This window comes from Oncorhynchus clarkii, chromosome 4, assembly GCF_045791955.1.
Source record: "Oncorhynchus clarkii lewisi isolate Uvic-CL-2024 chromosome 4, UVic_Ocla_1.0, whole genome shotgun sequence".
NCBI lineage: Eukaryota > Metazoa > Chordata > Actinopteri > Salmoniformes > Salmonidae > Oncorhynchus > Oncorhynchus clarkii.
In genome coordinates, this window is record NC_092150.1 from 45,426,439 (window position 1) to 45,570,617 (window position 144,179).

Consider the following 144,179-nt stretch of genomic DNA (forward strand, 5'->3'; position numbering starts at 1 on the left):
ATGTAGAGGCATGTAACAGAAAACCAGTCCGTATCTGGTGTGACCACCATTTGCCTCATGCAGCGCGACACATCTCCTTAACATAGAGTTGATCAGGCTCTTGATTGTGACCTGTGAAATGTTGTCCCACTCCTCTTCAATGGCTGTGTGAAGTTGCTGAATATTGGCGGGAACTGGAACACACTGTCGTACACGTTGATCCAGAGCATCCCAAACGCGCTCAATGGGGCTGTTCATTTTCATGCTGAAACATGAGGTGATGGTGTCATGGTATCTCTGTGCATTCAAATTGCCATCGATAAAATGCATTTGTGTTTGTTGTCCGTAGCTTATGCCTGCCCATACCATAGCCCCACTGCCACAATGGGGCACTCTGTTCACAAAGTTGACATCAGCAAACGGCTTGCCCACACAACGTCATTAATCTGCCCGGTACAGTTGAAACTGGAATTAATCGGTGAAGAGCACACTTCTCCAGCGTGCTAGTGGCCATCAAAGGTGAGCATTTGCCCACAAGTAGTCCATTAAGACGCAGAACTCCAGTCAGGTCAAGACCCTGGTGAGGACGATGGGCACACGATGAGCACACAGATGGGCTTCCCTTGAACGGTTTCCTAAAAGTTTGTATCTTTGGTTGTGCAAACCCAGTTTCATCAGCTGTCTGGGTGGCTGGTCTCAAACGATCCCGCATGTGAAGAAGCCGGATGTGGAGGTCCTGGGCTGGTGCAGTTACACATGGTCTTTAGTTTTGAGGCCAGTTGGACGTACTGCCAAATTCTGTAAAAAACTGCACATTTTAAAGTGGCCTTTTATTGTCCCCAGCACAAGGTGCACCTGTATCTTGGCAAAGGAGCAATGCTCACTAACAAGGATGTAAACAAATTTGTGCCCAAAATTCTAGAGGAATAAGCTTTTTGTGCGTATGGAACAGTATTTTATTTCAGCTCATGAAACATGGGGCCAATACTTTACACTGTTTGTTAATATTTCTTTGCCACCTGCTAGTAGCCATGTGCATCAGTAAGTGTAATGTCCTAAAAAAATCTCTCTCCATTGAATACAGGCGGTTGATGTTAACAACCCTCTATCGAAATATTCCAAAAAGTATTACAATAATGAGACGTATCCTCCAATCCAAAGAAAGGATAGGCGGGAGCTAGACTGGCCGCCATGCTGCTTTGTGGAAAACGATTCCCATTGTTAAGGTGGAAAGACATGTATCTTGTCAGTACATCCATAATTTGCAGTCAAAACTTGATCACATGATTTTTGTAAAGATCATGCAGTCAACATGTACTAAGTGGCCACAACCATGGTGGTGGCAGCATCATGCTGTGCGACATGTACTAAGTGGCCACGACCATGGTGGTGGCAGCATCATGCTGTGGGGATGTTTTTAAGCTGCAGTGTCTAAGCAGTCCAAGAAGCTGGATATCATTATATCTGCAGCCGAGAAGTTTTTGGGGTTCCAAGACTTTACGGCAGAAGCACTGCAAGGACTATTGTCGCTAGGAAATGTCCCACCCTCACAGGAGTCTTCGGAGCCTGTGTAGGGACCTGATTGGAATTATTATTTTTTATTTTTTTACAGAAAAGCACATTGATTTTGTTTACTTAATACATTTTTTGATAGTTTGTATGATATTGATACATTTTTTACCCATATTTTTTGGTCTTCATTTTTGGGATCATTATTATCCACCTGCACAGTAGGTGGTGAAATACAATTGTTGTGAACACCATTATATCATAGAAGAAGAAGAAAGTAGTCCCTCCCATCAAAGGAGTCATCTCAGGGGTGATGACTGATGTTCAGGTTGAATACCTGAAGAGAATTCCTGGTGTGGTTGGTGCCCCAGCGTGACCCGTTAGGTAATTGGGGAAAAAGAAGAGTCTGTAGGTCCTTTTGTTTTTTGACAAATAGCAAATACCTACGCATGTGAAGCTTGGATATAAAAGGTAAACTGTAAGAGCTTTCGTCCCCAAAACACTGCAGTGTAAGAATTTAAAGGATTTGGCCATGTTTCAAGTGTGCACAGATGGACAGAGTATATTTGAACGGTGTGTAGAAGGATGACGGTGTTGCAATTGTGGTGGGAATCAGGATCCCGAGATCCTGGAGTGCACTGTAAGGGTGAAGGAGACCGAGGTGGCAAAAGTTAGAGCAGTCAATCCTATGCGGACCGGATTAAAATAATTGAGAAAACAAGTGATGCTAGTGAAGAAAACAAGTGATGCTAGTGAAAAAGTGGATTTTGTGGCGTTCATTGCCACAGTTATAAACTGTACGGCACAAGTCTCAAAGAAGTCTAAGAAACTTCACATTTTTGTGGCTGCAGCAAAAACGTTTTTGCGCAGGAAGACCCGCCCTCCCAGGTTCCCCTTGAGCCTGTGTAGTGATCAGATGTGTTTTATTTATTTTTAACTGAAAAGTTGTTTGATTTAGTTTAGTTTATTTATTTATTTATTGGTCATTTTGTAGGTTTTTTGCAGGGTATTTAGTTCCATTTTTGGTAATCCTGTTTCCATCCCGCATGTAGTTGGCGTTACATTGTGCGATCGCCAATATACCGTAGACAAAGTAGAACAGGCGTTGTGCTGAAAATCTCCCCCTGCTAGAATTCTCCTTCCCTTCGCGTTCTTCATTGCTGCGACTTGCTTGCCAGTTGAGATTTCTGCTCTTCAGTCAGTTTTCGTTTTGGGTATTTGTTTCAAGTGTATGTGGCGGTTCTAGCTTTTGTATTAGTCTATAAATAAATATCTTTGCCAAAATGTGTCATCTCTCCCATGTCTTATTCGACTAGTATATTTGAAAGTGTAATGATAATAATTCAGCCATAGTTGTTCTGAAATGTTTATTGCTTGCCAACGATTTACTCCCTCTGTTTAATATAACACACATACATGTTGTTCTATGGAAAGTATTTGACTAGCCACAAAATTAAGGAAATTACAAGGTGGGGAGAATTCTGGCAAGGGGGAGATTTTCAGTCACAACACCGGTCGGTGGAACGAAGATGGCCGCTGAAAGCGAGTGAGTTTGTTGATGAGAGCGTGTAGGTAGAGAAAATGTGTCAACTATTTATATAATACGTTAATTCATATTCAATACCATTTACTTAAATGTATCTTCAAATGATATGTACGTTGTAGATTGTGGTTATCTAGCCATGGGTCGCTAGCTTGCTAGTTTACTAACGTTAGCTACACCCAAATTAACCAACAACACGGCTGAGCGCAGGGGATGATGCAGCCAGGCATAATCTTGCAAGCAAACCCATCGCTCCACAAAAGCAATTTCCAAATGCCTGAAGGTACCACGTTCATCTGTACAAACAATAGCACAATAGCACAAGTATGAACACCATGAGACCATGTAGCCGTCATACCACTCAGGAAGGAGACGCGTTCTGTCTCCTAGAGATGAACGTACTTTGGTCTGAAAAGTGCAAATCAATCCCAGAACAACAGCAAAGGACCTTGTGAGTATGCTGGAGGAAACAGATACAAAAGTATTTAGATCCTCAGTAAAACGAGTCCTATATCGACATAACCTGAAAGGCCACTCAGCTAGGAAAAAGCCACTGCTCCAAAACCGCCATAAAAAATCCACACTACAGTTTGCAACTGCACATGGGGACAAAGATTGTACTTTTTGGAGAAATGTCCTCTGGTCTGATGAAACAAAAATAGAACTGTTTGGCCATAATGACCATTGTTATGTTTGGAGGAAAAAGGGGGAGGCTTGCAAGCCGGAGAACACCATCACACCCGTGAAGCACGTGGGTGGTAGCATCATGCTGTGGCGGTGCTTTGCTGCAGGAGGTACTGGTGCACTTCACAAAATAGATGGCATCATGAGGAACGAAAATGATGTGGATATATTGAAGCAACATCTCAAGACATCAGTCAGGAAGTTAAAGCTGGGTTGCAAATGGGTCTTCCAAATGGACATTATCCCTGAGCATACTTCCAAAGTTGTGGAAAAATGGCTTAAGGACAACAGAGTCAAGTTATTGGAGTGGCCATCACAAAGCCCTGACCTCAATCCTATAGAACATTTGTGGGCAGAACTGAAAAAGCGTGTACGAGCAAGGAGGCCTACAAACCTGACTCAGTTACACCAGCTCTGTCAGGAGGAATGGGCCAAAATTCACTTAACTTACTGTTGGAAGCTTGTGGAAGGCTACCCGAAACATTTGACCCAAGGTAAACAATTTAAAAGGCAACGCTACCAAATACTAATTGAGTGTATTTAAAAATGTCCTTAAACTTCTGACCCACTGGGAATGTGATGAAAGAAATAAAAGCTGAAATAAATCATTCTCTATACTATTATTCTGACATTTCACATTCTTACAGTAAAGTGGTGATCCTAACTGACCTAAAACAGGGAATTTTTACAAGGATTAAATGTCAGGAATTGTGAAAAACCGAGTTTAAATGCATTTGGCTAAGGTGTATGTATACTTCCGACTTCAACTGTAGGTCTAAAATGCACGCAGTGCTTGCTCCATACATAATTTATCTTCATCTCCAGTATTTTCCATAACTAGTCAAATTTATTCCGCACATCTGACTTCCTCTTTACCGCCTGTGCAACCAATCCTAAACATTCCACCATTTTGAGTTTATTTGTCATGCGCTCTTTCCACCAATTTTGCTGTCACGTGTTACGGTGTTCAGAGTTTGTTATAACCAATTTATTGATGTGATTATGATATGCCATAGATCAGGCCCTATTGTCACCTGTATGCGACACTTACATGTCACGTAAAGAGAGCAAGGTTTGAGGGAATATGGAATGTTTTTCCTAAACAGATGAGGGATTTTGGTAACAACTTTTCAGTCAGAAATGGCTGTAATTATGTTGCAGCTTCGGCAACACGGACAGTGTGGTGGTCGCTGCAGCAGGGAGGAGGGGGAGATAACAGGTGGTAGGCACAGTCACTCGCTGTCTTTCTTTTTAACACACCGCAGCAAGTCTGAGCCTGGCGGCACAATCAAATCAATTGCGGTCGGACTCCCTCTAGTCATTTGTGTGTCTTAATTATTTAATCAAAAGGTTCGCTTAAAGCATCAGACAAGCTCAGTGAATATAGTTGATTTGAATAAAACACATAGGATGTGTCTATATATGGAAAAATACACATTTTAAACATTTTGACCAATCAATTGGTCGAAAGAACAGGTGACTCTTGATCGACCAATATTTGTTTTTGTCGGGGACAGCCCTAGTGGAGTCACTACAATGTTGTTGATCCATTTTCAGTTTTCTCCCATCACGACCATTGAACTCTGTTAGCTGTTTTAAAATCACCAATGGCTTCATGGTGACATCCCTAAGCAGTTTCCTTCCTGACCTGCAGCTCAGTTCAGAAGTACGACAGCATCTTTGTGTCTGGGTGGTTTAATACATCATCCACAACAATTTATTTGTAATAATGACAATTACAACAATACTGAATGAACACTTATTTTAACTTAATATAATACATCAATAAAATCAATTTAGCCTCAAATAAATAATGAAACATGTTCAATTTGGTTTCAATAATGCAAAAACAAAGTGTTGGAGAAGAAAGTAAAAGTGCAATATGTGCCATGTAAGAAAGCTAACGTTTAAGTTCCTTGCTCAGAACATGAGAACATATGAAAGCTGGTGGTTCCTTTTAACATGAGTCTTCAATATTCCCAGGTAAGAAGTTTTAGGTTGTAGTTATTATAGGAATTATAGGACTATTTCTCTCTATACCATTTGTATTTCATATACCTTTGACTATTGGATGTTCTTATAGGCACTTTAGTATTGCCAGTGTAACAGTATAGCTTCCGTACCTCTCCTCGCTCCTACCTGGGCTCGAACCAGGAACACAACGACAACAGCTACCCTCGAAGCAGCGTTACCCATGCAGAGCAAGGGGAACAACTACTCCAAGTCTCAGAGCGAGTGACGTTTGAAACGCTATTTGCGCGCACCCCGCTAACTAGCTAGCCATTTCACATCACATCGTTACACCAGCCTAATCTCGGGAGTTGATAGGCTTGAAGTCATAAACAGCAGAGCTGCTGGCAAAACGCACAAAAGTGCTGTTTGAATGAATGCTTATGAGCCTGCTGGTGCCTACCATCGCTCAGTCAGACTGCTCTATCAAATCATAGACTTAATTATAACATAATAACACACAGAAATGCAAGCCTTACGTTATTAATATGGTCGAATCCGAAAACGATCATCTCGAAAACAAGACGTTTTTTCTTTCAGTGAAATACGGAACCGTTCCGTATTTTATCTAACGGGTGGCATCCATCAGTCTAAATATTCCTGTTACATTGCACAACCTTCAATGTTATGTCATAATTACGTAAAATTCTGGCAAATTAGTTCGCAATGAGCCAGGCGGCACAAACTGTTGCATATACCCTGACTCTGCGTGCAATGAACGCAAGAGAAGTGACACAATTTAACCTGGTTAATATTGCCTGCTAACCTGGATTTATTTTAGCTAAACATGCAGGTTTAAAAATATATACTTCTGTGTATTGATTTTAAGAAAGGCATTGGTGTTTATGGTTAGGTACACGTTGGAGCAACGACAGTCCTTTTTCGCGAATGCACACTGCATCGATTATATGCAACGCAGGACACACTAGATAAACTAGTAATATCATCAACCATGTGTAGTTATAACTAGTGATTATGATTGATTAAGTTTAATGCTAGCTAGCAACTTACTTTGGCTTCTTACTGCATTCGCGTAACAGGCGGGCTCCTCGTGAGGCAGGTGGTTAGAGCGTTGGACTAGTTAAGTGTAAGGTTGCAAGATTGAATCCCTGAGCTGACAAGGTAAAAATCTGTCGTTCTGCCCCTGAACAGGGCAGTTAACCCACCGTTCCTAGGCCGTCATTGAAAATAAGAATGTGTTCTTAACTGACTTGCCTAGTTAAATAAAATAAATTTAAAATCTGCAAAATTGGCATCCAAAATTACCGATTTCCGATTGTTATGAAAACAACTTGAAATCGGCCCTAATTAATCGGCCATTCCGATTAATCGGTTTACTTCTAGTATGTATGTATGGGGGACAGAGGAAGGGGTAGTTCATCAAAAATCATGTCAACCCCTATTATTTCACACACAGTGTTTCACACACACATAACTTATGTGATTTGTTAAGCAAAATTTTACTTCTGAACTAATTTTGGCTTGTATGAACAAATTGGGTGAATACTTATGCAACAACTATTCGAGTTATTAGCTTTTTATTAATTTGTAGAATTGTCTTTTCACTTTGACTTTATGGAGTAGAGCAATGACAAAGATTTATTGTAACTATTTCAATCCCACTTTAAGGCAACCAAATGTGAAAAAAGTTCAAGGGGTGTAGACTTTCTATAGGCACTGTATCTATATTGTCATTGTCGCACTTCATATCCAAATCATCTATAAGTAAAATCATTGAGCAATATATTTTTTAGATACTTAAGGATGACTTGGACATGAAGCATGGAAATGCAAATCAAGGTACCATTGACTTGCATTGGATGCAAAACATTTTAGTGGACAACAAAACCAAAGCATGGGGGGGTTCTTAAAAACCCCCACCTGGAAATGCACCATCTAGTGGTCAGAACCTGGTAATATCAGGATGTAGGACGGGACAAAAGCCAAACAACTTTAATTACTAATTTCTCTGAATAGGGGTTTGAAAACCATCACCAAATTCACTGGGAATACATTACACAGGATGAAGAACCGCAGCTTTTCAGACTTAGAGAACTAATACTATATGCTCGTTGTTGGGGTGGGATGTGGGTGGCTTTTGACCACTTCTTTGTATTCCTCATGTCTAACTCATTGTTGGAAAAAAAAGTTGGGTCCAAATCAGGTGCTCGGTACTATATTTATTGAATATTATATGAATCCTATAAATGAAAATAGACAATTTGGGTGCAATCAATTAGTTTAGTTTCACAGAGATCAAATTATATCGAGACAAAATCATTTCTGAATAATCTAAGATGGTGGGTGTCAATCCTTTCTCGTGCTTTTTGAGGTTGAACGACCCCGCTGTCATTTATAGCTGGCTTGATAATTTGCCACACATGATTAACTGAGCTATGTAGGCTCTACATTTTACATCTGGTTTAGCTAGCTAATGATCCTGCTCTGCAGTAAGTTAATAAATTACAGTTTAAGCCATTTCTGCTGTAACATCCAGATTGGTGCATCATTCATTGACATTGGCTACATCTCCTCTCTATGGTGTGCTGTCCGAGATTGAGGTTCTCCAGTCCATCTATCTGGATGAGCTGCAGATTAACAGAAGAGATGATGGGTTAGCCACGCTATTTGATGATAGTGGTGTTCTGGGGCCTTGGGCTAAGACCTCACTTCGATGGTAGCAGGATTTTGCTGACTCATGAATCTATATAAATACCAGCTGTAGCCTGATTGCAGATCTGTTTGTGCTGGTGTGGCATAGCAACAAATGACAAAACAACTTGGTTCACCTTAAGCACATACAGTACAGATCTGTGACCAGACTATAATACTATAGGCACACAAACACCACACACACACACACCATTGTATCAGAGGTGCAGTGTGCTAGTTAGCTATGTGTTATGTTGCATCACGAGGACGGGCCAAATAGAGGAATATTGCAGGTCTGTTGCATCATACTCAGCTGATTGTTGCGTTCCCTCTGTATTCAACATCCTGTCCTGCCAACTGCTTTTTGAAGAGGACTATCAGCCTTCACACTTAAACAGACATCTCTTTCTGCTCTCTTTTCTATCCCTGGGTGTTTTACTATAGCACATGACTGATTAGCCTCCCCCGGACAATGGATAAGACTAGATGAATAGCTGATAGACTTCAGGCTTTGAAGTGTGTGCGTGTGTTTAATTGAAATTCTCTGTTGCTCTCTCTTATAGGGTATAGCAGGTGAGTCTGGTTCTATATCCCTCCACGGGTGAAGATTCCCTCTCTCAGTTTGTGCGACTCACCCTGACTTTGACTCTCGACTTGCAGGTATGCTCATATTCCCTTCTTCCTTGTCCTTTGCAATCCCCCAAATATATTCCCCATCCCCTGGTGTAGGGCATGTATTTAGGTTACTTGTGTAAAAAAAAAAAAAAAAAAAAATAGATTTGTGTACCCACCTAAATATACTGGCGTTCCCTGCTCCTGGAGAGCTACCTACAGGGTGTGTACACTTTTGTGTATTGGTGCAGGTATGTAACAGAAGTCTGCTTACCCAGTAGCACCGGAGTTGAGGGGTCCCTATGTGAGTTTTGAGACAACCCTCCATGTAGCAACAACACTTCCTGTAATATTGTTTCTGAATCATGTGAAAGTTTCAGCTTTCAGAATTTCAGAATCCTGCTTTGTCCCTTTCGTTCTCAGGACATGCCACTTCCAATGTTATACACTGATCTCTCTCTCTTCCTAAGTATCCCTCCTCTCCTCCCTCCATTTCCATCCACAACCCTCGGGGTCTTTCTGATGACAAGCTGTGCAGGTAACTAGAGGAAATCTGTTGTCCTCCATCTTAGGTTCATTGTAGTCTTATCCACTGCTCTGATGAAGGGTTGTTAAAAAAATGTTGTGCTTGTATTGCTTCCAGATTTCTCTCTCTCTAAGTGTGCAGAAATGTCTGCAGAAAGAGGCGGTGTCCTGCCTGGGTTCTGCTGTGTTGTACCAGCTCATTGAGGCCAGTTCTCTTTCTCTCGCTTTATTTCCCCCTCTCTCTCTCTCCGTTTCCCTCATTTTCTCTCACTCCCTCTGTTCTTAGTTGGAGACCACAGTAATTTAAGTACTGTATTTGTGATATTAAAATTAGAACTGTGGCTTGAGGATGCCCTTTGACCTGATTTTATTTAATTTAGAAATGTATAAATAGAGATGAATATCAAGTACCTGACTCAGTCCCTCTTTTCGGTCTCTCTCAGAAAGCCAAAGAGATCCTGACAGAGAGCAATATTCCCCATGGGAACTGCGTCATCTGCCTTTACGGGTTTAAGGTGAGCTGTTTAATTTGTATTTCCATTAGTCAACACAAGATGAAAGTTTAAACTAGTCTTCCTGTTTGAAACTCTAGACGATGTTTACACCAATCCAATGCTTTTGAAATCTATGAGAGGGAGTGAGCAAGTGGACACAAAATGGGACACAACCTTGTCCTCCCCTGTGTCTTTCTGGTATGTCCCAAGATGGGGAGGCGTTCACCAAGACCACTGCCTAGGCTGCTACATCACCCACTCTGAGACTGAGCTCCAGGAGAGTGGTAAGGAGCTGGAGCAGGACAAGACACGGGAGAGGACCGATGAGGTGAGATCAAGTGTCCATATGCAGCGGTGGAATTGAGGGGGAGCGCCTGGGAGTTCCTGAAGTGAAACAGAATTTTTTTGGGAGGGGGGATGTCAATTTAGTTTTTTTTAGCTATATTCCTGGATATTTTACAGTGATGATTCACTGTGGTCAGTTTGACTGGTGGTTCTTTCTTTATACCTCCCCCTGTAGGAGCTAACGGTTGTGTGTCCCGTGTGTAGAGAACCTCTGACTTACAACTTTGACCAGCCTCTGTTCAATCCCGCCCCTAGCTTTCCAAAGGTAAAGACACAATTGCACACACTGACAAACACACTGTACTGCTATGTAGCTGTTCTTTTTTCTCTACAGCACTGTAATATATATTTAAAAAATTAAGGGCTTGCAATTTTAACTAAACCCCTTGAGGGACACACAACCCCTTAAATTATAGTGGCTACTATTGCAAATACATCCATGCATTTGTGCTGACCTCTACTTCACTCAGCTGGAGGGAGCGGTGATGGGGGTGGAGTTTCGTCAGAAGTGGGCTGAGCTCCAGAACCTTTTGGAGCATTAGAAAGCTAAAGGCGGGATTATCGACGCAGAGGCAGAGTCTAACTGCTTTCTCATACATATTAATGAGATAATTAAGCAAGGAGGGGCTTAGAAAAAAATATTTGCTGAAGTGTCTGTGTGTGAGCACGTACTTTCCTGATAATGTATCTTAATTAAACAACGTTGCGACTTGTTTTTCATAGCCGCCTCCTGACTCAGACAATGTCAGCGCTGATGGGAATGCCTCTCCCAGCCGATCACTGCCCTCCCTTCCCCCTGCCTCCACCAATCAGATCACAGTACTAAAGCTACAGCACGCTGGCCACTCACGTCGCAGGGGAGGGCTAGGTCACCAGTACCATCACCAAGTGCCACAGGGCCACTTCAGGGGTCCCGGGAGGGAGAGGCAAGCCAGAGGCAGGGAGAGGCATTTCTGCATACCAACCCCTCCCCCTGGGCGTCCAGCCTCACCCCCAGCCCAGTAGTAGTAGTTGTAGGCCGGACGAGAGCCCTCCTGCTGGAAGTCTGGCCGCTGCAAATGCGGCCCAGTGGGGACACTGACAACCCGGGGAAGCGTTGAACTGGCCTGGAGATGTTTCTGTACTTCAGGGTTTTAGGAAAACAGCTCCACCTGAGAGTGGGACAGGAGTATGAAAGGATAAGCTTAGGCACTGTACATTATTTATGAGGGATACCTGGAGAAAATCTGACCTCTGAGATAAAAATGTATGGCCCTCCCTTCAGTAAAATATATTTTTACCTGACCCACCCTGAACGCTTGAAAAAAGTGACCCTCCCCTATACCCCAAATAATAATTAAAAAGGTGCATTATGCAGAAATCGCTCCGCGGTTTCCTGGCTGCAAAAATGCTAATAGTCGCCTAATTTCAGTAACGAAACAAGGACAGACCAGAGCCTTAGATATGCAGTTTCTACGTCATTTTACATGACTGGAGACACAATCTTTTTTAATTCCCCATCCGAGCATGACAACAAATTAATGAATGCATGCAAATTGACCCCGACCTTATAAATCAAAATCAACTTTTACAGGCGGAGGAGTTTCACATTATTCACTTAGCCTACCACAGCATTTCCCCCCCTCTTTTTATGGAAGCCCCAGAAACTTTCTGGGTCTTCCTTTCCTGTGACATTCCTCATGAGAGACACTTTCATCATAATGCTTGATAGTTTTTGCGACTGCACTTCAAGAAACTTTCAAAGTACTTGAAATTCTCCTCATTGACTGTCCTTTGTCTTAAAGAAATTATTATCTTTGCTTATTTGAGCTGTTCTTGCAAACATGCTACAGCTATGGCTGTAGCCAAGAACTTACAGATGGAAATTATTCCTAGGTGGGGTCTGGCATCCAAATTAAGGTCGGACAATGGCACACATTTTGTAAATAGTGTTATTCAAACTATGTCTGAGAGTCTGTGAAGGTTGCTGAGAGATGGGTTCATGCCAGCCACTGCAGGAAGGTGCCATACGACCCAGTCCAAGCTGTACCAGAGGATGAATCGCTGCAGAGGACCTAGCTGGCCATGGGAGGATCAGGACCAGATTCTGTGTATCCTGTTTGTAGCTTTTCTGGCTAGCCTCTTTATTGCAGCTGCTGTATGGACTCTGAAGGGATCAGAGCAGACCAGAGGAGGTGATGACAGGAATGCTAACAGTCTGACCAATTCCAGTGCAGTCCCACGGCGGGACTTAAATAACAGCCGCTCAAACAGAAATAAACATTCAGCAACTTGGTGGTATCACCAAGAGACGCTGAACATTTCAACACCATGGAAAGACAATGTATGGTATGATATGCTGACGTTTCACTTCAGACAACGGAAAAATGGGACTTGTATAGCATGCCTTCCCACCCCTACTAGTTCAATTTCTATGTTCACTCTGTATAATAACCTAATTAGTGTAGTGAGTACTAAATGTGTTGTGCTACTAATGACATACTGTGTTCATCTGTACAAACACCATGGGACCACGCAGCCGTCATACCACTCAGGAAGGAGAAGCGTTCTGTCTCCTAGAGATGAACGTACTTTGGTCTGAAAAGTGTAAATCAATCCCAGAACAACAGCAAAGGACCTTGTAAAGATGATGGAGGAAACAGGTACAAAAGTATTTATATCCACAGTAAAACAAGTCCTATATCGACATAACCTGAAAGGCTGCTCAGCAAGGAAGAAGCCACTGTTCCAAAACCACCATAAAAAAGCCTGACTAAGGTTTGCAACTGCACATGGGGACAAAGATCGTACTTTTTGGAGAAATGTCCTCTGGTCTGATGAAACAAAAATAGAATGAGGAATGAGGAATTTAAATTATGTGGATATATTGAGGCAACATCTCAAGACATCAGTCAGGAAGTTAAAGCTTGGTCGCAAATGGGTCTTCCAAATGGACAATGACCCTAAGCATACTTCCAAAGTTGTGGCAAAATGGCTTAAGGACGACAAAGTCAAGGTATTGGATTGGCCATCACAAAGCCCTTACCTCAATCCTATAGAACATTTGAGGGCAGAACTGAAAAAGCGTGTGCGAGCAAGGAGGCCTACAAACCTGACACAGTTACTTACACCAGCTCTGTCAGGAGGAATGGGCCAAAATTCACCCAACTTATTGTGGGAAGCTAGTGGAAGGCTGTAGTTCAGCATAGTTCAACTGTAGTTCAGCATCGTCGTGGTTCTATGATATGTTAGGCCCACGGGGTACTCTGATGTTACAAGTTCTCCTCCCAGTAGCGATTGTGCTATGCCTTATGTTTTGTGCCTGTTGTATTTTGATAACATGTATGAGGGCTGTATTGCTGAAATGGGGTGGGGTTGCTCTGGGCCCTGACAAATCCTGAATGATGCCTCTGCTAACAAAGGATGATAGAACAGAGGATGAGGACCCTAATTTGAATGAGTTGCCAAACTATTTATCTTATGATGAAGGTGATGATGATGAAGAATGCTCACCTGTTTAGAATAATAGTAAATGTGTTTTTATAACTGAAGTTATTTTTTATTAAACTCCATTGTTGCATATACTGCATTATGCATTAAATATTTGATTTTCACTCTCTATGAAGATATAGCCTTGAATCATATAAACTGTATGCATCTTTTGTTTTTCTTCAAGGTTCATGCAGGTGACTGTATCATAGACAAATTGGTAGAATGCTTATATGTGTTGGCGGTTGAAATGGGAGACAGTGCTAAGGTTTTTGGGAGGACGTTGAGTCTGTGATAGAGCTGTCACATCCAGCAACCAATGCAATGAATTATTGTTTTATGAAGAATGTATGCACCACTATGTGGAAGTAAAACCTCAATGAACCAACGAATGGTTATTTACAATGGTAATATACTAGTGCAAGGAAGTTTTTTTTTCCTGTAAGTTTGAGTTGGAAGTGGTTTGTTTTATTTGTACTAATGTTTTTTAAAAGTTGCAATCCTATTTTAAATTGAGACTAGGTTTCAAGATGGGGGGAATGTCGTAGAATCACAACATTATGTTAATCACATTACTCTTAAATTAGAATGTAATCCTATATTAGTACTCACATTGTATGTTTTTCTTAGAGGCAACAGAATAGGATTGTTAGAACTTTTATGTGTCTGTGTGAAGAGAGAGAAGCCTGAGATTTAACGCTGACGAGTAGATTTACGATGGCCCGGTGATAACCTAAAGACTTCTTTGCATTCCAATCCATGATTATTGTCTGTGTGCCTGTCTGTCGGTAACAGGGAGAACCAATCACCAGTTTTTTTAAGGAAAATATTTAGTATTCTAGGTTGTATTAGTATTTTTTGTATAAGCAAGGAGTAAATGAACTAGAGACAGATATTTGGCACCATGTAAATCTTGATGTCTTTTGCATGAGAGCAAAATGTACCTTTTATATAATTTCAACGTATCTGTTCTTCATCACAAGGACTCAGGAAGACTATAAAGAGTTGTAACCGAATCCTGTTTATTTGGGCTTTAACTCTACACCATTGGGTGACTGTTAACGTTCCATTACTGCAGTAATTACTAATAAAGTTAATTGTTTTGAAGAAATCTACAAGTCTCTCCTTTGATTAGAATAATTCCAGAACACATGCAATCATTTGAACTTTTTTTTGCTATTTTTATATAGGAACATAAAACTAAAACTGAGGGAGCCAGGTGCACTCATGATCCTCATACCAGATAATTGCCAAACTCGTTTCTAAAAGTGAATGCCTGTAACGTATACGCTGGGAGTCAGAAAGCAAGTGCAGGTGGTGAGTTTAATAATAAACGGCACATCAACCAATATAACAAACACGAGTAGCATAGACACATGAAACACATAAACCATACTGACTGGAGAAAGAACCTAAGGGAGTGGCAGATATAGGGGAGGTAATAAGTGAGGTAATGGAGTCCAGGTGTGTCTGATGATGACGTGCAGGTGCACGTAATGATTGATGCCAGGACCGGTGGCTAGTATACCAGTGACGGTGAACGCCAGAGGGGAGTAGATGTGACATTGACTGTGTGATGAAAATGTTATTGTGTGTATGAACGTATGTTTAGCACAATGGTGCTTTTCTAATAACCAACTTGGTTGGGTTCATGCGAGTGACTGATTGATTGTACAAAGTAGGAATCCACACAATCACTGAATCAATTTGGCAGTATGCCCAGAACATTGCTCTGGGAACTAGGAGTGATGATACAATAGCTCAGTTTCAAGGTATGAAGCCTGGTGTGGTATCAGTCAGGCTCATGCAGGAACCAACCATGCTTTAATGACTTGTTTGTGTAGCAGTATGAAGTTTCATCGGGCTTGTATTGAGTTTGTAAACCTCTCTGGCCGTAATAAAGATTGCTTCATTTGCTTTGTATTTGAGTCCTTAGTGGTGAATTTCCACGACAACTGTATAGCCTAAGGAATTTGTTTCACTTAATTCTAAGTAACTATAAATTTAATTTTATACAGTCTGTGAAATTTATTGGCATGTGTTTGACATTTTGAATGATCATGCCAGCCTGTAGTTGTCACAAATGCTTCATACTTGATTGCTTAAATGGCAACATATAGAAATAATAATGAATTTCCTTCTGACTTGCTCCTGAACGATGGTGTTTAAAAGACTGTTGAAATGATCACCACAATCACACAATAGTGTACTTCCCAAGCAAAATTTTTAAAAAGTATCCTCGGCTATAGAAGTTTGTAGCGAAGCCTCTGAACATCATGGAACCAAAGCTATCCTGTATGTAGAGTCACGTCTTTCCCCTGCATTGTACAGCTTGTTTCTAGCATAAAGCATTGTGGACTAAAGCGTTGTTAAAGAATCCGGTCCATTTTAATTAAAAACATCTTAACCTATCAAGGGGTAGAGCCTACGATTTTACCCATTTATCCTCAAATAAACCGAGCCCTGGTTTTAACTTAACACACCGAGCCTGACACTGAGCTATTTAAGGAGTGTATGGTAACTGAAGGAATTGGCTGACAAAATCTATAGATGGTAGACTATAATTTAATCTGTCAAACAGGTAGGCATACCTCTTTCTTGAATAGAAAGACACTGGCTCCAACACAAAGTCCCCTTCCTGCTAGTAGCCAAGGCAAATTAAAATTAAGACTGCTTAAAATAATTAGGCCTACTTTCATCACTGACATGCTGTCCGTCTCCATGGCTGCTGCTTCATAGTTATGTAAATGACTTGAATATGACTTATTGTGAGGTTAATAACTCTGACAAATAGCTTCATTATGGGCAATGAAAAATGATTTGTATTAATAAATAGAGCAGTAGCAAGCGTACCTCTGGTCCTCATCTTTGCGCTCTTTCTCTATTGAATTTTTGGGACAAATAGTTTTTTTGCCGAAGAAGCCTTTTACTTGCTTCCTGAAGTGCCACCGTATACAGCACAGCCATTGGTTAGGCAGAACAAAAGGATTTACATCAGCAAGAGCAGGGCAGGCCAGAGCTCATGATTGTGGTAGCCTAGTTTTATATACACACTCCCAGTGCATTTCCCCCAGGACCGAGTTTGGGAAACGCTGGCCTAGGCCTATAGCATATAGTATAGGCTATGGATCACTTGATTGAGACCCCACTAGGCGCACTTGATATTGCGTGCCCAGCAGAGATTCATGGATGAGGGGCAGCATTGGGCACACATTGAGATATAATAAGCAACTCATTCTCAAACACTGAGCAATATGACATTTAATCTATTACAAATTACATGACCTCTCCTGGACTAAAAAAATACTAAACAGTCCCCCTGACTGAAATTGAAAAAGCCCGAACCACCCCCATTTTCCTCTGGGTAACAATTGTGCAAATTTCGACCACTCCCTTAGGCTTCTTCAATGGCTCAGGAAAATATAATAAAGCTGCACACATCTTTCATTTGACTAAGGAGAACACTTGTTGAAGTGTAAGCCAACCTAATGCATCAGTGTGGCAATCCCACTCAACCAATCGACAAGTCAGCCCACCACCATTTACTCACCCTCAGCGGGGTTGTACGAAACCGTAAGCATACGGTTTTCAGGAAGCAGAGGTGAAGACTCAAACCGGATGCTTCCCGTTTCTTCCAGCTCCGCTCAGGCTTTTCTTTTACGCCTGCTATGTTAGGTTACCACTCACTAGATCTCTCCGCATCTTGATTGGCTCTAAGAACATGGTCCATTTCATCGCAGGTGGGGGTGGTCAGATAACCCTGGTAGCGGTAGAACTTGGTGAGGTCCACACTTCCTAGCAGATCACTGATGGATGGTGGCTGCACTATGTCAACTGATGAACCTGAGACAGGAGAGTAGTATGAAAAATACTAGTAACACCGCTACATTGGCATAAAAATACAGAATATAAGTACTTTAAAGCTAGCTGGCACCACTGCTCCTCACCCTTCTCTGTTATATTCAGCAGATATGTCAAAGTCCTCCAGGATTCCACATGCTATTGCTCGCCTGTCACCTGGAATCCATGGAATGTGTTGATGATAGCATGGATAATAAGTAGTGAAGGCTGGTGGGAGGAGCTATAGGAGGATGGGTTAATTTTAATGGCTGGAACACATCAAACACATGGTAACAACGTGTTTGACTCCGTTCCATTGATTCCATTCCAGCCATTACAATGATCCCGTCCTCCTATAGCGCCCCCCCACCAGCCTCCTCTGATAACAAGGTATTCTGCCGTAACTCCTATTACTAAGTCAAGAATCATAACTCTGTCATAGTATTGTCATCATCAATGTTGAACTGTTGTGACGTAGAGTTGAACATCTAGGATTTTACCCACGCACCGCTACTGCACACACACTCTCTCTCTCCTAGTACAGTATCTCACCTCCATGGGGTATCTGACTGAATCCACTGTGTGTTCAGACCCTTGGTGGCACAGTGAGTCACCTCCCCAGTGGAGTCCCAGTGGAGTCCCCCTCCTCTCACCTCCATCAGGCCCTCCTCTAACACAGAGCTCACTGGGAGGATGAACATAAGTTGTGGTATTACCGTAGTATAAGTTAATATGGTGTTGTGTATTCACTAACAACTGTTAATGAGAAAATTATACCTATGTCCTTGAGCTACTGAGATTAATTTAAAGAAGACCAGATAACACATGTCCTACAGACACACTATAAGGACAGGACCAAGGAGATTCACCACAAGAGTACCTGTGTGTCCATTGTTGGTGAGGAACTTGATGCTTTGTGGATTAGTGATTGCAGAGACTGGGGTCAAAGGTCAGCTGGTTAGTATCAATGTTGATCAGCGACCGTCTAAACCCCTCCACACTGAGAGTTGGGAAGGGAGGGCCAGAAAGAGGGTCTGTTCTCTAAAAGAGAGAGAAAGAAAAAGAAAGCCTCTGTCAGATTAAACGTTTCCTGGTATGAACTGTGTTTGTGTAGCACAGCTATGAGATGAGTGAAGAGTAATGGCCTGAGGTTAAGTCAGAACTAGTGAAGTCTTACCACAACCATTGTGACACCAGGGCTGGTCTAAAAGAAACACATTTGAAAATACATATAATTCATAGAAAATATATAAATATTTATTACAGTTTTAAAAAAAGTTGTTTTGAAAGCCTACGCACCTGCTATGGCTAGAGAACAGAGATAGAGGATAATACACACAGATGTCTGAAAAGCAAATATAAATAAAATGTAGCATAAAGATGCATGAATCTTTGATATCTCTATGATTAAATTTCTGTCCCAATGTAGCCATGCTCTCTCATTTGAACTATTTGCGCCTTACGGATTGTGGTTGTTGTGGATAGCTGTTCACAAATCTAAATGTGTATTTGAACCCAATAATGGTTGAATTCAAGAAGTTTAAGCTGCCTATCAATCATTGTTTTTGAAACCAGTGGACAGCCAGTAAAACATTAGCTCTTGCAACAGCTGCATAATGCAGATCCAAGCCTATGGAATAAAAGTGGGGCTTTTATTGCTCAATCTAATTCATTCTGATCAAATAAATAAATCCATAGGCCTAATGGACACATGCTCAAACTTGCACAGTTTTGATAGACTTAAAAGGGGCAATCTGTAGTTTCTACATCCATTTGACTTAGATATATATAAATTAGATAGATATATATCTATATCCATTGAGTCTTGAAGAATATAACTTAGAAATCCCTCAACTGTCACACTCCATGAGAATCCAAAATATACTCTGTTTTATTCCAATGTTTGTAAACATTGTAAATGTAAACAAACACTGTATTGCCTCATAACATGGTTAAAACAATAATTGTATATGTATATCATGGATGGTCAGTCCTTGCATCCATAGCTCTGTCTATTTGTCTGAGAGTGGTTAAATTTCTCAAGGCCCATCCCTCAGCTTTTTACCAAAACAGAGGCGGGGCGTCCATTTTGTTATTGTTTCATCTGTGGATTTGCCCTTTAAAAAGCTGCATATTATCAAAGTGCCACGAACAAAAAGGTAAACAATAGGCCTATACCAAATGCTGCATATGGCATTATTTTTTCCCCCCCACATGTAAATAGCACTTTTCAGTAGTGCTCAAAGAATTCCATTCCATGAGCTCAGCATTTATTTTTCAACTGAAATCAATGAGCCCAATCAGTCCTCTATGACAACAAAAGCATAAATTATGAGGAGGGGTGGCTAATAAGTCCTTAGGTTTGGGGTCATGCTCAGGTAAAACAATTTGGCAAATCAATACTTCCGTATTTCCAAGTCCTATTCTTGAAGATCAAGGGGTATAACTTTTAATGAAATTACTGGAATTCTGATAGACTTTGGTTTTTAAGGTAAAGATATAATTGAATCGTATTATATGCAGTAGAAAGCGATGGGTTGGAAGAAGCCTACATAACCAACTCATAAAGTAAAATTTTACATCCATAAATGGCCAGCTGTGTAAACTTTAACATTGGTAACATACATTTTTGTCTTCTAATTCCTCTTATGGGGAAAGTAAGAGGCATTAGTAACGGAATGTAATCAGATTGCGTTACTGAGTTTGGGTAATCCCAGAGTTACGTTACTGATTACAATTTGGGACATGTAACTAGTAACTGTAACGGATAACAAAAGTAACCTACCCAACCCAGGGGGTATATAATCTGATTCTAGATCTGTTAGAAGGACAACTTGTTTCGAAGAGTCGAGAACGCCCCGCACTGCGCAAACTCACATCGTCCGGGGGCAGGCAGTGTTTTGAAATAACACAAGATGTCTGCCGGAACAGCGCTAACGACGAACGAGCGTCATATTCGAGACAATAACTACAACAACAATCTTCCAGAGGACCGAATGGACGTTGAACTTGACACAGGACACAACGTAACGGACCGGGAAGACTTAGACACTGGAATACAAGCCACTTGTTCATCTAACGGCAGTGGCGGGGAGGAGGATGAGTCGGAGTCCATTGATCGAGAAAGAGAAGCCGGGGGCTCGATTCCTCAGCGCAACGGGGAAGGAGTGTTGTTGGGCAGGGAGCAAGAGGTGTCAGTCGAAATCGGAGAGACGTATTTATGTCAGCGAGCCGACAAGACATGGCGTAAGTATTTGTTTATAAGCCAATAATAGTTAGCTACGTTTGAAAGGCTGTGAGGCAGAACACATCATCAGTGCGTCCCGACTGGTTCTGCATATACAGTGCCTTGCGAAAGTATTCGGCCCCCTTGAACTTTGCGACCTTTTGCCACATTTCAGGCTTCAAACATAAAGATATAAAACTGTATTTTTTTGTGAAGAATCAACAACAAGTGGGACACAATCATGAAGTGGAACGACATTTATTGGATATTTCAAACTTTAACAAATCAAAAACTGAAAAATTGGGCGTGCAAAATTATTCAGCCCCCTTAAGTTAATACTTTGTAGCGCCATCTTTTGCTGCGATTACAGCTGTAAGTCGCTTGGGGTATGTCTCTATCAGTTTTGCACATCGAGAGACTGACATTTTTTCCCATTCCTCCTTGCAAAACAGCTCGAGCTCAGTGAGGTTGGATGGAGAGCATTTGTGAACAGCAGTTTTCAGTTCTTTCCACAGATTCTCGATTGGATTCAGGTCTGGACTTTGACTTGGCCATTCTAACACCTGGATATGTTTATTTTTGAACCATTCCATTGTAGATTTTGCTTTATGTTTTGGATCATTGTCTTGTTTGAAGACAAATCTCCGTCCCAGTCTCAGGTCTTTTGCAGACTCCATCAGGTTCTTCCAGAATGGTCCTGTATTTGGCTCCATCCATCTTCCCATCAATTTTAACCATCTTCCCTGTCCCTGCTGAAGAAAAGCAGGCCCAAACCATGATGCTGCCACCACCATGTTTGACAGTGGGGATGGTGTGTCCAGCTGTGTTGCTTTTACGCCAAACATAACGTTTTGCATTGTTGCCAAAAAGTTCAATTTTGGTTTCATCTGACCAGGGCACCTTCTTCCACATGTTTGGTGTGTCTCCCAGGTGGCTTGTGGCAAACTTTAAACAACACTTTTTATGGATATCTTTAAGAAATGGCTTTCTTCTTGCCACTCTTCCATAAAGGCCAGATTTGTGCAATATACGACTGATTGTTGTCCTATGGACAGAGTCTCCCACCTCAGCTGTAGATCTCTGCAGTTCATCCAGAGTGATCATGGGCCTCTTGGCTGCATCTCTGATCAGTCTTCTCCTTGTATGAGCTGAAAGTTTAGAGGGACGACCAGGTCTTGGTAGATTTGCAGTGGTCTGATACTCCTTCCATTTCAATATTATCGCTTGCACAGTGCTCCTTGGGATGTTTAAAGCTTGGGAAATCTTTTTGTATCCAAATCCGGCTTTAAACTTCTTCACAACAGTATCTCGGACCTGCTTGGTGTGTTCCTTGTTCTTCATGATGCTCTCTGCGCTTTTAATGGACCTCTGAGACTATCACAGTGCAGGTGCATTTATACGGAGACTTGATTACACACAGGTGGATTGTATTTATCATCATTAGTCATTTAGGTCAACATTGGATCATTCAGAGATCCTCACTGAACTTCTGGAGAGAGTTTGCTGCACTGAAAGTAAAGGGGCTGAATAATTTTGCACGCCCAATTTTTCAGTTTTTGATTTGTTAAAAAAGTTTGAAATATCCAATAAATGTCGTTCCACTTCATGATTGTGTCCCACTTGTTGTTGATTCTTCACAAAAAAATACAGTTTTATATCTTTATGTTTGAAGCCTGAAATGTGGCAAAAGGTCGCAAAGTTCAAGGGGGCCGAATACTTTCGCAAGGCACTGTATCTTCAGACTGATAGTAGGCTGGACACGTGACATTTATAACAACGCTTTTTTCAAAACTAAGACTAGTTCATTGCATCCGCCGTGGAGCCCAGTTTCTTAATATTACCATCTGTCCAAACTGCTTGGCGTAGTGTTGAATTAATCGCGCAAAAAAAAAACATTTTAGAGCATTTTCTCCCTACCAGCTCCTATTATTTCAATTGAGCACAGTGGCACCAATTCGCTTCCGAACGTTCTATTCCCAGCCTTATTATTCTAGGTCACAATTCCTGCCAGGCTATTGTTGGCAATGAGACCTGCCCATATTACATTCGTAGGCTTACCCGAGTAATTTATTATAATTAACAAGGTTCGGGCTACTTGGTGAGCAAACTCGCTGTTCGCCTGGGTACACGTTGTTGTGACACGCAGAGCTAACTATGGCTGGCGCATAGCCATCAAACGTTAAACATTTTCTGCTCATGGAGGGTGTAAGCCTAAAAAAACGCATGTGCCTGTCCATCTTTTTCAAGATGTGGCCGATTTAAACAGCCAGAGGACATTTTTTAATTAAGAAATAACCATTGCGAATGTAGATCTGTTACCTCAGATTATGAGCCGAGCAAATGTCACGAATGAGTTATTTAGTACCCACAGAAGTCCACATGGAGGAACAAGAGAGCTATGAACCCATACTGTTTTTTTTCCCTTAAACTCTAACCCTAGGTATAACCTATTTAAGCTCTTAAGCCTATACCTTGGGTAGGGTAGCCTATTGGGTAGGGTAAACTATTTGTGTTATAATTTTGTTAGTAAATACCATTATAGTACTAAATAGCATTTTGATTGTTCTTAAGAAAACAAATCTAAACCTATGCAAGTATTTAGCTGTTTTTTTTTGTTCTTTTATGATATTTATTATTATAACACTTGATAAACAAGCCACATTTTATTTTTCAAATGTGGTTTGAACTGGGTGTGACCTATATGTGAAAGTCCAACAATTGGATGGGATAGGTGGGGCAGGTTTTAGACTGATTTCAGGAATTAATAACCAAAGACTATATGTCCCATGATTTTCTAAAATGGTCACTCATGACTCATTTACAGGTAGCTATTTATCTCGTATTAGGCCTGTGTTGCTTTTGGGAGAGCAAAAAAATAGTGACTATAGCAGGTATTGAACCCCGGCCAAATAATCACTAGAGCTCTGTTGACTTCCCGCCAACAAATTACATCATGCACCCTCCCGGTTAGCAAACTTACCTCCAACATGCCCCTCGCTTGCGCGAGAAGGCAGAGTGCTCGCTGGCAGCACAAGTTTTTGGTGGAGCTTGTTGAGTTGGCTACTTTTGCGAGAAGGCAGAGCGGGTTGACGAATTTGACAATGAATGTACTAGGAAAATAAGTTTTTGTCGACCAGAGGTGACTGAATTAATGTTCAGGCTTATTGATAATTGTTATGGTAATGAAGTATAATTTCAAAACATGAGCACATAAGTAATAATAAACATGAATCATCATTATATTTCTTCACAGCAATCTGTTAAATGCCTTTTTAGCCCTTCCTCTTGCGTTAGCAGTGTGGAAAGGGACAGAACGCATGTATGAGTTTTCCTGTTAACTTCTTAAAGTATAGGGGCAGCATTTTCACTTTTGGATAAATAGCGTGCCCAATTTCAACTTCCTGCTACTCATGCCAGGAATGTAAGATATGCATATTATTAGTAGAAAACACTCAAGTTTCTAAAACTGTTTGAATCATGTCTGTGAGTATAACATAACTTATGTAGCAGGCAAAACCCCGAGGATTAACCGTTCAGATTATAATTTTTTTGGTTTCTGTTCACTGAGGTCTCATTGGCAAATTTATATTTCTTAGGAACCTGTTTTCAGTTTCCTCCGCTTCCACTGGATGTCACCAGTCTTTGGAATTTGGTTGAGGTTATTCATTTTTTTTTATTGTTTACATTTTAACTACCAGCAACGTGGGCAGGTCTCATTGCCAACAATAGCAAAGCACAATAAGCTGGGAATAGAACTTTCGGAAAGCAAGTTGGTGCTCAATAGACCTAATAGGAGCTGGCACGGTGAAAAATACCCTAAAATAAGGCCTCTTTTTTTGTGTGATTATGTAACAGATGTATATGTACTCTCCATGCGTTGTGTTTTCTCAAAATAAATCACTTCGGGCCAGTGGTCCCAGTTGAGCATTTATTTCTGTTGTTAAATGGGAAACAGCACGTTAGTTGTGCAGGGCTTAACGGTATTGATGGCTGTCAATGGCAAAATCTGTAGCATGAAGACAACTGTGTTAGCAGTTGTGTTCATTACAGTTGTGTTACCATTACATCGGTGTATGCTAGCTAACACACTTATTTACAGCAATCATATGCCAAAGCACATCCCAGAAAGCCCCTCAATCCCTAACAGGTACCATATACCCACCCACACATGTATAAATCAGTAACGTACAGCAAACTTGTACACATTGTAAAATAGAAAACAATATTCAGAACGTGACCTACCCCTTGCATCACATTTTCATACTTTGGAGACCTGATGTTCGCGATCTTCCCCTATCTGCAAGTGGGGCCAATCACAACACACCTTATTGTCATCAGAGTTGAACTAACCAATAAGAATGCTTGAACATTAAATACACATTTCTTTAGAGGCAAGTGGAAACATAACCAACCCTGTTACAATTACTTAAAAACTACAGCAAACAGCTGGGACATATGGTAATATTATGAAACTGGGCTCTGCGGCAGATGCAATGTACTTGTTTTTATCAGAAGAAAAGCGTTGTTAAAAATGTAATGTGTCCTGCCCTACTATAGCTAGCTAGATGTGCTTTTTACAGAGATGGCTACAGTTAAATCAGTAAAACTCAACTTTTTTTATTCTTCTTCTTTCAGATTCTGCTGAGGTTATCCAGTCCAGGCTGAACGAACAGGAGGGCAGAGAGGAGTTCTACGTACACTATGTTGGATGTGGGTGGGACACACACACAGCACTTCCATTCTCCTCTGTCTTTTCATGCACCTCTCCTTCTACTTTCCTCCACCTCCCTTTATCATTTCTTCCTTCTCCGCCAACCCTCTCTTTAACTCTCCCCTGGGCCTGTAGTTAACAGGCGTCTGGATGAGTGGGTGGGCAAGGTTCGCCTGGCACTGACCAAGACTGCGAAGGACGCAGTGACAAAAATCGCAGAGGGTGGTGGAGGGGGCGAGCTGGGGGAGCAGCCCGAGAGGAAGATCACCCGCAACCAGAAACGCAAACATGATGAGATCAACCACGTGCAGAAGGTAGGCTAGTGCCGGAGGTTCTAGACTACATACCCCAACAGTGGTGGATCAGATCCCCATTGTCATTTTCTAAACTGTTCTTCTGTCAGTCAGATTTGTTAGATTCCGATATTAAATGGGCTCCCTCTGTTCTGTTTTCTAATGGAACTCCTCTTTCCCGCCAGACGTACGCAGAGATGGACCCCACCACAGCTGCCCTGGAGAAGGAGCATGAGGCGGTAAGCGTGTGTCGCTATAATGTTTTACACTTTTTGATATACAGCACCAGTCAAAAGTTTGGACACATGTTCATTCCAGGGTTTTTCTTTATTTGTATTATTTTCTACATTATACAATAATAGTGAAGACATCAAAACTATGAAATGACACGCATGGAATCATGTAGTAACCAAAAAAGAGTTTTAAACAAATGAAAATGTATTTGAGATTCTTCAAAGTAGCCACCCTATGCCTTGATGACCGCTTTGCTCCCTTTTGGCATTCTCTCAACCATCTTCATGAGGTAGTCCCCTAGAATCCATTTCAATGAACAGTTGTGCCTTGTTAAAAGTTAATTTTGTGTAATTTCTTTCCTCCTTAATGCGTTTGAGCCAATCAGTTGTGTTGTAACAAGGTAGGGGTGGTATACAGAAGATAGCCCTATTTGGTAAAATACCAAGTCCATATTATGTCACGAACAGCTAAAATAAGCAAACAGAAACAAAAAGTCCGTCATTACCTTAAGACATGAAGGTCAGTCAATATGCCATCCCATCTGGTTTGTTTTTAGTGGGACATCATTTGTTTTTCAACAGGATAATTGAAAATAATAGTGATGTCTTCACTATTATTCTACAATGTAGGAAATAGTACAAATAAAGAATAACCCTTGAATAAGTAGGTGTGCCTTTTGACTCGTACTGTATGTAGTTGTAAGACAATACAATTCCTAGAGAAGGGGGGTGAAAGTAAAAATGTGTCCTTGTCTCTCTCTTCCAGATCACTAAAGTGAAGTACGTGGACAAGATCCAAATTGGAAACTTTGAGATTGACGCCTGGTACTTCTCCCCATTCCCAGAGGACTACGGCAAGCAGCCCAAGCTGTGGATCTGCGAGTACTGCCTCAAGTACATGAAGTACGAGAAGACCTTCAGATACCACCTGGTCAGTGACTGTCAGCTTCAACATTTTAAAAGCTCTGTTCGCTTCAGCATTGCTGTTGTCTTTCATTACCATCTACCATTGGGGACGAGCACTTCTATTTTACCAATATACAGTTGAAAAGCTTTGAACCATATACTTATGTTTCATCCTTCTCCACCTCTATTTCCTCTCTACCTTTCCTTTCCTCCTCACTATCTGTTTCTCCAGTCCCAATGTCAGTGGAGGCAGCCTCTTGGGAAAGAAATCTACAGGCGGAGCAACATCTCTGTGTACGAAGTGGACGGACGCGACCATAAGGTAAGAACACAGGAGGCAGGACCAAAACCACAGAGAATTACCTCAAACTGCCCTGAAAGCAATTTAAACAGGTCTTAGTTAAATGGGAACAAGTACAACCTAGACCTTTCAACTTAAGTCTTGGCGGTACCCCTAATTTGCATATGTTTGTTCCAGCACTAACATAACTGACTCCTCTTCATTGAGCATCTGCAAGGTGTATTAAAATGAACAAACCCACTGAAGGTAATACTGACCCTTGTCTCTTTCTTTAGATCTACTGCCAGAACCTGTGTCTACTGGCCAAGCTCTTCCTGGACCACAAGACGCTGTACTTTGACGTGGAGCCTTTTGTCTTTTACATTCTGACTGAAGTCAACAGGCAGGGAGCACACATAGTGGGATACTTCTCCAAAGTAAGTACTGGTCCCAGTACAGGGATGGGGATATCTGTGGCTGCTTGTCCAAAGTAAAAATGTATAAACTCAGCAAAAAAAAAAAAAAGTCCCTTTTTCAGGACCCTGTCTTTCAAAGATAATTTGTAAAAATCCAAATAACTTCACAGATCTTTATTGTAAAGGGTTTAAACACTGTTTACCATGCTTGTTCAATGAACCATAAACAATTAATGAACATGCACCTGTGGAATCGTCGTTAAGACACTAACAGCTTACAGACATTAGGCAATTAAGGTCATAGTTATGAAAACTTAGAACGCTAAAGAGGCCTTTCTACTGACTCTGAAAAACACCAAAAGAAAGATGCTCAGGGTCCCTGCTCATCCGTGTGAACGTGCCTTAGGCGTGCTGCAAGGAGGCATGAGGACTGCAGATGTGGCCAGGGCAATACATTGCAATGTCCGTACTGTGAGACGCCTAAGACAGCGCTACAGGGAGACAGGACGGACAGCAGTGGCAGACCACGTGTAAAAACACCTGCACAGGATCGATACATCCGAACATCACACCTGCGGGACAGGTACAGGATGGCAACAACACCAGGAATGCACAATCCCTCCATCAGTGCTCAGACTGTCCACAATAGGCTGAGAGAGGCTGGACTGAGGGCTTGTAGGCCTGTTGTAAGGCAAGTCCTCACCAGACATCACCGGCAACAACGGGCACAAACCCACCGTCGCTGGACAAGACAGGACTGGCAAAAAGTGCTCTTCACTGACAAATTGCAGTTTTGTCTCACCAGCGGTGATGGGCTGATTTGCGTTTATCGTCGAAGGAATGAGCGTTACACCGGGGCCTGTACTCTGGAGCAGGATTGAGGGGGAGGGTCCGTCATGGTCTGGGGCAGTGTGTCACTGCATCAACGGACTGAGCTTATTGTCATTGCAGGCCATCTCAACACTGTGTTACAGGGAAGACATCCCCCTCCCTCGTGGTACCCTTCCTGCAGGCTCATCCTGACATGACCCTCCAGCATGATAATGCCACCAGCCATACTGTGCGTGATTTCGTGCAAGACAGGAATATCAGTTATCTGCCATGGCCAGCGAAGAGCCCGGATCTCAATTCCATTGAGCACGTCTGGGACTTGTTGGATCGGAGGGTGAGGGCTAGGGCCATTCCCCACAAATGTCCGGGAACTTGCAGGTGCCTTGGTGGAAGAGTGGGGTAACTGGCAAATCTGGTGCAGTCCATGAGGTGGAGATACACTGCACTACTTAATGCAGCTGGTGGCCACACCAGATACTGACTGTTACTTTTGATTTTGACCCCTCTTTGTTCAGGAACAGATTATTCAATTTCTGTTAGTCACATGTCTGTGGAACTTGTTCAGTTTATGTCTCAGTTGTTGAATCTTATGTTCATACAAATATTTACACATGTTAAGTTTGCTGAAAATTAACACCGTTTATTTACAGTGAGAGGACGTTTATTTTTTTGCTGAGTTTATCTGTAAATTTTTTTGGGGGGGGGGCAGGGGTTAGAAACAGATTTTATAAATGGTTGTAATTCAAATCAAATGTTATTTGTCACATGCACCGAATACAACCGGTGTAGACCTTACAGTGAAATTCTTACTTACAAGCCCTTAAAACAATGCAGTTTTAAGAAAAAAATGCATTTAAAGAAAATATTTATTAAATAAACTGAAGTAAACAATAAAAAAAAAAACACATTTGAAAATAACAATTTAAAGAGCAACAATAAAATAACAGTAACGACACTATATACAGGGGGTACCGGTCCAGAATCAATGTGCTGGGGCACTGTTTAGTCGAGGTAATTGAGGTAATGTGTACATGTAATTCAAATAGTCCAGGTAGGCAGTTGGTTATCTGTTCAGAAGTCTTATGGCTTAGGGTAGAAGCTGTTAAGAATCCTTTTGGACCTAAAGATGTCTTGAGGAAAGTCCCAAATCCGAAGGAAATTGTTCATTGTTTGATATGAAAGGATAACTGGTATAGTGTAGGACTATAAAAGCTGAGCTTGTACAGAGTCCTGGGTTCGCGCCCAGGCTCTGTCGTAACCGGCCGCGACCGGGAGGTCCGTGGGGCGACGCACAATTGGCCTAGCGTCGCCCGGGTTAGGGAGGGCTTGGTCGGTAGGGGTGTCCTTGTCTCATCGCGCACCGGCGACTCCTGTGGCGGGCTGGGCGCAGTGTACGCTAGCCAAGGTGGCCAGGTGCACGGTGTTTCCTCCGGCGCATTGGTGCGGCTGGCTTCCGGGTTGGATGTGCGCTGTGTTAAAGAAGCAGCGGCTTGGTTGGTTGTGTATCGGAGGACGCATGACTTTCAACCTTCGTCTCTCCCGAGCCCGTACGGGAGTTGTAGCGATGAGACAAGATAGTAGCTACTACAACAATTGGATACTACGAAATTGGGGAGAAAAAGGGGTAAAATTCAAAAAAAATAAAATAAGCTGAGCTTGTTGTGTGTTCCACAGGAGAAAGAGTCTCCAGATGGGAATAACGTGGCGTGTATCCTCACCCTCCCACCCTACCAGCGCAGAGGATACGGAAAGTTCCTCATAGCCTTCAGTGAGTGGGATACACACACACACACACACTCACACACACTAGAGCTGGGCAATATGGACAAAATATTATGCTAAATTGACAGTTATCAGGTTAACAATAAATTGTGCGTTAAGTTAATACAATTATTAAGCACCATTTATTTTATTATACCCCTTAAACTACTACTTTGAATGTTAACAATTTTCCCGTTAGCAATAGGTCATATTAGCCGGCTTAGGCCTATTCCATTTCAAACTTCACATTTCTAGTAAAGGCTACTTATCATTATTGTCAATATCAGTAAAATGTTGTTTATAAATGGCCGGTTTGGTTGGTGACGATCATTTTTGGGTTATCGTCCCAGCTCTAACACACACTATCACACGTGCTCTCTCTCTTTCTCTCCTCCCCAGGCTATGAGCTGTCTAAATTGGAGAGTACGGTGGGTTCTCCGGAGAAGCCCCTGTCAGACCTGGGCAAGCTGAGCTACAGGAGCTACTGGTCCTGGGTGCTGCTGGAGATTCTCAGGGACTTCAGGGGCACGCTCTCCATCAAGGACCTCAGGTACACACAAACAAGCAACTATTTTCACCTCACCATAAATACATTTTCATGTACAGTACCAGTCTAAAGTTTGGACCCACCTACTCATTCAAGTGTTTTTTGTTTTTACTGCTTTCTAAATTGTAGAATAGCAGTGAAGACATCAAAACTATGAAGTAACACATATGGAATAATGTGCCTTGTTAAGTTATTTTGTGGAATTCTTTTCATTCTTAATGCGTTTGAGCCAATCACTTGTGTTGTGACAAGGTAGAGATGGTATACTAAAATAAGCAAAGAGAAATGACAGTCCAACATTACTTTAAGACATGAAGGTCAGTCAATTCGGAAAATTTCAAGAACTTTGAAAGTTTCTTCAAGTGCAGTCTCAAAAGCCATCAAGTGCTTTGATGAAATTGGCTCTCACGAGGACTGCCACAGGAAAGGAAGATCCAGAGTTACCTCTGCTGCAGAGGATAAGATCATGAGAGTTATCAGCCTCATAAATTGCAGCCCAAATAAATGCTTCACAGAGATCAAGTAACAGACACATCTCAACATCAACTGTTCAAAGGAGACTGTGTGAATCAGGCCTTCATGGTCGAATTTTTGCAAAGAAACCACTACTAAAGGAGACCAATAGAAAGAAGAGACTTGCTTGGGCCAATAAACACAAGCAATGGACATTAGACCAGTAGAAATCTATCCTTTGTTCTGGTGAGTCCAAATTTGAACCAACCACCGAGTCTTTGTGAGACGCAGAGTAGGGGAACCGATGATCTCAGCATGTGGTTCCCACCGTGAAGCTTGGAGGATGTGTGGGGGTGCTTTGCTGGTGACACTGTCAGTGATTTATTTTGAATTTAAGGCACACTGAACCAGCATGGCTACAACAGCATTCTGCAGTGATACGCCATCCCATCTGGTTTGCACTTAGTTCCGCTATCATTTGTTTTTCAACAGGACAATGACTGAAATCACACCTCCAGGCTGGGTAAGGGCTATTTGACCAAGAAGGAGAGGGATGGAGTGGTGCATCAGATGACCTGGCCTCCACAATCACTTGACCTCAACTCAATTGAGATGGTTTGGGATGAGTAGGACCACATAGTGAAGGAAAAGCAGCCAACAAGTGCTCAGCATACAGTGGTTACTCCACTAAAAGTTTTGCGATTATGCTGTGGTACTTAGAGGTCAAGTACGGTACCCTAAATCATCACTTCATTGCTCCAGACCAGCGCAAGGGGGAGTTAGAGCATTGTGTCTCTGACGGTGAATGGGGTGACATAAACCTAAATAGAAACTGTTAATTGTGCTCGACTTCACACTAAGGGTTTTATTTTGTTAGGATTATTTTGCTCTTACTGTAGTAGTGTAGCCCACTCCTGACCGGTCACGTTGTACAGCGTCTGAGTGGCGCAACTGACTAAGACACTGCATAGTAGGTCAAGCTGTGTTGCTACAGATGTTGGTTCAATGCCCGTGCCGGCCTCGACTGGGAGACCCGTGAAATGACTCTAGGTTTTTGGTTTCTCTCCCTTTAAAAACAGAAATAAATAATTATAAATAACAAACTGGCTAACAAACTGGCTAATAACTAACTTTATTTCCAAATTAGTAACATTGTCTCATCCCATGTTCAAGAATGGCCTTTTTCTCGCTCATTTTACAACTAAATCATCTCCGAAATATATATTTTATAATTATTTTAAAGCCCCTTGGATATTCTCACAGATATATTATTAACCCTGTTATTAGTAGGACAATATATATTGGTCATGGCTCCAGAGTGGTGCACAATGGGATTGCCCTGCAGTTCTCCAGCTGTATTTCAGTTCTCCACTGAAAGCGTTCAAGGCACGAGGGCAGGGGGCATGGGATGGGCCGCAGAGCCGCGCACACGGACCTAGCCCATGGGGAAAGGAGGAGGAGAGAGGGGGGTGGACCCCCCACTCCGCCACACTGGGTAGCACAGAGGAACATTTTAAGGGGCATTGCACTAATAATGGTGTTGATAGAACAGCGGGGACGTTTCCCTAGTGCCAGTCTGCACGTTCAAACTAAAACAATGTAACTAATAATGCCATCTTTATGCTTTCGTTAATAAAATAATGATAAAAATACTCTTTCAAAATGCCAATGTTTATTTAGTTATGGATCCATAACGAATTACTATGGGAATAAATATCACTGAATTACAGAAATATTGGAACAAAGTTGTCTAATGAAGGTAAACAAATTGTTGCTTACTGGAAAATACTCTTTCAAACACACACGGTCACAGTGTACTGCGCCATTATGGCTATTAGCAGGTAGCTGGACAATAGACTTGCCTAGAAAGTGGGTAGGGGGAGAAATCTATCATCAAATGTATTTCTTAGTTAGGTTGGCTGTATCACAACCTGCTGTGATTGGTTGCTATTTCAGTTTAATCTACCAGAAAAGACCAAACAAATAATACAACAAAATATTATTATTTTGTATCACATCCGACCGTGATTGGGAGTCCATAGGGCGGCGCACAATTGGCTCCGTGTTTCTCTCCCTCTTAAAACAGAAATAAATATTTTGGCCTTTACAAATATTATTCCTAGTCCTTTCATTTAGAGCGATTTTATTTAAAAAATAAATAAAATATATCATTATATATTATCAAGTTGATGCCAGTCATATAGCCTGCACCTACATAAAGCTGAGTGACTCACTCATGGCTTTGGGTCAAAATAAATAAGTACCAACATTCTTTCTGATAGTCTTCTACTAAAAACATGTTTTGGTTATCCTGACCTGGACACCATGTACAGTGTTAGAACAGCCCATTATGGGCTATTAGCAGGACAATATACCTTTACCAACGCTTCTTGCATTTTGATACTTTGTGGATGGGGCCTCCCCAGTGGTGCAGCTAAGTCACCGCATCACAATGCAAAATGCATTGCTACAGATACCCATGCCGCCCGCCACCGGTAGACCCATGAGGCGGCTTTTGGTTTTAATTTCGAATCCTCCAATCCTCTACATGTAATTATTGTCAGAGTCCGGTCATATTTTTCGATATATTGTCGGCCTACCGTAGGCGATATGAGTCTCACTAGTGTTGAGTAATGTACTGTTAAAAGTGGTGTAGGTCTTATTTATTTAAAGAGCATATTGAAGTTAGAAGCAATAGGATTTTAAGCAATAGCTACAACTATTTTAGCATGTTTCACGCTGCTCTGAGACAAGCATGGGGACTGGTCTTAATAAATCAATGCGATTTTTTATTTTGACTGCATCTCCATTTGGGTATTGGTTAGACTACAATTATGGTGTAGAAATGTTATGCTCTTAGTGTAACCTTTATTTAACTAGGCAAGTCAGTTAAGAACAAATTCTTATTTACAAGGACAGCCTACTCCTTCCTCCCCGTCGGGGAATTGAATCCCAGTCTTCCGCGTACCCGCATGACACGGAAGCCAAATAGCCAAGTACTGTAGTCTACTCCCGACCGTCACGTTGTACATCGCCATATTTTCCGTTCCATCCAAATGGAAACCCAGAGGGTTTTTCTTGGAATAAAAACACCATAATATTAACTTATTTTGTTGAGCAATCCCGTATCCGGGAGCGTAATCATAGCCTCAAGCTCATTAGCATAATGCAACGTTAACTATTCATGAAAATCGAAAATGAAATGAAATAAATATATTGGCTCACAAGCTTAGCCTTTTGTTAACAACACTGTCATCTCAGATTTTCAAAATATGCTTTTCAACCATAGCTACACAAGCATTTGTGTAAGAGTATTGATAGCTAGCATAGCATTAAGCCTAGCATTCAGCAGGCAACATTTTCACAAAAACAAGAAAAGCATTCAAATAAAATAATTTACCTTTGAAGAACTTCGGATGTTTTCAATGAGGAGACTCTCAGTTAGATAGCAAATGTTCAGTTTTTCCAAAAATATTATTTGTGTAGGAGAAATCGCTCCGTTTTGTTCATCACGTTTGGCTAAGAAAAAAACCCGAAAATTCAGTCATTACAACGCCGAACTTTTTTACAAATTAACTCCATAATATCGACAGAAACATGGCAAACATTGTTTAGAATCAATCCTCAAGGTGTTTTTCACATATCTATTCGATGATAAGTAATTCGTGGCAGTTGGGTTTCTCCTCTGAAGCAAATGGAAAAATGCACGCAGCTGGAGATTACGCAATAATTGCAACGGAGGACACCAAGCGAGCACCTGGTAAATGTAGTCTCTTATGGTCAATCTTCCAATGATATGCCTACAAATACGTCACAATGCTGCAGACACCTTGGGGAAACGACAGAGAGTGTAGGCTCATTCCTTGTGCATTCACAGCCATATAAGGAGACATTGGAACACAGCGCCTTCAAAATCTGGGGCATTTCCTGTTTGAAATTTCATCTTGGTTTCGCCTGTAGCATCAGTTCTGTGGCACTCACAGACAATATCTTTGCAGTTTTGGAGTGTTTTCTTTCCAAAGCTGTCAATTATATGCATAGTCGAGCATCTTTTCGTGACAAAATATCTTGTTTAAAACGGGAACGTTTTTTTATCCAAAAATTAAGAGCGCCCCCTATATCGAAGAAGTTAAGCAACATTTCTTAAAATCAGTCCCGTTATTTAAGTGCCAACCACTGGTACCATTAATGCTAGTTTGACGTTAGATGCTGCTAATGCTATGTTCTTATAAAAAAAGGTTTGAAATTCTCTAGTGCAGCCACTACTGAAGGCAATCAAATGCTTGTCAAAGATGCCCTCTGGTGGTCAAGCTAGCATTAACGGTACCCGTGGTTGGCACTTAAATAACATGCTGTGCTGCAGTACGCTGCAACTTTTAAAGGACAGACAACTCTGTGGGAATTCCTTCAAGACTGTTGGAAAAGCATTCCAGGAGACTACCTCATGAAGCTGGTTGAGAGAATGCGCAAAGCCGTCAAGGAAAAGGGTGGCTCAAGTATAAAATATATTTTGATTTCTTTAACACTCTTTTTTGGTTACTACCTGATTTCATGTGTTATTTCATTAGTTTTGATGTCTTCACTATTATTCTACAATGTAGAAAAATAATGTTTTTTTAAAACTTCAATGAGTAGGTGGCCAAACTTTTGACTGGTACTGTATGTGAAAATCCATCTACTTGCACATCCACAACATAGGTACACCTGCATTCACTTGTACATATGTCAGGTACTCCTACATCATAACTGTACACATATGACCTCACACACACTCAGCCCCAGATTCTCATTGCTCTCCCCCCTCCACAGTCAGATGACCAGTATTACCCAGGGTGACATCATCAGTACGCTGCAGTCCCTCAACATGGTGAAATACTGGAAAGGCCAGCACGTCATCTGTGTCACGCCCAAACTGGTTGAGGAACACCTCAAGAGTGCCCAGTACAAGAAGCCGCCAATCACAGGTAGACATGTTACCTTTTGACGTCTCATAGGCTCCATCCCAAATGACACCTTCACTACTGTTCAAAAGTTTGCAGTCACTTAGAAATGTTAACAATGTCTACACTGTATTTCTGATCAATTTGATGTTATTTTAATGGACAAAAAAATGCTTTTCTTACAAAAACAAGGACATTTCTAAGTGACCCCAAACTTTTGAACGGTGGTGTATTAGTGCACTACTTTTGACCAGAGCCCCAAAACAGATTTTGAAGACTTGTGGGTCCCACCACAGCCACATCCCTCTCCTTCTTTCTCCCAGTCACACACACTCCTGTTTCTCACTGTTCTCTTTGACTTGGCACAGCTGGGGGGAGGGTCTGTGTTCGCATTAATGTGTATGAAGTAGTGCGGAGCTAATTGACAGATGTCTGTTCAATTATTTGAATTCCATTTAGTTGGGTTTTTGTATGTGTGCTGAATGCGCAGTTTGTCTAGATATATCAGATCAAACCTGAACTGTGTGATGTAGTAGGGGGTTATAGTTTTCAACAGGCCAATATTCTACATAGTTGAGCTCAGAAAATGTGGTAATTAATTACAATGACCATGATCCATTGCGCGCCTACTTGTCCGGTCTATGTGGGGCAGACACGGAGAGGGAGGGAAGAGACAGACTGTATTTTCCACTTCATATTAGCTAGACTACTTTTCATTTAGTTTCAAGTCGCTAGTTTTCCACATTCTGTTAAGTTATTAAGTCATTGTAAAGTGAATTAAATAAATAAAAATCCTTAGCAATCTACACACAATACCCCATAATGATAAAGCCGAAAATAAATGTTTGCAAATGTATTCAAAATAAAAACTGATACCTTATTTACAAAAGTATTTGGACCCTTTGCTATAAATGGAAGAAGTTTGTAACCACCAAGACTCCTCCTAGAGCCCGGCCAAACTGAGCAGTCAGGGGAGAAGGGCCTTGGTCGGGGAGGTGACAAAGAACCCAATGGTCACTCTGACAGAGCTCCAAAGTTCCTTAATGGAGATGGTTGTCCTTCTGGAAGGTTCTATCTCTGCAACACTCTGACAATCAGAACTTTATGGTAGAGTGGCCAGACGGAAGCCACTCCTCGGTAAAAGGCACATGACATCCCGCTTGGGATTTGCTAAAATGCACCTAAAGACTCTGACCATGAGAAACAAGATTCTCTGGTCTGACGGAACCAAGATTGAACTCAGGCCTGAATGCCAAGCGTCACGCCTGGAGGAGCCTGGCACCATCCCTATGGTGAAGCATGGTTGTGGCAGCATTTTCAGCAGCAGGGACTGGGAAACTAGTAGGATCGAAGTAAAGATGAACGGAGAAAAGTACAGACAGATACTTGATGAACACCTGCTCAGGACCTCAGAACCTCAGACTGGGGGTGAAAGTTCACCTTCCAACAGGATAACAACCCTAAGCACACAGCCAAGACAACACAGGACTGGCTTTGGGGCAAGTCTCTGAATATTGAATGGCCCAGCCAGAGCCTGAACTTGAACCCAATCGAACATCTCTGGAGAGACCTGAAAATAGTTGTGCAGCGACACTCCCCATCCAACCTGACAGAGCTTGAGTCGATCTGCAGAGAAGAATGTAACGTAACAAAATGGGGAAAAAGTCAAGGGGTCTGAACATTTTCTGAATGCACTGTACTTTGAAGAACAGCTAAAATAGTTTTTTTTTTTTTTTGTCTGTCAGACCTCATAGGCAGCAGCTCTTTAGATATAAGATGATGACTTGGAATCAAATGATGAAGTAATATACACAGCTGAAATATTTTATTGAAGTGAAGTAATGTGAATAAAATGTGTGTGATAAGCAGTAATGGGTCGTCACTACCATCATGGGACTTTTTATTAATTGTTTTATTCTGTTACAGCATTCTGTCCACCCACATAATGCATTTAAAGTAAAAAAAATAATAATAGTATTTTTTGTTGTACTAGTACCGAAACCAAACCGACCTCAAAGCAGTAATCGCTCAGCACTAGTATACAGTTGTCTCTTGAGGATGTAATAGTGTTACTAATATGTGTGTGTATGAGGGGCTCGTCCATGTGCGTCACATGTATGTTTTCTTTTTGTGTGTGTGTGTGAGAGAGACCCTGACCAGAATGTTTCTATCTCCTCAGTTGACACTGTGTGTCTGAAGTGGGCCCCGCCCAAACATAAGCAAGCCAAGTTTTCCAAGAAGTGAGGGAAGGTGCTCGTGACATCATGCCAGACCACCCAACCAACCCACACACGCATGGTATTTGTTCTCCAATTCCCTTCTTCCCTCCACTTGTTCTTTGTCCCCAGTTTAAACTATTTGTTGTGAAGAGGAACCAATATGTACATTACTAGTGTCTTTTTTTCTGTTTTTTAAATAAACAAGAATAGTGATATTCACTTGGGTGGTCTTTTTTCTTTCCTTTAACATTTTTTGATTTGTACTAATCATTTCTACTTGACTCAATAGCAGTGTTTCTCCTAGATATATTTTTCCCTTGGTGGGGTGCAAAGGCACCTGAAGCAACTACTATGAAGACTGAGTGAATACTACTCTAATATGCTTTGAAAATACTGGTAATAATAATCAGGGATGCAATAAATTTTTAAAAAAAGTCAGTATTGATATTGATTTCTTTTTTAAATGACAATGGTATTATGTGGCGCACAGTTGTTACTCAATTGTGTAAAGTGATATGACATGAAGTGAGAGAAGGCAGTTGGTATTAGATTTCACATGACGGCTTTAGGTATTTTCTCAACAAATTTCCAAAAGGCTCTGGCCTTAACGACTTTGTCTATATTGTCATGGTGATAATAAGACGTTTTAAAGGAATTGAATGGGAAGGCAGGGGTGTACTCCTCCTAGAGTGTTGTGTTAGAGCAAAAGCCTGCAAACCTTCCAGAATACCAGTAGACTTACTTTGTCTGGCTACTCATCCACATCGCTCCGGCCAACTGACACTTCTTCTCTACGATGAAAAGAGAGTATCATTAAGAGTATCTCTACCACTCTTGCTGTCTCTAGAGAGTTCAAAACAGCAGGTCTGGGACAGGTAGCACGTCCGGTGAACAGGTCAGGATTCCATAGCCGCAGGCAGAACAGTTGAAACTGGAGCAGCAGCACGGCCAGGTGGACTGGGGACAGCAAGGAGTCCTGAGAGAGAGAGAGATTCAATTCACACAGGACACCGGAGAAGTACTCCAGATATAACAAACTAACCCTAGCCCCCCAACACACAAACTACTGCAGCATAAATACTGGAGGCTGAGACAGGAGGGGTCAGGAGACACTGTGGCCCCATCTGATGATACCCCCAGACAGGGCCAAACAGGAAGGATATAACCCCACCCACTTTGCCAAAGCACAGCCCCCACACCACTAGAGGGATATCTTCTACACCGTTTCAGATTGACTGAATGTATGTAGCGATCTATAGAGCATCAGAATTAAAGTCCGGTTGAGTCGTCAGGCAAACACTTACTGGTCAGCTGAGCTGCACTGTTTCAGGACCGTACAATATTTGCACATTTTATTATGATGTTTTATTCTTCAAGCTCTGTCATGTTGGCTGTTGATCATTGCTAGACAGCTATTTTCAAGTCTTGCCATATATTCACGCTGATTTAAGTCAAACTGTAACTAGACCACTCGAACATTCAATGTCATCTTGGTTAGCATCTCCAGGGTATTTTTTGGCTTTGTGTTTTAGGTTATTGTCTTGCTGAAAGGTGAATTTGTCTCCCAGTGTCTATTGGAAAGCAGACTACACTAGGTTTTCCTCTAGGATTTTGCCTGTGCTTAGCTCTTCCGTTTCTTTTTATCCCTAAAAAACCCTCTGTAGTCCTCGCTGATGACAAGCAAACCCATAACATGATGCAACCGCCACCATCCTTGAAAATATGAAGAGTGGTACCAAGTGGTGTTGTGTTGGATTTGCCCCAAACAACGCTTTGTATTCAGAACATGAAGTTAATTTCTTAGCCTCATTTTTTGCAGCTTTACTTTAGTGCCTTATTGCAAACAAGATGCATGTTTTGGATTATTTATATTATATACAGGCTTCCTTGTTTTCACTCAGTCATTTAAGGTTAGATTTGTGGAGTAACTACAATGTTGAGATGTTCTCATATCAGAGACATTAAATTCTAACTGTTTTAAAGTCATGGTGAAATCTCTGTGGTTTCCTTCCTCTCCGGCAACTTAAGTTAGGAAGGACACCAGTATCTTTTGTAGTGACTGTGTATTGATAAAGTGTAATGAATATCTTCACAATGCTCAAAGGGATGTCTGCTTTTTTCCCCTATCTACCAATAGGTGCTCTTCTTTGCGAGGCATTGGCAAACCTCCCTGATCTATGTGGTTGAATCCGTGTTTGAAATTCACTGCTCAACTGCAGGACCTTACAATTATCTCCATTGTGTGGAGTACAGAGATGATGTAGTCATTGTTAACCCCTAAAATGTTAACCCCTTTTATTGCACACGGAGTGAGTCCATGTTTACTCCTTAACTTTAGGCTTGCCATAAAACAGGGTTGAAGAAATATTGACTAAAGACTTTTTTAGATGTTTTTATTAATTTGACATTGTGGAGTATGTAGGCCAGGGACACAATCTCAATGAATCAATTTATTTTCAGGCTGTAACAAACAATGTGGAAAAAAAGTTAAGGGGTGTGAGTACTTTCTGAAGGCAGTATTACCCATAGACCAGTCATTACACTATCCAAAGTATATCCCTTTTAACCGGGTGTGGCCTGCACACAACTCTCACAGCCTAAAGGAAAAGCACATAATTTAGAAACCTCTAGCACAGAAGCAAAGTGAAGGTGACATAAGGGGACTAGTTAAATTTCATAACATGTTTCGTTATCCTTAGGCCTGTATTTTGGCCAAATTTTATCGATAACATGCTCCCCCTTGTCCCTTCCTTTCCTGCCTCCTGTACTGGTTCAACCACATTCTTCTGAGATTCACCCTGAAACGGACTCAACCAGCGGGCACGGATAATGCTCAGTTATTCTGAAATAATTCACGTTTGTTGGTATCAACGCATTCCTTCAACAGCTCTTCTCAGTTGGTGCCGGTTATGACTGTAATTGCATTAGTTATAAGAAGCTAAAACACATTTTTTGTTATCCCAATATGTTGTTTTTCAGCAGATTTCTTTCCTTTTATACACTGGATACTACATTCACCCAGCAAAAGATCAATGCTTCCGTTCCGCTCGCTTTGAAGAACAATGACTTGATGTAAACGACACAGAGTTAGGAATTTGAATAGGCGTTTTCTCAATTCTATTTTCCTAACGTTTTTTCCTAACAATTAAATTATTTTGAAACGGGATGGTGAATCCAGGCAACCAGTTCTAGATTGTTTTGTCACCCACCAGTAAGCCTATTCTTTTTTTCACTGCCTTTTAAGCTTGTTGATGCTGATAGACTATTACAGTAGGCTTTTACAGGGGTTCCCAAACTTTTCTTGCCTGTGACCCCATTTTGATATAAAAAAAAGTGATAAACGCTAGGCCTTTTGTAACACATTGATTTAATGTGCAATAGCAAGGTTGATCCACTATATTTCCCCTCACCTTCAACTCTAAAACCACATAAAAAAAGATCAAAGAAGGATCTACTTTTTCAATATCTCTTGGTAAAGAAACCCTTTACTACAGAGGTGATCATCAGGAAATTCACATTTGCTTTCTTTCACTTCTCTTCCACAGGTTTGAGGACAGGTAAAGCTCAACGTAAGGTGCAGGTTACCCTATGCTTAATGCTGTCTGGGCTTTGCTTTGTTATTACTGTTGAATAATGTATGCAGACTGTGCCATGACTGCAACTGGTGTGTTGTGAGGAGTGAAGTACACCCTCCGCCAGCCCTGATCTGTTTGTAAATGATATGCTCCTCTTAGCATTTGTGTAAACTGTGTTGAAGGAATATTGGTGTTTGTGTGTGACAAAAGGGGGGCAAGCGGGGAGAGGTATGTTACCCCTAATCCCAACCTACCCCACCTACCCCTTGTACCAAGGTTCTGTCCCCTTCAGCATGTGGACAGCCTCCCCTGGGGAATCGCACCCATTGAACCTGTTTTAATTCTAATTTTCTTTATGGGGGCGTGTTTGTTAACAATACCACTGAAAATATCAAAAAAGAAGGTCCAAGCATCTATGACAGAGGGGATAAAGCTGATTCTAAACCCTGTGAAGTTCATCCTTTATTTAACCTGAAGCCTAATAAACTGTATGCTTTCCCATGTGTGCAACTCCAGCCTGCAATTCGGGGTGTTCCTACATGTGGACATTCCTGAATCTGCAGGAAGGCCTCCCCTCAAGCATCCCATTGGTTCCTCAGTCGAAATGAGCAGTTCATAGACTTTCCGAGAGGGTCCGTGTTATTCGGGATCCTTGGGATGTCCCTATCCCTATCAATTATAAATGTAAATTGATAAATGTACTGTTAGTTTAGGGTTCAGGGTAAGGGTGTCCCAAGGAATCCGGATAGCAGTGAGAGCTAGGAGGCAACACAGACATTCATTTTTTTTATATTATTTTTTTTACAAGTGGCAGAAGCGATTTTCGCGTGTCTGCCCCAGATAGTTTCCTTAGACAATGAAAATAGTTACCTAGATGTCCTTGATTCAATTGAGGAGTAAGTAGACTAAATGTAAGTTGTGATATTGTTATGAAATATTTAGGCCTACCGTGTTAAGGCACATTTGGTTTATTTTTAAATTATTTTTGTTGTTAATAACGAGTTAACGTATTGTCGAAAGCACGTAGGCAATGTTATTTGCTGTGTCGATAGCGGAATAAGCTAGTGTGTACAATAACGTAACTTGATGTGCTAGTATTATTTAATTCATGGATGAATTAAATTGTAAATGATAATATACACACGTGCTGCTATAGGATATATAGATATTTTACATTGTAATACACTGTCCCTACATGCCATGTGTGCTGGAGCTATCGGTTTATTTTTTCACTGTCACTAGGCCTACACATTCACACGAACTGAATTGAATGGGGGACACAACTACTTTTCACTAAAGAAGGGAAACGAGGTACAACATGCAACTTTGATCGAAGACCTAAAATCATGCCTGACAAAATCACAACGGTACCCTAATATAGTGCGGATACAGAAGTAGCCTATTCTACAACAGTGTAACTGTATGTGCTAGTATTATGTGGATGGGTAAGCTACTTCATTCAATGATTACAGTATTGTACAAGGTAGATACAAGAGTAGTCTATAGTCTACAAAAATAATGTAATTGAATGTGCTCTAGTATAATTGTTTTTATCATTGATGAATACAATTGTAAATGGGGATGGGTAGGCTACATAATTCAGTGAATACTGAATGTAGCAATCTCTGGGAGTGTGTTAATGACGGATTTTCAGCTGTTGAACTATGGCAATGTCGAACTAATTTCTAAATCTCCTACTTTTAGTCAAGATGTGATGAGCCAGAGCAACCAATCAGATTCACTGCAGCTGCTCAACCCACCACCCTCACTGTTCTCCCTCCACAAGTAACCACATCCTCTTCTCCTGTTCAATTACTTTGCCACAACACTAAAAATGACTGTACATATACTACTGTGTCCATCTCAGTGCAACATGATCCAGCCAAGGCCTCAGCTGGATGCCTAAAATGTGAGAAATGTAAGCAAGATGATATAGTGTAGTTTGTGTATGTGTGTGGATGGAGTTCTAAGTAAAGACATGAGAAGATGGCAAAGGAGATAGTGAGAGCATACAGTATGAAAATAAAGACTCCTTGGGATCTAAAATGAGTGTTAGGTGCCTCTTGTCTCCTTTTTGTCTGTTTTAGGATACTACAGTCACCCCTGGTGGAGGTTCTTGGAACACTGAGATTTAAGTCTGAGCAGAGGTTGACGAAAACCTTCAAACGGTGGTGGTGCTATGTTGCGTGTTATCTTGAATACCAGGCAGATGTTTGAGTACAGAATGAAATGTAAACTTAACAAGCTAAACTTGTTGAGTACACTCTTTGAGAAAGGGGTTCTAACAGGGTTCTTTGGCTGTCACCAAATGAGAACACTTTTTGGTTCCATGTAGAACCCTCTGTGGAATGGAGCCCAAAAGGGTTCTTCCTAGACACAGAATGAGTTCAACCTGGAACCATAAGGAGTCCTCTTATGGCGACAGCAGAATAATCCTTTTAGTTTGTACAGTCATGGACAAATGTTTTGAGAATGACACAAATATACATTTTCACAGTCTGCTGCCTCAGTTTGTACGATGGCAATTTACATATACTCCAGAATGTTATGAAGAGTGATCAGATTAATTGCAATTAATTGCAAAGTCCCTCTTTGCCATGCAAATGAACTGAATCCCAACTAAAACATTTCCACTGCATTTCAGCCCTGCCACAAAAGGACCAGCTGACATCATGTCAGTGATTCTCTCGTTAACACAGGTGTGAGTGTTGACGAGGACAAGGCTGGAGATCACTCTGTCATGCTGATTGAGTTCGAATAACAGACTGGAAGCTTCAAAAGGAGGGTGGTGCTTGGAATCATTGTTCTTCCTCTGTCAACCATGGTTACCTCAAGGAAACACGTGCCGTTATCATTGCTTTGCACATAAAGGGCTTCACAGGCAAGGATATTGCTGCCAGTAAGATTGCACCTAAATCAACCATTTATTGGATCATCAAGAACTTTAAGGAGAGCGGTTCAATTGTGAAGAAGGCTTCAGGACGCCCAAGAAAGTCCAGAAAGCGCCAGGACCGTCTCCTAGAGTTGATTCAGTACAGAGCTTGCTCAGGAATGGCAGCAGGCAGGTGTGAGTGCATCTGCACGCACAGTGAGGCGAAGACTTTTGTCAAAAAGGGCAGCAAAAGAAGCCACTTCTCTCCAGGAAAAACATCAGGGACAGACTGATATTCTGCAAAAGGTACAGGGATTGGACTGCTGAGGACTGGAGTAAAGTAATTTTCTCTGATGAATCCCCTTTCCAATTGTTTGGGGCATCAGGAAAAAAGCTTGTCCGGAGAAGACAAGGTGAGCGCTACCATCAGTCCTGTGTCATGCCAACAGTAAAGCATCCTGAGACCATTCATGTGTGGGGTTGCTTCTCAGCCAAGGGAGTGGGCTCACTCACAATTTTGCCTAAGAACACAGCCATGAATAAAGAATGGTACCAACACATCCTCCGAGAGCAACTTCTCCCAACCATCTAGGAACAGTGTGGTGATGAACAATGTATTTTCCAGTATGATGGAGCACCTTGCCATAAGGCAAAAGTCATAACTAAGTGGCTCGGGGAACAAAACATCGATATTTTGGGTCCATGGCCAGGAAACTCCCCATACCTTAATCCCATTGAGAACTTGTTGTCAATCCTCAAGATGCGGGTGGACAAACAAAAACCCACAAATTCTGACAAACTTCAAGCATTCATTATGCAAGAATGGGCTGCCATCAGTCAGGATGTTGCCCAGAAGTTAATTGACAGCATACCAGGGCGGATTGCAGAGGTCATGAAAAAGAAGGGTCAACACTGCAAATATTGACTCTTTGCATCAATTTCATGTAATTGTCAATAAAAGCCTTTGACACTTATGAAATGCTTATAATTATACTTCAGTATTCTATAGTAACATCTGACAAAAATATCTAAAGACACTGTGGCAGCAGACTTTGTGAAAATTAATATTTGTGTCATTCTCAAAACTTTTGGCCACGACTGTAGATAGCACCTTTTTATCTGAGTGTTTTAAATTAATTATTGGTGGGGAGTTAAGATAATCAGAAATACTATAAAACATCCCCACTTTTAGCACACATTTGCAAGCAGACAAAGTAACCTATGTGTGCTGAGGGATGTGTGATCACTCAACATTGACAGGACAGACAAAAAATGACATTCTCAAATGCAAACAAAAGATAACGTGTCTAACTTACACCGTTGTGCAATTAAGAGACTAGATACAAATAACTAATCCTGGCTACCAATGTTCTAGCATTAATTTGAGGCAAGCAGATCAGAGATGTCAAGGTGGTACCCAAGCCTATGCCATGTGTACTGTATGTGACACACACAAATATGTATGGTCATATTTTTTATGTTTTATTTTGTTTGTTATTCTATGGAGCCATCCCTTGTATCATTTCCTAGGCCTCCCAGGTATTTACATTTAATGTATGTATATGATTACTGCCGTTAGTGTTACACAAAGTGGAACAGGGAAACCCAAAAGCAGACTCAGACGAAGAGACTGAGATGAAGTAACCAAGGTATTCATTGAAACACAGGGGGAAGATGGAGTTGCAGGAAACCAGGTGCTGAGGCTGGAGCGAGAGGGGTTGGGACAGGGCAAGCAGGTCCAGAGGAGAATCCAAGGGAGCAGTAAAGTGGGGAATCCAGGGCAGAGTAGTAGGATGAGGAGCTGTGGGACTAGAGACAGGGACCAGAGTCAGAGCGGGCAGAATGAGCAGAGATTACGATCTGGCAGTGTGGAAGTGGCAGGACTGAGTATTTGTAGAGGTCTTGATTATGGAACAGGTTGCAGCTGGTGGGGATCTGCTCTGACTCCAGCACACCTGTCTCTGCCCACACAATCACAGAGAGAGAGGTAGAAGGAGAGGGAGTGAGCACTGGGGGAGTGGCGGCAAGGAGACACAGGATGAGCAGTAGAGGGTGTTGCAGGAGCAGACATAACAGCTAGGGAAGCTGTGACATCAATGGAGTGCGTTAGTGAAATCGTAAGGTCTTGGAGATTTCTTCTTCAATCTGGGAGAATGACTGCTACTGAAAACTAACGTTTTTCTGTCTCATTATTTTACCCTATTAATTCAGGTATGTAATGTGCAAAAGTGGATTTTGACTCAAAATATTGAGATAACATGGTTAATTACATAGTCGATGAGTTTGGTGACGTTTGAAGGCAGTTGAAGGGAGTTTTAACTGAGTGAAAAATTGGTTGGTATTTTCCCCAATGTAAGTAATGGAGTTCGGCTTGGTTGCTAATAGTTTACATGTAAGAGAAGGGATTTGTATTTGTATTTATTATGGATCCCCATTAGCTGCTGCTAAAGCAGCAGCTACTCTTCCTGGGTTAAGAGAAGGGATTAAGATGGCCTCCAAACTTTCTGTACTTTTTTTCAACAACGTTTTAGATCCAACTTGTTTTATTTTCTATGAACAAAGGCTCAGTTTACCTTAGGTAATATATGTACATTTGTGATGTCACGATAAAATGTGTTAGTGTTAATATTGCTACGAAAATAGCGTTTAACTGTTTTATGTTAACCAAATTTAGCTTGGCTAAGTGCTAGTTACAGTGCCTTGCGAAAGTATTCGGCCCCCTTGAACTTTGCGACCTTTTGCCACATTTCAGGCTTCAAACATAAAGATATAAAACTGTATTTTTTGTGAAGAATCAACAACAAGTGGGACACAATCATGAAGTGGAACGACATTTATTGGATATTTCAAACTTTTTTTAACAAATCAAAAACTGAAAAATTGGGCGTGCAAAATGATTCTTCACAAAAAAATACAGTTTTATATCTTTATGTTTGAAGCCTGAAATGTGGCAAAAGGTCGCAAAGTTCAAGGGGGCCGAATACTTTCGCAAGGCACTGTATCTCTAGTCTAGTTGGTTTTAGTCAATGTCAGCTTACATGTTAGTGGTTCATAATGTAATGGTTGTACCATTGTTTCACATACAGTGGTTGCTCAACTAAAAGTTTTGCTATTATGCTGTGGGATTTAGAGGTAATTTGTGGTTTAGTACGGTAGCCTGCATCACTACTTCATTACTCCAGACCAGTGCAAGGGGGACTGGTTATGCTTTTGGGTCCCAAGGCACTACTCTGTCTCTAACTCACACTTATTTGTTACTACCTGTCAGTATTACTGGTTCAATACCTGTGCTGACCGAGAGACCCATGAGGTGATGGTAGGCTTTTGATTTCTCTCTCTCTAAAAACAGAAATAAAGAAAAGAAGAAAACAGAAACACCTCTCTGACATAGGGTCCAGCATAGCTCTTGATGATTTCTTCCTCAAAGAAATCTCGAGCCATAATACCTGAAAAAGGAGGCAACAGTGATTTATTTAAGCATTATTTTTAGCATTATTAGGTCTACTCTACAGTATTGTCGCCTACTGTACCTCTTCATTTTCCTGGGCTTTCGCGTTCAGCGTAGCACAGGCATCTGATGATAGTGTTTGCGAATAGCACTGTCCATGACCAAAATCCGCAAGTCTACCAGCATTTTTGAATTGTCTCCAGTAGATTTTCTATTCCTCCTGAAAGCCCTTAATCTGATCATTTAAATAAATAAAGATCCTGGTCATGGTGCTACAGTATGTTGTTACAGCATAATCAAAGTCAGGACAATTGGCGACCTGCTGTATACTTATAGCCTATTGTAAGCAATTTTGGTTTAATCCAGCAGAAAAGACAGAATAAATAATATAACAAATATTGTGGTTAAACTCAAATATCCTAATTGATAAAAACATTTATCAATTGTAACTTTTAACATGTGGAAGGGGACAATGTATTATTATTATTATTATTATTATGTATCACATCCGACCGTGATTGGGAGTCCCATAGGGCGGCACACAATTGGCCCAGCGTTTCTCTCCCTCTAAAAACATAAATAAATGTCTTGGCCTTTACAAATATTATTTGTTCTTGATTCAGATTACAATCACTTACTTTTTTTTTTTTGAAAACGAAATAATTGCAATAATCTCCAAAATATCATTGGCATTGAGGAGTACACCACATCAGCCATTGGCTTCATCAATAAGTGCATCGATGATGTCGTCCCCACATGTACATACCCCAACCAGAAGCCATGGATTACAGGCAATATCCGCACTGAGCTAAAGGCAAGGGCTGCTACTTTCAAGGAGCGGGACTCTAACCCGGAAGCTTATAAGAAATCCTGCTATGCCCTCCGACAAACCATCAAACAGGCAAAGCGTCAGTACAGGACTAAGATCGAATCATACTACACTCGCTCTGATGCTCGTTGGATGTGGCAGGGCTTGCAAACTATTACAGACGACAATGGGAAGCACAACCGAGAGCGGCCCAGTGACACGAGCCTACCAGATGAGCTAAACTTCAATGCTCGCTTCGAGGCAAAAAATACTGAAACATGCATGAGAGCACCAGCTGTTCCGGACGACTGTGTGATCACGCTCTCCGCAGCCGATGTGAGTAAGACCTTTAAACAGGTCAACAGACGTATTACCAGGACGTGTACTGTGAGCATGCGCTGACCAACTGTCAAGTGTCTTCACTGACATTTTCAACCTCTCCCTGTCCGAGTCTGTAATACAAACATGTTTTAAGCAGACCACCATAGTGCCTGTGCCCAAGAACACTAAGGTAACCTGCCTAAACAACTACCGACCCGTAGCACTCACGTCTGTAGCCATAAAGTGCTTTGAAAGGCTGGTCATGGCTCACATCAACACCATTATACCAGAAACCCTAGACCCATCTCTGTTGCACTCCACACTGCCCTTTCCCACCTGGACAAAAGGAACAGCTATGCGAGAATACTATTCATTGGCTACAGCTCAGCGTTCAACACCATATTGCTCTCAAAGCTCATCAATAAGCTAAGGACCCTGGGACTAAACACCTCCCTCTGCAACTGGATCCTGGACTTCCTGACAGGCCGCCCCCAGGTGGTAAGGGTAGGTAACAACATATCCTCCACGCTGATCCTCAACATGAGGGTCCCCCAGTGGTGCGTGCTTATTCCCCTCTTGTTCTCCCTGTTCACTCATGACTGTACGGCCAGGCATGACTCCAACACCATCATTAAGTTTGCCTATGACATAACAGTCATAGGCCTGATCACCGACAACGACGAGACAGCCTATAAGGAGGAGGTCCGAGACCTAGCCGTGTTGTGCCAGGACAACAACCTCTCCCTCCACGTGATCAAGACAAATGAGATGATTGTGAACTACAGGAAAAAGAGGACCGAGCACGCCCCCATTCTCATCGATGGGGCTGTAGTGGAGCAGGTTGAGAGCTTCAAGTTCCTTGGTGTCCACATCACCGACAAACTAACATGGTCCAAGCACACCAAGAAAGTTGTGAAGAGGGCACGACAAAACCTATTCCCCCTCAGGAGACTGAAAAAATTTGGCATGGATCCTCAGATCCTCAAAAGGTTCTACAGCTGCACCCTCGAGAGCATGGTTGCATCACTGCCTGGTATGGCAACTGCTCGACCTCTGACCGCAAGGCACTACAGAGGGTAGTGCGTACGGCCCAGTACATCACCGGGGCCAAGCTTCCTGCAATCCAGGACCAGGCGTTGTCAGAGGAAGGCCCTAAAATTTGTCAAAGATTCCAGCCACCCTAGTCATAGACTGTTCTCTCTGCTACCACACAGTAAGTGGGGCCGGAGCGCCAAGTCTAGGTGCAAGAGGCTTCTTAACAGCTTCTACCCCCAAGCCATCTAATCAAATGGCTACCCAGACTATTTGCATTGCCCCCACCCCTCTTTTACGCCGCTGCTACTCTCTGTTATCTATGCAGAGTCACTTTAATAACTCCACATACACATATGTACATATTACCTCGACTAACTGGTGCCCCGCACATTGACTCTGTATCCGGTACCCCCTGTATATAGTCTTGTCATTTGTTTTACTGCTCCTCTTTAACTACTTGTTACTTTTATTTCTTATTCTTATTCATATTGTTTAAACTGCATTGTTGGTTAGGGGCTTGTAAGTATAAGCATTTCACTGTAAGGTTCGGCGCATCTGACTAATACGATTTGATTTGATTTGCCATGTTGCTTATCCAGATGTTGTTTTCCAATATTTAGCAACTCTTTGCATTTAATTGTGCAAAAAAACATGTACCGGTAGTTACTATTAACTAAATATGTTATAAGTACTTTGGTAGCATTAATTAACTTTTAGCTGTTTACATGTAATTAAGATATTTCTCCCAAACGGGTTAAAATCCCTTGTTACTATGCAGCATTTAGGTCAACTTCAAGTAATATGAGGCAATTCCATTTAATAGATATGAGATTAAGTTCCTGCTGTTACAAAGTCATCCTGATGTGGGACAGGAAAACTTTCATATGCCGCTTGGAATTAAATGTACTGTTGTTTAATCAGGCTTATGGTGTTATCCTATAGACCTAGCAGATATTTGACAAACCACATGACCTTCGATTGGAACAGTAGAATGTACTAGTAGGATTCAAGGATTCCCATGCTCCCATTAAGTCTGCTATATTCTGGCCTCTGGTGTTTGACACACTCCACCTTTCGTCCTCTGTGGAAACAGGAAATACTCTTTTCATAGCACTTCGATTCCGAAGTGACTTTTTAGTATCAGGTTAGGAGAATTTACACAACAGGGTTAGAAGAATTAAAGTAGAAGATTAGGAGACTGAGGATAAGGTACGGTAAAGAGTTAGGGTTAGCGGAAATGCTCTCCTAACCTCCTACAAAAATAACTTAATCGAAATGCCTTGAAAAGAATGTGTCCCCTTGTGGAACCAGAATCAGTCCATCTGTGGTCCCCTGGGTTGCACAGAGAGCCAGGGTGTATTATGTAACTTGGTGGTCTGACTGTGCCAAAGGTCACATCACACACAGACTGAATTCAATATTACCAATGCAGTTTCTGAACATTTAAGGAAACATTGTTCCAATGTGTAGTGATGTTGCTGAATGTGATCCCTTTGCTTTTGACCTCCTCCTTTTCCGCAGCAACCAGTGATCCGGGTCAACAGCATCAATGTAACAGTATAGCTTCCGTCCCTCTCCTCGCCCCTACCTGGGCTCGAACCAGGGACCCTCTGCACACCTCGACAACTGACACCCACGAAGCATTGTTACCCATCACGCCACAAAAGCCACGGAAGCCCTCAGAGCGAGTGATGTCACCGATTGAAACGCTATTAGCGCGCACCACCGCTAACTAGCTAGCCATTTCACATTGGTTACAGGTGCATATATTTATTTTGTCCCCCTACACCAAACGCGATCACGACACACAGGTTAAAATATCAAAACAAACTCTGAACCAATGACGTTAATTTGGGGACAGGTCAAAAAGCATTAAACGTGTATGGCAATTTAGCTAGTTAGCTTGCACTTGCTAGCTAATTTGTCCTATTTAGCTAGCTTGCTGTTGCTAGCTAATTTGTCCTGGGATATAAACATCGAGTTGTTATTTTACCTGAAATGCATAAGGTCCTCAACTCCGACAACTAATCCACACATAAAACGGCCAACTGAATCGTTTCTAGTCATCTTTCCTCCTTCCAGGCCTTTTCATCTTTGAACTTATATGGTGATTGGCATCTACACTTTTATAGTATTACCACGACGACCGGCAAAACAATTAATATTTTAATCACCCACGTGGGTATAACCAATGAGGAGATGACACATGGGTACCTGCTTCTATAAACCAATGAGGAGATGGGAGAGGCAGGACTTGCAGCGTGATCTGTGTCAGAAATAGGAATGACTTCTATTTTAGCCCTTGGCAACGCAGACGCTCGTTGGCGGGCACGATCAGTGTGGGTGCAATAATTGAATAACATGGATTTCTACATTTATTTTGCGACGCTCGCGCAAGTCTGGTCTGGTCAGCATGTTAGGCTGACATCAACATGGCCAAACCAAACCAGCACATCATATTCCACACCAGTAACATGGAGGGAGGGATGGGTGACATGGGTGAAGGGAGCGAAGGAGAGCAGAGTTAGAAACAAAATTCGAAAGAGGGAGACAATGGAGTAATGAATGGTGACGATGATGCAACATTGAGCATTCAGAGAGTTTAGAACAGGCTACAGTAAATCTATAATAGGACGCATTTTGAATAGCTTTGCTGCCAGTAATCTTCTGTACATCTTGTCATCATCATATTGTATTTATTGTATATAGTGGTTCTAGTATTTCAATTTAATTGATTATTATGACCAAGGTTTATTCTTATGCCATGTAAACTATCATCGTCATGAACAGTCTCACGCCAAATTTGCAGCAACAGTTGATGTTGATAAAGTCTCTGATGTTTCAATTGAATAGGTTTATTCATTCATAGCAGGTCTAGATTGAGGATAATTCCGCATCTGTGGTGCAGTCGTGACTCACTGCGGCACCACTGCAATGCCTTTCTGCTGTATATAAGGGTCACGTATAGAGCATGCATTATGCACGTGAGATCCGTCACGTACATTATCACAAACCCTTCCACCCGTTATTCCCAAAACACGCCTTCTTTCTTTTCCGGTACTCAAAATGATGTGAGCCAACCACTGTCCCAGAAAAAAATAGTTTTCTCCGGACTATGGACAGAATGATATGTCAATCTTTCATAGTGCATTTTGATTGGACAGTTTCTGTACGTGGTCTGAGGGAAGGCTCTCTTTTTCGTCACTGGCCTTCCCCTGTCACTTGACGTTTAACAATACTAGACATCCTCCTTCATTGCCTGATATTGCAACAGAACGCATCGCTTCCTCCTCAGACCCGTACAGCTTTTGCTCTATTATCTATCGGGCAGATAAACTGGTAAGTTTTTTTCCATCAACTAATACTTAGTTATGATAGATGATGTCATTTTCAGCAGACATTACTGTATTATTGTATTTATAAGCCTCAAGCTGAATATGTAATACATACGTACTTACGTATGTATAAATATGATGTATGAATGATGTCGTATTTTATGTCTGTAGTTGTTTAAGTATTACAATAACGTGTGACTTCCTATCGGCAACTCCCAATGTATTACAAGGTCATACGGATGCAATGGCAAGGACAGACGCGGAAGTAACGCTTGCCACGAATTCACAGGGGATGTAATAACGCGCATATTATGTAAACTGTTCATAGCGCGCAAATAAATCCAGAAATATCACACAAGCGCTCCCCAAAAGACGATCAGAATATCGTGTACACGCCTACATCAACGGATGCCAAAAGCGAATCCCTCAAGCGATTCCCTCACGTACGCACGGAATGTGAAAAATCTATAGAGCGCAACGCACTGGCTATAAGGGAAGATTTGGATGTATAATGAGATTTCAAACGAGTGTCATGTCGGTTTTCATGGTTGAAATGCTCGCCAGCATATTTGAGAGGCTTTTGTTTGCGAAATCATACGCTCTCCTCCGATGGCGCACATAGGCAGACCAAGGTTTTATTGGAGTCTCATCGTGATAACTAGCCTGGACAGCTGCTAGTGGGTCTACTCTATCGTCTGGGGTAGGTAATACCCTCGTGTCCCTCCGCGACAAGTTCGTAGTAGGCCTATTTCACAATTTTTTCGCCTTCTTCGCCATTAAATTTAGTTAAATTTAGAAATGGAAGCCTTTTCAGCCATGTACGAACCGGTTGCAGGGGGAGTGTATCACCGGAAGTGGCTTTATACAGGGGGTGGCCAAGGCTACTTCAGGGGGTCCATAGGCCATGACAGAAAATGTGTGTGTAACCCTAACATGGCATCTAATGAGCATGAATGAATCCTATGATTGCTGATTAGAGGTAGAAGTGATAATTCACTTCACCCAGAGTTCTTCAATGTGGCAGATAGTGTAGTCCAAAAAGGTTACTTCACTAGAATTCTTTAACTTACTATGAATAGTCGGTGTCTCTACCTCGGAACTGCAGCTCAATTTATTTCTCTCTCTCACACACACACGCGCGCACACACACTATACTCACATACTGGAGAGACTTGGGTCACTCTGTTTTCATGAATATACAATCTGGGTCTGAACATCCAAAATATTTCCAGAAAATAAAGCTCAAGCACAAAAGAGATAAGATAGCATTTATGTGTTACATACATTGCAGTTTATTTACAAAACATTTAATTGACAAAAAAACACTGCAATTTGACGTACCAGGTATCAAGCAGAAATGGACTTGAAAAATAAAAATAATTTGGGTGCAGGTTTTAATCATGACCAGAGGGACCGCCTAAGTACCAAATTATCCTAGGTAGATTTAAAACAGCACAATTCTGCAGTTCTGGTGAGAACTGGCAAAATGTTTCACAAACTCATCCATTTTGAGGGAGCGTACTCACCTTACTCAACACTGAGGATTCCGAGGTGACTTAACCCGTCATCAACCATCGTTGTCCTAAGGTGGGTTTTAATCAGTTTTAAAGCTGAGAAGCTTCTCTCGCAAGAAGCACTACTGACTGGTTTAACAACCCACATCTTACAAAGTCTAAATAGCTCATGGAAGACCTGTATCAAGTAGAGGTCGACCTTTACTTGATACATCTAATACATTAACATAACACCAGAACCATTAGTGTATAATCAAAATAAAAATGCCACAGCCATCAAAATAAGAACACACATCAATCAACAACCAACATTTTAAAGTGAGGCTTAATCTGACAAAATCATCTATTACAAGCTGAAGCTTAACTTAAGTTCTGAACTGGGCATGTGACTGACTGCCTGGTAGATGCTCTGACTTGGTGGTGGTAGACTGGGTCCTTGTGAAGTCTGACCACACAGACTCTGACTAGCCTCAGGTAGGGAGCTGCTCTGGGGTCCGGTGGTGATGCAAGGGCTGGGGTCTGTTTGCACCTGATCTGCCTGTTTGTGCTTCTTTGAAAATAAGTCTGATATCTCTCCCTTTCTTTTCATGTTTAATTGACCCTATGCAAAAATAAGACAGTCTACATCTAAGCATCCAATTACCCACATTTTAGTCCAATCTCAATCTCAATTGCAAATCCCCATTATCATAATTGTACCTTAAAATCAACTACCAGCCTAAGTTACCAGTTAGATCATGGCTAGCCCTACTCTGCAGTAAGTAACTTAGCTAGCTATAATTTCGTACACCTTTACGATAGCAATCAGGCTATCTGCAAATGGTGGTGATCTTTTAAGTAACGTTAACAGATTTATAATAACAATTGTTCATTTTGAGTTCAAGTACGAAAATCTGAGTTAATGGATTTCAAATTGCTGAATGTTAACTTGCTGAACACTGACAGATGTAGCCTACTAGTTATCCCACATTAGCTAAACATTCATATACTGTAATTTACGACACTGCACTGTATATGCGTGTATTACTAGCACAGATGTAAACATAATGTTTGGCTAAATTGGGAACCGATCTCTCTTATCTGATTAACTGTCTGTTAATGGAGCCAAAGGTCTAACATTAACTTACACAGCGACTTAACTTTCGTAAAAGTTGTTCAGGAAACCTAAACCTGATGCTAAACCTTAAAACTTACTTCAAATATGATGCTTTCGCCAATCGCGAAAAAAGCTTGTGGAGCTGTGGATATATTCTTTCTTCTTCTGTATGTTCTTCTTCTTATTATTCTTCTGTACCTCGCAACCAACGTTAATATCCACTCTTCCTCGTCCTCGATTTGAAAAAGTCCAAATAAATGCTTCTTTCAACAAGAGGTGAAATGAGATGTTAATCAGCATCAAACTGCCAGTAGCGAATTACATTTTCGGGTGGCACCCAGGGTGGCCAATTAGATGTCAGGGGTGTCCAGTGCCACCCCGGACACTCCTCTGGCTCCGCATGTGATTACCGACTATGCACGTCAAGCTCAGAAGATAGTGGAGATCTATAAAGTGCACTAGTGGCTGCCATGCTACATGATAACCGCTTGGAATAGACACTAAGCTATAGCGAGGGCTGTCAAGAATGTCAGTATGGTTATGATTACCAATGTTAATCTATTTTTTAACATAATACACATAGGTAATTTAGTAGCATAGGCCCAGGCCTATACCTTATGATGCTGCTATGACAGTTGATTGAGTCAGTGGCAATAAACCGTCCATGCTACAAACACTGCATCTATAATCTTTTCAACAGAATGATTTATAACAATGATTTCTCTCCCTCCATGTCTCCCTCATTCATCCCCCTCTCTCCTTCACTTCCCCCTCAATCCCAACTCCCCTCTCGCTTTTGCACTCTCTCTCTCTCTCTCTCTCTCTCTCTCAGTAACACAATGCCTCACTCATTCCCATTCCTCTCTACGGAGCAGAAGAAGGAGCTCAGTGATATTGCTCAGAAGATCGTCGCTCCCGGCAAAGGAATCCTTGCTGCCGATGAGTCCACAGGTAGAGGAATGCCGTTGAGTTCACACACACGGATCAGATCACCCTCTAAACACAGTCATACATGGCATATCAAAGATATGGCGTGTAGAATGGCGCCGGAGGGGATGACTGACGTTTTACATGCTCCTAACCAACTGCTATTTTGTTAGTTTTTCCCCTTTGTTTGTACATAATGTTGCTGCTACCGTCTCTTAGGACCGAAAATAACTTCAGAACAGCAATTACTCAACTCGAACTGGAAGAGCCCAACGCGAAGGATATACTGCTGTCTCGGGAATGGGCCCAAATTTGCGTGAAGAAAAGATGGACGAAAAGGGAGCGCAGGTCGGGCTGCCGTCTGAGAATTCGTAGGCGAGTGAGTAAACTCACACTGCCATTCGTTCTATTGGCCAACGTGCAATCATTGGAAAATAAAATGGATGACCTACGATCAAGATTATACTACCAACAACACATTAAAACTGTAATATCTTATGTTTCACCGAGTCGTGGCGACGACACGGATAATATAGAGCTGGCGGGATTTTCCATGGACCGGCAGGACAGAGAAGCTACGTCTGGTAAGACGAGGGGCGGGGTGTGTGTCTATTTGTCAATAACAGCTGGTGCGCGATGTCTAATATTAAAGAAGTCCCAAAGTATTGCTTGCCTGAGGTAGAGTACCTTATGATAAGCTGTAGACCACACTATCTACCAAGAGGGTTCTCATCTACATTATTCGCAGCCGTCTATTTACCACCACAAACCGATACGGGCACTAAGACCGCAATCAACCAGCAAACAAGAAAATGCTCATCCAGAAGCGGCACTCCTAGTGGCCGGGGACTTTAATGCAGGCAAACTTAAATCCATTTTACCTCATTTCTACCAGCATGTCACATGTACAACCCAGAGGAAATAAAACTATAGACCACCTTTACTCCACACACAGAGATGCATACAAAGCTCTCCCCCGCCCTCCATTTGGAAAATCTGACCATAATTATATCCTCCTGATTCCTGCTTATAATCAAAAACTAAAGCAGGAAGTACCAGTGACTCACTCAATATGGAAGTGGTCAGATGACGCGGATGCTATGCTACATGACTGTTTTGCTAGCACAGACTGGAATATGTTCCGGGATTCATCAAATGGCATTCAGGAGTATACCACCTCGGTCATCGGCTTCATCAATAAGTGCTGCCGCTTTCAAGGAGCGGGACACTAATCCGGATGCTTATAAGAAATCCCGCTATGCCCTCAGACGAACCATCAAACAAGCAAAGCATCTACAGGATTAAGATTGAATCCTACTACACCGGCTCTGACGCTCGTCGGATGTGGAAGGGCTTGAAAACTATTATGGACTAAAAAGAGAAACCCAGCCGCGAGCTGTCCATTGACACGAGCCTACCAGATGAGCTAAATGTTGTTTTATGCTCGCTAAGAGGCAAGCAACACTGACGCATGCATGAGAGCATCAGCTGTTATGGACGACTGTGTGATACCGCTCTCGGTAGCTGATGTGAACAAGACCTTTAAACAGGTCAACATTCATAAACCCGCGGGGCCAGACGGATTACCAGGACGTGGACTCTAAGAATGCACAGACCAACTGGCAAGTGTCTTCACTGAAATTTTCAACCTCTCCCTGACCAAATCTGTAATACCTACGTGTTTCAAGCAGACCACCATAGTCCCTGTGCCCAAGGAAGCGAAGGTAACCTGAAGAAATGATTACCGCCCCATAGCACACACATCGGTAGCCATGAAGTGTTTTGAAAGTCTGGTCATGGCACACATCAACAGCATCCTCCCGGATACCTTAGACCCACTCCAATTCACATACCGCCCCAACAGATCCACAGATACATAATCTCAGCACCCTGGGACTAAACACCTCCCTCTGCAACATGACCCTGGACTTCCTGACGGGCCGCCCACAGGTGCTAAGGGTAGACAACAACACGTCTGCTACGCTGATCCTCAACACTGGGGGAACTCATGGGTGTGTGCTTAGTCCCCTACAGTATTCCCTGTTCACCCACGACTGCGTGGCAGAACACGACTTCAACACCATCAAGTTTGCTGACGACACAACAGGTCACCAACAATGATGAGACAGCCTATAGTGAGGAGGTCAGAGACCTGGCAGTGTGGTGCCAGGACAACAACCTCTCCCTCAATGTGAGGAAGACAAAAGAGCTGATCGTGGACAACAGGAAAAGGCGGGCCGAACAGGAATTGCCCGTAGAGCTCCGAGACAGGACTTGGTCGCGGCACAGATCTGGGGAAAGGTACCAAAAAATGTCTGCAGCATTGAAGGTCCCCAAGAACACAGTGGCCTCCATCATCAAGAAGTTTGGAACCACCAAGACTCTTCCTAGAGCTGGCCGCCCAGCCAAACTGAGCAATCGGGGGAGAAGGGCCTTGGTCAGGGAGATGACCAAAAACCCGATGGTCACTCTGACAGAGCTCCAGAGTTCCTCTGTGGAGATGGGAGAACCTTCCAGAAGGACAACCATCTCTGCAGCACTCCACCAATCAGGCCTTTATGATAGAGTGGCCAGACGGAAGCCACTCCTCAATATAAGGCACATAACAGCCCGCTTAGATTTTGCCAAAATGCACATAAAGGATTCTCAAACTATGAGATACAAGATTCTCTGGTTTAATGAAACCAAGATTGCATGCCTTTCCAAATAATGTCCAATCAATTGAATTTACCACCGGTGGACTCCAATCAGGTTGTAGAAACATCTCAAGGATGATCAATGGAAACTGGATGCACCTGAGCTCAATTTCGAGTCTCATAGCAACTGGTCTATTTATGTAAATAAGGTATTTCTAAAAACCTGATTTGCTTTGTCATTGTGGAATATTGTGTGTAGTTTGATGATGATTTAAACAAATATATATATAAGAAGAAGGCTGTAACGTAACAAAATGTGGAAAAGGGGAAGGGGTCTGAATATATAAATATTTTACATTTATATATATTATTATTTAACCCCATTCCAACCCACCTGTAGGCAGCGTGGCCAAGCGCTTCCAAAGCATCAACGCTGAGAACACTGAGGAGAACCGCCGTCTTTACCGCCAGCTCCTCTTCACGGCAGACCGCGTAGAGCCATGCATCGGCGGAGTCATCTTCTTCCATGAGACCCTGTACCAGAAGACAGACGACGGCAAGCTGTTCCCTCAGCTCATCAAGGAGAGAGACATGGTGGTGGGCATCAAGGTGGACAAAGGTGTCGTCCCCCTGGCCGGGACCAACGGAGAGACCACCACTCAGGGTGAGAGACAACAGTGGGCCGGGGCTAAGTAACCTTTGACCTCTAGTATTGAGCTCAACTTTGCTACGTATGCAGATTTTATTCAGGGATGGTTTGAAGAGTGAAACTGGAACAAAGTGTCGAGTCATGTTTATTTCATAATGTTACACATATCCATCCCCTCTCTTTCCCTCCTCTCTCTCTCTCTGCCTGTCTATCTCTCGCTCTCTCTGTATGTCTCTCTGTCTCTCTCCCTCAGGTCTGGATGGGCTGTACGAGCGGTGTGCCCAGTACAAAAAGGACGGAGCTGACTTTGCTAAGTGGCGTTGTGTGCTGAAGATCACTGACACCACCCCTTCAGAGCTAGCCATCAAGGAGAATGCCAACGTGCTGGCCCGCTACGCCAGTATCTGCCAGATGGTGAGACACACACACACACATAAAGAGCAAGAAACATACATTGAACATGTGGGAACATATTGGCACACATAAAATTAGTTTGCACACACTTGGCCATTCCCCACTCAATCTCCACAATTGTATTATTTATATTATAAATGTTTCACATCTCTGCTTCAAAAAACAATATCACCACTATAATGACTTATCAAGGAGTTGTAGTTATTTTAGCCATATTAGCTTGAGTGCCTAGTAGCCAAATCCGGTACAATTGATATGCCGGGCACAGACACCCCGACCAATAAAGTTTTATTGTCTGTTCTGTAGTCATGACGCTGGTTGCCATGCTTCTGTGCCCTTCCCTAGCATGGCATCGTGCCCATCGTGGAGCCCGAGATCCTGCCAGACGGAGACCATGACCTGAAGCGCTGCCAGTATGTTACTGAGAAGGTGAGGGATCGCACCGACTAACAGAAAAACAATGGCTACCTTCCAATGGCTATTCTAGAATGCCACTTAAAATGCATGTCTGCTTCCTTCTAAGTAGGCTGTGTTTACAAAGGCAGCCCAATTCGAATCTTTATACCACAAATTGGTCTTTTGACCAATCACATCAGATCTTTTCACATTAGATCTTGTTCAGATCTGATCTGATTGGTCAAAAGACCAATTAGTGAAAAAAATGTCAGAATTGGGCTGTCTGTGTAAATGCAACTTTAGTGTGCTAGTGTGGGTGTTGGAATAGAGCATACTTAGTCTAGGTAGGATAGGAACACTCATTAGATCAATCAGTCATTCAATCAATCAATCAATTTCAACATCTCTAACTATTTCTGTCTGTCTCATCAATATTTCTTCTATTTCCTTTCTTTGTCTCTTTCTCTCTCTGTCTCCTTGTCTCTCTCTCTCTCGCTCTCTGTCCCCTGTCTTTCCCTCTTTCACGTTCTCCTTCTCTCTCCCCCTCCTCCCCCCAGGTTCTGGCTGCAGTGTATAAGGCTTTGTCTGACCACCATGTATACCTGGAGGGCACCCTGCTGAAGCCCAACATGGTCACCCCAGGACACTCCTGCTCCCAAAAGTACAGCAACCAGGAGATAGCCATGGCAACTGTCACCGCCCTGCGCCGCACCGTGCCCCCGGCTGTGCCTGGTGAGAAGGAGAAATGTATAGAAATATGGACACACACATGCATGCACGCACGTGTAGCACACTTACTCCTCAGCTAGCTTTTGAGGGGTGCAACCCGTAGAGATGCTTGAGGGAGGACGCTCACGTGTGTTTGTGTAGCAGAGGTCCTGGTTTCGAGCCAGGTATGTGCCGAATCGGGAGGAAGTGGTACTCACTAAGCAAGCAGCATGACGTCCTTTACACACGCACACACGCACTCACTCAATCCACTTTCCACACACATGCACACACACACACAACCCTCCTCCCCCACACACATCCACTCCCCCTCTCTTATCTTACCCTTACTCTCCCTGTCTCCCTGCCTCCATCCTTCCCCAGGCATCACCTTCCTGTCTGGCGGCCAGTCTGAGGAGGAGGCCTCCATCAACCTGAATGCCATGAACCAGTGTCCCCTTCACCGGCCCTGGGCCATCACCTTCTCCTACGGCCGCGCCCTGCAGGCCTCCGCCCTCAAGGCCTGGGGAGGCAAGCCAGAGAACGGCAAGGCCTGCCAGGAGGAGTTCATCAAGAGAGCCCTGGTATGACCCACACAGAGAGAAGAACATGAGGGAGGGAGGGAGATACGATTGAGACCTGGGTTCAAATAGTAGTATTTGTTTTCTTTCAAATACTTTGATTGAGCGTTTCATTGAGCCTGCCTGCCGTGAGTGCCCGGGGTTTGTACTTTCGGAATTATTACATTTGTTCCATTGCACCAAGCTATCAAAGTGTTCCTAGATTCACTTTTAACCATGATAACTCCCAATCTATCAAGTGACCCTAATGCAGCACAGCTGTCAACATTCTCAGAGTCAAGTGAAGGCATTTATATAGTAAGCCTGATGATGATACCTTGTGCATAGTTCAACAGTTCAACAGTAGCAGTGAATACAAACTGAAATACATGGGCATTACGTCACAAGCTTCTTATAATTATTGCAACCCTATGTGATAACAAACTACAGCAGGGCTATTCAGCTAGCAGCCGGTTTATACTTTTATAATGAGCCTTTGATCAATTATTTGAATGTTTTTTTAAGGAGTGGGGCATTCCCACTCCTTGTGTATTTTTCTTTATTGGGGTTAGAGACAGTGAGAGAAAGACAGGAAAGATTGTAAAGAGGTTTGTGCCACAAAAGCGTGGGCCAACACAGTAAATATGTGGCCCTAACCGCTAGACCACCTCAGGCCACCCCTTTGATAAATTCTGAACATTAATTTAAAACATCCAAAAGAATATATGACGTTTAGTGCCAAAATGAGCCCTCTGTCGATATTTTCCAGTAGGAGAATCTGTTTTCCTGTAGTCCCACCCAGTAAGTGCTGTCAATTAATATCCCCCAACATATAGCCAATCAGAGCTGGCAGTGCCACCGCACGAACATCGCTTGTTTCATAGTCATCATGATCTACTTTTACATAATGATGTTAGGTGGCTAAGCAAGGGTAATGCTCTCAAGAGAGTATGTGAGCTTAGGTAGGAGATAGTTTCTTTTTTCCGCGATTGCCGCCACAAGAAAACCAACACAAATCTAGCAAAAATACTTGATAGGCGGTTCGTAGCAAAGGTTTGTTTTCTGAGTGATCTGCAATCACTTGAATGGACTTAATGTTGTACTACAAGTGAGGGATAAAACAGTTAATGACATGATTGAAAAAATTACTGCTTTTCAAAATAAATTGTTATTTTCTCCTCTGATTTGAGCCCAAACTAAATGCTCCATTTCCCTACACTCAGTGTTCAAATTGAGCAAAATGTCATCTGTCGGGTAGCAAGAGTATGCAGCTCAAACAACTGGTTGTCCCATGAAGCAGCTTACAGGAGAACAACAGCGGTAGAGTAGTTAAATTTAAACTCGTTTTTCATAATTCATAAAAAGAATGCATCACTGATTCGTATTTCCTGCAGATTTTCTGAAGAAGTAACCCCTTTTTTGTAACGCCTGCTTGTGTGCGCCCGTGTGTTGTGTAGCCACTTAGAATGCCAAAATAGTTATTTTTTAAGGCTTTTCCCAAAAACCTTCCCAATTAAATGTTGACTCCAAAGGAGGCCTACCTGACAGAATGATATCATGATGGTTTGTAGCCTATAAATCTGGTGGTCATTTGTTTTTGCAAACTCTGGACTACAGTCTGGACAGCCCTGGACTACAGTCTTTAGGATAAGGTGACAGGTCCTAGACAGTACTACCTACACCATATAATCCTAATCAAGTAATGCCATGTGGTGTGTACCGAATGTTCCTATAACAATGAGATAGCAAGAGCAAGTGGAGCTAAGTCTCCATGTGTGGGGAGACAGAGGGTCTGTACTAATCGTTGCCTTTTATCCCTTTCGCTTTCTCTCTCACGCCATCTCTTTCTCCATCTTACTTTCTTCTTTCTCTCTCTACAGAACAACAGCAAGGCCTGTCAGGGCAAGTATGTTTCCTCCGGAGACAAGGGTGCCGCCGGCGGAGAATCCCTCTATGTGGCCAACCACGCCTATTAAGTATGGACCCACCCCTTTCAATATCAAACCAGACCCACACTATCCACTCAGCTGATACAGTTCTGTCCCGACCCCGCCCCCTTCGCGGGCCTATTCCTGTTACTCTTTTCTTCCCAAAACTCTTCCCTTCTTCCACTTTTTTTTTTTGTTGCTTTGGGATTGTGATGTCACTGTTATGTCATTGTGTAGTTCAGGAAAGTTGTGTGTTTTGTCACTTTTTTTTATTTTAGCACTCAAACATCTCCCCCGAGAGAAGAATCTGTGATCCTCTGCCCATAGTCATTCCCCATTCACTGCTGAGCTTGAGAGTTCCAGCTCTTTGTCCCCCCCCCCCCCCCCCCCACTGCTTACATGCTCCTCCTCCCCAGACTGCCCCTCCTGATTCAGTGTTGTCATCTTGATGATTCCTAAGTACATGTGCCTTCTTCTCTCGACTGAAAAAAACACTAGAGGAAGACTTTTTAGAGTATATTATTAATGTTTGATATTCTATACACTGGAAATAGAAATAAAGAATCATATTCACTAAATGCACTTTTGTGATATCCTGTTTTGGGTTCGGGCAGACTGCCTGCTCTAAAGAGACTGCTAGGTGGGGGTGTAACTACCATTATATGTGACAGCAGGGTCAGAAAATGTTTGTGGATTCACAGCATGACATGCTGAAGCCATAAAAACATGAAAAAGAACGATGCACATTCGTCTAAGGAATACAGTAATATTGTAGATGCCAACTGACCGGCAATGAATGCCACATTTGAACAGTCACAAAATATCAGCCTCACACTGACAGCAGTTAAAACAACAGACTCACACACAGGTTGATTCTTTCAGAGTTGACTCAATAATTATTGCAGTATGAATAGTCACAGTCAAGAAGTCACACTCACAATCAGTACCAATATGCTGCCTTTAAAAGGACATTGATGCATGATTTAAAGGGATAGTTCACCTAAATTCCAAAATTACATATTGGTTTCCTTACCGTGTAATCAGTCTATGAACATGGTATGACAGCGATCATGTGTTGGTTTTGTTAACCTGGCACTGTAAATCCAAGTCAATAGTCCCGATATCATGACTCAGTAACTTCTTTGAGCCACACAAGGTAAACAAAAACAAAGCATGGCTTGCTGCCATACTTTGTCCATACACTGCGTACAGGGTAAGGAAACAATTGTCAATTTGTAATGTCAACTTGTATTTGTGAATTTGGGTAAACTATTCCTTTAAACAAAAGTCAGAGATGTTGGTTCAGCTGAGATAAAGAAGAATATAAAAGAGGAATGGACCACTGTCCTATTATAAACATTCAGGTTGACCTAGGCCTCAGCAGAAGCCTGGTGTCGGAGTTAACAATCTCCTGGATGAAAACCATGTAGTGGGCCACCCGGGTGTAAACTGCAGGGAAGACTTCTCTACCGCAGCTTTTCCCAGAACTCGTGATTCCCACCTGGACAAACTGACCAGCAGAGAGACATACAAAAGGCCCACCAGAGTCCCCCTGAAAAGTGGACAAGATAAATCACAAGTAAGACTGTGTGTTTTCCTTAAAGTGATGCAGTACCTGACAGGTATCCTTTCCACCCTCCCAGAACCCTGCATACATGTTGGAGGTGAGAACAGGATACGCTTCCAGGCAAGCACACTACTTAATGAGGAGCACTCTCAGCTGCTGCAGGATCTTATCGGCAAGCAACGGTCCTGGAGAACATGAGAGAGTGACCGAGAGAGCGAGAGAGGGGGACAGAGGGGGTAAACATTGGGTTAAAAGATAAAGTAAGGAGAGAGAGTGGGAGGAGAACAAGAATAGGGGGATGAAGAAAAGCTAGCAGCACCTGGGCATAACATCAACTGGTTATCCAGTAGATTAGTAAGAATGGCTCACCCCTTGCCTTTTTCCCTTTATCCAGATTACAACCTCTCACTTTTGGTTAATTGAAAATGGAACCATTTTCAAAATATCGCCCTTTATAAAACATAAAGGTTGCAATTCCAGTTTCGTCCCCCAGAAAAGACAGAACAAATACTACCACAAATATTATTATTAAAGTCAAATATACTAATAGATTTTTAAAAAAACATTATTTTATGGATTTATTTTAATTTTAGGGAATTATCTTTGTTAATGATATTAGGAATGGTGGAGTTATGTCACACGTGCAGTTAACAAAAATATATGGGAAATGTTTGTGCTATCAATAATTACAACCAACTTATTGCAGCATTACTGCGAAAATGGAAGGAGGCAAGTGGAAGAAGATCGGGAACTTATTTGTCTGCCCAACATTTACAAAAAATATTTTTGTCATAAATCGACAAATATAATATAAATGTTGACAGCGGCGCCATACAGGTTGCAAAAAAAACATGGTTTATGAACTGATACACAAAACATTGCTTAATTCAAAACTTGTTTTTTAATTTAAATGATTATACAAAATTCTTGCAACCAACAGAATGTTATGTAGATGGGGCATACAACCAACCCCCTCTGCTCTGCAGATTTTGCTGCGATGAGACAAAATCATTAGATCACTTATTCTTGTATTGCCCCTATGCATTTAGTTTCTGTTCAGGAATGGCTGAAAAATCACATTGACCTAAAAGTAAATGTTTTTGGAACACATCACATTGACATTTTACATGTGAAATCTTGTGAAAACGTGTTTTTGGAAAACTTCACATGATATTTCACATGTAAAACATTCACATTTCACAAAATTCACATTTGACATGTGACAATGTGTTTTTGGAACAAATCACACATGACATTTTACATGTGAAAACATGTTTTTGGAACACTTCACATGAGATCATGTTTTCACATGCGCTTACACATGTTATTACAGTTTATCACATTAACTTCAACATAAGATCACGTGAAACACATGATCAAGTAAAATCTATGTGTTTTTTTCCGTAACGGTGAGGACCATGCTAGAAGACATTTGTTTTACCAGACGTCAGGACGTCACGTGATGGTCCCAAATTGTCCCAAACCATTATAAGTAAAGTAATTAAATGGTATGGTGGTTTTAAGGTAAGTGGTAGGCTGACATGACCCAACCCGGGATTAGAACTCACAACCTCTGGATTTAAGGTGCACTGAGCTTTCTGCTGTGCATTCCATTGCACATTCATTACCTGTAATACATCTATGCACTTATCAAAAGAGTGCCATCTACACTGCTATTTTACTCATCAGTTAATCTTCTCTCACCATTGATTCCATTTACTTATTTCAGTAATTTGAGGGTTTTCTGTATAGTTGTCTAATGTTGGTGGGGCATATTATTCTGTTTCAATGTTACTCCTGAATAACTAGGATAAATATAATCCCTTTTTTTTGTTGTATTTATAACAATGCTGAGATTCACCTTCGAAGTCCAAAGTGTTGGAAAACAATGGAAATCAGTTATTGACATAGACATAATGGCGTAGCAAAAATATCAGAATGCCATGAACTATGAAGTTCTGAGTTCAAATCCCTGATGAGGACAAGTTGAATAATAATTACTGTATCAATAAACATACACAATGTAGTCATGTATATGTGTCAGCTATGTAATTTGGAAACACTATGTTAAAAGCACTGTGTGTGTGGGTAGCATAATGACAATTTTTTCACGAGTTCACATGTGAAATCGTGATTTTTCACATAAAAAAGCATGTGGTTATTCCTTAAGGGTAGTTTACAACCATAGTTAATGTATTTATCCACTATACAGACAAAACAGGCAATTCTGTACATTGTCTCCTCTTGTTTTATTTATCATAAAAAACATTAACCTGGAATTATATTGAAGAATTGTATGAGTATGTTAACCTTCTATCCTTATGATATATTATTGACGGTTGAAAATCCAGAAACCTATTTGAAGGCTGTGATAAACAGACAGAGTTTCAGGGCGACCTAGAGATCAGCAGGAGACTGGGTGTTGGAGTGAATTGTCTGCTGGATGAAGTCCATGTAGTGGGCCATGCAAGTGTAGACTCCAGGGAAGCCTTCCTAAGCACAAACATTGCAATGCCTTAAAACTCACAAAGTTTAGTTAGTTTATTTATTTAGCACATAAAAAAGAAAACATCATACATAAAAAAGATCAAACAGTACATTATAAACTCAAGATCAAATTAAAAAATGAATATAGAAAATCGATTAACAAGATATTAGATGAAAAACAAACAGAAAGGTAAGACGTGAAGAGAGAGTGAAGAGTAAAATTATAAAAATAGGGATGGGTACTGCTGTGAGAGGTAGTTGTGAGGACTGGGCTTGGGCCAAAAGGTACTGTTTTAATAGTTGTGTTTTTTAAACTGTTAATGGACATGTGATTCGTCAGATGTCCAGGTTGGTTATTTCAAAACAGTGATCGTCGTGTATTAGTGAGAATTGTACTTGGGTTGACCAGTAAAAAGCAGCATGAAGATGATTAGCAGATCTGGTCACATGACAGCTGCCGCCATAAACAACATGCCAGGAAATGAATCACTCGTCAAGTGCATAAACAGAATGAGACTGAGTGTAAAGGCTCCAGTAAACTAAGTTTGAAATTGACCTCCAGCCCATGGTATAAGAGCCTTAAGACACGCTCTCAGTTCAGCATTGTGCAAAAATTATAACGAAACTGAGAGTTACATAGCACAAGCCTCTTTGTTCTCTAACAGCTATTTGTTTTTTAAGGTCCAAAAACAAAGCAATTGGGTAGCAAACGCATTAACTGCGGGTGTCTGTCACGTCTGGCTGCATAGCAAATGGCCCAAGACAATGCCTAACACAGGCGGTTGGTGGCACCTTAATTGGGGAGGACAAGCTTGTGGTAATGGCTGGAGCGGAATAAGGGGAATGGTATCAAATACATTGAACACATGGTTTACATTTGTTTGATTCCATTCCATCTGCTCTGTTCCAGCCATTATTATGAGCCGTCCTCCCATCAGCAACCTCCTGTTATGCCCAAGAACCAGAGGTGTGGACTCTAGTCACATGACTTGGACTCGACTTTGACTTTAACACCAATGACTCGTGACATGACTTGGACTTGAGCCTTATGACTCGGCCTGACTTGATACCCTCCCCGAGCCCAAATATAAAAAATTATGCTATTAAAAAAGTGTGCAGTGCATCAACTCTTCATTTAACGGATTACATTTTGAACCGGACAGCAGCCAATCAAATTGTGCCAGCTGAGAAAAGTTGTGGGTGGCAGTGCAGAGGAACGTCGACAGGTGAATTCAGATGGAGCCCTTGGAAAGATGATACCCCAAATTATTATTTTCGGATATAAAGACGACGCTGTATCAACAAAAAACGGATTGCAACTTGCAAAACATGCGGGAAGAAAATTACAGACGGAGGCGTAACAATTTTCAACTTTGTTCGACATTTGAAGCTGCACAAAGAACGGTAAGTCATGGCTAATATAGCAGACAGCTACATATTTTATTACTTTACTGGTGTATCGTGTAGGCTAACGTAACGTTAAATCAATGAGCCTCCACATAGTCAGTCAGTGCGGGAACGTGATCATTGCACCCAAGATTGAGCTACAACTGGCTAGGCAGTTGGTAGCCTAAATCCTGCCGGATGTTACTGCTGTTCCTAAAACCATTGACATACATTAGCCTACTGTAACAACACAGAGAGAGTGTGTGTGTGTGTGTTAAGGTTGGGAAATTGTGTACAAGCCTACATCGCCCAATTGCGCACTATAGCGATCTTCGATCACTATTGGGGGGGGGGGGTCTTTCTCATGGCTACCCATGTATTTCCATGGAAATATAATGTTAATAGAACATCAATCAAATGTATTTATAAAGCCCTTTTTACATCAGCCGATGTCACTAAGTGCTATACAGAAACTAAAACCCCAAACAGCAAGCAATGCAGATGTAGAAGCAAGATGGCTAGGAAAAACTCTGTAGAACGGCAGGAACCTAGAAAGAAACTTAGAGAGGAACCAGACTCTGAGAAGTGTCCAGTCCTCTTCTGGCTGTGCCGGGTGGAGATTATAACAGTACATGGCCAAGATGTTCAAACGTTCATAGAACGTTCAACGTTCAACTGCACACGGGGACAAAGATCGTACTTGTTGGAGAAATGTCCTCTGGTCTGATGAAACAGAAATTGAACTGCTTGGCCATAATGACCATCGTTATGTTTGGAGGAAAAAGGGGGACGCTTGCAAGCCAAAGAGCACTGTCCCAACCGTGAAGCAAGGTAATGGCAGCATCATGTTGTGGGCATCATGAGGAAGAGAAATTATGTGGATATATTGAAGCAACATCTCAAGACATCAGGAAGTTAAAGCTTGGTCACAAATGGGTCTTCCAAATGGACAATGACCCCAAGCATACTTCCAAAGTTGTGGCAAAATGGCTTAAGGACAACAAAATCAAGGTATTGGAGTGGCCATCACAAAGCCCTGACCTCAATCCTATAGAACATTTGTGGGCAGAACTGAAAAATCGTGTGTGAGCAAGGAGGCCTACAAAACCTGACTCAGTTACACCAGCTCTGTCAGGAGGAATGGGCCAAAATGCACCCAACTTGTGGGAAGCTTGTGGATGGCTACCCAAAATGTTTGACCCAAGTTAAACCATTTAAAGGCAATGCTACCAAATGCTAATTGAGTGCATGTAAACTTCTGACTCACTGGGAATGTGATGAAAGAAATAAAAGCTGAAATAAATAATTACCTCTACTATTATTCTGACATTTCACATTCTTAAAATAAAGTGGCGATCCTAACTGACCTAAGACAGGGAATTTTTACGAGGATTAATTGTCAGAAATTATGAAAAACTGAGTTTAAATGTAATTGGCTAAGATGTAAGATGTATGTAAACTTCCAACTTCAACTGTATTTAGCTGTTGTTGTTGCCTGTTTTGCATGTTATTTTGACATTGATACATGTCACATACAGCTGGGCAAAAAAGTATTTAGTCAGCCACCAATTGTAATTTGCATCATAGGTACACTTCAACTATGACAGACAAAATGAGAAAAAAAATCCAGAAAATCACATTGTAGGATTTTTTATGAATTTATTTGCAAATTATGGTGGAAAATAAGTATTTGGTCAATAACAAAAGTTTATCTCAATACTTTGTTATATACCGTTTGTTGGCAATGACAGAGGTGTTGCTGGTATTTTGGCCCATTCCTCCATGCAGATCTCCTCTAGAGCAGTGATGTTTTGGGGCTGTTGCTGGGCAACACGGACTTTCAACTCCCTCCAATGATTTTCTATGGGGTTGAGATCTGGGGACTGGCTAGGCCACTCCAGGACCTTGAAATGCTTCTTACGAAGCCACTCCTTCGTTGCCCGGGCGGTGTGTTTGGGATCATTGTCATGTTGAAAGACCCAGCCACGTTTCATCTTCAATGCCCTTGCTGATGGAAGGAGGTTTTCACTCAAAATCTCACGATACATGGCCCCATTCATTCTTTCCTTTACACCAGGGGTGTCAAAGTCAAATGGACGGAGGGCCAAATAAAAAAATCAGCTACAAGACGAGGGCCGGACTGTTCGAATGTTCATTGAAAAATTTTTAAATGACGCATATAGTCTAGTGAACCTAATTGAACCTACTGAAAACCTAACAAATATATTACAATATGATCAGATAAATAAAGCAATATTTTCTTATGGCTCTGTCAGTAATCTTTAATTTTCAACAGACACAAAAGACAAATTTCCTTTATATAAATATCCCCATAACATGAACATTAAATGAAAGAAACCGGTATTCAAGGCACCATCAGTAGACTATATTTTCTATTTTAGCAAAAGTGGGCTAAATTTACTTCAAAGAAAAAACAATAATAGCAATTTTCTATCATCCACTCAACTGAAATATTTTTAAAATATAATTGGATTGAAATACAAAAAAATAAAGTGCAAAAATCTATTAATCAAAAACAACACTTTGTTTAAGGAGAAGTAACATGCAGTGAAAACAAATATTAAATTTTAACTTTTAAACTTGAACTGAGTAAAAACTCTAAATATGTGATTGCACAGTAATGTTCACTTGTTTGAGGTTGAGGGTGATACTTGGTGGTGTCCCATCTTTTCCACAAGTTCATCAATGTTCGGGGTAAGGCTCTGAGCTGAAGAAATCCTCAGAATTGAGTGGAGGTGTTCAGCAGTAAGTCGACTTCTGTGTGATGTTTTGTTCAGGTTCATCAAAGAAAACAGTTGTTCACACAGGTATGTGCTGCCAAACATAGACAACGTTTGAGCAGCCTGGATGCGCAGCTGGGGCATTGTGCCGGGGAGGAAACGGGCGAACTCCGCAGCACCCACTGCCGCATATTTTGCCCTCAGTGCATCATTGCATTGGAGGTCAATCAACTCCATTTGGAGGTTTGGTGGTGAGCTTTCCACGTCAACAGCAAATGGGTTACCGAGCAGTTCCAACCTGCTTTTTTGTGCTTCAAAGTCAGCAAATCGGCGTCGAAAGTCAGCGGCAAGCATACCTATTTTATCAGCCAACTGTGTGCTCGGGAACGCACTGGTAGAGAGCTTCTCTTTCATGGTCTGGCAGCTGGGAAAGTGGCTCAAATTTTCTTTCCGCATCTGCGTCTCCCACAGAGTCAGTTTGGTTTTAAATGCCTTCACTGTACTGTACATATCAGAGATGACACGATCCCGACCCTGCAGCTGCAAGTTTATTGCATTCAGATGACTCGTAATGTCACACAGAAAAGCCATTTCACACAGAAACATTTCGTCTCGGAGTTGTGTTGTGTCTTTCCCTTTGCTGTCCAAGAACAGACAAATCTCCTCACGAAGCTCGAAACATCTTTGAAGCACCTTTCCCTGGCTTAGCCATCGCACCTCTGTGTGATAAGGCAAATCACCATGCTCCGTTTCTAACTCCGTCAGAAATGCCTTGAACTGGCGGTGATTCAAACCTTTGGCTCTGATAAAGTTAACTGTGCGCGTGATGATGCTCATTACATGCTCCATTTTCAAGGCTTTACCGCACAACGCTTCCTGGTGTATGATACAATGATAAGCTGTCAGCTCACCTGTCGCGTTTTCCTCTTGCATCTTTTCCCGTATCTTCGCCACCAGTCCGCTCCTGTGTCCACACATCGCAGGTGCTCCGTCGGTTGTCAAACCCACGAGTTTTTCCCAAGGCAGCTCCATCTCATTTACACATCTTGACACCTCTTCATACAAATCATGCCCCGTAGTTGTGCCATGCATAGGACGTAAAGCCAAAAACTCCTCTGTCACGCTTAGGTTGGAGTCCACTCCGCGGATGAAAATTGACAACTGGGCAATGTCAGAAATGTCGGTGCTCTCATCCACAGCCAAGGAATATGCAATAAAATCTTTTCCCTTTTTCACAAGCTGCTCTTTTAGATTGATGGACAACTGGTCTACTCTCTCGGCAATGGTGTTTCTGCTCAGACTCACATTTAAAAAGAGTTGCCTTTTTTCTGGGCAAACTTCGTCACAAACTTTAATCATGCAGTTTTTGATGAAATCCCCCTCCGTAAATGGCCGGGCTGATTTAGCGATCTCTTCTGCCAAAATAAAACTGGCCTTGACAGCAGCCTGGCCTTGTGATTTGGCTTTTTTGAACAGAGCCTGTCGAGATTTGAGGCCTCGTTTTAATTCCTCTGCCTTTTGTAGCCTTTGTTCCATGTCCATATTCTTGTTTTTGTCCGCGTGTTTCGTTTCATAATGTCGTCTCAGATTATACTCTTTCAGTACCGCCACACTTTCTCCACACAGAAGACACACAGGTTTTCCAGCTACCTTCGTGAACATATACTCCGACTCCCACCTTGTTTGAAACCCCCGGTTCTCAGTATCCACCTTCCGTTTTGCCATTTTTGATGGGTATCTGAAAGTTAATTTTACTGTGATGCTGACGACTGCTGTGCCAATAAATATTGAAATGAAGCAGCCTACTGCTCGGTGCGTCACCTTTGCATTGTGGGAAATGTAGTATTGGTGTGTGTAAAAGATCTGCGGGCTGCCGGCTTGCTGCGGGCCGGTTCTAATAATAAATCAAGATCATCCCAGGGGCCGTAAAAAACCTTCTTGCGGGCCGGATGTGGCCCGCGGGCCTTGACTCTGACATATGTGCTTTACACGGATCAGTCGTCCTGGTCCCTTTGCATAAAAACAGCCCCAAAGCATGATGTTTCCACCCACATGCTTCACAGTAGGTATGGTGTTCTTTGGATGCAACTCAGCATTCTTTGTCCTCCAAACACGACGAGTTGAGTTTTTACCAAAAAGTTATATTTTGGTTTCATCTGACCATATGACATTCTCCCAATCTTCTTCTGGATCATCCAAATGCTCTCTAGCAAACTTCAGACGGGCCTGGACATGTACTGGCTTAAGCAAGGGGACACGTCTGGCACTGCAGGATTTGAGTCCCTGGCGGCGTAGTGTGTTACTGATGGTAGGCTTTGTTACTTTGGTCCCAGCTCTCTGTAGGTCATTCACTAGGTCCCCCCGTGTGGTTCTGGGATTTTTGCTCACCGTTCTTGTGATCATTTGACCCCATGGGGTGAGATCTTGCGTGGAGCCCCAGATCGAGGGAGATTATCAGTGGTCTTGTATGTCTTCCATTTCCTAATAATTGCTCCCACAGTTGATTTCTTCAAACCAAGCTGCTTACCTATTGCAGATTCAGTCTTCCCAGCCTGGTGTAGGTCTACAATTTTGTTTCTGGTGTCCTTTGACAGCTCTTTGGTCTTGGCCATAGTGGAGTTTGGAGTGTGACTGTTTGAGGTTGTGGACAGGTGTCTTTTATAATGATAACAAGTTCAAACAGGTGCCATTAATACAGGTAACGAGTGGAAGACAGAAGAGCCTCTTAAAGAATAAGTTACAGGTCTGTGAGAGCCAGAAATCTTGCTTGTTTGTAGGTGACCAAATACTTATTTTCCACCATAATTTGCAAATAAATTCATAAAAGTCCTACAATGTGATTTTCTGGATTTTTTTTCTCATTTTGTCTGTCATAGTTGAAGTGTACCTATGATGAAAATTACAGGCCTCTCTCATCTTTTTAAGTGGGAGAACTTGCACAACTGGTGGCTGACTAAATACTTTTTTGCCCCAGTTTGCAAACTATGTAAAAAAACAACAACATTGAGTTAATAAAGCAGCATAGCTCCAAAATGCAGGTGTTTCAGCCTAGCTTAGTGGTTTCTGTGGTGGTGAGGTAGCCAGTGGAAAATACAGAGCATAAGGGTTGGTAATGTTCTCTAGTTGCGCTGTGATTGGCTCAGTGTTCTGTCACTTATGGGGACCCTACATCACTGCAAGATCTACGGGTAGAGATCTAAAATTCAAGCCCCCTGGGTGCCGACATAGATGTACATTAAAAGTGCCCGTCCAAGAAGGCTCAAGGTCATTGGCCACAGATAAAATGACGTCAAATCACGTTATATCTACCGTAGCTTTGATTGGACTGATCATGTGAACATCATACTTTCAAAATCTTAGCTAGTATGCTAGCAATCGTCATTTTGAATCAAGTTGACAATCTAGCGGAAAGTTTGTCTTTTGGATGATAGCGGTCACTCCGCAGTCACAGGCCGTGGCTCTGGTGGTTGATGTCGTTGATGATCTTTTTGGCCTTCCTGTGACATCGGGTGCTGTAGGTGTCCTGCAGGGAAGGCAGTGTGCCCTCTGTGATGCGTTGGACAGACCGTACCACCCTCTAGATAGCCCTGCCGTTGCGGGTGGCGCAATTGTCGTATCAGGTGGTGATACAGCCCGACGGGATGCTCTTAATTGTGCATCTGTAAAAGTTTGTGATGGTTTTAGGTGACAAGACAAATTTCTTCAGCCTCCTGAGGTTGAAGAGGGGAAATTGTGCCTTCTTCGCCACAATGTCTGTGTGGGTGGACCATTTCAGATTGTCAGTGATGTGGCAGGGTAGCCTAGTGGTTAGAGCGTTGGACTAGTAACTGGAAAGTTGCAAGTTCAAAACCCTGAGCTGACAAGGTACAAATCTGTCGTTCTGCCCCTGAACAGAACAGTTAACCCACTGTTCCTAGGCCGTCATTGAAAATAAGAATTTGTTCTTAACTAACTTGCCTAGTTAAATAAAGGTAAAAAAAATAATAATATGTGTACACCGAGGAACTTGAAGGTTTCCACCTTCTCCACTGCGGTCCCATCGATGTGGGTAGGGGAGTGCTCTTTCTGACTCTCTTACAGCCATTTACGCATACCTGACAATGGAACTCTATAACAGAATTTATTAGGAACTTCTCAGTGTCATTTACATCTCACCTTAATAAAACCAGAATGAGAACAATTAACAAACTAGAAACATATTTGGATAATCAGGAACGAGAACACCAAAACTCTTACTCTGATGACAAAAAGAAAAGGATAGATGTAGTCAAGTTAGAACTTCATTCTTTGTTCAGACATAGGGCAGAATTCTTAATTCATCGAACCAGACATAACTAGGTTTAGCTCCATTAAAATAATAGTTATCTTTTCGCAATGAGACTCAGAAACAGGGAGATATGCTCTAATATTACAGCTATTAAAGCACATAAATGATTGTTAACTAATCAATGCGGTTTGGTTCTTTTTACTCTACTCTATGTAAATCTGATATTACTTTGGATAAATATGCCTCAGTTGAATTTGTCCTTACCTTTCCAATGAAGAATCACAATCCCTTGGAAAACGCATTTCAATGGACAAACTTAAAGAGGCACTAACAAAGATGAAAAAAGGTATATCCTCTGGTTTGGATGGGATTCCCCCAGATTTCTACCTTCCCTTTTGGGATAAATTAGGCCAATTTTTACATAATATGATTTGGACTTCTGTTGAAAAGGAATCGTTTCATAATCATGTAAACTCTGCAATGATTGTGGTACGTCCGAAGCCCAATAAAGATCACACTCTAACTGGTAACTGTAGACCTTTGTCATTGTTGTGCTCTGAGGTTAAATTGTATGCTAAAGTTCTCTTAGCCCGTTTAGAATCTAATATGACTACACTAATGCATCACGACCAGACAGGGTTTATTAACCCTTATATGTGGTGTTCATGGTTTTGTTATTCACCAAATGTTTGTGGGTCAGATGGACCCACAACATTATTGGGTTGTTAAAACAATACAGCCATAACAATTTATGTGAAAATACATGATACTTAGATGTTGACTTATATCAATTACAAGCAATATAGACAGCATACATGGTTAATATTTGCCATTTACCTCTGCTTGATCACATTGCTTGTAATTGTAAACAAAACTCACTTATAATCAAGACATGGGTGGACAAACATCGCAGTGCTTCCTCCTGTTGCTACCGGCTGCAATCTAGAATGATGAAAACACTTAGTTCAGGAATTTTACTAACATCTCACTCACTCACTCACTCACTCACTCACTCACTCACTCACTCACTCACTCACATAGATAGTTATAGCAGGGCAAGGTAGGAGAGTCAGACACACACACATGCAACACACACACATGTAACAACATCACTCACACCTACTTCCGGTATTGGAGTTGTTGGTTCTGTGGGTCGGGCGGATGGGGAACCAGCATCCTCCTCCTAAATCCTCCTCACAATGACTGCAGAAGCTGGGGTCCTTGAGATATGTTTCCTCCTCTGGATTTGAGGTCTTACCAATGCCTGATGTTCCTGGCCACATATTCTCCCATCCCTATTCCACCTTTTTGCCTTTCTTTGGCACATAGGATACTAGGGACCTGTCGGCCGTGAACACAAACTTAGAGGAATTGATAGGCCTGTTCCGTGTATTCAACAGCTGAGGTGGGAACTTGTTAGTGGAACTTAATTCCTATATGTTTATTAACCAATTCAAGTAATCACTCTGCCCATTCCCATTTGTAAGATACTTAGTTGCATAAAATGGACAGAGACCAGTCTCAAAATCAATCAATAGCGTTTATTCTCGAGAGTACTGAACATGGTACAATTTACAACAGGTTATAAACTAAAAATGACGTCATAGGTTTTAAACTGTCCCTCCTCCACTCCGATACAATGGCAGTATAGTTCACAAGCCTTCCCACATCGTCCACCACCGGTTCAGATAATTTACTACCAGCCCAAGGTCTTTCTTCTCCCTGTGTAGATAAGCATTCTAGCCAGTCTGACGATAATGTCACGTTCTGACCTGTATTTCCTTTGTTTTGTATTTATTTAGTATGGTCAGGGCGTGAGTTGGGTGGGCAGTCTATGTTTGTTTTTCTATGTTTTGGGTTATTTCTATGTTTCGGCCTAGGCAGGTGTCATTAGTTGTCTCTGATTGAGAATCATACTTAGGTAGCCTGGGTTTCACTGTGTGTTTGTGGGTGATTGTTCCTGTCTCTGTGTTTGCACCAGATAGGGCTGTTTTGAATTTTCACATTTCTTGTTTTGTTAGTTATTTCATGTATAGTTGTCTTTATTAAAAACATGAATAACCACCACGCTGCATTTTGGTCCGCCTCTCCTTCAGATGAAGAAAACCGTTACAGATAAGTTCATTCGTTTCTACCAAGGAACAGACAGTCTTTGTTCAAATTCTTGATTATAATTACACACATTATATTCAGTACTAGGATTATAATAAGATTCATACATCCATACCGTAACATAATAGTATTCTGTTTAGTCATAGTCCTGATTGAAATGTATACATAATTTAGTCATTATTGATAAAAATCCCTTAACAGAACTCTGGCTTGTTTTTTTTGTACTGTTCCTACCATCATCAGCTTCCTCTTGAGGAGCTCCTGTCCCAGCTTGTGCAAAGTAAAAAAGTTATAGAATGTGATGTTGTGGCCACATCCAGGACATCCTGGATCCCTTGGTTCTTTTCAGGGGTGCCTCCATCTGGCTTCCCCGTATACACTTGCAAGTTCCACGCGTATGTTGAAGTAGCATCACAGGCAGCTCAGATCTTGATTCCATATTTTACGGGTTTAGACAATATGTACTGCCTGAAAGGGCAGCGGCCCCTATATGGCATAAGCTGCTCATCAACAGTGGGCCCAGGGTTGTAAAACAAGGGAAGGCGGTCCACCCACTTGTCCCACATTGACCTGATTACAGCTGGCTTGTCTGTCTGCCACAGAGCTGGTCCGGTGTCTTGGTTATCGAAACGGATAATCCTGGAAATAATGTGGAAGTTTTCCAGAGACCTTGCACGGAAAAGTTCTCTGCCCGTTTCTGCATCCCACAGGGATTCCCCATTGGATCTGAAACACCAGCAAGGATAAGAACCCCAAAGTATGTATGTAAATGGGTTTGGTCCATCTCCTTCCAAAAACATGCTTTCCCTCCAAATTAGTGCAGTCCAGTATGATTTTCTGGATGGTGTCTGGGATGAACAGTTCAAAAGAAGACTTTGTGTCCTGCACATGAGTAACCGCCATCCACGTTGGCCCTGGTTGCATCTTTATCACATTGGCAGCCATGCGTGGTGGCTTATTACTTTGGCAAGAAGACCATTCAATAAATAAACAACTGTACATCCATATTTCTCCTCCAGCAGGCTGCTGATGAGCTGGTCCTGGGGCTGGCAGCTGATGAGCTGGTCCTGGGGCTGGCAGCTGACGGGCTGATCCTGGCTGCTGATGAGCTGGTTCTGGGGCTGGCTGCTGATGAGCTGGCCCTGGGGCTGGCAGCTGATGAGCTGGTCCTGGGGCTTGCTACTGATGGGCTGGTCCTGGGGCATGCTGAGGATTAATCTTGTCCTCTTCTTCCAACTCACTGTCAGACTCCGAATTGACAGAGAAATTATCCTCATATTCAGAAAATTCTTAATCTTCCAAAGTGCAAGATGCTCCTTCCACACTAGCTTCTCTCTCTGCAAAAATGATTTCTAAGGCCCTCTGAGCAGAGATTATTTTTGCCATACTGATTGATTGTGGTAAGGAGCCACACATGCAAAGCTATTTATTTGTTGTTTCCCTCCCCAAATTTGCACCTGGCTGCGGTAGAGTTTCGGAAAATACTGCGTTTAAAAAATAAATAAATAATGTATTGTAATAACATTGTGGAGGTTCCTGCAAGACATTGTGTAGTTTCACACATAAAGGGTAAAGAGTGTGAGAAAAGCGGGAGACAGGCAGACAGGCAGGGAGACAGACAGGTTATTGGTGCTATGTTGAAGCAGCAGGCCCAGGGAGGAGGAAGACAGAGCGAAGTTGTTTAATTTTTACTTGTTTTCACCTACACACACACTTTTCAACACTTGTATTACCCTGGACCCGAACACCACATATGTAATATACAGTGGGGCAAAAAGGTAATTAGTCAGCCACCAATTGTGCAAGTTCAGGTTTAAGCGCCTCAGCGGAGGCGACCGGTCCGCTCCTGATCCCCGGGATCGTCCCTGTGGTTGGCGTCCTGTGGCTGGAGCCGAATGCTCTGGGGAGGCGGTACTGTCACGTATGCTCTCTCTCCAGCCCTCAAGGTTGCCATGCTCCCGCGCCTCAGCTGGATTGACAGGTTCCCGCGCCTTAGCAGAGGTGACCGGTCCGCTCCTGATCCCCAGGATTGTCATCTTGGTCGGCGTCCTGCCGCTGGGGCCGTGCGTCGGGGAGGGGGTACTGTCATGTGTGCTCCCTCTCCGGCCTCTAGGTCACCAGGCTGCTCATTATGGCGTACACCTGTCACCATCGTTACGCGTATCAGCGCATTATGACACTCACCTGGACTCCATCACCTCCTTGATTACTTGCCCTATATATGTCACTCCCTTTGGTTCCTTCCCCAGGCGTCATTGTTTCTGTGTCATGTCTGTGCGTTGTTTGTGTTTTATATTAAATCAAATCAAATCAAATCAAATTTTATTTGTCACATACACATGGTTAGCAGATGTTAATGCGAGTGTAGCGAAATGCTTGTGCTTCTAGTTCCGACAATGCAGTAATAACCAACAAGTAATCTAACTAGCAATTCCAAAACTACTGTCTTGTACACAGTGTGAGGGGATAAAGAATATGTACATAAGGATATATGAATGAGTGATGGTACAGAGCAGCATAGGCAGATACAGTAGATTGTATCGAGTACAGTATATACATATGAGATGAGTATGTAAACAAAGTGGCATAGTTAAAGTGGCTAGTGATACATGTATTACATAAGGATACAGTCGATGATATAGAGTACAGTATATACGTATGCATATGAGATGAATAATGTAGGGTAAGTAACATTATATAAGGTAGCATTGTTTAAAGTGGCTAGTGATATATTTACATCATATTATGTTACGTTTATTTATTAAAACACTCACTCCCTGAACTTGCTTCCCGACTCTCAGCGCACAACGTTACAGGGGGTGCACAGTGTGCAGTCAATGAAAATGTCTTCCTTCACAGAAAATGAGCCAAGGCCAATGAGTCTCAGGTTGATTTTTTTTTTTTTCAGTAAACATTGAAATTGGGTCCCACAGACCCGAACACCACACAAGGGTTAAAATTCGACTAGCCTCAGATAATGTGTGTCATTTATTACATGTTGATCATGCTACTAATGGCATTAAAACTCCATGGAGTAGGCATTTGATAGGTTAGAGTGGGATTTTATATGTTCAGTATTAGAGCACCTTAATTTAGGAGAGGAGTTTATCGGCATGATTTAAAGTTTTATATCCAAATCCTTCTGCCATGGTGACCACAAGTGGGATAATTGCTCTACGCAATTTCCCGTATCCAGAGGCTGTAGCCAAGGATGCCCCATCTCGCCTTTGCTCTTCGTTCTTTCGATCGAACCGCTAACACCGAAACTCAGAAAGCACCCTAATATTTATCCTTGAAGTTTTAATAATACATCACATCACATATCCTTATATGCAGATTACATATTTTTGTTCACTAATAACTCTGTTTCTTCATGACTGTCACGACTCCTACCGAAGGTGGCTCCCCTTCCTGTTCGGGTGGCGCTCGCCGGTTGTCGTCACCGGCCTACTAGCTGCCACTGATCCATTTTCCCCTTTCTGTTTATTGGTTTCACCTGTTTTGTGTGTAGGCTGATTAGTCGGGCTATGTTAGCCAGTAGGCCCGCCTGCTCTTTGTGCGGGATTGTTTTGTGTTGCTACTGTGCACGTTTGAGGTTGACGTGTTTTCGTTCGTGGGCTTTTCTCTGGACTGTTTGAGTCCCCGTGTTTGGGGAATTTGTTTTGTGTGCACCCTGTGTTTTGTGGGGTGGCTTATGTTCGCTGTGTGTGCAATTAAAAGCACTACCCTGTACTCTGCTTCCTGCGCCTGACTTTGCACCCACTACGCCCAGAGCGTTACAATGACCAAATATACTCTCTACATTTGATAATTTTAGCACCCAACTGGATACAACATTAACTGGACAAAATCTGCTATAATGTCATTAAGCTTAGGACCAAAGAATTTCCAAGGAATATATGAATAGAAGCAGACCTCTCAAAATGGTCACAGCTTCAAACTCTCACCAAGATAGAATTCATCATTAAGATGAATATTCTTCCACGAATTAGTAACCAAACCCTTTGAGTTACCTTGTCTATCTAATATTCTGTCATTTATATTGTGGGATGGATGAGCCCTAAGGGACACCATATGCCTGCATGCTGATCTTCAATGTAGATAAAATAAAAAATACTTATCAGGTCATTGAAATTTAGCCCTAAGATCATTAAAAGCTTGCAAAACTTAATCTCTAAAAGAATCGTCCAAAATATGATCCCCCTTATCCTCCCATTGAGTGAATGAAAAGGGGATACCTCCAGAAAGAACGGAATGATTGTGGAAAATTGGTGACTGAGCATGCCACTTCTGTATTGTGATCGATTCCTTTTCTACTAAGCGCCATGGTGAGTATGTAATTAGTGGTCCAACTTAACTTATCACGTTTTAATGATAATGCTGAATAGACTAGATCCTGAAGTCTTTGTGGTAATGCCAAACTATCTTCTATAGGTCTCCGGGAGACTAAAGCATTTGGATCAAACCATGTTGAGAGGGGGTGTAGCACAAAAGCATAAAAGTAAAACTTAAAGTTAGGCAGAGTCAGCCCACCCTCGCCCATGTCACGCTGCATAGTGTTTTTTTTTTAGGTGGAGCTAGTTTAATCATTGCATTGAGAAAAAGTTCATTGTGATTAAAATAGTAAAATTAATCAAATGAAAAACCTCATATCTCAAAGCAAAAAAATATATCAGTCCATTGTATAGTCAGTGCGTGAACTTTTCAACTGTGCCACCTAATCGTTTAAAAATCGGGGCATCTGTGCCTGCAATTTAACCGAACCTCTGTCATTAGCCTTATTCCCACTACAAGATATGAAGTAGAGTGTGAGTGACGAAATAAATGTATACTTTTCAATTCACATTACATAAGGGTGACATGGGCGAGGGTGGGCTGTCTCTGCCTAACCTTACCTTTCCTTTTGGCTGGCAACTCAACATTCTTGGTCCGCAGCTCAAATTGACCATAAATATCACAGTTGCCACTAACTAGTAAGCACAAACTATTATTCTAAAACATATAACACTATTGAATAATGCAACGATTCACAAACATGTGCAGACAATTAAAGGGTTTATTTGATCACCTGTAGGCTACACTCAGTACCAAGGTGAAGTATTGCTGCCACTCAGATAAATATATTATTATTTAATTATTATGAGATAAGGTCACGTTATTACGAAATAATTCAAAAACTCATTATAAAGAAATAATCCATGATCTCGTTATTACGAGAAAGATAACGCTATAACAAGAAAGATCTAGTTATTATGAGAAAGATGACGTTATAAAGAGAAAGATGTTATTTTTACAAAATAATCCGGTTGCATGTTATGAGAAATAGCCTTTATTATGCCAAAACATTAGCATAGGCTACTTGGCAAGCTTGGCTTCCTCTAATGCACAGGTTGACATTATGGCCAGTTTGCTTGAGTTGATCAACTTTTCTTTTCTCCTCGGTTTGTGTCCTTGAGCAAAATAGATGGTGTTGTCATTAGTCTACGTACATTGCAGAGAATTATGAGTTCTCTAAGGCCTTACAGACAGGGGAAAAATTTGACCTCCTTGACATAGCGTTATACCTTCTTGATCAACTGGGGCGACATGGCAGCTTTATGGATATAAACTAATGCATCTTAAATGCATCCAAGTGGGATATTTGGTGACCCAAAACAGTCTGGTGTTTACTTCATATTTTAGAGCCCCATGGAGTGCACATTTGTGCTAAAGTCTCTGGGAACAAGATTAGGTAAGTGTCCTTTTTGTCTTGGAATTTCACATTTGGAATGTGCATATAATCATGTTCGCTAATAGGTTTCTATCATTTCTAACACAGCCAACTAGCAAGCTATATGAATGATGCACTGAAATGAGCTACTCTCGAAGGGATCACTAAGGTAGCAAGCAAGCCCCTATCTGAGAAGCATGTCCGACTGATCAAGAATTTTACTCAATGTGTGAGGATAGACGCTGGAGACAAGTACAGGGAGAGAACATTTAATGAAACACGGACAGGAACAGTATACAGACAGTGTCTGGACAGGGGAAAACAAAACGACAATAATGCTGACACAGGGATCACAGGTATGCATAATGATGGGCAGCCTGGTGCCCTCGTGCACCAGAGAGGAGGAGCGGGAACAGGAGTGACAGTACCCCCCACTCCCACCTGGGCGAGCCTGATGGGCCAGCTGAGGCATGGGTGCTGGACATGCCGGCTGAGGCGTAGAAGCCTGACGAGCTGGCTGAGGCATGGGAGCCCGATGAGCCTGCTGAGGCATGGGAGCCCGACGATCCGGCTGAGGCGTGAAAGCCTGACGATCCCGCTGAGGTGTGGGAGCCTGATGAAACAGCTGAGGCATGACGTGGGAAGTGAGCCTGATGAGCTGTAATGATGGGCAGCCAGGTGCCCTCGAACGCCAGAGAGGAGGAGCGGGAGCAGACGTGACACAATGCAATGTCAATGAGCACTGATTTCATTAAAAGTGCATTACAGTGGCTTGGAAATAGAATGCAAAAGGAGGCAAATAATGAGTAGGAAAACTTGTCATAATTATGTTATCACCAGATTGACTTGAGATTGAGTGGAAACCACCGGATGTTAGCCAGCTAACGTTAGCATTGCTAGCTCGCTATTTTTGACAAACTTTACTAGACACTGAGAATGTTGAAAACAATGGCATGACGTGACACAGTGACAGAGGTGCAACCTATGAATGACAACATTTGTTTTACATTTGTCTATTTTGCTATGCTCTCGGACTGTGTGTGTCTGCCAGCCTGTCTGTCTGTCTTGGTGTTCCAGATGTGGCTTGAGGAGTGGTGGTGGCCACTGGAGGGCAACTTTAAGGTACAGTTGAAGTCGGAAGCTTACATACACCTTAGCCAAATATATTTCAACTCATTTTTTCACAATTCCTGACATTTAATCCTAGTAAAAATCCCCTGTTTTAGGTTAGTTAGGATCACCACTTTATTTGAAGAATGTGAAATGTCAGAATAATAGTAGAGAGAATGATTTATTTCAGCGCTTATTTCTTTTATCACTTTCCCAGTGGGTCAGAAGTTTACATTCTGAATTAGTATTTGGTAGCATTGCCTTTAAATTGTTTAACTTGGGTCAAACATTTCAGGTAGCCTTCCACAAGCTTCCCATAATAAGTTGGGTGAATTTTGGCCCATTCCTCCTGACACAGCTGGTGTAACTGAGTCAGGTTTGTAAGGCCTCCTTGCTCGCACATGCTTTTTCAGTTCTTCCCATAAATGTTCTATAGGATTGAGGTCAGGGCTTTGTGATGGCCACTCCAATACCTTGACTTTGTTGTCCTTAAGCCATTTTTCCACCTCTTTGGAAGTATGCTTGGGGTCATTGTCCATTTGGAAGACCCATTTGTGACCAAGCTTTAACTTCCTGACTGATGTCTTGAGATGTTGCTTCAATATATCCACATAATTGTCCTCCATCATGAAGCCATCTATTTTGTGAAGTGCACCAATCCCTCATGCAGCAAAGCACCCCCACAACATGATGCTGCCACCCCCATTCTTCACGGTTGGGATGGTGTTCTTTGGCTTGCAAGCCTCCCCCTTTTCCCTCCAAACAGAACGATGGTCATTATGGCCAAGTAGTTCTATTTTTGTTTCATCAGACCAGGGGACATTTCTCCAAAAAGTACAATCTGTGTCCCCATGTGCAGTTGCAAACTGTAGTCTGGCTTTTTGATGGTGGTTTTGGAGCAGTGGCTTCTTCCTTGCTGAGCGGCCTTTCAGGTTGTGTCAATATAGGACTTGTTTTACTGTGGATATAGATACTTTTGTACCTGTTTCCTCCAGCATTCCATCTCAGCACAAGGTCCTTTGCTGTTGTTCTGGGATTGATTTGCACTTTTCGCACCAAAGTACGTTCATCTCTAGGAGACAGAACGCGTCTCCTTCCTGAGCGGTATGACGGCTGCGTGGTCCCATGGTGTTTATACACGCATACTTGTAATGGCTTTCTTCTGTGGACGAAGGAGAGGACCAAAGCGCAGCGTGGTTAGTGTTCATCATGTTTAATAAAGACGATAAACGTGAACACTACAAAATACAAAACAACAAATGTAAAAAAAAAAATAAAAAACGAAACAGTTCTGTCTGGTGCAGACACACGAAGACAGAAGACAACCACCCACAAAACAGGCTACCTAAATATGGTTCCCAATCAGAGACAGTGACTAACACCTGCCTCTGATTGAGAAACATATTAGGCCAAACATAGAAACGGGAAAACTAGACACACAACATAGAATGCCCACTCAGCTTACGTCCTGACCAACACTAAAACAAAGAAAACACAAAAGAACTATGGTCAGAACTTGACAGTACTATTGTTTGTACAGATGAACGTGGTACCTTCAGGCATTTGGAAATTGCTCCCAAGGATAAACCAGACTTGTGGCGGTCTACAATCTTTTTTCTGAGGTCTTGGCTGATTTCTTTAGATTTTCCCATGATGTCAAGCAAAGAGACACTGACTTTGAAGGTTGGCCTTGAAATACATCCAATTGACTCAAATTATGTCAATTATCCTATCAGAAGCTTCTAAAGCCATGACATAATTTTCTGGAATTTTCCAAGATGTTTAAAGGCACAGTCAACTTAGTGTATGTAAACTTCTGACCCACTGGAATTGTGATAGTGAATTATAAGTGAAATAATCTGTCTGTAAACAATTGTTGGAAAAATGACTTGTGTCATCCACAAAGTAGATGTCCTAACCGATTTTCCAAAACTATTGTTTGTTAACAAGAAATGTATGGAGTGGTTGAAAAACAAGTTTTAATGACTCCAACCTAAGTGTATGTAAACTTCCGACTTCAACTGTATCTGTGACCAACAGATGTCTATTCTCAGTCGTGAAGTCTATAGATTAGGGCCTAATTTATTTATTGACTGATTTCCTTAAACGCAACATGCAACAATTCCATTAAATTGTTGCATGTTGCGTTTATATTTTTATTCAGTATATTATGTGAGCTAAACATAAAAATGAAAAAAATAATTGCAAACATTTTCCTTAAAGTATATATATATATATATACAGTGCCTTGCGAAAGTATTCGGCCCCCTTGAACTTTGCGACCTTTTGCCACATTTCAGGCTTCAAACATAAAGATATAAAACTGTATTTTTTTGTGAAGAATCAACAACAAGTCGGACACAATCATGAAGTGGAACGACATTTATTGGATATTTCAAACTTTTTTAACAAATCAAAAACTGAAAAATTGGGCGTGCAAAATTATTCAGCCCCTTAAGTTAATACTTTGTAGCGCCACCTTTTGCTGCGATTACAGCTGTAAGTCGCTTGGGGTATGTCTCTATCAGTTTTGCACATCGAGAGACTGACATTTTTTCCCATTCCTCCTTGCAAAACAGCTCGAGCTCAGTGAGGTTGGATGGAGAGCATTTGTGAACAGCAGTTTTCAGTTCTTTCCACAGATTCTCGATTGGATTCAGGTCTGGACTTTGACTTGGCCATTCTAACACCTGGATATGTTTATTTTTGAACCATTCTATTGTAGATTTTGCTTTATGTTTTGGATCATTGTCTTGTTGGAAGACACATCTCCGTCCCAGTCTCAGGTCTTTTGCAGACTCCATCAGGTTTTCTTCCAGAATGGTCCTGTATTTGGCTCCATCCATCTTCCCATCAATTTTAACCATCTTCCCTGTCCCTGTTGAAGAAAAGCAGGCCCAAACCATGATGCTGCCACCACCATGTTTGACAGTGGGGATGGTGTGTTCAGCTGTGTTGCTTTTACGCCAAACATAACGTTTTGCATTGTTGCCAAAAGTTCAATTTTGGTTTCATCTGACAGGAGCACCTTCTTACACATGTTTGGTGTGTCTCCCAGGTGGCTTGTGGCAAACTTTAAACAACACTTTTATGGATATCTTTAAGAAATGGCTTTCTTGCCACTCTTCCATAAAGGCCAGATTTGTGCAATATACGACTGATTGTTGTCCAATGGACAGAGTCTCCCACCTCAGCTGTAGATCTCTGCAGTTCATCCAGAGTGATCATGGGCCTCTTGGCTGCATCTCTGATTAGTCTTCTCCTTGTATGAGCTGAAAGTTTAGAGGGACGGCCAGGTCTTGGTAGATTTGCAGTGGTCTGATACTCCTTCCATTTCAATATTATCGCTTGCACAGTGCTCCTTGGGATGTTTAAAGCTTGGGAAATCTTTTTGTATCCAAATCCGACTTTAAACTTCTTCACAACAGTATCTCGGACCTGCCTGGTGTGTTCCTTGTTCTTCATGATGCTCTCTGCGCTTTTAACGGACCTCTGAGACTATCACAGTGCAGGTGCATTTATACGGAGACTTGATTACACACAGGTGGATTGTATTTATCATCATTAGTCATTTAGGTCAACATTGGATCATTCAGAGATCCTCACTGAACTTCTGGAGAGAGTTTGCTGCACTGAAAGTAAGGGGGCTGAATAATTTTGCACGCCCAATATTTCAGTTTTTGATTTGTTAAAAAAGTTTGAAATATCCAATAAATGTCGTTCCACTTCATGATTGTGTCCCACTTGTTGTTGATTCTTCACAAAAAAATACAGTTTTATATCTTTATGTTTGAAGTCTGAAATGTGGCAAAAGGTCGCAAAGTTCAAGGGGGCCGAATACTTTCGCAAGGCACTGTATATATTATTATTTTAATTTTTTTTGCCTCACGGGTGGCGCAGTGGTCTAAGACTCTGGGTTCGAGCCCAGGCTCTGTCGCAGCCGGCCGCGACCAGGAGATCCATGGGGTGACGCACAATTGGCCTAGCGTCGTCCGGGTTAGGGAGGGTTGGGCCGGTAGGGGTATCCTTGTCTCATCGCGCACTAGCGACTCCTGTAGCGGGCTGGGCGCAGTGAACGCTGACCAGGTTCCTAGGTGCACGGTGTTTCCTCGACACATTGGTGCGGCTGGCAACCGGGTTGGATGCGCGCTGTGTTAAGAAGCAGTGCGGCTTGGTTGGGTTGTGTTTCGGAGGACACATGACTCTCGACCTTCGTCTATCCCGAGCCCGTACGGGAGTTGTAGCGATGAGACAAGACAGTAACTACTAACAATTGGATACTACGAAATTGGGGAGAAAAAATATTTATTTTTTTAAAGTGCTAATTTTAGTGTCCCCACTACAACAACAAAAAATACTTAAATACATATAATATTGTCCTTGAAACATTAAATTGAAATACTGTGGAATTACATTAATCTTATAGAGGACTGCCTCTTCTGGGGAGTGCAAATGTATTCAAAGCCTCTCATTGGCCAATACATAGCGTTAGCAATTTAGGGTTTGTGTACATCAATGGGGATAACATTTTTGTGCATAGTAAATTAATAATGTTATTATTTGACATTTTCAGGGTGGGAAAAACGCGTTCAATGTAAACGCTTCGACAGCATCATTGCATTTTGGTACACAATTACATACGTTTCCAACGAAACGCTTCGTTTGCCTTTTAGCATTGCGTTGCAGAGGCAGTTGCAGTGCGTTTGGTGTGGTGCATACCTTGAATTTATCTAATTTATGCGTCAAATTGTATGCGTAGACGGCTTGACAGAAATGGTATGTGTAGACGGCTTGACAGAAATGAAAGCAGAAGTTGAATGTTGAACTTTTGCTATATACATATCCAGATGATGCTGCATATTATTTTGCGCAATAGCGCTGTTGTAGAAAAAATATGTAGACAGTCAGGCCCCCATTGATTTTGTTATAATGTTTGAGCATAAGAAGACAGCATTAGCCATGTCAAACTACAATATTTACTTAAGAACTGAAAATTCCCCTCCCGATTCATGACTACAATTTGCGCGTCCCCGACAGCGGAAGTTGCAGACAGAGTTCTTCCGGTGGTGGTTATGTGAACCGGTGAAAAAAGAAAATAACCGTGGAATAAAACAGCTGTATGTCTGTATTTCGAGTTCTTCTTCTCCAATATTCAAAGGTATTTGTGTTAGCTTGGATTACGCCATTTTCGCCTAAAAAACATAGGTAACAGATAGCTAGCATGCTAAATTAGCTAGACAAGCAACGTTAGCATTTCGTACTACTTGATGAACGGGCCGAGATTGTTAGCTAACTAGTTATGCAAAAATTATGAAAAGACCAGCCAACTAACCGACTGAGCTAACGTTACCAATTAACTAACGTTATGTTAATGTTGAACTCACTTCATGCTAACTAACTCGCTAACTTCGCTCGTAACGTTAGCCAGCTATAAAAGCTAGTTAGTTTATTGGGCTTTCCACTATTTGAAGCCCTCAGACTGAACAGAACGGACATATAACAATGTGTTAATGTAGCCATGCTCTAAAACATGTCATATATTAATCTTTCATAGATCCCTCTCTATTGCACCACTCTGCCGCCCTCTTTTTGTGACTAGAACTGCCTGAACAGTGTGTTTGTGTGTTCTCGGACCAGGGTGACTGTGTGAAGTATACACACCCTGTGTTTGCGAGGCTCTGTAGGAGACAACTCCAGACCCCAGAGTGAGGATTGTGTGTGAGCCTCTCGCTCCATATGTGTGTGACAATGGGGGACATCAGTGATCTGGACAGACAGATCGAACAACTTAGGCGCTGTGAACTCATCAAGGAAAATGAAGTCAAAGCACTGTGTGCCAAGGCCAGGTAATTAAACACACACACAGGCCATATTACTTTAACATTTCTGATAAAATCAAAATCTTCATCACTAAGCCTGTCATCTGCTTGTGTTTGTGTTACAGGGAGATTCTGGTAGAGGAGAGTAACGTACAGAGGGTGGACTCTCCAGTTACAGTGAGTATTTTCAGAATAGAAGACATCTTGATTACTTCGTAGATCTGCCTAGACTGCCATTATTTGCATTTCACAACCTGATCCCTCTTGTTACATGTGTAATGTTGGATGATTGAATACATTTGGGGAATGGAAACGCTAGGCTTTAGAACACCAGCTAACTGTAAAGGCCATTTTATACTTGGTCTAACAACATGTTTGTAGGCAATTATGCGACAAGTGTCGCTGGTCAAAACATTTAATTTATACTTCGGTGGAATGTCTGTTAGTCCGTCACTGCGACTGTCAGTTTCCTTGTCGTGCAGACATTAAAAAGTTTACTTCTCTGCGACTGTCACAACGTCCGTTATCGTAGTTACTGTACTGTCACAGCAACCAGACCAAATCCTCCTGTGACAAGATGATGCAGTTCTAAAATTCTCAGATAGAATGACCTACTTTTATTTCGTCACACTGTGGCAGAAAGCTATTTTATGTAAGCTCGTCATTACCTTGTAAATAATTGTTGTGGGTTTACTTTTCTGTAAGTACAATAAGTATATAAGTAATAAGTTCGATGTCGGATGACAATAGAATGTTCATGATGTCCCTAAGACGATTGTCTACAGACATGTAGATAGACCGACTGTAAATCAGCCTTAATTGTAAATCGCCATATTGGCATCATCAGTAGGAGACTTTTGAAACTCCAGAATTTACTGAAATCATGGCTAGGGTTACGCATTACCGGCACACCGGCAGTCAAATTCCACATGACCGCTTAGTCACGGTAATTAGGCTTCAAGCTCTGATGCTGCGGGTCATTTAGTAGCCCACTAAACTTGCTAACTGCCTGGTACTCAGCACTCCTGTCCCTCTAATCGCTCTGACAATGCAAATGTATTTGAGAATCTAATCTAACACTTAATGAGAGCCAATGAGCTCATGTTGCGCAACATTTATATAGGCTATGCAATTGCAGGAGAAATCATGTTGATGACCACTAATAAAAAGAGGATCCATCAGCTTTCTATAGGCTAGGCCAACTATATTTATTATTCAACTTTCCTAATATTATCCCTTGTGCTTTGTTGAAAATAAATTGCGTTCATTGTGGTATGGGTCAGATTGACCCGGACAGTTTAAACACGCTCAAGACAGTCAAAGAATCAAGTTAAAACAGCCCAAACTTTGTTTGGTCTTGTCAGACCTTTCAGAAAGAAGAAATACAAGAACAGTTGATTTAAAAAAAAAACTCTATATTTAAGAACTATTTGTTTGACATATTTTCTTTCTCACAGCAAGCATTTTCTGTTTCCCCAAGTGTACATTTTTTTGTTGTATTTTCCAGTAACACTTAGGTGTGATTTGACCCTATTGGTCAAAATGATCCCTTCAGTCTTTCTCTCTAAATGTTGAACACAATGTACGTGTGTGCTTCCTGCTGATGTATTTATTGCATTCTACACTGCTAGTTTTACTGTCTTTGTGAGGGGCGCCCTGGAACAATTTTGATTACATTGGAAGCTGACAGTCCTACCTTGACTTCATTGTGGGGACAGTGACCATTCTATATTACCATTTTTTAGACCTCCATGTCCTCTCTTCTCTGGATGATGGTTGTTGCGTGCTCTCTCTCTCATCTGATGGAGGGGATGGTATAGCAGACTCCTCCTCTTCACCAAAGAAAAATTCACAATCTGGATCATCAACAGCATTGTCCTCTATCTCTGAAATGTCCTCTGTCTCTGAAACCTCTTATTGTATTCCACTGTCACAGTCCAGAATTTGTGATAAGGCTTCATTGACTGAACATTTTTTGGAGATAAGTTTTGAGTGTCTGTGTCAGAGATCTGCTGCTCTCACACTGAGAAGAATAACATTGGGAAACTCCTTTTCACCCAAACATAGTTATAAAAGTGCAACCAGAACCAGTCAAAACAAAATACAAAGACACTTGTTTATTTTGGACCTGTGCCAATATCTATACACAATGAAAGCCTCTGTGTCAAAAGGACCCACAACATCATGTTTGTATACAAAATCTACACAGACATTCCACAACACATCAGTGTGTCCAAATTTCGAAGTTAGGTTCATGACCCTAAATGAGGAAAAGTCCTTTAATTCCATGGAGAAAAAGGGAGGTTAACTAGTATTTTAGACAGTCAAAGGTGGAAATGGGTCAAATTGACCTGCAACATAACAGGAGGGTTAAGCACATTGCTTATATTTACAACAGGAGTACAGCCTACCTGGCATGAAATAAACCACAGGGAAAAACGTCCTCCATTTAAGTGCATAGATGACATGTATTTTTTCCCAGTGCCCCTGTTTCGAGACAGGTGCATGATAATGGTCCATTTTAAATCAAAGAAATTGTCACACATTATTTAGTATATGTAAAGACAATATTAAATCAAGAATAGTTTGATGGGTGACAATATTAGCCCATCACTTGTGAATGATGCCCAGCATAAGAAACAAATACTTTTTTTTGCAACTGCTTTTACAAGGGGTGTAGAGCCTAACTGGCATATATAAGCTGCGAGTGAGTTTCAAGTTTTCACCATTACATGCATAATTGCATTTGCGGTCACTTTTCATAATGGTGTTTTCCGCTAATGGAACAATTGCGCTTATGTGACAATTTCTGAGCTTATAATGTGAAGAAATAGTGTAAGCTAAACGTTATGATCTGTTACGTCACATTACATACGTTTTTTTATGCTAGTTGGTTGTATTAATTTGGGAATAGGTTGACTTTTGTACTATGGGGGATAGTAGATTGACAGGCTAGTCCCTTTGCTGTTTGTTAGGCCTACTCATCTTGTTGGCTGACAAAGAGTAAATGTGCGCAGTTCATCCAATATCTTCAATATGCATGTCGGAATGGGATAAGGATGCACATAGTTGCGTCACCGATTTGTCCGTCTTTACTTGTAGCAGGTGAGAAAGACCCGATCACGTGAAGGAGAGCCATGTGAGTGAGAGACGCTTCGGATTGCGCTGCACCCTCAGGGAGAATGGCAAAATGCAGCACTCCGGGCCGCAAAACCCATGGATTTATTTTCTAGTGCTTGTCAAATTGTGAGTGAGAGACTATTGGAGTGTGTACAGCCTGCTCAAAAAACAAAGTAGACCTCATGCCTTTTCAAGTGACTTTTTTTTCAAATCATCATTAGCGTCTCATCATGCAGCCTTACAATGTATTAAACATCAAAACATATAGCCCAAAGTTTGTAGAACAACTAAAGTTACATTAATAACTCTAAATTAAGCATATAGGAGTAACTATTTCTTTGTTAGCCGCTCAACACAGAATGTGCACACTCCCTCAAATCGTTTGGAGAAAATATTTATTTTATTCAGCTTTGTTCAATTGTATTCTTCATACTATAAAATAATATAAATTAATGCCACAATTATAAGCAAATTAACTATTGTTGCCCACATCCATTTGACATAGCCACATCAGGACCTAACATAAGGACAACTTAGAATATGCTATTCTTCTGAAATTGACAATTTTCTTCATATCATGCTTCTTTAGACCTGTATAAAATAAATCATGGATTTATTGTGAAGGTGTAGGCTATATTGCATGGATTTATTAGGCTTTTTAAAATGACTTGTAGGCTATGTGTGGGAACCAGGAGATGCTAATTGTGTTTGTTAATTAACAGTCAATTGCCTTGAGACCGAGGGTTATTTGCTTGGCAATCACCGGCTGACAATTTCGCGACCGCCACACTCCTAATCATGACCCCTGCGTATATTAATGAGCCATACTTTGCTGGTGTCAAACCATTTATGAAAACATGATACATATTTTGGAAGCTGAGAAACAGCCCTTTGAAATGATACGTCAATCAAGAAACACATCCCTGCTGGGGGGGGGGGGGGGGGTCAGTGGCTTAGCATCCTGTTCACCCCATTCCCCCCACTTTTTCCCTATGCGCTATACAAAACAATCTGTCACTGATATTCACACTTCTACGCAATACAACATATTTAATATTTAATATAACTTCACACTGTTCACTGTATAATAGAATACTGCATAGAATGACTAATTTGCTCATATTTGCGAAGGCCTGCCTGTGATTTGGCTGGAGGAATGGAATGATGGAATATACATGCATAAATAATGGTCTGCATGTCATTGTGGCAGAAAGGGGAAAACACTTATTTAAACTTTGACTCTTCAGTTAAGACTCACACATACTCTGTCTCCCCCATAAACACACACTCACTGCTCCCAACTTTAAAAACGTTAGGCACCAAACAGAATGTAAGGAGCACCAGAAAGAGAGATTTTTGTTAGTTTAGTCTTATATTAAGCCTATATGAATCCTACCTTTTGAAGCACATCTCATGAGTAGTAGACCCTTTTCCTTTCTTCCTATGCCAATCAAATATGCCTAGACCTGTCAAGTTACCAGGTTGTTAGCTACCTAGGTAACTTGACTGAACAATGGCCCGGGATTAGTTTAAAACAGCCCAGCCAGCGACATGTTTTGTGAAATTATATCAAATGCGTGCGAAATTGTGCAGGAAGAATAAAAGGTTGCTCCAGTAATGTGAGTCATGTTTTTTTAACCCTTTGAGCTGGAGGCAAGTCATTTTCTTTGCTGTAAATCTGCAAGCATGACTGTCGCAGAGCTGTTTTTCTTCTGGCACTGCTGTGTGACAGCGAACTTGCAAAGCCTATCAGACTGGCCTGTGCTCTTGGATATACCAGGGATGAAATTATATAGAATGTAGACCTATCAATTTTGCTCGTTCTGCACGCTGCTCCAATGTAGCAAATGTAACAGAAGACTGATCAGTGTCTGCATCCCCCCTCGCCATCACGGCTAAATTATATTTTAAAAACTGAGATATAGATGCGCAGGAAGAGCGGATGGAGAGAAGCTGGTGATTGATCGCTGGCGGAAATGTGAAATGCGCATGAAAGTGAAGGGGACATTATTGGACCGGTGCTAACAAGAGACCAGTTGCTGTTGCTTACATTTTTTTTACAGAATTTATTAAAACCATTATAACAGGTGCCAGCGGGTACTTCAGAACAGTAGGGCTGAAAAATGTCATAGTATCATATGAAACGGTACTATGGTATTCTAAAATGTTGGTATCATAAGTATCATGACATTTTGGTAGCGTGACATTACTGTGGTACTGGTATACCATGCAACACTTCTTCATATCTAACTTAATAATTTTCCAGTTTGTGTTAGCTAGGTCTCGCTCATACCTAATGACATGCTCTTCAAATTGTCGATGGGAGTATTTTAGCTTGTAGTTATCAATGAAACCATTTACAGAAAAAAGACAAGACGAGCTAAATCAAGTAGGCTGGCTAGTTAGATACGTTGCCTCATTTTGGCTGATTGTCTACTCGGCTTGTCAACATTTCATTTCACTGACTCATCAATTGGAAAAAATACTCTAAAATGTACATATAATTATCAACATTAAAGCAAATTGTATACAGTTTCATACCTTAATATTGTTGTCCTGATCTCAATGACAGAGCTGTCAAAGTTGAGAAACCTTTTAGGTCCAGTAGAGGCACGGCACCTCCCAGTGGCCGCATTCACTTTGTCTCAATGCCAAAACTCACAATTTGCTCACTCCTACCAAAGACACATTGGCGTCAGTTGTTACAATGGCAATTCAAGATGCTGCTACCTATACCTCCTAATAAACGTTGTTCAAGGTCAAAATACAAAAATATAGATTTTTCTATTTTAGAAGCACATGTTTAGTATTAGTGGGTTGAATACATGTTTGCTCAGCTTACTTCCTGAATTGTTGCCCTTTAATTCCCTACAATTCTTATTTTCTATCACAGGTGTGTGGGGATATTCATGGACAGTTTTATGACCTAAAGGAGTTGTTTAGAGTAAGTTCAGTCTCCTGTCTGTATTTCCTGCATTTCATCTGTATGATTTCTCAGTGCCTCTTTGTCCGGACTCTTTGTCTGTACAGTTCCAAACTCAACATATGCACCATTTTGCTTCATTATGCCATAAACTCCATGTCATTTTACATGCATATCATATTCTGCTGTGCCATATTTGACGTGTCATTATTTAACACTTCAATTGCGTGTGTGCAAGGTAGGGGGCGATGTTCCGGAGACAAACTATCTCTTCATGGGTGACTTTGTGGACCGAGGCTTCTACAGCGTGGAGACGTTCCTGCTGCTCCTAGCACTCAAGGTACTCGAGAGAAGCCAAATCGGAGCTATTCAATTATTCTGAGGCTAGATGTTTTCATTCTTCAGACCCTCTTTCACTCCCTCTGTTGTAGTGTTTCTAATGCTATGCAGGGTTGGAGTTAGTTCAATTTAAACTTATGTAAATTCAGGAAATGCAATGATTGGACATTTTTTATACTTTCTCATTGTAATGTGCGAAGTGTGCACTTTGTGTCTAGCCCCACTACTAACCTCTCTATGGGACAAAGTCGGACCTACTACCCCTCATTTGCTTTTTGGCCAGTAGGGTCCCATTGAAGGACCCATTCTAACAAGTAACTTACCCCTTTCTCCCCCCCACAGGTGCGGTATCCAGACAGGATCACTCTGATCCGAGGGAACCACGAGTCACGGCAGATCACACAGGTCTACGGCTTCTATGACGAGTGCCTCCGCAAGTACGGCTCGGTCACCGTGTGGAGATACTGCACCGAGATCTTTGATTACCTGTCCCTCTCTGCCATCATCGACGGCAAGGTGCGCTCCCCGGCCCCTTCAGTCATATTTCTCTGCTTCTCTCTGATTGTTATTTGTGCCGTCTTACCAACTCCTATGGTCATACCAAGGAGGGATGTGACAATGAACATAGGAGTTGATAATACAGCACAAATAGATCTGGGACCAGGCTAGATTGTTATGGTTAGATGGCTAGTCTCGCTAAATAGCTAGGTCTCACTGAAACAGCATGACTCGTGACAATCTCCCCTCTTTATATCTTTCCAGCTAGCTCAGGTGTTCCTCTGGTAATTAATGCAAGTAACTCTGGATCGCAATCGCACCCATCGGTTAAAACATGTTTTGTTGCTTTATTGAGAAGAATGTTTTTAAAGAAACCTGTTTCTTGAGTTGGATTGTGTAAGGCTAACTATACTAAACAAAAATATAAACACAACATGCAACGATTTGAAAGGTTTTACTGAGTTCCAGTTCATATAAGAAAATCAGTCAATTGAAATAAATTCATTAGGCCTTAATCTATGGATTTCACATGACTGGGAATACAGATATGTATCTGTTGGTCACTGATACCTTTAAAAAAATAAGTTGGGGCTGTGGATCAGAACCAGTCAGTGTCTGCTGTAACCGCCATTTGCCTCATTCAACGAGAAACATCTCCTTCGCATAGAGTTGATCTGGCTGTTGATTGTGGCCTGTGAAATGTTGTCCCACTCTTCAATGGCTTTGCAGAGTTGCTGGATATTGGCAGGAACTAGAACACGCTGTTGTACACGTCAATCCAGAGCATCCCAAACATGCTTAATGGGTGACATGTCTGTGTATGCAGGTCATGGAAGAACTAGGATATTTTCAGCTTCCAGGAATTGTGTACAGATCCTTGCGACATGGAGCTGTGGATTATCATGCTGAAACATGAGGTGATGGCTGCGGATGAATGGCACGACAATGGCCTCAGGATCTCATCAAGGCATATCTGTGCGTTCAAATTGCCATCGATTAAAAAATGCTATTGTGTTTGTTATCCATAGCTTATGCCTGCCCATTACCATAACCTTACCGCCACCATGGGGCACTCAAAACGTTGACATCAGCAAACTGCGCACCACACAACGCCTTACACGTGGTCTGCGGTTGTGAGGCCGGTTGGACCTACTGCCAAATTCTCTAGATGTTGGAGGCGGTAGAGTGGTAGAGAAATTAACATTCATTCCTCTGGCAACAGCTCTGGTGGATGTTCCTGCAGTCAGCATGCCAATTGCACGCTCACATAACTTGAGACTTCTGTGGGATTGTGGTGTGTAACAAAACTGCACATTATAGTTGCCTTTTATTGTCCCCAGCACAAGGTGCATCTGTGTAATGGTCATGATGTTTAATCAGCTTCTTGATATGCCACACCTGTCAGGTGGATGCATTATCTTGGCAAAGGAGAAATGCTCACTAAAAGGATGTAAACAATGTGTGTACTACATTTGAGAGAAATAAGCTTTTTGTGCGTATGAAAAATGTCAGGGATCTTATATTTCAGCTCATGAAACGTGTTAATATTTTTGTCCAATGTAGATTTTTTCTCTCTCTCTTTCTCTCATTGTGTAGATATTCTGTGTGCATGGTGGCCTTTCTCCCTCTATTCAAACTCTGGACCAGATCAGAACTATCGACAGGAAGCAGGAAGTGCCTCACGATGGCCCCATGTGTGACCTGCTGTGGTCTGACCCAGAAGGTAAGATCCTGGTAAATAACCCTTCCACCCCAAAAACGTGTAGCTATAAGCAGGATGGTGAAGATTCCACCAAGTCTGTCTCAAACATTTTAGCATTTATGCCCCAACGAAAAGGAATGAGACAATTCAAGTTTCTCTCTCACAGACACCACAGGGTGGGGGGTGAGCCCGAGGGGGGCGGGCTACCTGTTTGGCAGTGACGTCGTGGCCCAGTTCAACGCGGCCAATGACATCCACATGATCTGCAGGGCCCACCAGCTGGTCATGGAGGGCTACAAGTGGCACTTCAATGAGACAGTGCTAACTGTGTGGTCCGCACCCAACTACTGCTACAGGTCTGTGTCCTGTCTCCATCTTTTTCTTGCTTGCATGTCGTTTATTTTTTTTCTATATATTCTGCATTTGGACTGCTGAGTTTATGGCCAAACTCTGCTGTGTATGCATTGTTAGCTTATAGCAATGTTTAGGTCGCCATAGCAACCATCTAACTCTTCTGCTCCCTCTCTCCCTCCCCTGTAACACAGATGTGGTAATGTGGCAGCCATCTTGGAGCTGGATGAGCACCTGCAGAGGGAGTTCATCATATTTGAAGCCGCCCCGCAGGAAACCAGGGGCATTCCCTCCAAAAAGCCAGTGGCAGACTACTTCCTGTGACCTCTCACCCTGGAGGGAATATGGAGCCTTTGGCTGTGTTCCCCTGCTCAGACGTTGCATGCATCAACCAATGGTTGCGTGCCACATCATTGACTGTCGTCGACTGCTATATTGCTATAACTTGATGTGGTTAGCTGATACTTAAAATGTATATCCAGGGGTTGTAAGATCTGGCATGGGTCAGCAATGCCTGGGCAGAGGAACGCGCCCTTTATGTTAGGATGGTTTCTTGTGTCTTGAACCTCTTTGGTTCTGTTTCAAACTGACCCCTAGACCAGGGGTATACAACCCTGTTCCTGGAGTGCTGCAGGTACTGTACAATTGTCTCAAGGCACCACATTGAGCTACTAAGCTTATTTATCAGTTCAGTGATTGCCTAAATTCCCCCCAAAAAATCTTCCAGGTCGGTTTAATCAAAAACAGGAAGTGCCTTCCGCACACCAGGACCAGGGTTGCCTACCCCTGCCCTAGACACTTCTTGATTCCCCACTGTAGAGATGAAAGAGCTGTGTCAGTGTGAGCAATATGGCAGAAACTCCACCTAGCCCTCTATCCACCTACCCTATCAGAGGATGAGGTGGTGCTATTACCATACTGCTGATACTGTCCAGGCTTTGGTTGGAAGATCATTAAGTATCTAGTTGTGACTGCTTTGGGTCTGAATGAATCTGTGCCCATTTCAGCTCTTTACGATGGCCATAGTTCTTTTTCTTCCTCCCCTCCTATTAACTTCTCTTATCCCCTCTCGCCGCCATTGAGTTGTTTGGTATTTGCCCTTCCCCCTAATCTTGTAGTATTTTTACATTTGAAAATGTGAACATTGTCTTACAGATGGAGGGATACTTGAAAGGAGATGAAATAATATTTTAATCTGCAGATATAGGACATTTTTGAATTTTCCATATGCATAATTTCTTACACATTTTTCTTTTCTTTGATAACTGTTGTGTAAAGGATGAACTGCAAAAATTATTTTTCTTCAGTTTGCTATTTCAGTGTCCTGTTTGCTTGTTTTCTCTAACTCAGTTTTCAAAAACATTGTTCTCGATTGCTACTCAGCCTAAACAGCACCTACACTCAAACAAAAATAAAGTAACTGGTTAAATGGGATCACTACACACATTTTTTTTCTTTCTGTACCTTGTTGATGCCTATTGATCCACAAATCTCTGTAGGGTTCACTGTTGACTTTTGATATTGTGAAAATAAAATCTTTTTGTATCAATCTCCTTTATCTGCTGGAGTGGCTATACTTTGGACATTTCAAGTTCTGTTTATTTAGCCAGTTGATGCATGGAGTGGAAAAAAATACAATGTTTTTGACCTAACCTTCAATTATATATCCAGACATGATATACTGTTGAGTGTTGTTCCCAACCAAAGTCCTAATTGCAATATTACAAGAGGCATGAAATGAGTAAGTGTGGTGATTTTAGATAACATCTTAGTAATTTAGCAGGCACACTTGTCCAGCGTGACTGTTTTATATATTTCTACATAAATGTTTATACAGTGCCTTGCGAAAGTATTCGGCCCCCTTGAACTTTGCGACCTTTTGCCACATTTCAGACTTCAAACATAAAGATATAAAACTGTATTTTTTTGTGAAGAATCAACAACAAGTGGGACACAATCATGAAGTGGAACGACATTTATTGGATATTTCAAACTTTTTTAACAAATCAAAAACGGAAAAATTGGGCGTGCAAAATTATTCAGCCCCTTTACTTTCAGTGCAGCAAACTCTCTCCAGAAGTTCAGTGAGGATCTCTGAATGATCCAATGTTGACCTAAATGACTAATGATGATAAATACAATCCACCTGTGTGTAATCAAGTCTCCGTATAAATGCACCTGCACTGTGATAGTCTCAGAGGTCCGTTAAAAGCGCAGAGAGCATCATGAAGAACAAGGAACACACCAGGCAGGTCCGAGATACTGTTGTGAAGAAGTTTAAAGCCGGATTTGGATACAAAAATATTTCCCAAGCTTTAAACATCCCAAGGGGCACTGTGCAAGCGATAATATTGAAATGGAAGGAGTATCAGACCACTGCAAATCTACCAAGACCTGGCCGTCCCTCTAAACTTTCAGCTCATACAAGGAGAAGACTGATCAGAGATGCAGCCAAGAGGCCTATGATCACTCTGGATGAACTGCAGAGATCTACAGCTGAGGTGGGAGACTCTGTCCATAGGACAACAATCAGTCGTATATTGCACAAATCTGGCCTTTATGGAAGAGTGGCAAGAAGAAAGCCATTTCTTAAAGATATCCATAAAAAGTGTTGTTTAAAGTTTGCCACAAGCCACCTGGGAGACACACCAAACATGAGGAAGAAGGTGCTCTGGTCAGATGAAACCAAAATTGAACTTTTTGGCAACAATGCAAAACGTTATGTTTGGCGTAAAAGCAACACAGCTGAACACACCATCCCCACTGTCAAACATGGTGGTGGCAGCATCATGGTTTGGGCCTGCTTTTCTTCAGCATGGACAGGGAAGATGGTTAAAATTGATGGGAAGATGGATGGAGCCAAATACAGGACCATTCTGGAAGAAAACCTGATGGAGTCTGCAAAAGACCTGAGACTGGGACGGAGATTTGTCTTCCAACAAGACAATGATCCAAAACATAAAGCAAAATCTACAATGGAATGGTTCAAAAATAAACATATCCAGGTGTTAGAATGGCCAAGTCAAAGTCCAGACCTGAATCCAATCGAGAATCTGTGGAAAGAACTGAAAACTGCTGTTCACAAATGCTCTCCATCCAACCTCACTGAGCTCGAGCTGTTTTGCAAGGAGGAATGGGAAAAAATGTCAGTCTCTCGATGTGCAAAACTGATAGAGACACCCCAAGCGACTTACAGCTGTAATCGCAGCAAAAGGTGGAGCTACAAAGTATTAACTTAAGGGGGCTGAATAATTTTGCACGCCCAATTTTTCAGTTTTTGATTTGTTAAAAAAGTTTGAAATATCCAATAAATGTCGTTCCACTTCATGATTGTGTCCCACTTGTTGTTGATTCTTCACAAAAAAATACAGTTTTATATCTTTATGTTTGAAGCCTGAAATGTGGCAAAAGTTTGCAAAGTTCAAGGGGGCCGAACAACTTTCGCAAGGCACTGTATATAATGTGGACATTCACAGAGCAATAATTTTGGAGAGAGAGTGAGATCATGAGCAGATGGGCTCCTGCATTTTTCAGCATGTTTTTGCAAAAAAAAGATTTAGAGTTGGATAAGCTTAGATTTTTCTGCAAGGACATATACATGATTCTACCCTCCACAACATAACCTTCAATCCAAATTAACAATACAAACCTACAACCTAATTTTGGACAAAATTACCTGGAAGGATTCCTATTACCAAATATTCTTAATTCCAAGGTATATACAGCAAATGCTCTAGCAAACCAACTACCAGCAAATGAAGCACAAGAAACCTGAAAACGCCATCCAACCTGGAACTGAGTGAGTAATGTTTAGACTGAAGTTACTTTTAAAGCCAAGAATAAAAAATAATTACAAATATATATTTCACTTCATAAGGACTGAATGCCAAGTTAAGGTTACCAAGCTTGCTAGGACAGATCAGATCAATTAGCACAGGTGGGAAGTGTGAGGTTTCAAAGCCCTTGAGCCCAACATTGGCAGGAGAGTTTCACAGCCTCCCCCACTCAAATTTGTATTTATTTATTTTTATTTCACCTTTCTTTAACCAGGTAGGCAAGTTGAGAACAAGTTCTCATTTACAATTGCGACCTGGCCAAGATAAAGCAAAGCAGTTCGACACATACAACGACACAGAGTTACACATGGAGTAAAACAAACATACAGTCAATAATACAGTATAAACAAGTCTATATACGATGTGAGCAAATGAGGTGAGATAAGGGAGGTAAAGGCAAAAAAGGCCATGGTGGCAAAGTAAATACAATATAGCAAGTAAAACACTGGAATGGTAGATTTGCAGTGGAAGAATGTGCAAAGTACAAATAAAAATAATGGAGTGCAAAGGAGCAAAATAAATAAATAAAATAAATACAGTAGGGAAAGAGGTAGTTGTTTGGGCTAAATTATAGGTGGGCTATGTACAGGTGCAGTAATCTGTGAGCTGCTCTTGACAGTTGGTGCTTAAAGCTAGTGAGGGAGATGTGTTTCCAGTTTCAGAGATTTTTGTAGTTCATTCCAGTCATTAGCAGCAGAGAACTGGAAGGCCAGATTCGAAATTATCTTTAATCTGTTTGTTGACTTGGCTTTCGAAGACCTTAGAAAGGCAGGGTAGGATAGATATAGGTCTGTAGCAGTTTGGGTCAAGAGTGTCCCCCCCTTTGAAGAGGGGGATGACCGCAGCTGCTTTCCAATCTTTGGGAATCTCAGACGACACGAAAGAGAGGTTGAACAGGCTAGAAATAGGGGTGGCAACAATTTCGGCAGATCATTTTAGAAAGGGTCCAGATTGTCTAGCCCGGCTGATTTATAAGGGTCCAGATTTTGCAGCTCTTTCAGAACATCAGCTGACTGGATTTGGGAGAAGGAGAAATGGGGAAGGCTTGGGCGAGTTGCTGTGGGGGGTGCAGTGCTGTTGACCGAGGTAGGGGTAGCCAGGTGGAAAGCATGGCCAGCCGTAGAAAAATGCTTATTGAAATTCTCAATTATAGTTGATTCATCAGTGGTGACACTGTTTCCTATCTTCAGTGCAGTGGGCTGCTGGGAGGAGGTGTTCTTATTCTCCATGGACTTTACAGTGTCCCAGAACTTTTTAGAGTTAGTGTTGCAGGAAGCAAATTTCTGCTTGAAAAAGCTAGCCTTGGCTTTTCTAACTGCCTGTGTATAATAGTTTCTAGCTTCCCTGAACAGCTGCATATCACGGGGGCTGTTCGATGCAAATGCAGAACGCCATAGGATGTTTTTGTGTTGGTTAAGGGCAGTCAGGTCTGGGGAGAACCAAGGGCTATATCTGTTCCTGGTTCTAAATTTCTTGAATGGGGCATGCTTATTTAGGATGGTTAGGAAGGCATTTAAAAAAAATAACCAGGCATCCTCTACTGACGGGATGAGATCAATATCCTTCCAGGATACCCCGGCCAGGTCGATTAGAAAGGCCTGCTCGCTGAAGTGTTTCAGGGAGCGTTTGGCAGTGATGAGTGGAGGTCGTTTGACCGCTGACCCATTACGGATGCAGGCAATGAGGCAGTGATCGCTGAGATCTTGGTTGAAGACAGCAGAGGTGTATTCAGAGGGCAAGTTGGTTAGGATGATATCTATGAGGGTGCCCATGTTTAAGGCATTGGGGAGGTACCTGGTAGGTTCATTGATAATTTGTGTGAGATTGAGGGCATCAAGCTTAGATTGTAGGATGGCTGGGGTGTTAAGCATGTTCCAGTTTAGGTCGCCTAGCAGCACGAGCTCTGAAGATAGATGGGGGGCAATACGTTCACATATGGTGTCCATAGCACAGCTGGGGGCAGAGGGTGGTCTATAGCAGGCGGCAACGGTGAGAGACTTGTTTTTTGAGAGGTGGATTTTTAAAAGTAGAAATTCAAATTGTTTGGGTACAGACCTGGATAGTAGGACAGAACTCTGCAGGCTATCGTTGCAGTAGATTGCAACACCGCCCCCTTTGGCAGTTCTATCTTGTCTGAAAATGTTGTAGTTTGGGATGAAAATTTCAGAATTTTTGGTGGTCTTCCTAAGCCAGGATTCAGACACAGCTAGAACATCCGGGTTGGCAGAGTGTGCTAAAGCAGTGAATAAAACAAACTTAGGGAGGAGGCTTCTAATGTTAACAGGCATGAAACCAAGGCTATTATGGTTACAGTCATCAAAAGAGAGCGCCTGGGGAATAGGAGTGGAGCTAGGCACTGCAGGGCCTGGATTCAACTCTACATAGCCAGAAGAACAGAGGAGAAGTAGGATAAGGGTACGGCTAAAAGCAATAACAATTGGTCGTCTAGAACGTCTGGAACAGAGAGTAAAAGGAGGTTTCTGGGGACGATAAAATAGCTTCAAGGTATAATGTACAGACAAAGATGTGGTAGGATGTGAATACAGTGGAGGTAAACCTAGGTATTGAGTGATGATGAGAGAGATATTGTCTCTAGAAACATAATTGAAACCAGGAGATGTCATCGCATGTGTGGGTGGTGGAACTGATAGGTTGGATAAGGTATAGTGAGCAGGACTAGAGGCTCTACAGTGAAATAAGCCAATAAACTCTAACCATAACAGCAATGGACAAGGCATATTGACATTAAGGAGAGGCATGCTTAGTGGAGTGATCAAAAGGGTCCAGTGAGTAGTGAGGTTGGTTGGGGTCACGGCGATTCAGACAGCTAGCCGGGCCATCGGTAGCAAGCTAGCATAGGATGGAGGTCTGTTTTTAGCCACCTTGTGCGTTTCTGTCGGTAGGATTAGTGGGGTTCCGTGTGGTAGAGGGGATCAATCCAATTCGCAAAAAAAAAACAATAGATATAGTTATGGAGGCCCAAGAAAAAAAAATAAAAAAAATAAAAATAAAATAATTGTCCGATAGGTCTATTCAGATAGCAGCCGATAAGACAGCTAACGATTAACGGGCCGCAGATGGGCGTTCAGGTAACGTCGCGACGGAGGAGCCAGCCGGATAACTCCCTCGGGCAGATAACGTCGGTAGTCCAGTTGTGAAGGCCCGGTGGGGCTCCGCGTTGGCAGTAAAACGGGTCTGGATAGGTGATTGTAGCCCAGGAGTGACTGATGGAACTCTTCAGCTGTTATACCGATTGACCAACTGAAAGAGAACTTTGACCTGTGAAAATCGAACTCTTACATTTGGAATTGTATTTTCACGTGAAAAACAGTTTCATGGTATCACATGTTAAAATGTTGTATCCCCATGTTGTCTCATTTATTTCACGAGATCATGTTTTCACGTGTAGTTTCATGTTACCACGTTTCTTTTACATATTGTCACGTTATCACATTAACTTCCCATAAGATCACGTTAAACATGTTTAACTCGTGATCACCTGAAATTCATGTTTTTTTTTCTGTAAGAGCGTTAACATAAGTGACTATTTCACTGCTGGGCTGGGTTTCTGTACAGCAGTTTGTGACATCAGGTGATGTAAGAAAGGTTTTATAAATACATTTGATTGATTTGGCGTGCTCTCACTGACAACTCTTTGTCAATCCCTCTTTATTCCAGATCACACTGGTCTGTGTGGCTCTCTTTCTTCACTGTCTGTGTGACTTGATGGGTTATTACGATTGTCCTTTCTTCCACTGTCTGTGTGACTTGATGGGTTATTACGGTTGTCCTTTCTTCACCTGGTGCACAGAGCCAGTGCATTTGTGTGATAATCCATCCCTCGCACACACTCAGTGTCAGTGACTTGTACAGATTAGGTCAATCTCAGGATGGTAATCTCAGCTAATCCCCAAATTATATACGGACACAGCGGATACAGGAGGTACAAAAAACCAGAGGGAGAGTAGGAGAGTTGAAATGATAGAAAAGAAGAAAGATATGAAAGGGAGTAGAGAAAAAGTAAAAGGATGTGATCGACAGAGCTTTAGAGGGAACTTTTTTATTTTTTTTACTGTTTGTTCAAACAATGTAATTTACACATCCTGTACACACACGTATGTTCATAAATTCATCATCTATGGAAAATTATTTTACAGAATTGAACAAAATTCCCATAATCTGCACCGGATAATTGTTTAGTCAAGCAGGCATTATGAATAATTACATTATGAGTAAAGTGTTTGACATCCCTGTTGACCTCAATGGCAAAAACGATCATTACAGACTTGAATGCTGTCTGTCATTTTTCTCACCAAACTGCTGAACACTTTGAATCTGTAACATGTGAAATGAATTGAGTCAACAGGAAGCGGGGTGTAGATCGTGTTTTTATTCCAAACTGCCGTCTGAGGTGACTGAGTAATGGAGGATGGAGGCAGGGCCATGTCCTACCACATCATCATACCACATCCTGCCTCCATCCTCCAACTTGCACCTTATGGCTCTGTTGGCATGGTAATCAAACGGACCGTTTCCTCATGTCAACTTCGAATGGGTGGCTTCTGGTTCGAGGTATCCCATGGGGCCATAGGGCAGGGTGCTATGACGAGTGTTGCTGCAGAAGAGGAAATCAAGAGATAAGGGGAAGTGGCAGTGAGATGAGAAAGCTGGACAATTAGGTATGTGTACTTTTCTGTTTATTTGCATATATATTATTATCCATGTTGAGCAGAGTTGGTCTCCAATTGCGTGAAACCACTAGATGTACAACTTTTTCATTGAGAACTGACAACTTACTGAGTATGAGACTGAGTGACAATGGGAAGCAATGGCAGTGTTCAAATGTGTGCCACAGTATTACAAGCAAAACAGAGTCATCTGATTAACTGGATGCCTCTGTCTCTCTCTCGTTTTCTCTCCCTCTTTATTTCTCATTCTCTTCCTCTCTCCCTCTCTCTATTACTCTTCTCTCCATCCCACTATTCCTATCTTTCTCTGCCCCTCTCTTTCTCGCACGCAGACATGATGAGATTGACTCTGATTTCCCTCACCATGTGCCTTCCTCACCTCCTCGCCACTCTTGTCTTCCATTCTACCACTGCGGCTTCACCAAGCGCCACAGAAACAACAACAACAGCTCTAGACCTTAGTATCAGCACTACAACATCAGACCCCCTGATACTTCCACTCTCCACAACTGAAAACCACCCTGGTAGGACTAGTGGCATGTTCAACACACAAGGGAAGAAAAGCGCTAGCTTAGCAGCTGTCAACAAATCAGGCAGAACGACTCAAGGAAGAGGCATTCTCAGAACAGGAACTGCCACTTACGCCACCACAGCCGTACAGAAGAACAACAGGCACATAACTGCAGGAGACTTGAGGAGGGAAACAGAGAGCCACAATCACCATGAGACTCTTCCCTTCGGCAGACACAAAGTCTCACCCACAACTGACCACCCCAGCACCACCTCTCTCCCCGGGGAGGAAGGGACTGAGTATCATGACAGCAGCACCACTGAAACAGCCAGAGAACGGAGCACACCAAATTCCATAGAGACATGGGCTGCTGACACCATTAATGACTCTAGGCTAGCAAAGCCACACTTAGACAGGTCACAAGCAGCAGACCAGCACACTGCTACACAAGGACTAGAGATTGCAACAGGAGATTACTACACAACACAGAGAGACTTCTTCACAATCACCCCAACTAGTAGAGTGACAGGTTTGAACAGGGGTAAACAAAGTAAGGCCAACAGCTTCACAACAACAACAACAACAACAACGTTTTCACCTACGTACACAGTCACACATCCTGGTTTGTATGAGCACATGACTGTGACTTACAGGGCTACCGGCTACAAAACACAACCTGACGACACAAGCCAGTCTATGGCCAACCAGGACCACACCACAGCCACAGTTTCAATCCCCCATGCTGACAATAGGACAACTCCAGATATCAATGCAAACACGTTTACAGATAATGACACAGACAACTACACAGACACACTTTCATACAGTAATACCACAACCTCTAATAATGGTAACACCACAGTACTTTTGAAGAAGAAAACGCATTCATTCGGACACAACCACACAATCTCAGGCTATGACAACAGGCTGAACAACACAACTGAAAACACTGTGCATCATCGTCCTGAGTGCGGAGAGGCAGACGAAAGGTCCCCATCGTTGCTTCCTGGCTCTACTAGACTGGTCTGTTTCATTGTTCTGTGTGCTCTGGGATTGACTGCTTCTGCCTTCCTTGGTCTCACTGTCTTCCTGTGGGTGCGTTTGTCAGTCCAGAGAGAGAGGGAAAAGAGAGTGAGGAGAGGAGGAGAGGAGGTGTCAGGGGTGGATCTGGAGAACCTGTGGGTTGACCAGATGTCATCGGTGGAGGAGAGGGTCGAATTCTGGTACGCCAACGGCTCCACCATGGGACCCGGCCATAAACGGAGGGAGAGAGGGAGAGAGAGGGGGAAGGAGAGGGGGAGGAGGGAGCAGGGGAGGCAGAAAGGGGTAGAGTGTGACAACCTGTGGACTCAACCCAAAGTGACACTGGAGGACATCACTGATTTCTGGTATGCAAATGGAAGAGCGATACCAGAAGAAACTACAGACCAAACGTTGTTGGAGACCTGCGTATGATTCTGTTTTTTTTGTACTACAGTCCTACAATTTCCCTGGAATTACTTTGGAGAGAAATGTTCATCGTTATTTTACCAATTCCATGGCAGATTTGACCACTGTAATCCTGACCGAGTTTAAACATTTCCAAAATGAATTGGTAATCTGTATGTTTATTGGCTGTAACAAAAGTATAAGTATATGATCTACATAAATCTGCTGAAAGATAGATTAAGCCTGGGTCTGAACAGAGAGAAAGAAGAGGACAGAGAGAGAGAGAGAAGGAGAGAGAGGAATAGAGAGAGAGTTTAGAACAACAAGTCTAACTGGAAATAACACTTGATAAGAGAGTTTCCATTTCAAGACAATTCAGACCCTGTTAGAGACACATCATCATCGTGTGTCAGACAGCAACGAGGATATAGGTGCCATTTCTACAAACACACGGACACAAATACGGTTGACTCCTAATACTGTACATGCACTGTTATTAGGAGCTAGTCAAATAATTGTATTTATTTTTTATTTGACCTTTATTTAACCAGGTAGGCTAGTTGAGAACAAGTTCTCATTTACAACTGCGACCCGGCCAAGATAAAGCAAAGCAGTGTGAACAGACAACAACACAGCCAGAGAACATGGAGTAAACAATAAACAATAAAACACAGTATGCCGTCTACGATCAGCATATCCCAGGCATTTTAACTGGGTTTCTCATAACCGGGACACAAGCTTATTCCGGTTATTGTAAACGGGATATGATGCTAATACGCGTCAACTAAAAAACGGAATACTAGAATATCCCAAATAGTGCTGGAATATTGGTGTGCCTGTGAACATGGTAACTTATCAGGAATCGACTATAGGTCTACCTCACAATTGATAGTGGATCCGGCCATTTGATCAATAATGTATAACTGTAATGTTTAATACAGTAGAAAATACACCCTTGTAGAATTTAACACCTAACCAGCTGAGGTTTGACATTATAACGTCCCAAGACATGAGATGTATTTTTTAATTACATAATCAAATGGAATTTATCATCATACTCTCTCTACTTTGAATTCTCATGTTTTGACAACCTACGCCCTTTGACTGCCTGCTCCCCACACACACACACACACACACACACACACACACACACACACACACACACACACACACACAGTCAAACAAGCACACATCCAAGTAGGCCTGTGTGTAGGCGTGCAAACACACTCTGTGGTTCAAACATTTCAACACACACACCTTCTCTTTGTAGGACCAACTTCTCATTTTTCCTCGAGAAAATAAGCACATAACGCAATAAACAAAATGAAGCTACTCTTAAGTTATTTGGCATCTCTCCAACCCCACCTATTTTGCAGTTAACAAAACTGTTTTACGAAGAATTTGATACTCTGAGGGGAAGAGAAAGGGAGGGGGAGAGAAAGAAGGGAGTGAACAGGAGGGAGCGAGCGAGCGAGAGAAAGGTGTTTTGGACATGTACTAGTGCACGAGATGCCATTCACACAGTACAGGAGTTAAACCATGTGCCTTTAAGGTGGATTCACAATTTCAATCCACTCGTTTTCTCCATGCAACGTGGGTAAGTACGATTTTGACATTTTTTTATCAAATGGCACACATTGATAAATGTCTGATCTAAACAGACACTGAGCCGATTAACTGTGTGAAGAGGCAAGAAAAAGGAGGGAGAGAGATGTTTCAAAAATACAATCAGGTGAACTTTCTTAGACTTGTGTTAAATTTACTGACACGCTCTTGTAGTAAGATGGTCCTCCTAATGTATCTCTTCATAATTCTTTTTAAATACATTTTTAGGGGCCATTTTCTTTAAATACGTTATTTTTATCAATTGGTCTTTAAGTCTTCATCTTTTATCACTGTCTTTTTAAGACAGGCCAACTTGCTTTTAAGACACTCATTTAGATTTCCCCCCCCCCCCCCCCCCCCATTTCTATTATAAGTAACAGTCAAATGGATGGTGACATCGTGGACAAGAAGAAACAACAAAAAGTAGTGTTGGTAACTTCCTTAATTTTTTAGGTGTGTACTAAGCAAGCATTTTACATCTACAGCGGTTCAGACAGTGGATGCTGTGAGGAGGTAAACATATTACACAGTACATGTGGCAATGTACGCATAAAATAACCTCTACATTCCTTCTTCCATATCTTCCTTTACCCTTCAATCTGTCCTTTTCTCTATAGGTCTCATGCTTTTTTTAGTTCACCGTCGCTGCCACCTCTCACGCTACCCTTGAAATAGACAGCTGATATACAGAAAAGTAGAGTGAAGTGCAGGGGAGGAGGAAAGCTGAAGTGCGAGAGAGGAAGAGAAGGGCTGTGTCTTTCCGGTCTATTTGCACCCAAGGACACCCTAGTGAACAACAAGCCCAGCAACCAGGAGAGACAGCAAGAGAACAGAAGTTTGACTATGTAAGAGCACTTCATATGCCTAACACTCAGTCAAACCTTAGATTATTAACAAAGGCAAGGCCTGAAAGAAAGGGGAATTCCGAGAGCAGTGAAGATCAAAGCCTGACACACAATCGTAGTCAGACCAAGAACCCCGGTACCTGATGACGGATACCGCTTTTCTTTTCTAGAGTGTACATTTTTCTGCTCTAGACTTGTAAAACAAACCTCCAATATCTTTCAAGCCACAACACTGTCGCTGATGCACCTCAGAAAGAGGAAGACAAACGTAATCTGAGAGATCAGCAAAACCCTTTAGGGACGGTTGACCTCTGTGACCCCTCTCACTTCTTGCCCAGTATGGAGCGGATACGGCTGATGCTTGGGGCTCTGCTCCTCTCCCTCTCTCTGCCCAGTCTCCCTGCTCAAGATAATGTCACTGTCACTGTACCTGAGAATGCCACCATGGCAGCACCTATTAATGAGGCAGTCACGATGGCAGCCTCTACACCGGAGGCCACCATAGAGACAACGTCTGTTCCTGTGGTCATCACTAGGGCACAGCCTGCCCCTGAAAGTATCACCCCGGTAACTGCTATTCCGAAAGTAAATTCTGTTTCAGTACCTACCACTGATGCCATCACTATGGTAATAACAAACCCTGAGATCACCAGCGTTCAGGAGTCCACATCTGATGCACCAACTACTACTTCAGAGGCTGAGACGATGACACCTTCCCCTGTGACCACTGAAGGGCCTATAGACACGACCACTCCACCTGGCCCTAAACCCACCCTCTCCCAAGACGTCCTTACAACCGCCTCTTATCTCCCAACCACTTTCCAGGACCACCTGACTTCTGTTATCCCAGTCTGGTCCCTCCACACCACCCCTCGTCTGACGGAGGACTCCACTTACACACCTGAACCTACACCTGCCTCAGAGATTACTGTCTGCCACACAGAGGGACTTACCACTGCACCCACCTCCCCATCGGTCAATGCCGCCCCCGGCCATGCCACGACCCCCACTACCACCCACACCTCCACAGATCCAGACTCTACGGTGGCTGGGGTCAGAGTGGAGACAGGTCAGCCCAGCTTGTTATGGGTCATCATCGTCACTCTCCTGATCGGGGTTATATTCGCGGGCGTGGTCTACTGTGTATGTCTGGTCATCAGACGAAAGAGGCAGAGCCGCACCGAGCACTTTGTGTCCAGCTTCCGGAACGGGAAGAGTTCCAAGCGGAAGAAAGGGGCGGAGGAAGACGCCTGGGCAGGGCCAGTGAAGCTAGGGGGTGGGGACAGGGAGGAGGATGAGGGTGGGGAGGAGGGAGGGAGCCCAGAGGACAACAAGAGAGAGGGGGCTGGAACGGATGTGGTGCTGAGCACATTCATAGCCAACGAGACTGAGGGAGAGAGGGGTGGGCCTGATGGGGGAGTAGGAGTGGCTGGGAGCAAGGAGGCAGAGAAATGGGAGGAGAAGGAGCCTCTGCTGTACATTGATGAGGGAGTGGAGGAGGGACAAGAGAGGATGGCTCCTCCTTCACTTTCAAAATCGAACCCAGAAAAGACAGGAGGGGAAAGAGGGGAGGGGGAAAATGAAAAAAAAATGGAGAGGGGAGAAGGGAATGGAAATAAATCAAATTAGAGTGAAAGAGGTAAGAAGAATGGAGGAGCGGCATTCTGTCTAACCACTGCAGTTTAAAAATAGAAGAGTTTTCCATAAAAAGTTTTTCTATGTGATTATGTAAAAGTTACTTTGTACTACTGAAAAGGCCTTTGACATTGTATGTATCTGTGATTGTGTGCTCTGTCAACATAACTCAGGGAAGATAGAAGTGGTTGTGTGTATGGTCACAAGTTTTACCCTTGGTATTTTGTATGCTGTTTTGTCTAAAAAAAAATGTGTTTAATAAAGTTTTAGATGTGCGTGTTCTAGAATGAAGTTGTTGAACGTGACAGAATATTAATACTCTTTGCTTAACAATTTGCGGTCTTCAAATGCACTTGATTTTTGGAACTACTTAAATCAATAGCACTCAATTCATAGGTGCAAATCTGAACTTCCACTGAGACAAATTTTCACTTAGTCTCCCATTGACATCAATGCATGACTAAGTGAGTATTCAACTTCAGTGGAAGTTAGGATTTGTCCCATTTGTCCCATTGCCTTTGTTTACTTGATATGGAGCTCCCGAGTGGCGCAGCGGTCTAAGGCACTGCAGCTCAGTGCTTGAGGCGTCACTACAGACACCCTGATTTGAATCCAGGCTGTATCACAACCGGCTGTGATTGGGAGTCCCATAGGGTGGTGCACAATTGGCCCAGCATCGTTGGGGTTTGGCTGGTGTAGGCTGTCATTGTAAATAAGAATTTGTTCTTAACTGACTTGCCAGGTTAAATCAAATAAAATATGTGTTGCCGATTATGGCCACTAGGTTGTGCCCTTTCCCTATCTTTATGATCAGAGCACAGTTCAATTACGTGACCTGCAGTAAAGAGCGGGTGTTGTGATGACACACAGGTCTTCCGTTTTACTGGTCTGTTTTTGCTGAAGTTGCATCTGTTGCAAACGTCTAGCGGAGAAAACAGCAGAGATCAAAAACAGTTGTTCAGGCAAACAACTCAGTCATAGATCCCCTCTGATGTGATCACAAATTAAACTTAAAGACACAACAACCACTCTTAGTAAGATTGATCCTTGGTAAATATAACATTTTATCCTGGCCACTACACCCCTCAACCTTCTTCAACTATTTTTTCAGGAAGGGGAGTAAGTGTGTGTGTGTGGGGGTTGGGGGAGGGGGGTGCGTACAACAGAATCAGAGGAAATAGAAGATAAACAAATCTGCAACTCTGTCAAAGAAATGCCTTAATGTCTCTCTGCTCTGCTCTGCTGAATAGGATAATCTGACAGAGAATAATGTTTGTTTAGAGAGAGAGAAGGAGAGAGGTAGAGAGTGTGAGAGAGAGAGGGAGGGAGGGAGAGAGATGTGTTGAGTAAGGGGACGGAGGTGAGGAGGAAGAAGGGGCGCTGGAGGAGGGACGGCAAAAATACTGAGGAGAGGAGGGGGAGCAAGAGAGAAAAGAGAGCGGCAACAACACAGTCACATCTGGAAGTTATTGCGAAGTGGAGAGAGTGAGGGAGAGAGAAAGAGAGAGAACTGTATTGTGAATTGAAAAGAGGGAGAAAGGATAAACAAACTCTAGATGTAGAGATAGATAGACTTGTTAAATGTATCAACTGAGTTAAAGATTTACAGGAGGACAGAGTTTATCTAAAAGTTGACAAGAATTCTACAGTGGACAGAGAGAAAGGAACAGAGGAAAAGAAAGAGAGAGCGCAAGAAACTGTAATTCTATCCTAAGAACAATCCATACCAAGAGGGGAGAACGACAGAGAGGGAAAACTAATGTAGCTTTCTAATCTGGAGGACCGTCTAAAACAGAACAAAGTGGTCTGAATCAAAACGTATGTTATTGAGTTGAAATTAAATCAACTCAACAAAGGAGAAGTGTCCAGAGAACAAAAGAGGAGTCCCCTAGTCTGGAATTCTTCTACGCATTTGTCTTCCTATCAAGCCTGTGGAGTCAACCGTCAGACAGGTACAGTAGACTTAATTAAAACACACACACACACAGTCTTGTACACCTAACCTTGTGGGGACACACAATTCAGTCCCATTCAAAATCCTATTTTGCCTAACCCCTAACCTTAACTCATATTCTTACCCTTACACTAACCCAAAAAGCTAACCTTAACCCTAACCCTTAACGTTAATCTAGCCCTAACACAAATTCTAACCTTAACCCTAAACTCCCTAGAAATAGCATTTGACCTCATGGGGACTAACAAAATGTCCCCAGTTGGTCAAATGTTTGTTTGTTTACTATTCTTGTGGGGACACACACACACACGTTAAAGGTCTCGGCCATTGCAGGTATGCCTTGTCTGTGTATGCATGGATCCTAGTAATGGCATATAATTGCTCTATGATAAATTGGATGTGTAAGACTGAGACTAATTTCTATGTAATATCATTTACATCAGAACTTAAGCCAAAGTCGTTTTTTTCTTCTTCTGTACGTCTGCCTCCAGTTCTGTCCATTCTAAGCGTTGAACAAATAAAAACGTTTAAAATGCTTTTGCATTGTTCACACTATTGACATGAATGTCTTTTTGCTTGATCAAGAATTGTTCCCCATTTTCAAAGACTGGCTGACTCTTACTTTACAACTATTAATAAAAGACGTACTCCTCTGTCTCATTCTGTTCTAAGTATTTTCAAGTCTATTCCACCACACTATTCTGCCCTCTGGCATCAGCATGCCTTTAGAATGTGTTATGAGTCATGTTTATCATGTCTCTGGCTGGTCATGGTAACCTTCCACGAAACGCCCCACATGAGTTAAATTAGCACGCACACATGCACACACACACAATTAGCAGTCCAGCAGGAGAAGGGAGGTTCCTTCCTGTCCGCTCCAACAAGCTGACTTCCTGTGTGTGGAACAAGTCACTAGATTCCACCACAGTGACTGTGTGACTTATCAGACCCACTCAGGAACACAGCCTAGGTAGTCCACCATACACACTGTACTGGCTGGCTAAGAACACTACAACACAGGCATCCACCCCCCCCCCCCCCCCCACACACACAACTAACCGCAGCCACACCATATAAATACCTTTACAAGTAAGCTAACCACAATACACAAAACCATCTGCCACCACAACCACACCTCAAATGTGCTGCACGTCCAAGGTATACTTGAGTAGAGTTAAAGTTGATTAAACTTCTCAAGTCTTGAACTTGTTATGAACTAATTAGCTTGAACTTGATATTAGTATATAAAATAATTTGTTCTCTATCTGACAGGATGTCAGCCTCTCGGAGGTGCCTGTACTGCGTGAAATACCTCATGTTCGTCTTCAACCTCATCTTCTGGGTCAGTACCTTTACGTCTCTGTTCTTTGGCATGCCTCAGCTTTTTGAAGGCACAATCTGTACGATTTTAAATGAATAACATACAGCACAGTATACCCATTGTTTGAATCTTGAAGAATATAACTTACCAAACAAAGTGGGAGGGACAGGCTGTTGAAATCACAGATTGGGCTTTTCAGCTCCAATTCCAGTTCTGATCTGTTTCTGGTCTTTGTCTAGTCCTGTTTGTGTGGTTGTATTATGGTGTTCCTCTAGCTCTCTTCTTGTCCTGTTCTGGCTCAGTTCTGGTCTGTTCTACTCTGGCTTTGTTCTAGTTTTGTACTAGTTTTGTTGTGATCCTGTTTTTATTATGTTCAAGTTTGGTCTATTTATTTGTCTCCCAAATGAATACATTTGTGATCCCAGATAAACGTGAATATGACCTTAGGATGGGGAACAAGTTCACATGATGTACACTATTGGCTAACAACACAAGGATGTGAATACAAAATCTGAATTGGATATAATAAAGTGCAAAGTCATAAAGGGCCATGGAGTAAAACATTTTTAAAAAAAGGGTCACAAAGTGGGAAAACACATGATAAAGCCTCTGGTTGGTGCCCCCAGGACATAAAACTACACTCCAATAACTCTGGACATACAGTACTAGTCAAACGTTTGGACACATCTTATTCATTATAGGGCTTTATTTTCTACATTGTAGAACAATTGTAAAGACTATGAAAGAATACATATGGAATGATGTAGTAACCCAAAAAGTTTTAACAAATATATTTTATATTAGAGATTCTTCAAAATAGCCACCCTTTGCCTTGTTGACAGCTTTGCACACTCTTGGCATTCTCTCAACCAGCTTCATGAAGTAGTCACCTGGAATGCATTTCAATTAACAGGTGTGCCTTGTTAAAAGTTAACAGTTCAAGTAACAGACAAATCTCAACAACAACTGTTCAGAGGAAACTGCGTGAATCAGGCCTTCAACAAATAAAATACAATTTTATTGGTCACATACATGTTTAGCAGATGTTATTGCGGGTGAAGTGAAATGCTTGTGTTTCTAGCTCCAACAGTGCAGTATTATCTAACAAGTAATATCTAACAATTTCACAACAATTACACACAATACATACAAATCTAAAGGAATGGAATTAAGAATATATAAATATTTGGATGAGCAATGTCGGAGCGGCATAGACTAAAATACAATAGAATAGAATACAGCATATACACTACCGGTCAAAAATGTTATAACACCTACTCATTCAAGGTTTTTAAATTAGATTTTTTACTATTTCCTACATTGTAGTGAAGACATCAAAACTATGAAATAATACAAATGGAATAATGAAGTAACCAAAAAAGTGTTAAACAAATAATCTGATGCAGGTCATCTGATGCAGCACTCTGGTAAGGGTAAAATAGCCCTTACACAGCCTGGAGGTGTGTTGGTCATTGTCATGTTGAAAAACAAATGACAGTCCCACGAAGCCCAAACCAGATGGGATGGCGTATCGCTGCAGAATGCTGTGGTAGCCATGCTGGTTAAGTGTGCCTTGAATTCTAAATAAATCACAGACAGTATCACCAGAAAAGCACCCCCACACCATAACACCTCCTTCTCCATGCTTTACGGTGGGAAATACACATGCAGAGATCATCCGTTCACCCACTACGCGTCTCACAAAGACACAGCGGCTGGATCCAAAAATCGCCAATTTGGACTTCAGACCAAAGGACAAATTTCCACTAATGTGTCTGTTACTTGAACTCTGTCAAGCATTTATTTGGGCTGCAATTTCTGAGGCTGGTAGCTCTAATGAACATATCCCCTGCAGCAGAGGTAACTCTGGGTCTTCCATTCCTGTGGCGGTCCTCATGAGAGCCAGGTTCATCATAGCGTTTGATGGTTTTTGCGACTGCACTTGAAGAAACTTTCAAAATTCTTATTTTCCGTATTGACTGACCTTCATGTCTTAAAGTAATGATGGGCTGTCGATTCTCTTTGCTTATTTGAGCTGTTCTTACCATAATATGGACTTGGTCTTTTACCAAATCTTCTGTATACCCCCCTACCTTGTCACAACACAACTGATTGGCTTAAACGCATTAAGAAGAAAATAAATTCCACAAATTAACTTTTAAGAAGGCACACCTGTTAATTGAAATTAATTGCAGGTGACTACTTAATGAAGCTGGTTGAGAGAATGCAATCTGTCATCAAGGCAAACGGTGGCTACTTTGAAGAATCTAAAATAAAAAATAATATAAAACATGATTCCATATGTGTTATTTCATAGCTTTGACATATTCACTATTATTCTACCATGTAGAAAATAGTAAAAATAAAGAAAAACCATTCAATGAGTATGTGTGCAGCAAACGTTTGACCGGTAGTGTACATATGAGATGGGTAATGCAAAAATATGTAAACATGATTAAAGTGATGAGTGTTCCATTATTAAAGTGGCCAGTGACTTCAAGTCTATGTACAGTATATATGGCAGTAGCCTCTAAGGTGCTAGTGATTTCTATTTAACAATCTGATGGCCTTGAGATAGAAGCTGTTTTTCAGTCTCTCAGTCCCAGCTTTGATGCATCTGTACTGACCTCGCCTTCTGGATGGTAGCAGGGTGAAAAGGCAGTGGCTCGGGTGGTTGGTGTCCTTGATGATCTTTTAAGCCTTCCTGTGACATCGGGTGCTGTTGGTGTCCTGGAGGGCAGGTAGTTTGTCCCCAGTGATGCGTTGGGTAGACCGTACCACCCTGGAGATCCCTGCAGTTGCGGGTGGTGCAGTTGCCCGACAAGAAGTGCCAAGACAAATTTCTTCAGCCTCCTGAGGTTGAAGAGGCGCTGTTGGTTCTTCTTCACCACACTGTCTGTGTGGGTGGACCATTTCAGTTTGTCAGTGATGTGTACCCCTAGGAACTTGAAGCTTTCCACCTTCTCCACTGCGGTCCCGTCAATGTGCATAGGTGGGTGCTTCCTCTGCTGTTCCCTTGTAGGATTTTTAATGAATTTATTTGCAAATGATGGTGGAAAATAAGTATTTGGTCACCTACAAACAAACAAGATTACTGGCTCTCACAGACCTGTAACTTCTTCTTTAAGAGGCTCCTCTGTCCTCCACTCGTTACCTGTATTAATGGCACCTGTTTGAACTTTTCAGTATAAAAGACACCTGTCCACAACCTCAAACAGTCACACTCCAAACTCCACTATGGCCAAGACCAAAGAGCTGTCAAAGGACACCAGAAACAAAATTGTAGACCTGCACCAGGCTGGGAAGACTGAATCTGCAATAGGTAAGCAGCTTGGTTTGAAGAAATCAACTGTGGGAGCAATTATTAGGAAATGGAAGACATACAAGACCACTGATAATCTCCCTCGATCTGGGGCTCCACGCAAGATCTCACCCCGTGGGGTCAAAATGATCACAAGAACGGTGAGCAAAAATTCCAGAACCACACGGGGGGACCTAGTGAATGACCTGCAGAGAGCTGGGACCAAAGTAACAAAGCCTACCATCAGCAAGGGCATTGAAGATGAAACGTGGCTGGGTCTTTCAGCATAACAATGATCCCAAACACACCGCCCGGGCAACGAAGGAGTGGCTTCGTAAGAAGCATTTCAAGGTCCTGGAGTGGCCTAGCCAGTCTCCAGATCTCAACCCCATAGAAAATCTTTGGAGGGAGTTGAAAGTCTGTGTTGCCCAGCAACAGCCCCAAAACATCACTGCTCTAGAGGAGATCTGCATGGAGGAATGGGCCAAAATACCAGCAACAGTGTGTGAAAACCTTGTGAAGACTTACAGAAAACATTTGACCTCTGTCATTGCCAACAAAGGGTATATAACAAAGTATTGAGATAAACTTTTGTTATTGACCAAATACTTATTTTCCACCATAATTTGCAAATAAATTCATTAAAAATCCTACAATGTGATTTTCTGGATTTTTTTTCTCATTTTGTCTGTCATAGTTGAAGTGTACCTATGATGAAAATGACAGGCCTCGCTCATCTTTTTAAGTAGGAGAACTTGCACATTTGGTGGCTGACTAAATACTTTTTTGCCCCACTGTACATGGCTGTGGCTATAACCGAAGAGACTTCTCTTGGGGTGTAATATGGACAACATTTTATTGTTAGGTATTCTTGGGTTGGGTGAACAATAGGACTTGGGTTTCTGTATGTTATCACAATCACACCATGAGTAGTTAATCTTCTTCTTCCCGGAGAGATCTATATTCCTGTCCGTTCGATGAACTGAGAACCCACCTGGCTGTACGGACTCAGACAGTATATCCAGAGAGAGCCATGTTTCCATGAAACAGAGTATGTTTAAATTACTGATGTCTCTAGCCCTGATCCTAGCCCTGAGCTTGTCAACTTTATTATCCAGAGGCTGAACATTAGCGAGTAATATACTCGGAAGCGGTGGGTGGTGTGCGCGACTAGGAGTCCACTCCGAATACCTCTTCTCCGCCGGCTGTGTTTTGGATCAGCCTCTGGATTCAGTTCAATTGCCCTGGAGGATACGAACAAAGGATCAAATTCGGGAAAGTCGTATTCCTGCTCGAAATGCTGGTGAGTTACCGCCGAAAGTTATTTCCGGTTGTATGTAATAACAAAAAAAAAATCAGGGCTAATAATCGAAGAAATAACACATTAAACAATTACTGCAAAATTCAATGCCCTGGGAACTAAAAGCACAACTGCCCTATCTGTTGGCGCCATTTTATCATGGTCAAATTGCTGCAAAGAAACCACTACTAAGGGCCAAGAAACACGAGCAATAGACATTAGACCGGTGGAAATCTGTCCTTTGGTCTGATGAGTAAAATGTGAGATTTTTGGTTCCAACCGCCGTTTCTTTGTGAGACGCAGAATAGGTGAACAGAATCTCCGCATGTGTGGTTCCCACCGTGAAGCATAGAGGAGGAGGTCTGATGGTGTGGGGGTGCTTTGCTGGTGACACTGTAGTGATTTATTTAGAATTCAAGGCACACTTAACCAGCATGGCTACCACAGCATTCTGCAGCGATACGCCATCCCATCTGGTTTGTGCTTATTGGGACTCTTGTTTGTTTTTCAAAAGGACAATGACCCAACACACCTCCAGGCTGTGTAAGGGCTATTTGACCAAGAAGGAGAGTGATGGAATGCTGCATCAGATGACCTGGCTTCCACAATCACCCAACCTTAACCCAATTGTGATGGCTTGGGATGAGGACCACAGAGTGAAGGAAAAGCAGCCAACAAGTGCTCAGCATATGTGGGAACTCCTTTAAGACTGTTGGAAAAGCATTCCAAGTGAAGCTGGTTGAGAGACTGCCAAGAGTGTGCAAAGCTGTTATCAAGGCAAAGGGTGGCTACTTTAAAGAATCTCAAATATAAAATATATTTTGATTTGTTTAACACTTTTTTGGTTACTACATGATTTCATATGTATTATTTCATAGTTTTGTTATCTTCACTATTATTCTACAATGTAGAAAATAGTAAAAAATAAATATAAACCATTGAATGAGTAGGTGTGTCCAAACGTTTGACTGGTACCGTATGTTAGTTGCTAGGAACATATGGAAACACAATCAACAGGAGACTCCAGCCAAATCTCTACGTATGTAGTTCAAGCAGGCAGCATTGATGATCTCATTCTGTTTTAGCTTTTAAAATGCACAACTTATAACACAGGGCATGATCCCATATGCAAGTGTTTTTATACATGTAAACACATACAGATCTGGGACCAGTCACAACAGGCAGGGTGAGTCCCAATGCAAAAACTTCCTTTCCTATGTCCTATCTTCTAACTATGGAGGCAACTACTTCTGACTCGAAAATCTAAGTTTATCTGAAACATGGGTCGAACTACCACTACGTATTGGGATTCACCCTAAGTCACCTTTTATGTCTCCTCTCTCTGTAGCTGGGAGGGTGTGGCCTGTTTGGAGTGGGAGTGTGGCTATCATTCACCCAGTCCGAGTTCTCCTCCCTCCCGCTGTCTTTTCCCTCACTCTCTGCAGCAAACCTACTTCTGGTCGCTGGGGGCGTCACCATGGTGACAGGCTTCCTGGGTTGCCTTGGCGCCCTGAAGGAGCAGCGCTGCCTGCTGATGACGGTGAGTCCCCATGACATCACAATACATGGGTCAACCTCAATCATGTTAAATACTTTTACAAGTCAACTTACCACAACACACAAAACCACATACACACGCACAGGTCCAAATAATTTAAAATATCTATTCACATCCCCTAACCCATCTCTCTCTCCCCCATCTCTCTCTCCCTCCCTCTCCACAGTTCTTTGTAATCCTTTTGCTCCTGGTGTTGACAGAGGTGACTCTAACCCTGGTCCTCCATATCTTTCACAACGAGGTGAGTCCAGTCTACCATCCATCTACAACCCTCCTGGCCACTCATAAAGATCCAGTTTCACCCACTAATGTTTAACAACCCCAAATGGGGGTCGTTAGTAAAGTTTTACCGCTATATTACCACTAAATTAACAACCAGTGTTTAAAGAAAAACGATATACTGATACAGAGATTGATGCAGAAGACAAAGAGGTGGTACAGTCATCTACATTCTAGAGGCCTTCTGTACATCTGCATTATCCCCTATATCTGTCTCATATGCTGCAAGTATATGAAGGCCCCCACTTCATCCTTCTCTTTCTTTCTCCCTTTCCATCCCTTCTTTCAGCTGGACACGAAAGCTCAGGATGAGTTAAAGGAGGGGCTGAAGAATTACTTGACAGATGAAGGACTGAAGAAGTCATGGGACAATGTGCAGAAAATGGTAGAGGGGGATCAAATAAAATAAAATGCATTTGTCACATACACATGGTTAGCAGATGTTAATGTGAGTGTAGCAAAATGCTTGTGCTTCTAGTTCCGACAATGCAGTAGTAACCAACGAGTAATCTAACCTAACAATTCCAAAACTACTACCTTATACACACAAGTGTAAAGGGATAAAGCATAGTAAGAATATGTACATAAAGATATATGAATGAGTGATGGTACAGAACGGCATAGGCAAGATGCAGTAGATGGTATAGAGTACAGTATATACACATGAGATGAGTAATGTAGGGTATGTAAACATTATATTGAGTAGCATTGTTTAAAGTGGCTAGTGATATATTTTACATCAATTTCCATCAATTCCCATTATTAAAGTGGCTGGAGTTGAGCTAGTGTGTTGGCAGCAGCCACTCAATGTTAGTGGTGGCTGTTTAACAGTCTGATGGCCTTGAGATAGAAGCTGTTTTTCAGTCTCTCGGTCCCTGCTCTGATGCACCTGTACTGACCTCGCCTTCTGGATGATAGCAGGGTGAACAGGCAGTGGCTCGGGTGGTTGTTGTCCTTGATGATCTTTATGGCCTTCCTGTGACATCGGGAGGTGTAGGTGTCCTGGAGGGCAGGTAGTTTGCCCTCGGTGATGCGTTGTGCAGACCTCACTACCCTCTGGAGAGCCTTACGGTTGTGGGCGGAGCAGTTGCCGTACCAGGCGGTGATACAGCCCGACAGGATGCTCTCGATTGTGCATCTGTAGAAGTTTGTGAGTGCTTTTGGTGACAAGCCAAATTTCTTCAGCCTCCTGAGGTTGAAGAGGCGCTGCTGCGCCTTCTTCATGATGCTGTCTGTGTGGGTGGACCAATTCAGTTTGTCTGTGATGTGTACGCCGAGGAACTTAAAACTTACTACCCTCTACTACCCTCTTGTTTTGTCCCATCGATGTGGATAGGGGGGTGCTCCCTCTGCTGTTTCCTGAAGTCCACAATCATCTCCTTAGTTTTGTTAACGTTTAGTGTGAGGTTATTTTCCTGACACCACACTCCGAGGGCCCTCACCTCCTCCCTCTAGCCTGTCTCGTCGTTGTTGGTAATCAAGCCTACCACTGTAGTGTCGTCCGCAAACTTGATGATTGAGTTGGAGGCGTGCATGGCCACGCAGTCGTGGGTGAACAGGGAGTACAGGAGAGGGCTCAGAACGCACCCTTGTGAGGCCCCAGTGTTGAGGATCAGCGGGGTGGAGATGTTGTTACCTACCCTCACCACCTGGAGGCGGCCCGTCAGGAAGTCCAGTACCCAGTTGCACAGGGCGGGGTCGAGACCCAGGGTCTCGAGCTTGATGACGAGTTTGGAGGGTACTATGGTGTTAAATGCTGAGCTGTAGTCGATGAACAGCATTCTCACATAGGTATTCCTCTTGTCCAGATGGGTTAGGGCAGTGTGCAGTGCGGTTGAGATTGCATCGTCTGTGGACCTATTTGGGCGGTAAGCAAATTGGAGTGGGTCTAGGGTGTCAGGTAGGGTGGAGGTGATATGGTCCTTGACTAGTCTCTCAAAGCACTTCACGGAAGTGAGTGCTACGGGGCGGTAGTCGTTTAGCCCTCTTGAAGCATGTGGGAACAGCAGACTGGGATAAGGATTGATTGAATATGTCCGTAAACACACCAGCCAGCTGGTCTGCGCATCCTCTGAGGACGCGGCTGGGGATGCCGTCTGGGCCTGCAGCCTTGCAAGGGTTAACACGTTTAAATGTTTTACTCATGTTGGCTGCAGTGAAGGAGAGTCCGCATGTTTTGGTTGCGGGCCGTGTCAGTGGCACTGTATTGTCCTCAAAGCGGGCAAAAAAGTTATTTAGTCTGCCTGGGAGCAAGACATCCTGGTCCGTGACGGGGCTGGTTTTCTTTTTATAATCCGTAATTGACTGTAGACCCTGCCACATACCTCGTGTCTGAGCCGTTGAATTGCGACTCTACTTTGTCTCTATACTGACGCTTAGCTTGTTTGATTGCCTTGCGGAGGGAATAGCTACACTGTTTGTATTCGGTCATGTTTCCGGTCACCTTGCCCTGGTTAAAACCAGTGGTTCATGCTTTCAGTTTCACGCGAATGCTGCCATCAATCCACGCTTTCTGGTTTGGGAATGTTTTAATCGTTGTTATGGGAACGTCATCTTCAATGCACTTTCTAATGAACTCGCTCACCGAATCAGCGTATTCGTCAATGTTGTTGTTGGACGCAGTGCGGAACATATCCCAGTCCACGTGATGGAAGCAGTCTTGGATCGTGGAATCAGATTGGTCGGACCGGCGTTGAACAGATCTGAGCGCGGGAGCTTCTTGTTTTAGCTTCTGTCTGTAGACAGGGAGCAACAAAATGGAGTCGTGGTCAGCTTTTCCGAAAGGAGGGCAGGGGAGGGCCTTATATGCGTCACGGAAGTTAGAATAGCAATGATCCAAGGTTTTACCAGCCCTGGTTGCGCAAACGATATGCTGATACAATTTAGGGAGTCTTGTTTTCAGATTAGCCTTGTTAAAATCCCCAGCTACAATGAATGCAGCCTCAGGATATGCGGTTTCCAGTTTGCATAGAGTTTAATAAAGTTAGTTCAGGGCCATCAATGTGTCTGCTTGGGGGGGGGGAATATATACGGCTGTGATTATAATCGAAGATAATTCCCTTGGTAGATAATGCGGTCGACATTTGATTGTGAGGAATTCTAAATCAGGTGAACAGAAGGACTTGAGTTCCTTTATGTTGTTGTGACCACACCACGTCTCGTTAACCATAAGGCATACACCCCCGCCCCTCTTCTTACCAGAAAGATGTTTGTTTCTGTCGGCACGATGCGTGAAGAAACCAGCTGGCTGCACCGATTCCGTTAGAGTCTCTCGAGTGAGCCATGTTTCCGTGAAGCAAAGAACGTTACAGTCTCTGATGTCCCTCTGGAATGCTACCCTTGCTCGGATTTCATCAACCTTGTTGTCAAGAGACTGGACATTGGCGAGAAGTATGCTAGGGAGAGGTGCACGATGTGCCCGTCTCCGGAGCCTGACCAGAAGACCGCTTCGTTTCCCTCTTTTTCGACGTCGTTGTTTTGGGTCGCAGGCTGGGATCCATTCCGTTGTCCTGGGTGAAAGGCAGAACACAGGATCCGCTTCGGGAAATCATATTCCTGGTCGTACTGATGGTGAGTTGACGTTGCTCTTATATTCAGTAGTTCTTCCCGACTGTATGTAATGAAACATAAGATTACCTGGGGAACCAATGTAAGAAATAACACACATGCATAGTTTCCGAGGCGGCCATCTCTGTCGGCGCCGGAAGTAGGGTTAGGGGACACCCACCTATCTCTAGTTTGTCACCTTATATGCTGCTTGTGTCTGTTCTGTGTATATTTTGTGTATTTCGTGATAAATCACTTAATCTGACTGACGATGATAGTAAAGACTTACACTGAGTATAGAAAACATTAAGAACACCTGCTCGTTCCGTGACATAGACTGACCAGGGGAATTGAGAGGTGAAAGCTATAATCCCTTATTGATGTCACTTATTAAAATCTACTTCAATCAGTGTAGATGAAGGGTAGGAAACAGGTTAAAGGAAGATTTTTAAGCCTTGAGACAATTGAGACGTATTGTGTATATGTGCCATTCAGAGGGTGAATGAGGCAAGAACAAATATTTACGTGCCTTTTAATGGGGTATGGTAGTAGTTGCCAGGTGAACCGGTGCAATGCTGCTGGGTTTTCACAATCAATAGTTTCCCATGTGTATCAAGAATGGTCAAACAGCCCACTTAACACAACTGTGGGAAGTTTTGGAATCAGTATGGGCCACCATCCCTGTGAAACACAGATACATTTTCAGTTTTATAATGCTATTCCACACATTTTGTCTTGAGGCTAAGTAAAAATGATGCAGTTTTAAAGCAAATTTCCTGCAATTCTACACTTTTGCTGTTTTATAGCTCTCCGCTGGGCACTATTCCATGTTGGTTCAACGTAATTTAATTGAAATGACGTGGAAGCAAGGTTGATTCAACCAGTGCGTGCCCAGTTGGCCATCCCATGCTTTTGTTCACATTTTACCATGAGGCTGAGAGAGAATTGTGCAATTTAACAGCTAATTTCCTGCAATTCTACACATTTTGCTATCATATGCTATCTGGGGGCCCCCCGACCTCCTGATGTGGGCCCCAAAAACCCATAATTAAAAATGTCACGTTTTTGGGGGGTTTGGGGGCCCCTGGAGGTCAGGGGCCCGGGGCACGTGCCCTGCATGCCCATTCCGGTAATCCGGCCCTGTACCCTCTCCCATAACAGGAAAAAGCTGAAGGATGTGCTGGAGAAACGTAACCACTCTCAAATTTAAAGACAGAGCTATGGATGCTAGAGGGGTATCCTACGAAGCACGCTATATCTACTCAGAGTTATCTAAAGCTAACCCGCTTCAATTAGCTTTACATTCCAGCTAAGGCTTCATCCATACTACAATGGTGGATATTGCTCATTCACCTGCCGCTAACTCTAGCAGGCTTGTAACTGTACGTGCATGTCGCACATGGCTAGTCGAACACCCAACTTTTCATTGAGACAATGCTGAAACATCAATCCGTGGGCGAGTCCGTGCCATATTTTCAATTGTGCCGAAATCAAAATGAAAGAAAAGTTATCTTGCAAATTCAGCAGCGTGAAATAGGCTTTTAGAAGTGCCGTTATTGTATTAGTTATTATTGATATGCTTATCAATGCACAAACTCATTTTTTCCCCCACTCCTATCAATATGTATTAAGTCATACAAAAATTTTACATTGCGTGAAGTTGTATTCTGTCTTTACATTGCATTCTGTCATTACTAAATGTGTAATTTTACATTTTAACCCCAAAAATTTTACACACAAAAAAAAGTGGTTAATAAAATATTTAAAATCAGTCAACTTCCTCAAATGAAGGGGATGATGATGCAATCTTTGCAAGAGGGAGGGATCTCGCCCTCAACTAGCAGCTCAGTCAGTTCATGCAGGGTAAATAAATGGAGTTAGCCGTGAGTTCTGACTGATTCGTTGCCATAGAAATGTACCTGGCAAAAGGTGAGCCACATTCGTATGACCAGTTATACCTAGTTGAACTCAGAGTTGACCTAAGTTACCTCCTAACTCCTCAAACCTGCTTCGTAGGATACCCCTCAGAACTGACCATCCATTGTTTTACTTTGTTTACAAACATTGGAGTAAAACAAGCTTATATTTTGGTGGGGTACGACAGTTGAACTAAGCTTATGAGGCATTTATAAGTTATATTCTTCAACAATCAATGGCTACATATCATTAATTTATATGTCCAAATATGGATGTAGCTATTGCAGATTGTCCCTGTTCAGGGACCTGACTTAACCAGTCAGCAAGCTACTGTAGCTGTTACAGTAGACTTATTTTGCGAGCACTAGTTAGCATTGGCTCGCGAAAATACCTCTAACTTCCTTCATACTGGACACAGATACATAAAAATAGTATCCATGAGTTCATCAGACTCTGCGTAAGTAGAAAAGGGGCCAACATCTGGCACTATCCCTTTAAATCTCCCGAATTGGCTAGAAAGTTACATCCATGTACATACGGTATAGTATCAGTGAGTCTGAGGGGCTGTGCAGTTGCTGATTCAGGGACACATTTTTTAGGGGCACATTTTCAAACAAACAAACTAACAATCTGAAAGAGTCAGAGACCAACAGAGATAATAACAAATGCAATATTTGTTTCTTAGTTCAAGTGCTGCGGCGTGACCAACAAAACAGATTGGTACCTCCTGGTCAACGGAACGCTCCCCTTTTCCTGCTGCTCCGGGGGGATGGACCAATGTGTTGAAGGATGGATCGAGGTCAGACTACTTCTCAAATGTAGGGGGGGGCGGGGAGGAGGGAGAGTCAAGGTTCAACAGCCTGCTCACAAGACATTTCCCAGCTGTCTACATGTCTTGCTGTGCGATGTGCATGTGCGCTCACACTTGTAAAGAATGACCCTGACTGTGATAGTACAATTTATTTTCTCGACTGTGTTCTTTCAACACTCAATTCTCATCAACATATTGCTCTCCTTCTCACTCACATCTGTCCTCCACTCTTCTCTCCTCTACCCAACCCCCATCTCTCTCTCTCTGTCCCCCACCCTCCCCCTCATCTACTGCTCCTTTGCCTTTGCCCTTTTCTCTTCCCCTTTTCCTCTCACATTTCCCTCTCCTCCTCCCATCCCTCCCTTTCCTCCATCCCCTTTGTCCTTCTCTCTTCTCACGATTTCCTCTTCCTCTTCCCTCTCTCAGCCGTGTTATCAGAAGGCCAGACAGTGGCTCCTGGACAACATCCTCTCTGTCCTGGTGTTTGGAGTCTGCATTGGCATTGTCCAGGTAACTACCACATATTAATTTATCAATCAATTTCCACCAAGCAGGATCATTGTTAGTCAACTAAATGTGCTTAACACCCAGATATAACTTAACTTGCATGTTTACGAAGAAAGCTTGAATCTGGGTTATTGAGAATATTTAGTCTGTTGTAACATATCTAAACTTGATGAACTAAGAAATATGAGCTTCAAACATTGAGTTTAAAAAATCTAAACATTTAGGAAAGTTATCTGGCAAACAATTCACTTATCCGGTTTTGTGAAATATAGGTCACATTTTTATAACTCAAACATTCTCTTGTCGTTTCAGATCCTGGCTCTGATTTTCTCCCTGCTGATGTACTGCCAGATCCTCCGTGCTGAGAAGTACCTGGACTGATCTGGGACTGGTCCTTCACAGACAGGAGAAGCTGAATGAGAGACTCCCTAGCTGCCACAGAGTTCATCTGACGTTTCTTTAAGGTTTTCCTTCGGTTATTTGAAAAATAACTTCTCCACGCCATTGTGGGAACTAAAAGAAAAGTGTTAGCTGGTGTGTTTTATACCAACTGCTGGGGATGGTTTTTCAGAACATTAAATCCAGATCAAAATCAGCCTTTTTGTGTGTTCAATTCTGTTAAGTTTAATCAAATATATTTGAATGAGAACACATCACCCATTTGAAGGGTAATTTTCATCTGGATTGATGGTTCTTAGAACACAGCACTAAAAACCATGGGGCACATTCCAGGTCGTCTTCATTGCGGTCATGTTGCTCAGATCTCACAACGCCTGGTGAAGTGTAATTCAATTGGCTTTGAGAGATCTGATCATCTGGAATACAGCCCTTTACTTATCATGTATAAAAGAAGGACATTATTTGTAACTATTGGGGACTACGTGCTACTTGTCACTTTCACTATTAGGCGATACTAATAATATTGTTTAGTAGTGAAAATATAAAGTGCTTGCCCTGATGTCCATGGACAAGCAGTGAGACTTGCCCCAAAGAAACACTTACACTATTCTGTTCAACTGCAGCATATTTTAAACAAAAGTCTAAACTATATGTTTTAAAGTGAGCCTTACCAAAGCAAATAAAATGTAAATACATTGTAATTTGTATGCATGTGAAGTGGTAGTTGTTTTGTGAACTTCAGCATTTTGTAAAAAACACAAATGTATGACTCTGATTGTGAATGCTGTAATAGTTCAAACAACTTGTTTTCCATATGAGGTATGAGGTGTTGTCGGTATGATGTATGACTCTGATTGTGAATGCTGTAATAGTTCAAACAACTTGTTTTCCATATGAGGTATGAGGTGTTGTCGGTATGATGTATGACTCTGATTGTGAATGCTGTAATAGTTCAAACAACTTGTTTTCCAAATTGTGCGTATGAGGTGTTTTCGGTATGAATTCACTTCTCTTATAGTTGAGACGAGCCTATGCTTTCATATACTTATTCAGTCCAATAGACAACTGAAGAGGTAATTGACTTGCAACAGGGTTCGTCATTCTAATGAAATATATATCACCTATATAAATGGACTATGAAAGTATGCTATTTAATTATGATCTGCGGTCATAACACCAAGTAATGAAACCCAAACCAAACCAATGACTACACTGTACAGTGTTTTGTAAAACATGTCAATAGAAAAACTTTGCTAAGAAAATAATTGTACAAGTACACATGATTCTCAGACATAAATACAATTGTGACAATTCACGTGTCGTAGTGTTATAAAAAGCTAATGCCTTCTCCGTCTCTCACCACAGGAGAGACTGAGGTCATAGGAAGGGCCCTGAGTTCTACCTGACCTGACCGGAAACAACCGGAAACAACTCCAGGCCTTTGTCATAGATTACAGTTCATACAGTATTCCTGTGTAGTAAGGCTTTCCGAGCTGCCTTGACGGTGTAGGGTTGTCAGTCATACTCCAAAATCTCTAGCAAACTGGACGATACTTTCCTGCTGATGGAAAATGGGAGACGTGGGATTAGATTTTGAGGGAAAATCAGCACCAGATGCCTGCTGTGGTCAGTGACTTCTGCCTCCTGGTGGTTGTGTTTGAAAACAACCTTTAAACAGATAGGGGGCGCCAACGTTCACATTTAAAAAATTTAAAAGAGGGGTTATCGTACAATGTCACAAAAACGATGCGCATGCTTCAATGGGGCAGAAATCCTTGTGTTGTTGCGATTCTGGATGGCCAGAAGGCTAGCAACAATGACAAGATGCCATGTGGGGAATCGTAGGTGGCTCGTTTCAGCTAGTTTTAACTTGTTTTTGATACCATGTCTTGTTTTGATGTATTTTGACTGATGTCACTTCTATGCTAACATGGTCAGAATTCCCTAGCTAGCTAACCAACACCACAAAAAGTGCTCATTGTGCAAATGTATTTATGTTTTCAATAAACATTGGAGACGAAATATAGTTTACAACAATCTAAGTGAATCCCGTCTGATTTGCCCCATAGTTGCGCAGGTATCGGTTTTGTTGCTAAACAACCAACCAGTCTATACAACCAAACAAGTTATTCTTATAAAATACATGTATATATTCTTCACATATTTAGCTTTTTAGAAGAAATGGAAAACAATGAAAACGCTAAGCTAAATCTGCATTAAATGTTAGGGCTAACTTCCATTTTGCAAAAAGGGTTTAAAGATAAATAGAGCGTTCTGATAGGGACAGGGCCTGTTCCTGGCTGGCAAAGGTGTCCAGGAGCTTGGTGAAGGACGGGTATGATAGACCGGGGGGGAGCACACCATACGAGGGTATGTAGTTCGTAACAGTGTAGGTAGTTCGTAACGGTGTAGGTAGTTAGTTAGTAAATGGAGTGTCAGGTGAACTAGATCTAATTCTACACCAGAAGCCTTACCTTGTAGTGGATGGCTTCCCATTCCATAGACAGTACCTGGACGAGCTGGCGCACCATTTCTTCTTTCTGAGGACAGGAGAGATGGATAGATGGGTAAAAATAAAGAATAGCCATACAGCAGCATAGCATGTGTGTGTGTTTCCACTCACTCTATTTAAATATCATTCCTTCCTCCCGCGACCCTTTTTTAAATAATGTTTTTTTAAAGAAATGTATTTTTTATAACAACAAATCAATACAGGAAGTACATGTGGAACACAAGTATATATAAATAATATACAAAGGACAATTGGGCTAGGGGGTACAATATCACATTCCACAAGGACCTTAATTAAGGGACATACATAAACGTATTATTCAAACAGCTTTTTTGTTAGTAGAGTATTTAATTGTCTTAAAATACAGTTCAATTTATTTTTGTAAGGTAAGAAAATGTGGTGTATTGTTTGTTTGTAAATGTACATTTGTGAATATGAAATTTGGCCAAAAGAATAATGAAATGAATTACATAAAATTATTTCAGCTTATTTCTATCGTAGGTAAAGAATCCAAGCAGTACATCTCTCCACAATAGTGTAAACTCTTCAGAAATGTTTTCAATTATAAATCTACTGATGTCTTGAGACAGTTTTCTTACATGAATACAATGCCAAAAAAGATGCAACACCATTTCTGGGTGGTCATTACAAAAAGGTACAATTTGAGTTGATGTTTTCCTTAAACTTCTTAATATAGTGGTTGGCAGGATAATATTTATGAATAATTTTAAAGGAAACTTCCTTAAAACTCCCGCGCCCCTTGCCCTGCAAGTGTATACTCGTTAGACGTAATGATGCGTCATCAGAAGTGTCCACTTAATTTGAGGGCTGAGGGGATAGGGTGTGTCTTTTAAGTGTTGGGAATGCAAGTAATTTTTTCCCCCTTTAAATAATAAATATTTAGATATCGTGCGCCAGCTGTTATTTACAAAAATACATAGTCCGCCACCCCTTGTCTTACCAGACGCCGCTGTTCTATCCTGCCGATACAGCGTATAACCAGCCAGCTGTATGTTGATAATGTCGTCATTCAGCCACGACTCCGCATAATGTAATACCGTTTTTAATGTCCCATTGGTAGTTTAATCTTTTGAGTAGGTCATCGATTTTATTTTCCAAAGATTGCACGTTTGCTAGCAGAACGCAAGGCAGTGGTTAGTTTATTCGATCGCCTACGAATTCTCAGAAGGCAGCACAACCTCCGGCCCCTTTTTCGCTGCTTTCTCTTCACGCAAATGAATGACGGGCATCTGGGCCTGTTCCTGGGAAAGCAGTATAGTTTGTGGTGAGTAATCGCTGTTCTGATGTCCAGAAGTTATTTTTGGTCGTAAGAGACGGTAGCAGCAACATTACGTACAAAAAAAGTTTAAAAACAGTTACAAACAACGCAAAAAAACAAACAAAACAATACCATTGGTTAGGAACACGTAAAACGTCAGCCTTCTTCTTCAGCACCATAGTATTGTGGGATTCTGTGTTTTACATTATAGCCATTACCATATATATATGATTAAATATGATCTGATGTTGGCTGTGTGAAGTATCTGCACTTGTGCACTTGAGCATCATCATGAGATTAAACAACTGCTTGCTACATCTACTTGCCTGTTTGTGTGTGTGACAAGAACTGAGTAACATGGTATGACCTGCATGTTGCAAAACTGTAGATAACAGCCCAGCAGATGCTTTGTCCTTGTGTTTGTATGTGACAATATTGAGCACATGGTGTGACTTGCTGTATCTTACAAAGTTGTGGTTAATCAGGTATAGGGTGGGGTGGTCATCACAAGGTTTAACTGAGATGGAAAAATACTGAACAACACAATAGCAGGAACTGAGCAACTGTTATAACTAGGGGGTGATACCAGAACAGTAAGAATCTATACATCGACGGAGGGAGGACTCCAAGAAGCGCCAAGAGGCGGGGACCAGCCTGAGCGCCTGCGATAGGCTGAGCAAGTCTAAACCACGCTCAGCCTCTACTGTGATAGGCCAACAGACGGGTTGGAACTATGTCTATCACAGTATAAGAACAACTGTTTACGTACATTCTGTCAGTTCCCTGTTCTGCCCTGCATGGTATTACAGTGAGCCCGTATATACGAAAGTTGCATTTGCCATTTATTGCTTAGTTAATAAAAAATACATAGTATACAATCGGTGACTCAATGTCATATTTATCCTGATACCAGATTTGAATTTACGCAACTCTAACAGTATCTCAAGGGTTATTTAAAAAAATAACTATTTTCTACATTGTAGAATAATGGTGAAGACATCAAAACTAATCAAATAACACACATGGAATCATGTAGTAACCAAAAAAAGTGTTTGAAGAAACAAATCAAAATAGATTATAGATTCTTCGAGGTAGCCACCTTGATGATGGCTTTGCACACTCTTGGCATTCTCTCAACCAACTTCAGCTGGAATGCTTTTTCAACAGTCTTGAAGGAGTTCCCACATATGCTGAGCACTTGTTGGCTGCTTGTCCTTCACTCTGCGGTCCAACTAATCCCAAGCCATCTCAATTGGGTTGAGGTTGGTTGATTGTGGAGGCCAGGTCATCTGACGCAGCAGTCCATCACTCTCCTTCGTGGTCAAATAGCCCTTACAAAGCCTGGAGGTGTGTTGGGTCAGTGATAGTCCCACTAAGTGCAAACTAAGCGTATTGCTGCAGAATGCTGTGATAGCCATGCTGGTTAAGTGTGCCTTGAATTCTAAATAATTCACAGACAGTGTCACAAGCAAAGCACCCCCACACCTCCTCCTCCATGCTTCACGGTTTGAACCAAAAATCTCAAAATCAGACCAAAGGACAGATTTCCACTGGTTTAATGTCCATTGCTTGGTCCAATCAAGTCTCTTCTCATTATTGGTGTCCTTTAGTAGTGGTTTCTTTGCAGCAATTTGACCATGAAGGCCTGATTCATGCAGTCTCCTCTGAACAGTTGATATTGAGATGTGTATGTTACTTGAACTCTGTGAAGCATTTATTTGGGCTGCAATTTCTGAGGCTGGTCACTCGAATGAATGTATCATCTGCAGCAGAGGTAACTCTGTCTTCCTTTCCTGTGGCGGTCCTCATGAGAGCCAGTTTCACATAGCGCTTGAGGGTTTTTGCGACTGACCTTCATGTCTTAAAGTGATGATGGACTGTCGTTTCTCTTTGCTTACTTTTACCAAATAGGGCTATCTTCTGTAAACCACCCCTATCTTGTCACAACACAATTGATTGGCTCAAACACATTAATTAAGAAGGAAAGAAATTCCACAAATTAACTTTTCTACCTCATGAAGCTGGTTGAGAGAATGCCAAGAGTGTACAAATCCATCATCAAGGCAAAGTGTGGCTACTTTGAAGAATCTCAAATCTTAAATATATTTTGATTTGTTTAATACTTTTTTGGTTACTACATGATTCCATGTGTTATTTCATAGTTTTGATGTATTCACTAGTATTCTACAATGTAGAAAATAGTACAAATAAGAAAAACCCTTGAATGAGTTGGGTGTGTCTAAACTTTTGACTGGTACTGTATGTGTCATGTCATTTTTTTGTACATTTTGAATAATGTGCTGTGAATAACAACGTGAATCCATCTCACCTCGAGTTTGTCTCTGAAGAAGCCTGGCAGACCTGGGTTGGTTCCGTTTGGCCTTTTGTCCTTTTCCAAGGAGCCACCATTTTGTGTCATGTCTGAACCACTGTCTTTAGCTGAGCGACCACAGGGTGGACGTCTCTTAATGAGGTCCTTCAAGCCATGTTTCTTCTTCTCTACTGAGCTGATCGTTTCATCCAGAGAGTCCCAGCCAATGTCCGGCCGCTTCCTCGACTCCTTTGCACTGGAAGGAATGGATAAAGTGATAGGAGGGTTGGATTGATTACAAAAAAAATATTCTGTTAAAAATAAAGGTTCAAGAATATGGGTGGCATCTTTAAAACACAACTAGGATGAGGGGGGATGGCAGGGATGTGAGGTTATGGGGATGACAGATAACAGCCTGGGGGTAGGCCTACGTGAGAGAGTTGTTACCTGTACATGTTGTGGTCTTTGTAGCTTCCCCCCACCGTCCCAAGCTTTCAGCACCAGATGAGTGTCTGCTTGATCTCAACCAGACAGATGGGAAAGACAGAGAGGTGACATCAGCTGACATCACAGAGAGAGAGAGAAATATTTTTGGCCTATGCCTGACATTTTTTGTGTCTTAGTATGCAGTAAAGCAACTCCTACAAGTGCATGTTTAAAATCAACTCCAAAGGCAACCCCAACCTGAAGACAGCAACGCTTTCATTAGTCAAGGGATTTGATTGTAACTTCTACCGCCTTTATTGACTAACAAACAGACTGACCCTTTGTAGCCTAGATCTGTCATGGTTCCACAGATGGGTTAGCTGACAATGTTACGAAAACGATGTGCATGCTTCAATGGGGCAGAAGTCAGTGAGTTGTTGTGATTATGGATGGCCAAATAACTACCAAAAATGACAAGAAACGGCCATGTGGGGAATCGTAAGGGACTAATTTCAGCTAGTTTCATCTTGTTTTGAGGTGTTTTGATTTCATGACAATGCTAAGATGGCAAAAAAATTGCTAGCTAGCTAACCAACAACTGTAACAAGTGCTCATTGTGCAAATGTATTTGTTTTCAATAAACATTAGAAAGCAAATCACAGACTACTTTGAAGCTGCATATTTTTCCAAAACTCAGTTGTCCCGAGTCTGCACTGTATCTCTTGACACATTCATTGAAATAGTCATGGCCTCTAAACCTTCAAGCTGCATACTGGACCCTATTCCAACTAAACTACTGAAAGAGAAACTTCCTGTGCTTGGCCCTATGTTGAACATAATAAATGACTCCCTATCCACCGGATGTGTACCAAACTCACTAAAAGTGCTAGTAATAAAGCCTATCTTGAAAAAGCCAAACCTTGACCCGGAAAATGTCAATCGGCCTATATCAAATCTCCCATTCCTCTCAAAAACAATAGAAAAAGCTGTTGCGCAGTAACTCACTGCCTTCCTGAAGACAAATAATGTATATGAAATGCTTCAGTCTGGTTTTAGACCTTATAGTAGCACTGAGACTGCACTCGTGACGGTGGTAAATTACCTTTTAATGCGATAGACTAAGGCTCTGCATCTGTTCTCGTGCTCCTAGACCTTAGTGCTGCTTTTGACGCCATCGATCACCACATTCTTTGGGAGAGATTGGATTCCCTAAATGGTATAATTAATTTCTCTACATGGACAAGTTGCTTGGTTTAGATCTTATGTGCCGGAAAGATATCAGTTTGTCTATGTGGATGGTTTGTACTCTGACAAATCAATTGTAAGTTTCAGTGTTCCTCAAGGTTCCATTTTAGGACCACTATTGTTTTCACTACATATTCTACACGGTTATTCGGAAACACAATGTCAACTTTTACTGCTCTGCGGACGACACACAGCTGTACATTTTGATTAAACATGGTGAAGCTCCAAAATTGCCTACCCTGGAAGCCTGTGTTTCAGACATAAGAAAGTGCATGGCAGCACATTTTTTGACTTTCAAAACTCGGACAAAACAAAGATGCTAGTTCTAGGTCCCAAGAAATAAAGAGTTCTGCTGTTGGATCTAACAATTAATATTGATGGTTGTATAGTTGTCTCAAATAAAACTGTGAAGGACCTAGGCGTTACTCTGGACCCGGATCTCTCTTTTGACGAACATATCAAGAATATTTCAAGGACAGCTTTTTTCCATCTTAGTAACGTTGCAAAAATCAGAAACCTTTTGTCCAAACATGATGCAGAAAAAGCTAATCCATGCTTTTGTCTCTTCTAGATTAGACTATTGCAATGCTCTACTATCTGGTTACCCGGATAAGGGCACTGGAATCTTGCTGGAATCTTGACTAGAACAAAAACATTTGATCATATTACTCCAGTGCTAGCCTCTCTACACTGGCTTGACACAATCATGTCTCGGAGCTCTACAGACAATTCCTTCGATCTCATGGCTTGGGTTTTGCTCTGACATGTACTGTCAACTGTGGGACATTATATAGACAGGTGTGTGCCTTTCCAAATCATGTCCAATCAATTGAATTTACCACAGGTGGACTCCAATCAAGTTGTAGAAACATCTCAAGGATGATCAATGGACACAGGTTGCAGCTGAGCTCATAGCAAAGGGTCTGAATACTTATGTAAAAATGGTATTTCTGTTTTTTCAAATGTGCTAAATGTCAACAAAGAAATTCACGTTGTCATTATGTGGTATGTGTGTAGACTGCTCAGGATTTTTTATTTATTTTATCCATTTTAGAATAAGGCTGTAACGTAACAAAATGTGTAAAAAGTCAAGGGGTCTGAATACTTCTGAAGGCACTGTATTTCAACAAATGCCTTTCCAGGGGAGTATAATGTGTTGTACTTCTTTTCAGACAATAATGCTTGATGGCAGACATTTTTTCCTGGAGTGGACTACATGGGGACCCAGCTTGTGCTGTTGGAGCTGTCTCCATCCCTCTCTAGATCGATAATATGCTGGATAAAGACTTGGGGGACTCCTACTGGACCCTGGAGTTCCTGACGGGCCGCCCCCAGGTGGTAAGGGTAGGTAACAACACATTCGCCACGCTGATCCTCAACACGGGGGCCCCTCAGGTGCATACCCTACTGTACTCCCTGTTCACCCGTGACTGCACAGCCCTAGGCACAACTCCAACACCATCATTAAGTTTGCTGATGACACAACATCGGTAGGCCTGATCACTGACAACAACGATGCAGCCTATAGGGAAGAGTTCAGAGACCTGACCGTGTGGTGCCAGGACAACAACCTCTCCCTCAACGTGATCAAGACAAAGGAGATGATTGTGGACTACAGGAAAGAGAGGACCGAGCACACCCACATTCTCATCGACGAGGCTGTAGTGGAACTTGAGAGCTTCAAGTTTCTTGGTGTCCACATCACCAACAAACTAAAATGGTCCAAGCACAGTAAGACAGTCGTGAAGAGGGCACAACAAAACCTATTCCCCCTCAGGAGACTGAAATATTTGGCATGGGTCCTCAGATCCTCAAAAGGTTTTACAGCTGCACCATCGAGAGCATCCTGACAGGTTGCATCACTGCCTGGTATGGCAACTGCTCGCAAGGCACTACAACCCTGGCCCTACTCTACTCTGCCAACCTCTCTAAAGGACAAAATAGGGAGGGGGAAAGACAGACAAGACAACATATACAGGGTGGGGATAGGTTCTGGATTTGATGAGAACCATATCCCCACAACAATAAAATGGTAAACGTGTCAGTCTAGTGATATCCAGATCCGCACAGCTCCCTGTTCTAGAACGCGGACGGTCTGAGACTGCTTGGCGATGTCACCGATGGCCCCGCCTCCGGTGCTGAACGAGAAGAAGACAGACGGCAGGGAAACTTGCCGACAATAGTGATTTTCAGTGGCGTGGCAAAACAGTCCAGAGAGAGAAAGTACTGTAACACAGGAAGAATCACGTCCCTTACTTGGCGGAGCTAAAGCTCCTAGATTTGCGTTTGTACCATGCCTCTCTCAGTCCTGGTCCAGTGCAATCACAGCAAACAGACATTTGTACCCCCTTTTTCTCCCCAGTTTCGTGATATCCAATTGCGATCCAATTACGATCTTATCTCATCGCTGCAACTCCACAACGGGCTCGGGAGAGGCGAAGGTCGAGTCATGCATCCTCTGAAACATGACCCGCCAAACCACGCCTTTTAACACCCGCCCGCTTAACCCGGAAGCCAGCTGCACCAATGTGCCAGAGGAAACATTGTTCAACTGACGACCGAAGTCAGCCTGCAGGTGCCCGGCCCGCCACAAGGATTCGCTAGAGCACGATGAGCCAAGTAAAGCCCCCCCGGCCAAACCCTCTCCTAACGACGCTGGCCCATTGTGCGCAGCCCTATGGGACTCCCGGTCACGGCCGGTTGTGTGACAGCCTGGGATTGAACCTGGGTCTGCAGTGACGCCTCAAGAACTGTGATGCAGTGCCTTAGACTGCGCCACTCGGGAGGCCCAAGACATAGAAACGGAAAGTCATTCTCAACTCTCAGCACCGAACAACACAAAACGCAGAGCTTTTAAAGGAAATGACAGCCAATCCCCAGCTATTAGCTAACTCCCTGCAGGCGCATATGATCACACCAGTCCCGCCACCCACTTATCTACCAATCCATCTCGTGACAGGCATATCCTTTTTTTTTTCAACAACAAAAATGACTCCTACCAGATACAAATGGGGTGTAGACCTTATTTCCCACAACAATTTTGCTTTTTTTCCGTTCTTCTGCACCAAAGTCCATTCATCCTTATTTTCACCGCCATGAGGTTCAAGCACCACATCTGCTTCTACCAAACATAACAGCTGCACATGTCCACTCTTTTTTTCTTCTTTAAAGTTTTATGGCAGACTACACCTATTGGTGTATTGCTGCCACCTACTGTACGGGGTCTTCTTTTATATTACTGCGGTTCGCAAATAAATGCTGTAAGTATATGCCGCCACCTACTGTTTTGGCTGTATATCAGCCCAAATAATTAACCAAATAAAACTAAACTAAATAAACCAAACTAAACTCAATGTACTCATTTATTCAGTTTAAACTGCCAACGCCCATCCACTACCGGCTTTGGGGCCTGAGAAGGAAGAGCATATTCGGAAAAGTCCTGGAAACCCAAAAACCTTTCAGCCGCAGATACTATTCTGCCCTACCAAGTAAAAAGGCAGTAACTCCTCATTTGGCCAAATTTGTTCATTTTTGCTTCATTAAATACATGCTTAATCATATGGACAAGTATCCTGCCTCGTATTGTGTTTTGGAGAAAATGGGGGTCATATTAGCAGTAACTGCAATAAGTTAGTGTGAAACCAAGGTAAATAAAAGCAGTTTTTCTTAGTTCCACGATATGAGCAGTTACTGCCTTTTTGCTTGGTAAGGCAGTATTATGTCCAGTTTCTTGGACTTTTTGTTTGTTTGTACAGTTCAATTAATCACATGTGCAATAAAGACCATAAAATCCACCTTCACAATCAGCATATCAGTTTCCCTCACCTGTTGAACAACACTCTGAATCTCCACAGTCTGCAGAGCATCGACCGCCACTTCTTCAGCTCCCTTTGCTCCTTCAACTATTTCATGTGCCAACGTGTAGGAGACCTGCTGTATAGTCCTGACGCTTGTCACTTCATACTACTTTACCCTAACCGGGCACTCCGGGGATTTGGGAATGTGGCTGCCATCACAATTACAACATCGTACACCCTCAGATTCTTCAACAACATTTCTTCGGCACACACTTGATACATGTCCATACCTTTTACAATTCCGGCAAACAACGTCTTGGACATAAAAGATGTCCGC

General features: G+C 42.1%; 7 protein-coding genes across 14 annotated transcripts; all 7 read left to right on the forward strand.

Annotated features, from left to right (window-relative positions):
• Nucleotides 1–2,989: 2,989 nt before the first annotated feature.
• Nucleotides 2,990–14,932, forward strand: LOC139406865 (E3 ubiquitin-protein ligase RNF25-like). Of its 2 annotated transcripts, none has more exons than XM_071149978.1 (9): nt 2,990–3,034; nt 8,941–9,037; nt 9,241–9,293; nt 9,460–9,527; nt 9,633–9,719; nt 9,958–10,029; nt 10,219–10,336; nt 10,529–10,618; nt 12,342–14,932. In XM_071149978.1, the coding sequence occupies exons 6-9, from the start codon at nt 9,995–9,997 to the stop codon at nt 12,390–12,392; spliced, it is 294 nt and encodes a 97-aa protein (XP_071006079.1). In that variant the 5' UTR covers nt 2,990–3,034; nt 8,941–9,037; nt 9,241–9,293; nt 9,460–9,527; nt 9,633–9,719; nt 9,958–9,994; the 3' UTR covers nt 12,393–14,932. The 2 variants fall into 2 exon arrangements, with proteins under 2 accessions (XP_071006079.1, XP_071006078.1); XM_071149977.1 differs by lacking the exon at nt 12,342–14,932 and adding an exon at nt 10,824–10,955 and having other exon boundaries at nt 3,002–3,034.
• A 5,583-nt stretch (nt 14,933–20,515) lies between these two features.
• On the forward strand, nt 20,516–38,696 carry LOC139406866 (histone acetyltransferase KAT8-like). Of its 2 annotated transcripts, XM_071149980.1 has the most exons (11): nt 20,516–20,907; nt 25,523–25,597; nt 25,734–25,912; nt 26,077–26,130; nt 26,891–27,055; nt 27,263–27,352; nt 27,607–27,747; nt 30,232–30,325; nt 30,718–30,868; nt 36,128–36,282; nt 38,438–38,696. In XM_071149980.1, exons 1-11 carry the CDS (start codon nt 20,577–20,579, stop codon nt 38,500–38,502), a joined length of 1,500 nt encoding a protein of 499 aa, XP_071006081.1. In that variant the 5' UTR covers nt 20,516–20,576; the 3' UTR covers nt 38,503–38,696. The 2 variants fall into 2 exon arrangements, with proteins under 2 accessions (XP_071006081.1, XP_071006082.1); XM_071149981.1 differs by lacking the exons at nt 36,128–36,282; nt 38,438–38,696 and adding an exon at nt 31,811–32,981.
• Nucleotides 38,697–53,678: 14,982 nt separating this feature from the next.
• LOC139406877 (fructose-bisphosphate aldolase A-like) lies at nt 53,679–65,277 on the forward strand. The gene is made up of 8 exons (XM_071150000.1): nt 53,679–53,875; nt 57,314–57,432; nt 60,445–60,708; nt 60,947–61,107; nt 61,453–61,536; nt 62,061–62,235; nt 62,596–62,795; nt 64,652–65,277. The coding sequence occupies exons 2-8, from the start codon at nt 57,321–57,323 to the stop codon at nt 64,745–64,747; spliced, it is 1,092 nt and encodes a 363-aa protein (XP_071006101.1). The 5' UTR covers nt 53,679–53,875; nt 57,314–57,320; the 3' UTR covers nt 64,748–65,277.
• Nucleotides 65,278–91,118: 25,841 nt separating this feature from the next.
• On the forward strand, nt 91,119–102,384 carry LOC139406867 (serine/threonine-protein phosphatase 4 catalytic subunit B). Of its 3 annotated transcripts, XR_011634039.1 has the most exons (10): nt 91,132–91,237; nt 91,717–91,925; nt 92,024–92,075; nt 97,912–97,962; nt 98,180–98,281; nt 98,623–98,796; nt 100,375–100,501; nt 100,647–100,836; nt 101,026–101,435; nt 101,606–102,384. XR_011634039.1 is itself a non-coding variant. In XM_071149982.1 (9 exons), the coding sequence occupies exons 2-9, from the start codon at nt 91,816–91,818 to the stop codon at nt 101,153–101,155; spliced, it is 936 nt and encodes a 311-aa protein (XP_071006083.1). In that variant the 5' UTR covers nt 91,119–91,237; nt 91,717–91,815; the 3' UTR covers nt 101,156–102,384. The 3 variants fall into 3 exon arrangements, 2 of the variants coding, with proteins under 2 accessions (XP_071006083.1, XP_071006084.1); XM_071149982.1 differs by having other exon boundaries at nt 91,119–91,237; nt 101,026–102,384; XM_071149983.1 differs by having other exon boundaries at nt 91,121–91,237; nt 91,634–91,925; nt 101,026–102,384.
• Nucleotides 102,385–109,326: 6,942 nt separating this feature from the next.
• Nucleotides 109,327–111,321, forward strand: LOC139407991 (uncharacterized). The gene is made up of 2 exons (XM_071151840.1): nt 109,327–109,346; nt 109,688–111,321. The coding sequence occupies exon 2, from the start codon at nt 109,690–109,692 to the stop codon at nt 111,319–111,321; it is 1,632 nt and encodes a 543-aa protein (XP_071007941.1). The 5' UTR covers nt 109,327–109,346; nt 109,688–109,689.
• Nucleotides 111,322–112,543: 1,222 nt separating this feature from the next.
• LOC139406868 (leukosialin-like) lies at nt 112,544–115,654 on the forward strand. 4 transcript variants are annotated; one of them, XM_071149985.1, is made up of 3 exons: nt 112,544–112,891; nt 113,274–113,352; nt 113,517–115,654. In XM_071149985.1, the coding sequence occupies exon 3, from the start codon at nt 114,084–114,086 to the stop codon at nt 115,371–115,373; it is 1,290 nt and encodes a 429-aa protein (XP_071006086.1). In that variant the 5' UTR covers nt 112,544–112,891; nt 113,274–113,352; nt 113,517–114,083; the 3' UTR covers nt 115,374–115,654. The 4 variants fall into 4 exon arrangements, with proteins under 4 accessions (XP_071006086.1, XP_071006088.1, XP_071006085.1 ...); XM_071149987.1 differs by lacking the exon at nt 113,274–113,352 and adding an exon at nt 113,353–113,412; XM_071149986.1 differs by having other exon boundaries at nt 112,588–112,891; nt 113,274–113,412.
• Nucleotides 115,655–116,723: 1,069 nt separating this feature from the next.
• On the forward strand, nt 116,724–136,380 carry LOC139406869 (tetraspanin-4-like). Its single transcript, XM_071149989.1, has 9 exons — nt 116,724–117,331; nt 118,606–118,675; nt 124,604–124,795; nt 124,980–125,054; nt 125,382–125,477; nt 131,241–131,354; nt 131,793–131,876; nt 132,186–133,091; nt 133,171–136,380. Exons 2-8 carry the CDS (start codon nt 118,607–118,609, stop codon nt 132,252–132,254), a joined length of 699 nt encoding a protein of 232 aa, XP_071006090.1. The 5' UTR covers nt 116,724–117,331; nt 118,606; the 3' UTR covers nt 132,255–133,091; nt 133,171–136,380.
• The last annotated feature ends 7,799 nt before the right edge of the window (nt 136,381–144,179 follow it).

Bases quoted from the DNA above. Each gene is read 5' to 3' on its own strand.
- LOC139406866 (XM_071149980.1), top strand. From the start codon at position 20,577: ATGTCTGCCGGAACAGCGCTAACGACGAACGAGCGTCATATTCGAGAC. The intron at 30,326-30,717 runs GTGAGTGGGATA...TCTCCTCCCCAG, and splicing joins AAAGTTCCTCATAGCCTTCA to GCTATGAGCTGTCTAAATTG. The intron at 30,869-36,127 runs GTACACACAAAC...CCCCCTCCACAG, and splicing joins CTCTCCATCAAGGACCTCAG to TCAGATGACCAGTATTACCC.
- LOC139406868 (XM_071149985.1), top strand. From the start codon at position 114,084: ATGGAGCGGATACGGCTGATGCTTGGGGCTCTGCTCCTCTCCCTCTCT.
- LOC139406867 (XM_071149982.1), top strand. From the start codon at position 91,816: ATGTGTGTGACAATGGGGGACATCAGTGATCTGGACAGACAGATCGAA. The intron at 91,926-92,023 runs GTAATTAAACAC...TTTGTGTTACAG, and splicing joins GCACTGTGTGCCAAGGCCAG to GGAGATTCTGGTAGAGGAGA. The intron at 100,502-100,646 runs GTAAGATCCTGG...TCTCTCTCACAG, and splicing joins GCTGTGGTCTGACCCAGAAG to ACACCACAGGGTGGGGGGTG.
- LOC139406865 (XM_071149977.1), top strand. From the start codon at position 9,995: ATGGGAACTGCGTCATCTGCCTTTACGGGTTTAAG. The intron at 10,337-10,528 runs GTGAGATCAAGT...CTCCCCCTGTAG, and splicing joins CACGGGAGAGGACCGATGAG to GAGCTAACGGTTGTGTGTCC. The intron at 10,619-10,823 runs GTAAAGACACAA...TACTTCACTCAG, and splicing joins CCGCCCCTAGCTTTCCAAAG to CTGGAGGGAGCGGTGATGGG.
- LOC139407991 (XM_071151840.1), top strand. From the start codon at position 109,690: ATGATGAGATTGACTCTGATTTCCCTCACCATGTGCCTTCCTCACCTC.
- LOC139406877 (XM_071150000.1), top strand. From the start codon at position 57,321: ATGCCTCACTCATTCCCATTCCTCTCTACGGAGCAGAAGAAGGAGCTC. The intron at 62,236-62,595 runs GTGAGAAGGAGA...ATCCTTCCCCAG, and splicing joins CGTGCCCCCGGCTGTGCCTG to GCATCACCTTCCTGTCTGGC. The intron at 62,796-64,651 runs GTATGACCCACA...CTCTCTCTACAG, and splicing joins AGTTCATCAAGAGAGCCCTG to AACAACAGCAAGGCCTGTCA.
- LOC139406869 (XM_071149989.1), top strand. From the start codon at position 118,607: ATGTCAGCCTCTCGGAGGTGCCTGTACTGCGTGAAATACCTCATGTTC. The intron at 125,055-125,381 runs GTGAGTCCAGTC...CCCTTCTTTCAG, and splicing joins TCCATATCTTTCACAACGAG to CTGGACACGAAAGCTCAGGA. The intron at 131,355-131,792 runs GTCAGACTACTT...TCCCTCTCTCAG, and splicing joins GTGTTGAAGGATGGATCGAG to CCGTGTTATCAGAAGGCCAG.